Genomic DNA, 110,958 nt, shown 5'->3' with positions numbered 1-110,958 from the left:
AGGTTTTTATAGGCAGAAGGACTGTGGGACGGGAACTTACAAAATAGATTATTTCAGGCAAAGTTACCTTCCCTTACCAGGGTCAGATTGTATCACTAGTGTTCACCAGGAAATTGCAGACTGATTGGTTTAAAATTCCACTCCTGGGGAAGGCTGAAACTGCAATTAGGGTAGGTATTAACTCTTGGTTTGCTAGCTTGCTCCTTAGCACAAGTGACTACATTTTGGGCCTGTTGTGTCTTTTTTACCAGCACCTCTATCACATTACATAATTATCCTTTCTTTTTAGTGGTTGGGATAATAATTTTTTTCTGATTTTAGAATTAACATTTTCTTTAAGGAAATGAGCATTTGGGAAATACAGAAAGGTTTAAAGAAGAAATTAAATTACACACAATTCCATGAAACACAGATACATAAAAATATTAACTGTGGTTTTCTTCCTGTTTTTTAAATATATTTTTGTGTTTACAAAATTTATTCATACATGACTTTGTATCTTTTTTATTTAACATTGTGAGGATTTTTTTTTAATTTTTTTTTTAACGTTTATTTATTTTTGAGACAGAGAGGCAGAGCATGAACAGGGGAGGGTCAGAGAGAGAGGGAGACACAGAATCTGGAACAGGCTCCAGGCTCCGAGCTGTCAGCACAGAGCCCGATGCGGGGCTCGAACTCATGGACCGCGAGATCATGACCTGAGCTGAAGTCAGCCGCTTAACCGACTGAGCCACCCAGGCGCCCCAGGATTTTTTTAATCATATTTCCAAATTACCCTTGCTTAAAAAAAAAAAAAAAAAGGGGGGGGGGGGCAATAAGCCCAAAATGGAGTTGCTTATGCTAAACCTCATGTCACCAAGCAGGGACTTAATTATAGTTCTGGCTCTCCCAGAAATGAAATCTTAAACCAGTCAATCAGGAATTGCCTGATCAGCATTAGTTAGGTAATATGTCTGATAGATCACCTAAAGGAAAGGTAACCTTCCAATAACCAACCCACTTTTGTATAACTTCCTTGCTCCTTCTCCTTTATAGCCATCAAAATCTTTCATTTTGTACAGTTCCTCAGAGTTCCTTTCTATCTGCCAGGTAGAATGCTGCCCAATTCAAATCAAATTTTGCTCAAGTCAACAAAAAATTTTTTTAATGTTTATTTACTGGGGCATCTGGGTGGCTCAGTCGGTTAAACATCGGGACTCTTGATTTCAGCTCAGGTCATGATCTCATGTTTCGGGAGTTCGAGCTGAAGCCCCCAACAGGCTCCACACAGTCAGCTTGGGATTCACTCTCTCTGCCCTCCCCCTGCCCCCCCCCCCCCCACTATCTCTCAAAATAAATAAACTTTAGGGCGGGGGGCGGGGGAGGGCCTGGGTGGCTCAGTCAGTTAAGCATTTGACTTCGGCTCAGGTCACAATCTCAAGGTCTGTGGATTCCAGCCCTGTGTTGGGCTCTGTGCTGACAGCTCAGAGCCTGGAGCCTGCGTGGGATTCTATGTCTCCCTCTCTCTCCGTGCCCTCACCTCCCTCCACTAGTGCTTTTGTCTTTCTCTCTCTCTCTCAAAATTGAATAAACATTAAAAAAATAATAAAATTTAAGAAAAAAGAAAAAAATGATTATTTATTTATTTTGAGAGAGTTTGAGAGAGAGACGGAGACAGAGAGACGGTGTCCCAAGCAGGCTCCAGGCTCAGCGCAGACTTGCCTACGGGGCTGTATCCCACCACCAGATCATGACCTAAGCCAGGAGTCGTAGCCTTAACCAAGTGAGCCAAGTGGGTGCCCCAACAAAATTTTTAATACACCTCAGTTTATTTTGTTAACACCCTCTAGAAAAGCTTTGCTTTACAATCCATAACTATAGTAACGGGAGTGCTTGTTTTCCTATTCCTTGACAATAGAGAGTTACACTTTTTCTTTTTCCGGATTAATAGGTGAAAATGATCTAAACACCGCTTTGCGTTTCTTTGATTAAATTTTTTTTTTTCAACATTTATTTATTTTTGGGACAGAGAGAGACAGAGCATGAACGGGGGAGGGGCAGAGAGAGAGGGAGACACAGAATCAGAAACAGGCTCCAGGCTCTGAGCCATCAGCCCAGAGCCTGACGCGGGGCTCGAACTCACGGAGTGCGAGATCGTGACCTGGCTGAAGTCGGACGCCCAACCGACTGCGCCACCCAGGCGCCCCTCTTTGATTAAATTTTAATACGTTTATTGATCATACTGTTCATCTTCTTTGTGAGTGCCTGTTCACATTCTTGACCTGTATTTGCTGTTTAAAGGACACTTGCTTTCTTGTTAATGTGTAAGAGCTCCTTACATACAGGGGCATCTATTTTTTAACCTGTAAGTAAGCCTTGGCTGGGAATTCAAACCCCAGGCCAAAAGGTGGCCCGTAGGTTTCTTAAGCCGGATAGCGGTTCCGCGCGCGTCTGTGAAAACACGACCCGGCTGGAGCATCACTGCAGGTGCGAGAGGGAGAGAGAGAGAGACCTGGCGCAAAGCAGAGCCTTGACCTAAGCGGTGCGCTCCACAGGTCCCGGGCGTCGCCCGCTCGGCGCCAAATGACGGCCGCACTGCGCATGAACGGAAGCTGGGTCGCCCTTCCCCCACCTGCTTCCGGCCGCGGCTCATTTCTCGCGCCTCCGCCTCCGCCGCGGCTCGTGGTCGTCCCGCCATGGCACTGTCGCGGGGACTGCCCCGGGAGCTGGCCGAGGCCGTGGCCGGGGGCCGGGTGCTGGTGGTGGGAGCGGGCGGCATCGGCTGCGAGCTTCTCAAGAACCTCGTGCTCACTGGCTTCTCCCACATCGACCTGGTGAGGGCCAGGAGTGCGCGCGGGCTGAATGGCGGGCCGTGTTGCCGGGGCCGGGGGGCTCGGGCTCCGGAGGTCGGGACCAGAGTTGGAGGGGGCGGGGCGGCAGCAGGCCTGGAAACCCCGGGGTCGTGGCTGCCTGCAGAGAGGGCGCTGCTCGGCGGGGCCAGAGCGGGCCTCGCTGCACGCCTGGCCGGCTCGGGACGCCACAGAGGCCGCGGGCCGGGGTCTTCCTGGCGTCTCGCGGTGCGGCCGCCCCTGCCTCCTTGGCAGCGCGAATTTGTGGCGGCTCTAGGCTGTGGAGGAGGTCTCGTGTCTTTTCGCTTCAGGGCAGTTCCTCAGCTTTAAGGGGAGGCAGGAGGTGATTGTTTCAGTGTCTCGTGGAGGTTGTGACTGTTCAGTTGGGAGGTCTCCCTTAACTCAAATACTGGTCCAGAGCAGAGGGTGGCAGTAATAGGAGCCAATACATACTGAGCGCTTGTCCCGAGACCGGCGATGTTCTGAGCGGGTAATTTGCATTAACGCATCTAATCTGCGCTACCGCCGTAAGGTTGCAGACGCAGTTTTCATCCCCGCCCCCCACTTTTTTATTTTAAACAGATGAGACGAAAAGTGAGATCTAGAAGGGTTTTAGTAAATTACCTTGAATCAGGAAGCAAGTGGCAGGACTCCTTTGGGGCTCTCACCCCTCTGTTCTGGGTGCAGTCTGTGTGACTGTCATTGTTATCTTCATAGATACGTTAGCTTGTATCACTGAAGATACTAGGATTTTAACTTTTGCATTGATGTACAGTGGCTGTAATTTTATTTTTATTTTTGGCTGTAATTTTAAATTATTTTTATTAATGTAAACTTTTTAGAGATTGGCGATGTTACGTGGAGCTTGGATGTCAGCTTAAAGTGTCTTAAAGTGTAGTGGAAACACGGAATGGAAAAAAAGTAAATATGGCAGACTGAACTATGAAATGAGGGGCGGGGGAAGAATTTACACATCTTTCCTTTGGCTGTTACAAAGTTATTCTTCCCATCCAGTTCTGTACCACAAATCCAAATATGATTGTGCTTCAGCTGCTACCTATTGCTGCATGTTTAAAAGAACCGTTTTGTGGGGCGCCTGGGTGGCTCACTCTGTTGGGCATGTGACTTGGGCTCAGGTCATGATTTCCCAACTCCGTGGGTTTGAGCCCCGGGTGGGTCTCTCTGTGCTGAGCCCTGGGAGCCTGGAGCCTGCTTCCTATTCTCTCTCCTTCTCTGTCTGCCCCTCCCCCCCCCCCCCACGCGCGCTCTCTTTATCCCAAAAATAAATAAACATTAAAAAAATTAAAGGAACTGTCTTGCAACAGACAAGACAGTGAATTGGGCACCTGAACAATAAATGCTGATCCTTTTCTATTTAATTTAATCACAAAATTTAATGTTTATTATTTTTGAGAGGGAGAGAGGGAGTGTGAGCGGGAGAGGAGCAGAGAGAGAGGGAGAGACAGAATTCCAAAGCGGGCTCCAGGCTCTTGAGTGGTCAGCGCAGAGCTGGACTTGGGGCTTGAACTTACAAACCATGAGATCATGACCTGAGTGAGGCCAAGTGGGCAGTGGCGCTTAACTCAGCCACCCAGGTGCCCCTATTTGATTTAATTTTTATAATAAATTTAGAAAGTACAAATAGAAAATGTTTAGATGGTTATATATGATGATTTTCAGAAATTATAACCAAAGCTGTTAAGATGTTTCACAATTAGAATGTTTGATGACTCTTAATATAAATTTATAGAAAGTCTTTAGTCATTCTTATTTTCTTCCCTTATTTATTTATTTATTTATTTATTTATTTATTTATTGCTTTTGAGAGACAACAAGAGCGGGAGGGACCAAGGGAGAAGGGGTCAGAGGATCCAGAGCCTGCACCCTGCTGACAACAGCCAGCTTGATGTGGGGTTTGATGTGGGGCTCAGTGTGGGGCTGGATGTGGGACTGAACTCAGGAACTGTGAGATCATGACCTGAACCAAAGTCAGACACCCAACCCACTGAGCCACCCAGGCACCCCTCTTGTGTTTATTTTTAAGCAGCAATTAGATAAAAGTTAAAATGTGACACTTTTTTCAACCTTGTGTGGATGTTTCCTTTCAGAGCCCTTAGGTGAGAATTGTAAATGGAGTTGTGTGTGGGGGAAGACTTTTGAACTAAAGCAACAAAAACTCAGTAAATCTGCTAAGTGTCATTTAAGAAAAACGGGTCACAGTTAAATCTGATTTATTTGATTTGAAAGAGTAATTAAAGAAATGAATTATATTTATTTTAATAAACCCATTATGATTTTATGCCATCTAAGGAATTTCCAAACATTTGCCAAGATGGTTAAAAAAATGCATCCTTTCTAAAATATTTTTGAGAAAGTTATCTCTGAAATTAAATCTTGATTTTTTTTTTTTCATATGTGTTAAAGTATTTTTATCAGTTTAACAATTTTGGTATTACTGGGGAAAGCATTTCCTCTGCTAATGTAGCAAATAGCAAAAGTTTTGGGTTATGGGTGCTGAGGATAGTGATATTGCTCACACATACCAGAAAATTTGTGATTTATCTGGAGTTTATGCACTTGTAGATTGATCTGGATACTATCGACGTCAGCAACCTCAACAGGCAGTTTTTGTTTCAAAAGAAACATGTTGGAAGATCAAAGGCCCAGGTAACTTTACTTTTCTTATACCATTTCTGTTCATTTATATTTGTGCACTTTGATGGATCTTCTCTTTATGGTATCAGATTAACTGGGACTCTTCAGTGGGAGGGAGAATATAGGGGACGGCACTTAAGAGTACGTCCTCCCGTTTTGATCCTCTAAGGCTATGCTGTCCTCAGTCGTGTTAACGGTGTCCCCTTCATATTTAAATTTCTGATTGTTTGCTTAGGATGAGCTTTGTTCTGTGTTCCTGCAGATTGGCTGCTCCTGTATTTGAGGGCTAGAGAACCTACAGCCCATGCTCTTGTCCCTTTTAGAAAAAGACAACCTCCCTGAGGTTCTAGCCACCTTGATCTTTCTTTAGTTCCTTGAATGTTCCATCTTGACTCAAGGTCTTAAAACATCTTTTTGCTTTGATTTTTCTCCCAACGCTTTTGGCAAACTCCCACTCTTATCTCCTTTTCAGTTTTCAAATTTTGGCTTCCTTCTCTCGTGATATGCTCTGAATAAACCTCTTAGACTAAGACCTTCCTCTTACAACTTCTACTCTTTTTTTTTTTTTTTTTTAAGATTCTTTGAATATATTTAAGTAATTGCTACATCTAACGTGGGGCTTGCACTCACAACCCGAGATCAAGAGTTGCATGTTATTCCTTGCAACAGAGCCAGCCAGGCACCCCACAACTTCTACTTTTTCTGTGTATCATTTGTCATTGTTTGTAATTTTGTTTATCTACATTGATTAGTGTCCCTTTGGCTTACCAAATGCTTCATACAGATCCTGGTAAATAGAAGATACTAAATACTTGTTGAATGAATGAATGGGTTAACACCTAGTTACTGCATTTTATATTTTTGCTGAAGTTTACCATTCATGTAGATGTATATATGGGAAAGGGCCGGCTCTCCTGTTATTTTTATTAAAATGTGTATAGCTTAATGTTAATGAAATTTTGTCACATTTTTATATTCCTTTAGTTTATAATATAAGATTAAATTTATATGTTTATATTTAATATAAGATATTATGTAAGTAGGTGAAATAACAGTATTGTTTGCCATAAATAAATTTGAAATGCAGAGAGAAATGTTGTAGCAATCAAGTTAGTAATTGAGTGTTGTTTGTTTTTCCAGGTTGCTAAAGAAAGTGTACTGCAGTTTTACCCGAAAGCTAATATCATAGCCTACCATGACAGCATCATGAAGTATGTTCTAATTATTATGTTGCAGAATTGAGTTTGTTGTGAGTTAAACTTTCAAAGTATATGGTATTTTTATTAGCTACATGAGCTTGAGGTCATTCTGCTCTTTAAGAATTTTTTTTTTTTTTTTTTAATCTTAACTATAAAGAACAAACTGATGGTTATCAGAGGGAAGGTGCAGGGGGTGGAGTGGGGGTGGGTTAAATAGATGAAGGGTATTATTAAGGAGGGCACTTATGATGAGCGCCTGGTATTGTATGTAAGTGTTGAGTCACTAAATAGCTAGTATAACACTGAATGTTAACTAACTGAAATTTAAATAATAATTTTGTAAAAAAATTTTTCTAGGAAAAATGTGGTAGCTTGTACTCACATAAGTTGTGTTTTTTAAGTTTATATCATTTCAGGGAGTTAGATAAGAGGTAAGATATTTTAGTACTTTAAACGAGTTACTTTTTAAAGAGAGTTTTTTAAATGAGTTACTTTTTAAAGAGAGTTTTTTAAATGAGTTACTTTTTAATGAGAGTTTTTTAAATGAGTTACTTTTTAATGAGAAACTTATAAAGGGCCTTTATTTTTGTTTTAAATAAAGATATAGTAAACTATGAAAAATCCTTATATAATGGTCCAGACTTTTCTAAGTATATTGCTCTCATTCTGATTGATTTCATCTGTGGTCTTCTTCAATTTCAAAGGTTGCTTCCCAAAATATTTATTTTGGCTGTGACTTCTATAATATAACACTAGGAATTGTGAAGGGGTCCTAGTTTTCACAGTACATAAATATTCTCTGCTCTCCGTGAATATATAACTATGGAAGTGTTGGGGCATAGGAATCCTGGATCTAAATTATCCTTTATGTATAGCTGTTGTCTAGCTTACAAGTAAATGGTATTAAAAATAATAACTTCTGGGGCGCCTGGGTGGCTCAGTCGGTTGAGCGTCCGACTTCGGCTCAGGTCACGATCTCGCGGTTCATGAGTTCGAGCCCCGCGTCGGGCTCTGGGCTGATGGCTCAGAGCCTGGAGCCTGCTTCCGATTCTGTGTCTCCCTCTCTCTCTGCCCCTCCCCCGTTCATGCTCTGTCTCTCTCTGTCCCAAAAATAAATAAACGTTAAAAAAAAAAATTAAAAAAAAAATAATAATAACTTCTCATTTGAGGTCTGGAATTAGAGAAAGTCTTACACTTTCTCCGGAAATGTGTATCTCCACCTTTTTAATTCTCTGGTTGTTTGCTCTGCAAGCCTTTGCATAGCCCTATAACTCTCTTACCCGTATTGCTTTCCCAGTGCTGCTAAAAGTGGGAACCCTAGAGGCCTGAACCCTGCCTGATCCTGACCATGTGAGGTGAAGCCAGAGGCCAGGCATATCCTGGGAATGTGTTCTTTGTATGTTCCCAGGCTGCCCAGAGAGGGCCTATGGGACCTGTGAAGCCATGCCATCTTTCTGCCAGTTTGAGATCCTGCTCTTGAGCCCTGGGTAGCTGGCCAGAAAGGGTGTCTAGTCACTCACAGGGATTGGTGGGAAGTAATTTCGTTAAAATCTGCTTATGGTATTTGGAAAAAATCAAATGTATAATAGAGACCCCTCCCTAATATCAGTTATTTTTGCACCATTACTTTAATACGCTTTTTAGGACCCTGTATTATACGTGAAGATCATGTGTAAGGCCAGTTGTTTTGGTGACATTTGTTTTATTTTGTTTTGTAGCCCTGACTATAATGTGGAATTTTTTCGACAGTTTATATTGGTTATGAATGCTTTGGATAACAGAGGTGAGATTATTTTTAATACATTTAATTTCTAAGTATTTTCCTTCCCCTATAACAAGGCTGTTTATACTTTTTAGTATTTTAAATATTTCCTCAGTAGTTCGAATCCAGAGAGAAGTAAGGTTAGGTTTAAAGTTTACCAGTTGGTTGTAATTTTAACTAGAACAGGCAGGAATTTAGCTATCATATACTCTGCTATTCTACCAAAAGGTGTGAAGATAGAAGTTGTTAAAACGCTAAAGAGGGTGAGTACATTTGGTATGTGGGTGTGTGCTTGTTTCAGAGTATTCCATCACTGAAGCACAGTGTGACTTCCTTCATATATATGGAGACGAAATATCAATGCCTACATCCCACCAAGACCAATTAAATCAGACTCTGAATATCATAATTTTTCAATTTCCTACGTGATTCTAAAGTGCAATCAGGGCCCTAAAACCATGGTTTTGAGAATGTGGCAACAGGTTGTCAAAGTTAGCATAGATGCCATGGATCTTGAATTATTTTCGATATGGCTGGTGCCATAAAATATCAGCCTGGATTCTATTTAGATGTACACATTTTGAACCATTTAAGCTTTTCACAGTAGGGGGTGATGTTTCTTATAATCAAGTATTGTATAGCCAGTCATTGTTCCACATGTAAAACAACACCCGTGGAGTGGTTTGTAACAATTTTGAGCCAGAAATACCAAAGAAAAAACACAAAGCAGAGAAAGGGTCAGGATGACTTACTAGACTCCTCTTTACTCCCCTTGCCTTAAACTGCCTTTATAGTTCCAAGTTGATATTCCACATTCTTCATTCATTGCCATGTGTTACCTGATAATTTTATTAGAATAATAGTAAGTTAAGGACTCAGAACTCATTGAGACAATATTTTAGCCAAGATTAATAGAGGAGGCACAGCTATAGAACAGAAAGGTGACACTTTGGAATTTAAAAAGTATAGTAAGGGTGCTTTTTCTTGGAGTAAATTTGTCATATAAATTCCTTGTATTTGGAATTTTGCTAGCGAATGTCTCTTATGTAACAGTTGTATTACCCTGGTCATAGCTATAAGAAAATTGCATATAAAAATAAAAAAAATTAGTTTGGGTAAATGTCATCCTAATTAAAGGTAACTGATTTTTCCCCCCATCACCTCCTGCTAACTAGTGTTTTTCTTCCAGCTGCTCGCAACCATGTTAATAGGATGTGCCTGGCAGCTGATGTTCCTCTTATTGAGAGTGGAACTGCTGGTTATCTTGGGCAAGTAACTACCATCAAAAAGGTAAAATAAATTTTTTTTACTTCCCAAATATTTGTGATCTTATGGAGGGAAGAAGTAAACTTTGGGTTTAGATGATATGGGCTGGTTAGTACCCAAGATGTAGGGATTTTTGTACTCTGATAAAACTAGATACTGTGTCAAGTAATAAAGAGTATTATAAGCAGAGATTTTTTTTTTTTTAAGCTCTGTGCTACTTTGTTTCTGTAGCTTGTATATTAAAATTATTAGACTGGTAAACATAATAAAATTGCCTTTTAAAATTCTTTGTAGCTGAGGCTACATGTCATGCTGTAGTTGATATATGATGAAACTGCCTTCTGCAAAGTTATTTTTTATCTAAAGTCTAGGTTCATAGATCTGAAGAGTACTTTGAAAAATTTTGGTGTCTTTGTGAAATATTTCAAATGTTTAGATAAAACTAGAGAATAATAGAGTAAATAAATACCTGTGCACTCAAACCCAGTTTATAAAATGCAGCATTGTGGTTTGTTGTTGTTTTTTGTTTGTTTTTGTTTTCTAGTTCTTTCAAGGAAATTAAACATAGATACATTTGAAGAATCATTTTGCAGGTTTTGAAACCAAAAGGAATTATACTTGACTTAAAATTTGCTATTTTTGTCCATTATTTGGCAGTTTACCCATGTTGAAAATTGTGGCTCTGCTTCATTTGTTTCAGCTGATAAATACTATTCTTGGAAGCTTATTTAGTATCATTCTACAAAGACTCTTGTAAATGTTAGTGTGTGTTAAATTTTAGTTAAGTCAGTGGATTCCTTCAGGATCTATTCATAGGTCAAAGCAGTAGTTCTCTTGTTTTCTACTGTGATTTAAGGAATGGCTGCCCCCAAGAAAGCTTATTCAAAGGACACCAGAAATGGTATCTGCTGCCATTTATGTTAAAACACTATTTGCCAGTTGGGGTTCTTTTTTAGGTTTCTTGTTGAGAGAGAGAAAGTGCATGCATGAGCCAGTGGGGAAGGGACAGAGAGAGGATCTGAGTGGGCTCTGTGTTGACAGCAGAAAGCCTGATGTGGGGCTCCAAGTCAGGAACTGTGAGGTCATGACCTGAGCTGAAGTTAGATTGATCCACCCAGGCTCCCCTCAAGTTTTGGTTCTTTAACCATTATTGTAAAGACATTGCTTATTAACATGATCTTAAGATATTAGTATGTATTAAGACTGAGGTTGAGGATTGCTCAATTGAGGAATATTCATCTGATGGTTTTGAAAAATTGTCTTATGTACCATAGACTTCTTCCAAGGATTCCTTATGGTGCAAGTTAAAATGTAAGCTTAACTGAATTCTTCCTGAAACCAGTATTGCACTGTATGTTAACTAACTAAAATTTAAAAAATAAAATGGAAAAAAAAAAAAAAAGATGTAAGCCTAAATCAACAAAATGAAGAGTATTGGTTTGGTAATAGCCACGAATTTTCTGTGTATCTAGGTAGTTCTTGAAATTAATACTTTTAATTTGCTTAGTTTTTAGGAAATTACAAGTAACACGAATATAATGGGTAATACTTAAATAATGGAGGTCCACACCTTTGGCAGATAATTGGTTAGAAAGCTGTTGTTTGTCTATCTAGTAATTTTTCTTTTGTTTAATGTGATTAAGGTAAACTTCTTGTGTTTGCTATTCAGGTACAGTAATTTCCTTTGGCTTGTTGTAAGTGGTGTTCACTGGTCCAGGAGTCAGAGAAATCCTGGCTTAGACTTAGCTGTGACTGTGATTGATTCAGTTCATATTTGTTATAGTTCCTCATCTGTAAAGTAAGAATTTTGGAGTCACTAATATTTTAAAATTTCCTTGACAGTACAAAATACAGTTGGAATGTAGATGAATGAATGTTTATGATGATATTACTCGATAGTGTTGGAAAACCACCATCATGGGATAAATGTTCTTCTCATATCCTGATTTTGCAGGGTGTAACTGAGTGTTATGAGTGTCATCCCAAACCTACCCAGAGAACTTTTCCTGGCTGTACAATTCGTAACACACCTTCAGAACCTATTCATTGCATCGTTTGGGCAAAGTATTTGTTCAAGTAAGAGTATATATATTTCTGGGTATATTTTCAGTACTGATGATAGGAAATGGGGCTGTTTTTATTTAAATCTCTTGGAGAGATTATGATGAATATTCTTTTATTTACTTATTTATTTTAAAGAGTTTATTTATTTATTTTGAGAGAGAGAGAGAGAGAGAGCACAAGCTGGAGAGAAGCAGAGAGAGAGGGAAGGAGAGAATCCTAAGCAGGCTCTGTGCTGTAGCATAGAGTCCAATATGGGGGCTCAAACTCATGAACTGTGAGGTCGTGACCTGAGCCGAAGGTCAGACGCACAAGAGTCAGACGCCTAACTGACTGTTCTACCCAGGCACCCCTAGATGAATATTCTTTTAAATATGGTGGAGATATTCGGTAGATTAAATTCAGTCAACATTGCATGCCTGTTTTTAATTCATTGGTTAAAAACTAATGGAAATTAAAAATACTTTTTATTGGTAACGAAAGTAATATATGTGAAAGTTGGATGCATCAAATATGGCAGCTGGAAGAAAAGTTCTAGGCTTACACACTTGAAGAAAGATGAACGTTAACGTGCTAAGGATCCAACTTAGAAAGACAGGATAAACTCCAAAGAAATTAGCAGGAAGGATATAATTGAGATAAGAGGGAAAAAATACTTTATCGAGTTCATCATGAAAAGGAGAGGAAAGATGAATAACTAAATGGAGAATGTAATCTCAGCATAGATTTAAATGATAGTAAAGAACAAAAGGATGATAATAAAAATACCATGCCAGTATACTGAAAATTTTAATGATCTGGATAAATTCATTTTAAAAAACTTTAAAAAACCCCAAAAAATTAATTAAAAAAGAAATAGAAAGCCTGAACTGTACTATGTCTTAGGGGAGTTTAATCAGTCGTTTTAATTCTTAGTAATGCAACAAACCTTTATGAATTTACAGGTGATTTCCACTGAATTTACAAGTAATATATCATTCTAATAAGGTAAACTGTCCCAGAGACATTTTTTAAAAGTGCAGTACTTCTTAGTTTTTATTATGGGACTCTGATGTCTTTGATAACAAAACCAGTTAAGGCCATAATGGAATAAAAGGAAAATTTCAGGACATTCTCATTCATAAACATAGATGCAAAAATCCTATACAAAATACTTGCATACAAATCTAGAATTGTGTAAAACAAAAAGTATACCATGACAAGGTTGTATTTATTCTAAGAATACAAGCCACAATTTAATACACATCATTCACTTCATTAAGAAAATAAAGAGAAACTGGGTAGCCTTCATAGATGCAGAAAAAACATTTGACAAAATTCAGGAAATACCCTTTCATGACAAAAATTGTGGGTTTTGTTTTGTTTTTTTAAGATTTTATTTTTAATCCTTTATTTTAAGTATTCTCTATACCCAATGTGGGAATTTTACAACCCCAAGATCAAGAGTCGCACACTCCACCAACTGAGCCAGCCAGGTGCCCCTCATGACAAAAATTCTTAATAAAATATGAAGAAAACTTTATCAACCTGGTAAAAGATGCCTTTTACAAACCTACAGCAAACACTGGTTTTCTGGGAGCCTTGCTGGCTCAGTTGGTGGAGCATGCAATGTGACTTTTAATCTCAAGGTTGTGAGTTCAAGCCCCACATGGGGCATGGAGCCTAGTTAAAATTAAAACAGTTTGTTTGATTTTCTTTATTTTTTGATTACGGTATAATGTATATGCATTCAGAAGAGTATGCATATAATGGTATAATGATGAAATTTCACAAAAAATGTAAGCTTCATTCAGCAAACTTTTTTTATTTTTAACAGACTTTTTAGAACAGTTTCAGATTTACAGGAAAATTGAGAAGATAGAACAGAGTTCTCACACCCAGTTTCCTCTGTTAGCATCTTATGATACATATGTAACAATTATGGAACCACTACTGGTATCTTTATTAACTGAAGTCCATAGTTTATTTAGAGAGCCCTTCGTTTTTACCCAGTGTCCCTTTTCTGTTCCAGGATACCACATTACCATTAGATGTCTGTCATGTCTCTTTAGGCCTCCTTTGACTGTGACAGTTTCTCAGGCTTTCCTTGTTGTCTGTGACCTCCAAAGAAATTAGGAAGAGTCTGGAGGACTGGTCTGGAGGAGTACTGGTCAGGTATTTTGTAGGATACCCCACTATTGAAATTTTTTTTTTTCATGACGATACTATTATTTTGAGCTGTTGAGAGGGAAATCACAGAGGTAGTTAAATTGCCATTTTCATCACATCATGTGAAGAATGTGTTATTGACAAGATTTATGACTGTTAATGTTGGGCTTGATCACTTAGCTAAGGTAGTGTTTGTCTAGTTTCTCCACTGTAAAGTTTCTCACTTTTTTAATGTTTATTTTTGAAGGAGAGCGAGGGTGCGAGCAGGGGAGGGGCAGAGAGAGAGGGAGACACAGAATCCAAAGCAGGATCCAGGCTCTGAGCTGTCAACACAGAGCCCGACGCAGGGCTAGAACTCACGGGCCATGAGACCATGACCTGAGCCTAAGTCGGACACTTAAACGACTGAACCACCCAGGCGCCCCTTTCACCCCCACTTTCTATATTGTGCCATGCACTTTGGAAGGAAGTCACTCTATGCAGCCCACACCTAAAGAATGGGAGCTGTTTTCTGCTTCCTTGAGGGCAGAGTATCTATGTAAGTTATTTAGAGTTCTTCTGCCTGGAAGGTTTGTCTCTTCTCACCCGTTTATTGATTTATTCAATCATTTACATCGATGTGGACTCTTTGAATATATTTTATACTTTAGGTTATAATCCAGTAGGGTATTTTGTTGCTCAGATTGTTCTGTCTTTGGCCATTGGGAGCTCTTTCTGTTGACTGTGCTCTTAGACATATGCCATCAATGTGTGGTGGGGTTTGGGGAGCAATTCCTTGCTTTCTGGTACTAGAAGATGCCCCAGGCTCATCATGTCTATTTCCTGCCATAGTATCAGGCCTTTCTCCAAGGAGCCCTGGTTTCCTTTTATTGAAGAATGGCATTAGAAAGTCAGATCTGAATGCTCGCCATGCTATTACGTGTCGTTTCTTTCAAGCCCTTTTAGCCAACAGAGCAAAAAAATCTTTTTATACTAATCTGTATGTATACACACAAATTTACAAACATTTCTGTTTCTAACCATCTATCTATATTAAGGTAAACATGAATTCATACTGGTGTCTCCCTAAACTCTAGTCCATTACTATATGGATCATTCTAGCTTCCTCCCCTTGCTTATCTGCACACTCCCACCCCCACCAGTCAGAAACCTCCATTATTTACCATTCATATGCTTAATACAAGCATTTTTTTTTTTTTAACTTTTTAAATGTTTATTTAGTTTTGAGAGAGAGAGAGAGAGAGAGAGAGAGAGAGAGGGAGGGAGAGGGAGAAACAATCCAAAGCAGGCTTCAGGCTCTGAGCTGTCAGCACAGAGCCCAGTACAGGGCTCAATCCCATGAACCATGACCTGAGCTGAAGTTGGATGCTTACCTGACTGAGCCACCCAGGCGCCCCATACAAGCATTATTTTTAATGATGAAAGTTATAAAGCATCTCCTTTGTAATCTGAGATGGCATGAGGATGCCATTACTGCTGCTTTTATTTGGTGTTGTAATGAAGTTCCTAGCCAGCATAATAAAACAAAAAGAAAATAGAGGATTAAGAATTGGGAAAAGAAGAAACAAAACTGTTGTTTACATACTGTATAGTTTACATACTGTATAGTGAAAAGCTCCAGAGAATCTATAGACAAATTATTAGAAATAATGACAGTTTAGCAACATGGCCAACTAAAAGATGGCATGTCTGTATGCAGTATCGTGCCATTGGAAAATATAAAAGTAGATAACTCACTATAAAAGCATATAATTAAATATTAAAGATAATTAAATGTGAAGCATCAGAAAACGTGAAATACCTGAGAATAAATCTTAAGATTTGTAAGACCCAGTGTGGAAGATTAGTACTGGCACATAAAAGGAAGTATAAAATAAAAGGAGAGAATGTGTCCTTGATCTCCAAGTTGATCTATAGATTCAAATGCAATTCCAGTTAAAATCTCATCAGAGTTTTTATTAGAATTCATTCAGCTGATTGTAAAATTTATGTCAAGAGTAAGGCCTAAACAAACATTCCTGAAGTAAGTTGAGGTGACTTGTTCTAATAGATGTCAAGGTTTAATAAAAGCTAAAAGGAAGTTACAGTGTGTTGCTGGTGCAGAGATAGAAAAATAGACCATTGGGACAATGCAGAATTCATGACCAAGGTTGCATAGGAGATCCCAGATGAAAGAAGGGATTAAGTGAAAGGACAATTCATTATCAATGTGGAAAATACATTCTCTACTTCAAATAATATATGAAAATCAAGTCCAGATGGATAAGGTATTTAGATGTGAAAGGAAAAACTAAATCTTTCTAATATAGGGGGAAATCTTTATCCTTAGAGTTCATGAACGATTTCTTAAGACACATAAAGTGCCAACCACAAAAGAAAATATTGATTCATTCAAATTCATCAAATGTCTTATGAAAAGACATTACATATGAGAAAATATTTGCAACATAAAATCAACTAAAAATTATGATGCATAATATATTCCTGTAATGAGCAAGAAAAAGACAACCTGACAAGATAATATGAACGGGAACTTTTCGAGGGAAACCCAAATAGGAAATAAGCAAATGAAGATATGTTCACCTTTATGACTAACTTGGAAAGTTAAGAATAAAATCACAATAAGATACCATTTTACACTAAGTAGTTTGGCAAAACATTAAATTTAGAGAAGCAAATTGATAGGAACTCTTACATGCCATTGTGGGGGTGGAAATTGGTACAGTGACTTTGAGAACAAGTGGACATTTTCTTGTAAAGTGTATCAGGAACTTTGAGACGACTGCTTTTTTTTTTTTTTTTAATTATTTAAAGGATTCCTTTAAAAAGATACCTTTCTTATAAGCCAAGAACTTGAGGAAAGGTTGGAACATTATATTCCTGTAAATGTTATTAAATAGTTTATAGGGTAACTGAATTAACAAAAAAGAATTTCTGCTAATGTATTATTGTTTCTTAAGGCCTGTTAGTAGTAAAGATATATACTACCACGAAAAAAATGTCTCCTTGCTTATTCCTGCTGATTCCTAGATCACCCAGCATGTGGCAGGTGTGTAACAGTGTTTTTTGTATAGCTAACTGCACGTGTACTTCACAAATATTATTCTGGCCTTAGAATGTTATCCAAATTGGAATGTAAAAGCTGCTCACCTGTATCTCTCTGTTTATTTATTTAATTTTGAGAGGGAGAGAGAGAGAGCACGAGTGGGGGAGGGGCAGAGAAAGAGAGAGGGAGACAGAATCCCAAGCAGGCTCCACACTGTCAGCGCAGAGCCTGATGCAGGGCTTGAACACATGAACTGTGAGATCATGACCTGAGCCAAAATCAGGGGTTGGACAGTTAGCCACCCAGCCACATAGGTGCCCCTGCTCATCTGTCTCTTGCTCAATGATTTTAACTAGGAATTTGCAGTGCCAAGATGATAGGAATGCATCTAGGTCTACTAAAATTTAGCCTTCCTTGTGTTACGGTTGAAATGCAAGCTATCTTGCAAGATAGATGCAAGCTATCTAAACAGGTTGCTTTAATGCTTTTAAGTTTATGGAGTATAAAGATTTGGAATATTCTAAATTAGTTGTTTTGGGGGAAGTAAGAAAAGTAAAGATTTGTTCATAATATTTTATTGTACATAAATATTTCCTGCTCTTTTTGTAGCCAGTTGTTTGGGGAAGAAGATGCTGATCAAGAAGTATCCCCTGACAGAGCTGACCCTGAAGCTTCCTGTAAGTAGATTAGGATATGTTCTCTTATTTAGTGAGCACTACCTTTCTTTTACTAGCTTAATGTTGATAGCATAAGAGGAGAAAAAAAATAATTGCTGTTATGTGTTAGATAGTATATTATGTGTTTAAGAGACAAAGGAAGAGAGAATCCCACACAGGCACCCCTCCTGTCAACGCAGAGCCCGACACAGGGATGGAACCCACCAACTGAGAGATCATGACCTGAACTGAAATCAAGAGCCAGATGCTTAACTGAGTCACTTAGGCACCCCATATTATTTCATCTTTGAAAGACTGTTTTAAAGAGTGAGTAGTCCTGTTTTACTAGTGAAGACAAGGTGCAGAGAGATTTCATGAAGGTAGTAAATAGAGCTGAGAGTTGTTTTCAATCTGATTACAAGTCCATACTTTGAACTCTTCTATATGTGGCCTTCAAAAACTGAGGTAGGAAAAGATGCTGATGAGCATATTGTTGTCCTTTCTCTTTGAACTTAGATTGCGTCATGTGCAGGTGACTTCCGTGAATGGCTTTTTTCCCCAAAGGTAGATGAGAGCTTAGTTTTACATTTACAGCTGAAAATGAAATAGTGTTTGTTTTGTAGGGGAACCAATGGAAGCTGAAGCCAGAGCCAGAGCATCTAATGAAGATGGTGACATTAAACGTATTTCCACTAAGGAATGGGCTAAATCAACAGGATATGATCCAGTTAAACTTTTTACCAAGGTTCGATTTGCTTTCTTTATAATTATGGATAGACTTATTCTGTTTTAAAATAGTACATGAAATTGAAATATGCTTTTTATGCCTAATGACGTCTTAATAAGTTGACTGGTGTCATCAGGATAATCAGGCTTTACATTTTTAGCTCTCATGTTAAATCGGTATCTCCATAGGAATTAAAATTGGTGGCTCACTTACACACTCTTGGTCGTCTTTCCTTCCCTCACTTTCACTGAACTTTCTAGTTTTCCTTATAACTGACCTTTGATTCCTGCTGTTTCTTGTCTTATATCCTTTTCCTGCTCAAATCCCTTGGGAATTTGATTGACATGTACTGAATTGCTCTTGAATTCCTAATCCTCTCGTTCTTGGCTGAATCCCTCTTCATTAGTATATATTATTTGCCTGCTGAATATTTCTGGAGAAATCTAGAAGACTTTTAATTGGCTCTATCTAATTGTAGCCCAGGTAGGTCTTCATGTCTGTGTTTTTAAAAGTCTTTTCACTTCTTTTGTCTTCACTCCCCGGCAAGTTTATCATAATAGATACTTGAAGATTTCTCAGCTTTTCTTAAAAGTGCCTGATATATGCTTAACATCCACACTGAGCAGATGACCTTAAGGATATATTAACAGGTTTAAACCATTGGACAAAATGTACCTGTTAAGAGAATGTCCCACTTCATGCAAATTCTTTTCCCCTCTGCTGTTTGAGAGGTATCTCTTGGAGTAAAGGTTAATTCTTCTACTTTTCCTTCTCCTTGTGCCTTAGTCTTACAATTTTTCTTTATCACTGTATTTTGCTGATTTAATTACAGTATGTTTTGGTGTGGATCTGCTTTTGTTGATTTTGGTGGGAGTTCTGTGTCCTCCCTGGATCTGAATATGTTTCCTTCCCTAGATTAGGGAACTATTGTTTCTTCAGATACATTTTTTGCTCCCTTTTTCTCTCCTCTTCTTCTGGGACTCGTAGGATAAAATGTTAATTATGTTTCATGGAGTCACCCAGTACCCTAAGTCTATTTTCATTTTGTATAATTCTTTTTTCTAAAAGACAGTAACCTGTCTTTTAGGTCACTGATTTGTTCCTCTGCTTCTTCCATCCTGCTGTTCATTCCACCAAATGTGTTTCTCATTTTCTGTGAGATGATCTGAGCTGAAACCAAGAGTCGGATACTTAACTGACTGAGCCACCTAGGTGCTCCTGGTTGACTCTTAAACCTATTTCATTTATTTCTTCATTACAGCCTTATCTTTGGAAAATGGATTTTGATTTTGATTGTGCTTAAAATGTACTTTATTATAGATGGTGACAATATTTTCCAAACTGGTGTCTGTATACCTATTTCCCTTCCAGTTTGAGCAACAGTTGAATGCCAACATAATCTGAAGTATATCTCCAGTCTGTTTAGTAGGTAACTAAGCATCTGCTGTGTGCAAGTCACCACTCTGACAGAAGATATAGTGGTGAACAAGAGAGAAAATAGGGCGCCAACTCTTTCTAGGTAATTCATAGTTCAAAGGGAAAGTTAAACATATACCAAGTAATATATTCAGAATGCTGTGATAGTAAGTTCAGATGGATTGGAACCCTTTGATACTAAGTAGACTTAATGTACATATTATTTAATGTTGTTAGACCTAGTATGCAGGTTCAAAAGAGGCTTTCCAGAGGAAGTGATATTTCAACCCAAGACTTTAAAGAATGGGGGGGGGGGGGGGATAAGAATGCTACGTATACAAAGAAAGCCTCAGGTTGAAAAACTGAAACAGTGCCCATTAAAGGGGAAAGTGGGAAGAGGGCTGGAAACATAAGCTGAGGCTAGATCAGGCAGGACTTCCTAGGTCATGACAAGGATGTTATACCAAGACAATGGGAATCCATTAAAAGGTAGTCTATAGGATTACTATGAGAATACAGTGGGTATGCTGTGCCCTCTAGGTCCTGATAATTCCTATTGTAGTCTTATATGGGAAGGTGCCTTCTGGGATTGTGCAATGCTAGATCTGAAGTACAGCCCATCTGTATTCCCAGTGTAGCGTGGAGGAAAAGTAGGTTGAATAGGACTTAGGATGTTTAAGGTGAGGAACAGTGAAGAATCAGGAATGATAACTGGGTTCCTACTGAACAGGGTGCCATTCTCTGAGATAGGTAAGGTGGGAAGCAGGTGTGTTGTGTAGAGGTTAGAGGAAAGGAGAAGGTGATAGAATCAATTTTGAGATTCCTGTGGAATATTAGAGAAAGGACAGGTGATTCTAAAGGCAAGCAGAGAGGTTTAGACTGGGATTCATAGGCCTATAGAAAGAGAAAAGAGCATGAAGATGGTTTAGTACAGAACTCTGAGGGCTTCCCAGTCTTTAATAATTGGATAAAGGGCATGGATAGAGCTTGTTCCTGGAAAACCACACTAATTCACCATTGCCTGGGAGGCTTTCCAGCCAAGTGCTTAAGGTCCTCTACAAAATGTCTCTAACCACATTTGTTACCCAAATAATAATGTGCTTCTCATTTCCTTATGTGTGCACCCATTTCAGATGTTACCATCTCCTTGAACTCTTTATTGATTCTTCTAGAACAAAGTTCCTGCTAGTACTCAAAGCTATGTGATTTTTGCTCTAAACTGTATTCTATTTGTATATTTGGCTGCTTTTCTAAAGGTTTAAGGATGTTTAATAAATATTGATAGAATTGAACATATTTTGATAGAACTAGTTCTGAATATTTTTATTAAGCCAATTTTAAATTAATAGCTGACACAATAAGTGTATTGACTAAATCAACTGACAATAGGAAATGCAACTGAGGAAAAAGTAAAAATACTAAAATCATCTGAAATTCTACAGGATAGTGCCAAACAGGCACTATCCCAAAACAGGATTGTTTTGTTTTTGAGCTTCTGGGGCGGGTTGAAATAGTAATTGTTTTATTTTTTAACTTTGAGGGTGGGAGCAGACCACGTTTCCAAGATGTTACATATAGGTGGTTAAGAGCTGGTTTTGAGTACTTTTAAAATGTTTATGCTTTATTGCTGTATACCCATGAACTTGGAGGTATTACTAACTGGTATCTCTAGGCTCATTGATTTTATTCAATTCTCGTGGAGCTGGTGCATGTTTATTTAGCTCCTTGATTGGTGTGATTTTGCTTCTGATTGATCTTTGGGGCTTTAGGTGTGCCTAGGGGAGGTGACAGGTGCAGTGAGCAGTGTTCAGAGTTCCCTTTCTCTGTTTTCCTCAGAATTTCTGCTTTCACTATTTCAAAAGGGAGGTTCTGTGTAAAAATTTCTTTCTATACAAGGTTTAAGTTTTGTGGGTTTTTTTATCTTTTGGAAATTGTTGATCTGTTAGTATAGAGCATGACCTTAAATCAGAATATTCTATGGTGTAATATTTGTAATCAACAATGATACTGCTGTATTTTATCAGCATAGGGGCTGTAGGATTTATGAGATTTTATTTTATTTTGTTTTATTTTTAAGCTTTTTAAAGATGATATCCGGTATCTGTTGACAATGGACAAACTGTGGCGGAAAAGGAAACCTCCAGTTCCGTTGGACTGGGCTGAAGTACAAAGTCAAGGTAAAGACTTTTATGAGGCACCTATCTGGCTCAGTCAGAGGAGCATGTGGCTCTTGACCTCTCAGGACTGTGAGTGTAAGCCCCATGTTAGGTGTAGAGATTACTTAAATAAATAAACTTAAAAAAGAAATTCATTTTAGTCTCTGGGATGCCGAAATTGGTAATTCTCTTACCTGAAATCTTTAAATACCTTGAATTTCATTGTAAGAAATTCTAACAGTTTAGAAACATATGATGAAGGGAGATGACTGGAAATCTTATCACCTAGGGAAATAGCCATTATTAACACTTAGGGAATGTCTTTGTAGTTCAGCCCTGTGCACAGAAACAAAGAGGACTTTTGTACATACTTTACTCAAGTTGAATCATACTATTCATATATCCGTACTTGCTCTTTCCAGTATTATTTAACTAGTGCCCCTTGGTTAACCTTTGTTTTGTATTTTCCCCGAAATAAGGTGTTGTGCTAAGTATACATGCACATACATCTTTGTACCTTTGTGTGTCTCTTAAAGATTTAGTGTATTTGTAATTTAAAAAAATTTTTTTAATGTTTATTTATTTTTGAGACAGAGAAACAGAGCATGAACAGGGGAGGGGTAGAGAGAGAGGGAGACACAGAATCTGAAGCAGGCTCCGGGCTCTGAGCTGTCAGCACAGAGCCCGATGCAGGGCTCGAACTCACAGACTGTGAGATCATGACCTGAGCTGAAGTCAAAAGCTTAACCGATTGAGCCACCCAGGCGCCACTAATGCATTTGTAATTTTAAATGTGAAAAAAAACCATTGTAGTAGTGGCTACTTCCTTATTCTACCGCCTCTTCCACACATTGTGTCTTGTCTTACCTGAATTATATTATACAGCAGTGGTCAGCACACAAACTTAGAGAGTCCCGGGAGATTTGGGGTGTCAGTTTTGAGCACTTCTCCACAGTAACAAATATTTGACTTCACAGACTAAATTCAAATACGGTTCTGATAGCTTCCACTTACTGAGTGCTGTGTGCTGGACATCTCTTTGAATTCCCCAATAACCCAGTGAGGTTCTGGGACCATCTTGCAGCTTTCCCATTTCGGTATTAGCACTTTTTTTTTTTGTACAAATCTTTGTAGCATCCTGATAATTATTTTGATGGAATTTGTTTCACATTGATTTTCTCATTGGTCAGGCATTAATTAAATTGTTAAATAAAACAAACACATGATGTTTAATAGTGAAATTTCTAATATTTTTTTCCCTTAGGAGAAGAAACCAATGCATCAGATCAACAAAATGAACCCCAGTTAGGTCTGAAAGACCAGCAGGTTCTAGATGTAAAGAGCTATGCACGTCTGTTTTCAAAGAGCATTGAGACTTTGAGAGTTAATTTAGCAGAAAAGGGGGATGGAGCTGAGCTCATATGGGACAAGGTTAGTTTTGAAAATACGTGGCAGTTCTGTATCACATGCTTATTTTAGTTCTTGAACTGTAACCAGAAACTAGTAAGTTTTTGGATATCATTTATCCCACCAGAATTTGAGAACATAATACTGATATTGATTGGATGTTTTCATCTCTAATTACTATACTGAACTATGAATTTTCTGTACGTGAATTCAAGTAATCTCATAAAACTTGATTCTGATAATGGGTTTGTGGTTTATAATTATGTTGACTGGAGAAATTATGTGAATTGACTGGAGTCAAATGTTTCACTGGCTTAAAAAATTTCTTTTGTAAGTGCAGATATGTTAATAGAAGTCATAAAATTCTTTTGGAGACAATAGCTCATGGGCCTGATTTAACTTTGAAAGTAATAAAATAGCCTTTCTGTTGAAATAGTTAAAGGTCTGAGACCTCTAAATACAGATTCTTACAAGTTAAAATAATATTTAATAGCAGTTTGTGGTTAGATGTCCTATTTTGAAATTTGATGAATTTATTTTAATTGTTAATCAGTGTTTTCTATGTCTACCAGTGATTTATCTGTGATACTGGTAATACGTTTCTATGATGGTAGAGATTTGCCCTGAGTTGTAAAGTAAGGGGAAAAGTTTGGTCAGTTTTACTAAGCTGATAATTCTGTGCAAAGTTTGAAACTTTGGTTGAATTAGACATGTAAACTGAAGCTAGTAAGTTTATGTTTTTGGGATTCTTGAAAACATTCTTTTGGGTTTATGTCATATAAAGATTAACTATTAAATATATATTTGCATTATTACTGTTAGAGTGATTTGGGTAGTTTTCATCTGTACACAGGGCTAGATAATGAAACCATGAAACTGGTAGTTGTTACCCTCTGATTAAAATCTACATCTAATGGGTATGATGAACCAATTGCCTAGGGAAGTAGCTCTACACTGTTGGGTACTGTTAAATAGTCACACTTAATCCTCATGACAACCTTCTGAAATATTTCTATAATATTCCCTAATAGTTAAGGAATTTCATTTGCCTGAGGTTAGCCAGCCAGCCAGTGAGTATGTAGAGAACTCACATCCTCTCAGTGCTTTGTCTCAGTGCTTTCTCTTCTCCACTTTAGTGCTTTTGAATTATAGGCTAGGATAGTATGTTCTCAGTGAAGCAGAAAACTTTGCTGAAATCTTAAGAGACCAAGATACAATCTCAGAAAGAAGATAAACTGTCAAAGGGAAACTTTTGTTGTATTGCCATATGTGAAAAGAAACAGCAAATACAGGAGACTGGTATTTTATGAAGGGAATTTGGAGAGGGAAAACCAAAAGGTGTAGTCCAGATGTTTGAGTTTTTAGTGAAATTGTTTTCTGTAAAAAACCTTGATCTCTTTGCCTGGAGTCTGTATTGTCAGACAACTTCCATTACTGACTGACGCACCTGGGAAAGTGTTGCCATCGTCAGTGAGTGGAATTGGTGTTCTGCTCTATACACTTAGTGTCCACTTCACTCGTTTAAGTGGGACTGAGTTCCTAGAGGCCTGGTGGGTCTTGGCATTCTTTTCTTTCTTTCTTTCTTTCTTTTTTTTTTTTTTTTTACATTTATTTATTTTTGAGAGAGAGCGAGCATGGGTGGAGGAGGGGCAGAGAGACAGGGAGACTCAGAATCCAAAGCAGGCTCCAGGCTCTGAGCTGTCAGCACAGAGCCCCATGCAGGGCTCGAACTCACGAACTGTGAGGTAATGACCTGAGCTGAAGTTGGACGCTTAACCGACTGAGCCACCCAGGCGCCCTTTGGCATTCTTTTCTTTTTAAATGTTTATTTTATTGAGAGAGAAAGAGAGCCAGGGAGCAGTCGTAGGGACAGAGAATCCCAAGCAGGCTCTGCACTAATTGTGAGCCTATTATTGATCCCGTGAACTGGGAGATCATGACCTGAGCCAAAATCAAGACTTGGACTCTTAGCCCACTGAGCTACCCAGGCTTCCCTTGGCAGTCTTGTCAGGCTACACCCCTGGATCCAAGGAGTTGATAATGAGACCCTGCCCCCAATTCATCCATTCTCCATGCTACTATAAGGCTTTATGGGACTGGCCTCTCCTGCAAGGCCATCTCTTGTTCTAGTTGACTATGGTTGTTACACACATGGGAGAGTACTATTTTGAAGGTGATACTAAATTAGTAAATCTGTGGGAAGGCTTGTTAAATTGTTTAAATTATTGGCAGGATGATCCATCTGCAATGGATTTTGTCACCTCTGCTGCAAACCTCAGGATGCATATTTTCAGTATGAATATGAAGAGCAGATTTGATATAAAATGTAAGTTGTTTTGTAGTTCAATTGTATCACTTAAAATTCTAAGTTATTCTTTTCTAACAGTTAAACATACTCATCTTTGTTTTTCAGCAATGGCAGGGAACATTATTCCTGCTATCGCTACTACTAATGCAGTGATTGCTGGGTTAATAGTGTTGGAAGGATTGAAGATTTTATCAGGAAAAATAGACCAGTGTAGAACAGTGAGTATTTCTTTCTTTCTTTCCCTTCCTTCCTTCCTTCCTTCCTTCCTTCCTTCTTTCCTTTCCTTTCCTTCCTTCCTTTCTTTCTCTCTTTCTTTCTCTCTTTCTCTCTTTCTTTCTCTCTTTCTTTCTCTCTTTCTTTCTCTCTTTCTTTGTTTCTTTCACAAGTAATCTCTGCATCCAATGTGGGGCTTGACCTCCCAACTCCGAGATCCAAAGTCTCATGCTCTACCAACTTAGCCAGCCAGGCACCCCTGTCCACCCTCTTTTTTTTTTTTTTTTTTAATATTTATTTATTTTTGAGACAGAGCATGAACAGGGGAGGAGCAGAGAGAGAGAGGGACACACAGAATCTGAAGCAGGCTCCAGGCTCTGAGCTGTCAGCACAGAGCCCGACGCGGGGCTCAAACTCACGGACCATGAGATCGTGACCTGAGCCGAAGTCGGACGCTTAACCGACTGAGCCACCCAGGCGCCCCAAGTCCACCCTCTTTTTAATAGTAGTCTATATTTTAGGGGAAAAAAAGTAACTCTAAAAAGCACATTAAACAGAGCACCTAAAAAATTAAAACAATAAAATTGATTAAAGCAGTGGAAAAAACATTGTTCCAGTAGTAACTTATGAGCTCGTTTTTAAGCTTCCTGGAAGTTACAGTAAAAAGGAAAATATAGTTGCTTCTCTTATTTTATAAGCTAGTTTGCTTCTAACAGTTTCCAGAGTTTTACTGAATTCTTAGACTCATTGTATGGTTCCTTATAAAGTTTTTTCGATTTTAAGAGTTCTGTATGGTTTTTCAATTTTGTTTTGTCATTTTCTAGTTCTCTCCTTCATTCATGTTTTTGTTTTCTTCATGTTTTTCAATCTCCTTTTCTGTTTTAAACCTATTTTATGTTCTTTGATAATGTCTAAAGTTTTTATGGATGTATGTACTGTCCTTTCTGCTAGATATCATAGTATTTTTTTTGGCCTGTGTGGTATATGATTTGTGGGGTTTTTTGGATTTTTTTTTAATCAACTTAGTGTTAGTTAAAACTGTCTGACAATTCTTAAGGACTTATTGAAGGTGTACTTCAAAGAGGATTTGTGTTTGTTTATATCTGGGTGCCTGGCATCCTACCAATCCAGTACTACTTTAAAAATTTCAGCTTTAGTTTTTCAGCTCCTCTAATCCAAGTTGCAAGTCTGCATGAGCCCTGTCCTACTGTAATGAAACATGAAGGAAGATATTTCCCTGCTCCCCTAAGCACCAAGGTCACAATCTGTCTTGCTGTTTTTGTGGGAAAGATCTTTTCCTCCTCTTCCAGGTCCTTGCTTTATGGGAGTTTCTGTTAGAGAGTTCTACATGCATGAGGGATGGACTAGATTTATCTTTTAATTTTTTCTTTTTTTTAAAGTTTATTTATTTTTGCAGATAGAGACACAAAGCATGAGTGGGGGAGGGGCAGAGTGAGAGGGAGACACAGAATCTGAAACAGGCTCTAGGCTCTGAGCTGTCAGCACAGAACCCGACGCAGGGCTCAAACTCAAGGACAGCAAGATCATGACCTGAGCCGAAGTCGGACACTCAACCGACTGAGCTACCCAGGCGCTCCTAGATTTATCTTTTAAAACCAAAGCCACTTGGACATTCTCTTTGGATTCCTGCTTTCACTTTGAGTTTGCCTGAAGATGATTTGCATTCTTAACAACTTAGCAATTTAAAAAATTTCCTGAAAATACTTCTAGCCAATATTTTTGCTCATTTATGTTCTTTTTACTATAATGTTGACATGAAAAGATCAATTTATTTTTAGGAATTTTGAAATACATAAATGCATATATATTTTTTAATGTTTATTTTGGGAGAGAGAGAGTGTAAGCAGGGGACGGGCAGAGAGAGAGGGAAAGAGAGAATCTCAAGCAGACTCCGTGCTGTTCGTGCAGAGCCAGATGTGGGGCTCGAACTCACAGACTGAGAGATCATGAACTTAGCCGAAATCAAGTTGGATGTCCCAGTTTTTAGGAATTTCTGAAAAACTACCTACTCTGCAGTGGTACTCATACTTTTCAGTGCTATTATTGATTTACTCTTAAAATATTTTTTATTGTTTCCATGTAGTTTCGGGGTGAATGGGTGTAGAATCATTGCCAGTCTGCTACCTTGATTTGGTTTAATTCTTTTTCTTAACTGTCAAAATTTTAATTTCTAAGAACTAGATTTTTTTTTTTTTTTTACATTTTATTTATTTTTGAGAGACCGAACACAAGTGGGGGAGGGGCAGAGAGAGAGAGAGGGAGACACAGAGTCTGAAGCAGGCTCCAGGCTTCCAGCTGTCAGCACAGAGTCCGACACAGGGCTCAAACCCACAAACTGTGAGATCATGACCTGAGCCAGAGTCAGATGCATAACCGACTGAGCCACCCAGGCGCCCCTAAGAACTTCATTTTTGATTTCCACCTTCTAGCAGCTTGAGTTTGTCCTGTGGCTACAGTATGCATCCCTTTGAGCTCACAAACAATACTAATTGTTGAATTTATTTAAAATATGTACTCTTTCCTATAACATCCTTCTCATTTCTTTTTACTCAGCTTTTTCCCTCTTGGGTTAATGATGTTTATGTCTGGATTTTTTGGTTCACATTTATAAGTGAATTTTAAGATGAATTAATATTGTTAGCCTGGGCATCAACAGGGTTAGCAGTTGCTTCCGTTACTGTCGATTTCCCTTCATACAGTTATCTTCCTAGTGAAGCTTAGATCAAACAAATCTGTTTTCCCCATTGAACCCTGCCTCTGACCTTGCCAATACAATGACTAACTTCTAGCAATACTGTTGCTACAGGAGCCCTCCTCCCAGCACTTGATTGCCTCTCCCAGGATTTGGTTTTTCTTCTTTTTTTTAAAAAGTAATCTCTACACCCATCATGGGGCTTGAACTCACAACCCCAAGATCAAGAGTCACATGCTTTTTTTTTTTTTTTTTTTTAATTTTTTTTTTAACATTTATTATTGAGAGATAAGAGAGCATGAGCATGGGAGGGGCAGAGAGAGGGGGAGACACAGAATCCGAAGCAGGCTCCAGGCTCTGAGCTGTCAGCACAGCCCAACTGGGGCTCGAACTCAAACCATGAGATCATGACCTGAGCCAAAGTCGGACACTTAACTGACTGAGCCACCCAGGCACCCCATGAGTCGCATATTCTTCCAACTGAGCCAGCTGGGCACCCCAGGATTTACTTTAAGCTTGGGGAATCTGAGGTTCCACTTTGGTGGCCACACTTAACATGGTCATCACAAAGTGAGAAATTTGTGTATTTACTTCTAGTGTTCTTTTGACCTTTGTTTGTATTGATCTTGCTAGTGTTTGCTGAACTTTGTAGTAAAGTAATAATGACGTTAAGTTTGGGATCTTTTTTTGTTTTTTTAAGATAGAGAAAGAGAGCGTGCTTGTGTGCATGAGCAGGGGAAGGGGAGAGAGCATCTCAAGTAGGCTCCACACTGTCAGCACAGAGCCCAAGCAGAACTGGATTCCAGGAACCAGGAGATCATGAGCTGAGGTCAAGAGTCAGATGTTTAACCAACTGAGACACCTAGGCGTCCCTTAGTTGGGACCTTTTTAAATTTCAGTGCAAGTTTTTTATCCATTGCAATTTTTAAATTTTTCATTGGCTTTTATTTTTTGTTTGTATGCTTGGGAAATCGTAAATAGGTGCTAATATTGCCTGAAGTACATCACTTTTTCTCTTCTTTATATAAATGTTAATGTTGTAGTCATCAAAGACAACTTGAAAAGAAAAACGGCACATTGGTTCCATGCATCTGTGAAAGTGTTACCATTATTCGGAGAAATTAGCATATTGGTATTTACTATTGGGAGGTTGGCTTAAAATTGATAAGAATAACCACTAGGAAGATACCCCAAAATTGATTTAATGATATCAGAGATGAATACAGCTAGGCCCTTAATTCGCTAAATTAGTTTGCAGAATAGTTTATAGAGTCTTCAAGATTTCTTTTCAGTAAACACAGCCTTTCACATGGTCACTAACTGTTAAAGAAAGTTGAAAGAAAATGAGGCTCTTAAAAAGGCCATGATTTTCCTTATGTTTTCTGCCATCTAGAAGGGAAGATTTAAGTCATTTTTAAAGTTTATTTGAGAGAGAGCATGCGGAGCGGGTGGGGGGGAGGGAGGGAGGGAGAGAGAGAGAAAGAGGGAGAATGAGAATGAATGAATCAGTCCCAAGCAGACTCTCCTGTCAGTGCAGAGCCCAATGCGGAGCTCGAACTCAGAAACCATGAGATCGTGACCTGAGCCGAGATTAAGAGTCAGATGCTTAAGGGAGCCACCCAAGCGCCCCTATTTAAGTCATTTTTTATTGACCGTGCAGTAAAGAAGACCGTAGGCTTCAAATTATATGGTATATAAAAGCATAAGATTTCTGGTTTCTGCCTGTATTTTCTCTCCAAAGATTTTTTTGAACAAACAACCAAACCCAAGAAAGAAGCTTCTTGTGCCTTGTGCACTGGATCCTCCTAACCCTAACTGTTACGTATGTGCCAGCAAGCCAGAGGTGACTGTTCGGCTGAATGTACACAAAGTGACTGTTCTCACATTACAGGATAAGGTAAGTGTACAGGCTGGTAATCTTCCACAAGGTTCGTTTTCCTTTCCTAAAAAAAAAGAAAACGTAGGCTCCCTTTTGCGGTATAGTTTAACATGATAACAAACTAAACCACATAATTACTTTGAAAGGCTCTGACTGCTAAAGTGCATTGCTCTGATATTCTAGGTTGCTTTACTGTCTGGGTTCCTACTACGTTTTTGGTCTGTGGTTCCAGAATATGTGCCTCACATCCCAGAAAGGAATAGATGAATTTGGATGGAATATGCACCACAGGTTGTACAGAGGTGACACAGTTCCTTGGCAAGCAAGAGACAGTTACCAGATAGTGTGTAAATTGTGTTTTCTGACAGACGGTATCCTTAAATGGTCTAGTGAGGGTCCTGATTTTGGTGTGTTAAGTTGGCGTCTTAGGAAATGCAGCATTTGTGCATCTGGATATACCAGTGGCGCTGTGGAGTGAGGGAAATGGAAGTTTAGTGTGTGGTCTGGTCCTTAGGTTCTTCCTAAATTGGTTAGGTTAGTTTCTCTGTGTTTGGGAAGATTTCCAAAATGGCCTGAATGGATGCTACTTCCTACTTTGGGGATCACTTCAGATTGCTTTCTGATAACGTTCATCATCATGTTTCATATTTACCCAACATAGGGGGCATAGACCCTTGCGGCCCAGGCTGCTTGAGAGGGAATAGCCTTTCTCCCAGAATTGATTACATAGGGCAGATTGATTTGAGCTTACGTTTTGATGGAGAAGCAGCAGGATTTGGTATACTGGCCAGCAGAGGCTGATTGCCCCACCTGGTTCCTTAGGAAGTAATTGTAGTTGGTATGTACTCATTCTTGAGCTTAAAGGCAAGTCCACTATTTTTAGGGTAATACGACCTTTAGAGAATTCCCCTGTTATTTTTTTAAAATGTTTATTTATTTCTTTTGAGAGAGCATGAGCGAGTTGGGGAGGGAGAGAGAGAATTCCAAGCAGACTCCACACTGTCAGTGAACAGTGAGATCATGACCTGAGCTGAAATCAGGAGTCGGACATTAACTGAGCCACCCAGGCGCCCTTCCCCTGTCATTTCTAAAAGCAGCTAGTATTTCACAGATTGTTATCACTCTTTATCCATCTTGAAATTTATTATTTTTTTAAAAAATTTTTTTTAGTGTTTATTTTTGAGAGAGAGAGAGAGAGACAGAGCATGACTGGCGGAGGGGGCAGAGAGAGAGGGAGACACAGAATCCAAAGCAGGCTCCAGACTCTGAGCTGTCAGCACAGAGCCCCACGCAGGGCTCGAACCCACAAACTGCGAGGTCATGACCTGAGCTGAAGTTGGACGCTTAACCGACTGAGCCACCCAGGCGCCCCTATCCATCTTGAAATTTAAAGAGAGATGGCACTTGGGAAGAGGAAGACTAATCCAAGAATCCGTCTTATAAATTTTCCGTCTATAGAACATCTTCCACTACAGGATTGGCTTAGAGACTAAGATGAAATGTGTTAAATGTCTAGCTCAGTATCTAATCTGTAGGGAATACCAAGAGCCAATCAGGAGTTTGCAATCTCCCATTTGGAGGAAGTTTTATCTGAATGTTCTCAGTGGTCAAACATGAGAGTACAAGGTGGACAGCATGGGCATGGAGTAATTGGGTGAATTTCCAGTGCTTTCTGCATGTCCTGGGTGTCTTAAAGAACAACTTGCCCCCTTTCCATTTCCAATGGAACGGGAAAGTATGGGGGGGAAATGTCTGTTTTTTCTTTTTCTTTTTTTATGGTCTTTAACTACATATATTATTAGTATGTTAAATTTTTTTGTCTTCTAGATCGTGAAAGAAAAATTTGCTATGGTAGCACCAGATGTCCAAATTGAAGATGGGAAAGGAACAATCCTAATATCTTCAGAAGAGGGAGAGACAGAAGGTATTATACGTTGCATTTATTCACTCTCCTCATTTGGGTAGAAACTGTATACATGAAGAAGTAACATGAGTCTGTCCATTGTGCATATTGCTCAGTATCACAGCTGAAAGGGGCAATGTTTGGTCACGAAAGTGCACTCCCTAGGTGGCACTGTCGTGCTGGGATCACCACAGTTCCAGGTGTGGGGACTTCCATATTGTCAGGGTGTCTCAGGGACTGTTTCTCAAGAACCCAGTGCACAGTTATGTTTACAGTGACCATAATGCTCTAGTCCACTAACAAGGACTATCCTTGCCTGGATCCTTGAAGCTAAATTAGTAATGGGAACGTTGCTCTGGCCGTTAGGGTAATTTAAGGCTATTAAGGGGTTTTGTTTTGAGAGAGAGTGCACATGGGGATGGGATGGGAGGTACACAGGGAGAGGGCAAGAGAGAATCTTGAGCAGGCTCCACACCCAGCTCAGAGCCCACACAGGGCTCGATCACAACCGTGAGATCGTGACCTGAGTGGAAATCAGGAGTCAGACACTTAACTGACAGAGCCACCTAGGCACCCCAAGGCTATTAGGTGTTTTGTCAAAGAGCAGAGAAGCCTTGATAGCCTGCCATAGAGCAGAAAGTAGTACTGAAAATCATTGCCCACCTTTGGCTTTCCAGGCTTTCTAGGCTTTCCTTTTCAAAAGTTCAGGCAGGTTGTCATCCCTTTTGTTAATACATTTGTTGTATAAAGTACAATGCATTTGGTTCTGTTTAAGCTTTCTTAGAATTGGTTATGGTTGTGCTCCCTTCAGACTGTGCTAGAATCTTCGTGTACTTAGATGTTCCCACACCTCTTCAGTCACTTTGGCAGCTCATCTCTTTGGGCTGCCATTTTAGTTGATTTCTCCACATCCCCAATTTTGTCATGGTACCATTACTTTGGGCACTGTTTTCCCAAAATAAGATGTATTTATTCACACATTTGCTCATTGGTCATTTATTCAGGACACTTTGTCAGATCCTGATAGGGTTATTCAAATGTCAAGCCTTTAAATTAAAACTTAGTGTCAGGATTCCTCTTGGCTGTAGTTTCTAGTCAAGAAATTGCTTGAGATATTAGGTCATGAGTAATTCAAGACCCTGTTTTGGCTAGGTAGTAGTCTATTTTAAGAATCCAGTTGAATGTTTAAGCCCCATTTTAGCTAGCTGTCTTCATATGCACATAGAAAGTTTGTCCATGACGATACACTCTCCCTTGGTTCTGGCCAGCTCTTTCAAATGCTTGGGTTTTAAAAATGGAAACTGGTCAAGAATCTCAGTGGCTTAAAACCGGTCCTTCTCAGTAGCACATGTAGCAGCATACATGTGCTACTGAGTACTAAGGGTGGGATTTATTCAAATACATTTAGGGCCCTGTGTTATAGGTACAGTCCGGTGTTTATAATTCGAGAATGAATAAGGCAGTGGTCCCTGTCTTGAAGTACTTGAGAGCCTGGAAGGAGAGGAAAGATGGTCAACAAGTGGATTTACTACAATCTAAGAAATAACTGTAGGAAGAGAGCATACAAGGTCGGAAGCCTTGTGAAGGGGAAGGGTCACAGGAGAAAGGACTCCTGGGCCAGTTCTTAAAGAAGTAAAGGCCCGCTGGCAGAGAAGGGAATGTCTACATTTGGGCAGAATCAGCAGCCGCTGTAAAACACATGAGCTTGTGAAACAACGTAAAAGGCTTTCAGAACGTCCAGTTATTTGTTTCACTGGAAAGTAGGGTGCTGTGGGCTTGGGGGTGGTGGCACAGCTGGAGGGCTTCGTGTGGCATACATGTGACATGTATTTGTAGTCCTCCCCCAGTGACCTCCTCCCACCAGGATTTATAAGCAGGGAATGTATTAATGTATTTACCTTCTAGCATAGTCTGCAGAGTAGGAGTTAAGCATGTGAAAGAAGAAGCAGGGGGCCAGTTAGGGAGAAAAAACTGAAGGTAGTGAGGGTTGTTTACTGAGGCATAAGCAGATGACAGAGTTGAGATTTGCAGTCAGAGTTTATGGGTCGACCAGGTGAAGAAAAGTGTCATTGTTGGGCTTGTACAGGACTGTCGCCAGGACTCTGGCTTTGGAGATGATGTTAATTGACCAGGATAGATGCATAGTAGACTATTTTTCTTTCTAACATGTTGGATCTGAGGAGTTTGTAGTTAAGTAGGGAATATGTAAAAGGGCTTGAGGATGGAAGTCTGGGTAGGAGCTACCATTCTCTAAAGGCATTCCAGATAGATTAAAAAGTTAAAATAAGAAATCTGTAGGGGCACCCTTCTGGCTCAGTCAGTGTTGCATATCTCGATCTTGGGGTCATGAGTTGGAGCCCCACGTTGGATATAGAATTTACTTTAAAAAAAAAAAAACCTAAAAGAATTAGAAACTGTCAGTAGTGGAGCGCCTGGGTGGCTCAATCGGTTGGGCACATGACTCTTGATTTCAGCTCAGGTCATGATCCCAGGGTTGTGGGATCAAGCTTCGCCTTGGGCTCTACACTGTGCATGAAGCCTGCTTAAGATTCTCTCCCTCTCCGTCTCTCTGTCTCTCAGGTGTCCAACTTTGGCTCAGGTCATGATCCTGTTTACGAGTTGGAGCCCCACATTGGGTTCACTGCTGTCAGCACACAGCCTACTTGGGATCCTCTATCCCCCTTCCTCTGTGCCCCTCCCCTGCTTGAGCTCTCTCTCTCTTTCTCTCAAAAATAAAAACATTAAAAAAAAAAAAAAAAAAAAGATTCTCTCTCTCCCCCTCTCCCTCTCCCCCCCCCCTTCTCTCCTTCTCTCCCCCACTTACTCTCCAAAAAAAGAAACCATCATTAGTTTCTGGGTTTCAAGGAGGGGATCCTTTCTAAGCATTTTCCTTACAAGCAACTAAATAATAACCAACAAAGAAAAAGATTATTAGATTATATAGAAAATTACATATATTTAATGATAACTAGAATTTAAAATACAGTTTACTTAGCATGTGCCAGGCACTGTATAGGTCAACAGGTTCTATATAGCGTGTCCCTCATGGAGCAAATATTCAATAAAGTGCACTCTGTTGTGAGGAGAGGGTATAAATTGGGAGCAAAGTGAGGAAGCAGTTTTGTAAGTGATACTTGAGTGCTTGTATAGGTTAAGAGAGAGGAGCATCTGAACATTCAGGGGAGAAAGGATAATTAAGGCAGAAAGACCCAACAGTAGGTAGAAGGAGGTGGTGACCTACAAAGTTGGGTTGGAGGAATTGTTCTTCATGGGAGTATTTTAATCCATGTATCAGGTTTATTGAGTGTTAGGGGGTGCTGTGCTAGGTACTTTGCTGCATGAAGCAGAAATGACATGTGGAAACTAAAACTATAGAGTGATTATTTTTGGGAGTCCCCACTGACTTGTCATTGAGAAATGTTGAAAATTTGTGTTGAAAAACGGAAAAATCCATTCAAATCAACAGTTTTCTCATGTTTCTGTAAAATTTGCTGAAAAGTGAAGTTGTTGTAGATAATCTCTTTGTAAGTAGAATATATGTTGAACAACTCTAAAAGTTGTCTTCAACTCCTTCAGGATTCCAGATTAATTTGGTTTGAATGGGAGAGTGTCAGAATTTCTCACAGTTTGGGTTTTTTTGCAACAGTTTTAATAGTTGAGTTGAATTTCTAAGTGTCTAATATTGTAGTGGACTAGTTTGCTAGGGCCACCATTCCAAAATATGCAGACAGAGTGACTTAAGTGACAGAAATTTATTTTCTCATAATTCTGGAGGCTCCAGGTCAAAAGATCAAATTATCCACAGGTTTGCTTTCTCTTGAGGTCTCTCTCCTTGATTTCTTAGAAAAATGTTGGATTATGCCCAGCCTGACAGCCTCATTATATCTTAATCACCTTTTTAAAAAAAACCACTCTCTCACATTCTGAGGTGCCTAGGGTTAGGGCTTCAACATACAAATTTGGGGGGATGACAATTGAGCTTATAGAGTGGGGATTAACCTTTTTAAAGCTAATGTGACTGCTCTGTGGAAATATAACTTTAGTATCTAAATTTCTTTCCAATTTCTTAGCTAACAATCATAAAAAGCTGTCAGAATTTGGAATTAGAAATGGGAGCCGGCTTCAAGCAGACGATTTCCTTCAGGACTATACTTTATTGATCAACATCCTTCATAGGTGGGAACTATTAATATTTTAAGTGTAAGAAATTATTTGAATATTTAAAGAGTGAAGAAAAAGATGTTTTCTTACTCTTAAGCCCTGCTGTTCACTTGAAACCACATGGTATATTTGCTTGAGTTGGCTACTCAGTTCCTTTGAGGCTTGACCTACAGAGGAATTTGGGGAATTCTGAAATAAAAGGAATAGGCAAAAAATGTTTAAGGGTAACTATCATCAGTGGTGTCTGATCAGAAAGACCTAGAAAAGGTCCAAGCATTTGAATAGTTATAATCAGAGATGAATTCATTTTGATAGTTGAACTAAAATAAAAATTTCAACCATTTTAAAGATTCATTAGAAGAAAGGAAGAAATATTTCCCTCATAAAACACAAATTTAACTTGTGATCTTAATAATGAGATAATGAAAAGAATTACAGATGTTTGAATCACTTTTTTTTTTAATGTTCTGCCCATTTTATCAAAAAAAACTTCAAAGTGCTTGCATTACAGAGTATTTGCATGTATATAACACAGTTAAAATACAGATAGTCTTCCATTTTGGTATGTTTACCTGTCAAATGCACTTTTGTGCATGCCCATTGACACACCTAAATTGCACACCAACTTAGGACTTTGGGCATTATCTTACAAACATGGAGGGTTGCTACCTGCATCTGATTGTTTTGCCAGTATTGCCATCTCTTTACAAACATACAGTTTGTGTAGTTGTTTGGAAAATATCACATTTTATATACTTGGTTTATAAAAAACATAAAATGACAGGGAAGACTGAATGTGAGTTGTTAGTAAGGAGTATAAGTTTCACAAAGTTAGACAATTGAGTCAAAGAGAATTTTTGCTAGGGTGTGATCCCTAGTCTCAATTAGACACCGTTGGATGTCCGTGGTGTGCTCGTGTTCAAGTTCACAAGAAAAAAACAATGAAAGTAGATCTACAGTAAAATGGAAATATCAGATGGTGTCTAAAGAGGAGGCATAATTAGGGTTTTTTTTTTTTTTTTTTATCATATTTTTTAGCTCCTTGGGAACAGAACCCTCCCCCCTTATAACATAACATGTAAGTCTTTTGTTTGACTTTCATGCATTAAACTTTCATACATGTTTTTGCAAATGTGTTACAAAATCAGGGTACTGCCAGTAAAGATGGTGGGGAGACCCAGAGTCCATGTAACCCTGTTCCTTAAACGCCAAGTTACTTTGGTCAAGATCAGGGTTGAGTGTATAGACTCTTCACCTGGTAGCTAAAGAAATAATGCCTTAAGAGCAACATTGGGCCACAAAGTTTTAGACTCCGTTTTCTGCTCTAGAAGTGGAAGTTATGTAACATTTTTAAAAAACCTTTTCCCTGATTTGAAGGGGCAATGGTATTGAACACTTGAAGTAGAGTTTTGAATTAACAACAGAAATTTGTTGTGTGCAGTGTTATTTTTAATTTTAGCTCTTTGAAAATCAGCATCTGTATATTTGGTGTGTACATAGTAAATGCACTTAGAGCTTTGAGGAACAGTGTCTCTCTGGTGTGCCTTTGTCATGGGGTCCAGTTTTATAGTGTCTGATTATTTTACAGTGAGGACCTAGGGAAGGATGTTGAATTTGAAGTTGTTGGTGATGCCCCAGAAAAAGTGGGGCCCAAACAGGCTGAAGATGCTGCCAAAAGCATAACCAATGGCAGTGACGATGGAGCTCAGCCGTCCACGTCCACTGGTGAGTCATGGCCTAGCCAGCCAGCATTTTGTTGATTAACCCACCAAGCAAGACATTATATAGAAACAAACTATGAGTATTTTACGAATTTTACCGTAAAATAGAAATCTGTAGGATTGTTAAAGGTGTAGATTGGTTTGGCATTGGTTGTTTTAATTCTTATGGAAAATAGGAACTATTATTTTTTGTTAGTGGGCTTTTAAAACTAGAAGTGTCGATGAGTTTACTAGTGTGTGAAGACAGTTCATTCTTAGTAGTAGTTTTGGATTTTGTATGCTTGTTTCCCCTTAAATATGGGAAGCAAATCAGTGCATCTCTGTTGAGTGAACAGATGCTTGGTAAGTATAGAATTTTAGAATTTCACAGTTTCCTGAGAACCGGTATGACTTTGGTAAAGTGCATCAGGGACTCTTACCCTGAGTTTTTAGTGCTAGTGCTTGGTGATTTACTGTGCTCGGATTTGGATGTTTACTACCTGCTCACATCCCGCAACCCTCCTCTCTTCATTTTTCAGTCAGGAAACTAAAGTTAACTTTTTTTTAACCCCAAGTTTTTGGTGTTCTTTGGAATATGGTTGTTCTTGGTTCTCCTGTCCTCTGAGAATTTTAAAGATGAACTTTGAGACTGACTAGAGCATGGCCCACCTGTGAGCCATGGGTTCATGACCTATTTTCCCCTCCAGAAATGGAAAAGTCTATCATTCTCCTATGAGGAAGGGACTATGGTCATTGTTAAAAAATCATAATTTGAAATATGCATTGATTGATCCATTACCATGGGGTTTGGGAGGCTTTAGCCATGAGTAAGATAGGCAGGTACTCTGCCTTTGGTTTGGCAGGGGTGGGATGGGGGGTGGTACACAAAACCAACTGTAGTGTAAGGTTAAGAGCATGCACTATAGAGCCCACTGTGTGGGTTTGAATCCTGGCCTCGACTTCTGCTGTTGTGTGGCCTTGGGCAAGTCAGTCTCTGTACCTCAGTTTCCTTTTCTAGAAAACGGATAATATTATTGTCTTCTTTATAGGGTTGTTGTGATGATTAAATGAGTTGTTATATGCAAAGTGCTCAGAACAGTTCCTGGCACCTTGTAAGTGCTATGTATATGTTGTTGTTGTTGTTTTATTATTATTATTACCACCGCTACCAGTATTAGGATATGCACCCTCCCCTTTTTTGTTGGAGAGATAGAAATGAGGAGCTATAATAATTTGAGTTACATAATGCTTGTTACAGTTTTTTTGTTTATATTAGAAAACAAAAATAGGTGCTCGTTACAGAAAACATTAAAACAGTACAGAAATGTATAATGTATAAAGTGAAGGTTCCCTAAGGGTAGCTATTCTTAAGTTTGATGTATATTGGAAATGCTAACTTTTCACTTTCATAAAATATTAGTGAATCACTAGTAACGCCCACACTTTTAACCACTTTTTCCTTTTTTTTTGAAATAAGCACAAGAGCAAGATGATGTGCTCATAGTTGATTCAGATGAAGAAGGTCCTTCAAATAATGCTGACATCAGTGAAGAAGAGAGAAGTCGCAAGAGGAAATTAGATGAGAAAGAGAATATCAGTGCAAAGAGGTCACGCACAGAACAGACAGAAGAGCTTGACGATGTCATAGCATTAGATTGAACACAAATGCCTCTAAACAGAACCCTCCTAACTGCAGTAGGTCATCTGGGCAGAACCAGGTTATTTGTTATGTCCTTTGTTCCAAAGGGAAAAAATTGACACCGTTGACCTGAAGATGATTCTGCTCCCTTTGAAAGCATTCATTTTGCTAGAACAATTAGAAACATTGCAGTATGCTGTATTGAAAGTAGGATTATAGTTTTAAAGCCCTTTGAACAAAGTGTGTGCATAACCAGTCATGAGATAAAACACCACAATGCATGTTGCCTTTTTAATGTAAATACCCTTAGGTATCATTTAACAGTTTTAAAATATTGTGGTTTAGTAAAGTTGATACCTGGTTATAAATATTATGCCTTTATTTTTGGTTAGAAGAAGAATTATTTTTAGCCTAGATCTAACCATTTTCATACTCTTAACTGACTGAAACAGATTCAAAGAAGTATCACGTGCTATGCATTGAAACTTGTTTTTAAATGTTAACTGGCACTATGTATATTAATGTAAAACAATGTTAATTTACTCAAGTTTTCAGCTTGTACTGCCTGGTATGTCTGTGTAAGAAGCCAATTTTTGTGTATTGTTACAGTTTCAGGTTATTTATATTTGGTGTTTTGTAGAACTCAAATACGACTACACTGTACTTATGGACCAAATAAATGGCATCTGCATACTTGTTATACGAGCCTGCAGAGTTCACGTTTCTGCTGCCTTATTGGGTTTATATACTACTGCAGGCATGCAAAATTCTTCCCTTCTAAAAAACTAACTCATAATGGATGTGAAGGTTAAAAAAGACCTCCACGGTTTGCCATAGATGAGTACTTTCTAAAATAAAATTTTTAATGGCAATGTTGCTTTTTAAGTTTGGATTGTAAACAACTGGCCTTTTGTTGAGAATTCATTTAAGTGGTCTTTGCCTAGCCCCAGTAACATAGAACCTTGGCTTTGAGATTCCAGAGCAGGGGAGAGTCTTCTCCATTCTGCAGTCTTCCCTGGACTGCCCCTCCAACCCCCAATTCATCAAAGTCCCTTCCTGAGTGTACCATTTAGAGCCCAACTCCAGCATACAGATGTGGCCAGACCAGCACTAGATGGATCAGCACCTATGTCTCTGCCCAGGACCTTAGAGTACCCTGGCCCTTAGGGTTCTTCTCTCTTCACACAGATGTGCCTTGAATTTTCAGATAATAGAAACCCCCTGAAGCTGTTTTCCCCTATTCTGTACCTTGGCCATTGGTGGTTTTGACCGCAGTCAATTCAAATTTCAAGTTGATAGCTCATTGTTTTGTTCCCCTTTGTGTAATTCTTACTCTGCCATCTGGTTTATTAATTCTTACTCCTTGTTTTATATCATTTGTAAATTCAGAATGTAATCAAAGCCTTCAGAAAATCATGTTGAACAAGACTCAGCCCTCAGGAGCATGCTGCTTGATGCCCACAAGATGGACTGACTTCCAGCCTTCAGTACAGCAGTGAGCAAGCTGAATCCCCACCTACAACTAGAGGAGTCTGTGAGGTTCACTTTACCTTTAGATTTTTAGAAGATGTTCCATTTTCCTCCAGGAAAAAGAAAATCTCAAAATGACAAAACTATGTAACAGACGATAATGAAATATTCTGGAATACCACCTCTCAGAAATGTTTCAGTTAACTGGTTGGTCACTGGTGATCATGGTCAGTTTGGAAATTCCATTCCTAAAACCTCACAGTGCCCCTTTAGACTCAACTGTCCATGTGTTTTCAGCATTTTGTATATGTATGTTCTTTTCCATTTTAATGTACATGGCAATGAGTACCAGTTTGATCTGTAGAGATACACTTGTGTTTTGGGAGACCAGTGCATTTTGTCTCTACAACTCTGTTACTACCTTTTCCAGCAGGGTCTGTCCCTTTTCTACCTGTTTCAATAAAATCAGGGTCAGCAAGGCAGGTCCAACACAGAGGTATTGCCCAAGTAGACTAAGCAGATCCAAGCTGCCTCCACATACCTGGAGCATGGAGACACTTTAGATTTGGCCTTGTGTTCATGGTTTTCCCATGTGAGTTTGTCTTCTCAGTTGGGGAGCCGGACGCAGAGCTCGTCAAGGGTCTTTCCCCAGCAGCTCTATCCTGAAACAGTCTGACAAACCATCTTCCAGCCTTAATGGGAACGGTCTGGTGACTCAAGTTTACCTATGTAGCCTGTTGTCTCAAAGATCAATCTGCATACTTGGCATGTATGAGAGGATTCAGTGTTTTAATATAGAATAGCCTGACCCCTTCATGAAATAACCAATCAGGCGGACATCAATGGATGCCAAAACCTTTTGCAAAAGGCTGTTGAACAGAATCTTTACACAGTGCTCAAATGTTGCTATAAAGATAACTTGCAAAATGAAAAAAATCAACCTTTGATAACGGACTGATCTGTCACCGCTATGAACCTGTCTTCAAACCTAGCATCAATAATGGGACAACTTGATGTGTGCTTCGTAATGAGATGATATGAAGAATACAACAGAACGTAGGCAAAAAAACCCATGTTAACCTGAACTTAATCCACCATCTAGACCTGACTTCCAGCTGACAGGAAATAGAGGGGGTAGAGGAACAAACCAAACAACATTAGGAGACAACTACAGAATGTGGGACATTCTGGAACTCAAGTGCAAAATAAATGACTTTAACAATTCTTGTGACAATTGGAAATTTGGAAATGGAATAGTGATAATGGAATTATTTTCTTAGGTATAATAATGTACTTATGGAGGCTACTGTCCTTATTCTTGGAATATTAGGAATGAAATGAAGCTTCATAACAACTTTTAAATGGCTCAGCAAAATGTATAATAAAGATAAAATTAACATTTATTGAATCTAGGTGGAGCCTGTATACATTGTTCATTGTACTATCCAACTTTTCTCTGAAAACTTTCATAATAAAGGTGGATAGATATATATATATATATATATAGTCTGTATTTTCCTTTTGAGCCTATGTGACTTTCAAGTTTTGTAATGAATATATTCTATGATTTAAATCAAAAAGGCAATAAAGTTATTAAAAATCTAAGTTGGCATGAGAAAGTGTTGCAGTGATTCCGGGGTCCAACATTTATCAAGTCCTCTGTGTCCTTGTTGCTAGGCTGTGACTTAGGAAGAATTCTTTTTCATTTGAGTCTCCATAGAATCAAGATAGCCAAGTTGCTCCCAGTAGATTAGTGGTTCGCTTAGAAGTTGTAGAAAACATTTGGTTCATAATAGGTGTTCCTGTTCCTGAAAATTGCCCATCGGTAGCAGGCGTCTGAAGGCATCTGGAGAGGACTTGCTCTGTGGCCAAGGAACATGGGCAAACTTAAGCTTCCTACTAGCCTTTTGTAATCTATAGAAAATCAAAACTTAAAAAGTCAAAGCAGGGAAGAAAGGATGATGGCAGATATTTCTAGTCATTGTGTCTTGGGGAGGTGGTAAAGGCGTCCCAGCATCTCCATTTTGACCATTTCCAGGAGGATATATTTAGAGAAGTATTTTTATAGACGCTTTCATACTGGGAATACATTATTTGCATTCTGCACACAGAGGGAAGTTTTTTTTTTGTCCCCTGCAACTAATTTAAAATAAATTCCAGCCAAGAGTTTTGAGAAATTTTTGAACTGCTCTCACTAAAAAAAATCAAGTTGAACTACAGGATTATGATGATGCTGTGCAGTTTGATTATATTCTGAAGATACTATGTTATTCTGATAAAATAACATTTTGGGGAGTTTTGCTAATTGTCTCTGACTCAGATTTAAACATTTTTAATCTTGCAACAAGTGATGACTTACATAGGCAAAGGCTCAGAAAAATTTTACTAGAATGTACAAATGCTCCAGGGTCCTCAGGCTTTTACTTTAGAAATCCACCAACGGGATTGCCTGGCTGGCTCAGTCAGAGTTTGCTACTCAATCTCAGGGTGGTGAGTTCAAGCCCAATATTGGGTGTAGAGCTTATTTTAAAAAATAGGGGTGCCTGGGTGGCTCAGTCAGTTGAGCATCTGACTGTTGATGTTGGCTCAGATCATGATCTCGTGGTTTGTGGGTTCAAGGCCAAAGTGGGGCTCCTCACGAGCCTGCTTGGGATGCTCACTTTCTTCCTTTCTGCCCCTGCTTGCCTGCGCACGCTGTCAGAAAAAAAAAAAAAAAAAAAAGATCCACCAACAATTCACTTTCTCAGGTCAATCTCAGAAAAATGTAGGCATTGTGTACAGTGTCATTCACTCATTCTATAAACATGTATTGCATCCCTACTCTGTGACGTGCCACACTGAGAAAACCTTGACAGCCTGTGTAGAAACCTTTGAAAGCAGTAAGACACTAAGGACTATTCACAGAAACTCAACTTCTTAGAGAAACTCAACTTAAGGTAGCAATAGGCGGTAGGATGGGGATCTGAGGACCCACATCTTCTGTGTTGTCCAGGTTCCCAATTGGTCCCAGCATCTGCTTCCAGCAGCACTGAGTCATGAACACCAACCTCAAGCTCAAAAATGTGATACCAAAAGCTGTTGGAATCAACATTCCCAAATGCTCCCCACGCCCTGCCCCATGGAACTGCAGACCTGCTGGGGTGTTTGTTTGCCACACACAAAGTTTGTGTATAAATGTCCTTTCCTGGGTGCAGGATAAGGTTTCAGGACAAGAAACGGAAGGTCCTTCCAAGGAAGGACCAACTGCTCCCTGATGAAGGAAGGAAGGAAGGAAGGGGAAATTATCACATCCTAACCCTAATTCTTAGATTGGGGAACCAAGCCTGTCCATGGCTTTGACTCTTCTGTGCCTCTGAAGAGGCCAAAGGGGGGATACCAGGACCAGGGGAAATTGGTGGACTCAATCTGATAGAAAAAGCTGGGCTTCAAAGGAGAGGATGGAAAAATCCCTTTGGGGACAGCTCCCAGTACATGTCCTCCCAGTAGAGAACACACACCTTGGGTCTGGTGCTGTGCATGGGAAGACTGGCCCCTAGGAGCTGAGCTGGGAGAGGTACAATTGGGCTTCAAGTGAAAGATTTCCTGCTGCTCTCCCTAGGAAGCACTATTTCATAAGTACTGCTGCAACCTGGAGGAGGGGAAAAAAGTGAATCCCAGCAACTCCTCCATGTGGAGTTTGGCTGTGTGCCGTCCCGCTTTCCTCAGAACCCAAGTCAGACAGCCACACTTGATTGGCATCTGAATGTGTCCCAAGACCGTGGGGAAAAAAAAAAAAAAAAAAAAAAACCTGACTTGTGTCTATAATTGGGGTCCACACACTACAGACAGATAAGGGGATCTGATGGAAGCCAGATTACAAGGAGAGACAGGAGGAGGATCTTTTTGTTGTTTTTGTTTAAGGTTTATTTATTTTTGAAAGAGAGCACAAGCAAGGGTAGGGGCAAAGAGAGAGAGAGACAGAGACAGAATCTGAATCAGGCTCCAGGGCTTGAACCCACAAACTGGGAGATCATGACCTGAGCCAAAGTCGGATGCCTAACCGACTGAGTCACCCAGGTGCCCCAAGTTGAGTGACTCCGGCTCAGTTCATGATCTCATGATCTTGTGGTTTGTGAGTTCGAGCCCACATCAGGCTTGTGGCTGTCAGTGCAAAGCAGGCTCTGGATCCTGTCTGCCTCTCTCTGCCCCTCCCCTACTTGTGCTTTCTGAAAAATAAATAAACATTAAAAAATTAAAAAAAAAACATTTCTTGGAACATTACTGCATAGAGTATTTTTGTTTGTGTATGACACCATTAATACCACCAAATTGCTCTTCCTGACAGGATGTGCCAACTGACACTCATACCAGTAAAATATATGCAAGTTTCACCACGTCCATTTTTAAATAGTAACGTGGTCAGTGAAATGTGATACTTCATTGCTGATTTAATTTGCTTTTCTCAGAGTGGAGATCATTTTTCATGCAATGATACCCTCCAGATATTTGCTCCCCCAAACACGTGCATCCACGTGTACCTGCCCTCAACACCGTGAGCTTGGCTGGCGGTGGGTGACCGGGTGGGTTGGATTTTTGCAAGATCTGAGAGGTGCTGGGGAAGAACTGCTGGGTAAGACACTGCTCAAACGCCAACTGAGGAGAATGGCGCTCCTCAGCAATGTTGAGGCCGGACACCCTGGTCAGTCTGCACCGACACAATTCCCCATTCAGGCTCCCTGCGCCCAGCGACACTGTGGGCACCTTCCTGAAATGCTCTGAGCAGGGAGTGCCTGCAAAAGTGAAAAGTCTTCCACTCGAGGTCGTTTTCCGTATTCCTGAATCCACCAGGTCTTGACAGATGATGGTTTGCTTTTCTTCTCTACCAGCTGTTTGAAATATACAAGGACAAGAACTCGGTAGCTTGTGCTTTGGGGAGACAAAGCACTAGTTAGCTCTCGTTCACTGCTCCTCCCTCCCAATGTGGTCCCTGAGGCCCCACTCCTCCGTCCCAGTACCTGTGGCAGCGCAGGTGATTCCAGGAGCCTCCTTGGTGCCTCACCCGGGGCCCCTGAACGCAGGTGCTGGAAAAAGGGAGTGTCCTCACAGCTCTTCGTGACTGCCTGCGGTGGCCACATCTGGGGCTCACTAGCCCACTGGCTTAGCCTGAGGCCTGCTTCCGGCCTGGCCTGGCCTTGGGGGCCTGCGACCTGTCCCCAGCCAACCCTGGCTCCCAGCACTCGGCCCCTTCCCCACTAAGTAGTCGGCGGCTCCTGAAACCGATGCGCAGCCGGTTGGCTGGCTCCGGGACCGGCTGGGTGGGGGTCGAGGGGTCACTCGAGGTCCTGGGGGCGCATCTGCACGCGACGCAGTGTTCTCCTGGGTCCTGGGGCAGGCGCAGCGCTTGGGCCCTGGGCTGAACTAGTCCGGCCCAGCGCCTGAAAGTGTGGCGGCGCTGGTTAGTGAGATGGGAGGATGTGGGAACCGTTTGTCAACTGCTCGTATTTCTTATTCCGGCCGGGACTGGGGGAGCCGCCTCCAGCTCAGCCCGCGGGAATGTGGGACCTTTCCAGAGGCCCTACGGCCCCGGGCGCACCGCGGCGCCACAGCCGAGGCCAGCTCCCAGCTGCACGCCTCGGCGTCCAGGCCCAGCCTCCGCGCCCCTCCGAGCTCTCGGCGAAGCGCGGCCACCGCCGCGCCGCCGCCGCCGCCGCCGCCACTCCCCCCGCATTCCAGAGGCCGCAGCGCCGTCTCCTTCCTCGCATTCCTGCCCCCACAAAGGAGTCCCTCCGCCCCCCGCGCGGCGGCCGGGAGGAGGGGGCGCGGCCCGGCGCCTCCGAGCGCGCATTCCTCCGCCGCGCGCGCCACTCAGCGGAGCGCCGCGGCCCCCGGACCGCGCGTGGCCGGCGGAACGACCCCGGCCCGGCGCCGGCCCCGCCCCGCCTCGCGCCCAGGGGTCCCGGGGCGGGCTCCGGGCTTGGGGCGGACGATGCGGCGGCGCGGCCGGAGCCGCGGCGGGAAGCGGAGGCGGAGGTGACGCGCCAGGGCCGGCGGGCCGGGCCATGCAGCGCTCCCGGGCGGCCGCGGACGAGGCGGCCCTGCTCCTGGCCGGGCTGGCCCTGCGGGAGCTGGAGCCGGGCGGCGACTCTCCAGGCCGGGGTCGGCGGGGCGCGCGGCCCGCGCCGGGAGACGAGACGGCGCAGGCGCTGGGCCGCAGAGGGAAGGGCGGCGGCGGCGGCCCCGAGGCCGGGGCGGACGGACTGAGCCGTGGGGAGCGAGGCCCGCGGCGCGCGGCGGCCCCCGAGCTCAGCGCGCAGCCTGCGGGCAGCCCGCGGGCCAGCCTGGCGGGCTCCGACGGCGGCGGCGGCGGCGGCGGCGGCGGCGGCAGTGGCAGCGCCCGCTCCAGCGGCATCAGCCTGGGCTACGACCAGCGCCACGGCAGCCCGCGCTCCGGCCGCTCGGACCCGCGCCCCTGCCCCGGGCCGCCGTCGGTGGGCAGCGCCCGCTCCAGCGTGTCCAGTCTCGGCTCCCGCGGCTCGGCCGGCGCCTACGCCGACCTGCTCCTGCCCGGCGCCGGCCCGGCGCCGGCTCGCTCCCCGGAGCCTGCGGGGCCGGCCCCCTTCCCCCTGCCTTCGCTGCAGCTGCCCGCGGGCCGGGAGGGCGGCCCGAGCGCGGCGGAGCGACGGCTGGAGGCGCTAACCCGCGAGCTGGAGCGGGCGCTGGAGGCGCGCACGGCGCGGGACTACTTCGGTGAGCGAGCTTGGCCGTGGCTCGGCCGGGGGAGAGCGCGGGGTGGGCCGGGGTGAGAAAAGCGAGTCTCCGTGGGGCTGGGCAGAGGGTGTGTGAGTGTGAACCGCAGGGTCCGAGGTTTATTTACAGCCGCGACTTCGACTGTAGGTCTCTGGCCTAAGAAGGGGTTCCGGCAAAGTGAGTTGATGCACTCACTGCCTTACCTTTAAGAAAAAGTCATGCCAATAGGCACAATAAGCCATTTTCGGGTCATTTCTTCTTAACCCTTGGCACGTGCCTCTGCTCCTCCTGCACTGTGCTTCGTGATCAGCCGGGCAACCCCAGCACTGTAGGGACTGGTGCCCCCGTTCCCCCCAGGAGTGTGGGGAGTGGACAGGAGCAGAGAGGTGCGGTGGGCCGGGTACCACCGGACCCGCCTGACCTGCAGCTTTGGTAATGGCAGTGGCAAGGGGGCAGAGTGTGTGAGGGAGGGGACGCCCACCCTGAGGCCCACCACACCACACCCTGGGCTGTGTGGTGTATGCGGGCTGTTTCCAAAGGGAATCCTGCTTCACAGCATTTCAAAGCCCACCAGTCTCTTACGGCCTCCATTTCCCAGTCTGCCCCCGGCCTCCTGATCCCTAGTCCTTTGGATAATTCGGAGGCCTCTTACTGAGGCTGGAGGTTCTGAGAGGCGGCCTGGGGAGGGGGCTTCCCTCCCTCCATTACTGATAAGCAGGAAGGCAGAGGCACCTGGCTCTGAGGGGGTGAGGGTGGGGGTGGTTATCTTGCTGGGCAGGACTGGGCTGTCCTGGGGTTTGTATCTTTTCATGCATTCATTCCAGCTAGCAGCTCAGGACCGCCCTGAACTGGATCTTGAGAGAGGAGGAGGCTGTATGTGACAGGCTAGATGGGGGCATTCCAGGCAGAAGGAAGAATGTGGGCCAAAGGAGGCACGTGAGGATGTGGACTGTTCTACTCTGCGCCCAGGGGTTACGTGGGCCACAGGGTGGGTCTGCCTTTAGGAGGGACACGCAGGAGAGTTTTGAGCTCATCTGGGAGCATGGGGGTGAGCATTTGTGGTTTGGTAGGTGTTGTGGCTGCTGTCAGATGGCCTGGAAGCATAGAGGTGAGTTAGGAAGCTGTTGGCCTCTCGAGCCCGGCAGGTGCCGGGAGCCGAAGCTGGGGTGGGCTTCTGAAGAGAACGCCTCCAGTGCTCTCTCTGGGGGAGACTGCCTGTCTCCTGTCCCCGGGCACCACAGGGCCCACGTCGGGGTGGTTTCTGTGAGCCTCTGAGGTTACTCACGTATCTGTGTGCGAAGCTGAGGTGGCCAGACCCAAGCAGGCAGGGAGAGAGTGAAGGGCTGACCGCACAAGACCGCATAAGCTGGTGGCTCATCCTTTCGAAAGGGCCCATTGAATCCACCCAGGAGTGGTGAGCAATGGTACACCTTTTTTCCCAAGAGAAGCCAGATCTGGGTAACCTTTTCCTAATTTTTAAAAACATGGGCAACTATTTGCTTGAACTGCTGATAACTTAGTGCTGATATTTGACCTTTCGGAGCCATAGAAGTGGCAATTTCATACAATTCAACTTGAATCATACACAGTTTTGCAAAAGGAAGTCTACAGGTAGCATGAGCTCAAGTGATGTCTGCTATACCACATCCTCAGAGTGGGTCTTCCTCTCTGGGCCACCCCTTCTCCTTGGCCCTGGCACTTGCTGACCTCCGGGTCCCTCTCTCCGTTCATTGATGGCTTTAGAACTTTCCCATCTCTCCTCACCAAGTTCCGCTGCTGGGAGCCAGCCAATAGCCTCAGACTTCCAGAACCTCTTGAACTTTGGTGGCCTCCCTGCCTTCTCTTGAGCCACCTCCTCCCAAGGCCACACCCTGGTTTTGTTTCGCTTCGGTTCTGCCTCTTGGTCTCAGGACCTCTGATTCCTTGAATCACCTCTGCCCTGCAGAACTCTGACTCTGAGCCAGGACTGCTGCCCTCCTTTTTTGCTGCTGTACCAATAGGCGTTGATGGTCTTGAACCTCTGTGATCTTCTGGGTGCCACCCGTCGCCCTAAGCCTTGGTCAGTTCCCTCTTTTATTCCCTCAACAATCTTTCTGTTCCCTCTGGTCCCTGAGCTTGCTTTCTATTTTGCTGAGAAAACTGAGGTCAGCCATTGCAGGCTGCCTGTTATTATCAGATCCCCGTCTAGATCTGAGGATCAGGGTCATCCCACCTCCAACCCCCACCTCCTCCAATCTTCAGCTTTCCTCTTTCCACTGGACCTTTTTCTTTGGTTATAAATATGTCTTTAATGAAAGGGTCTTTCTTAAAAAAAAAAATGGCAAGGAAAAAGCAAAGCCACACCTGCTTGGTCATAAAGTCTCAGTGGCATGCCCACCTCTTCCCATCCCAGTGTCTGGTTGGCATCGCCTTTGCTTGCCCGCCTCCCATCTCCCCTCAGCCATCTGTCTCCCCTCAGGGGACTGAGCCAGCTCTTGCTGGATCCTAGTGGCGGCCCGGCGCAGGTGCTTGCCAGGCCTCGGTGGCCTGGTCTCACTGTTCCATCCCACAGGTGGAGTCCCCTCTCTTCGAAACGCTGTGCTCCCTGAATTTCGTGCGTACTCCATCTCCTTCGTCAGTGTCTTTTTATTAAAGAGACGAAAGCACGTATTTAGAAAAAAAAGCAAACGGAACCAAAAGCTAGTCATCATACAAGGTCATAGCCTCTCCTCTTGCCCCACCTCCTGTCCTGCTTCCCGTGGAAAACTGACTTTTACTCTTCACTGTGGATTGTGGTAACTTAAGAAGGTGAGGTCAGGTTTTCAGACTTGATGGACAAGAGTAAGGGTGAGGGGGTAGGTCATTTTTACTTGCCAAAGGGAAGTCTAGCTGCAGATTGTGGGATGGATTATTGGGGGCCAGGCGGGGATGCCTTGAGGACACTCTTGAAACGGACTTTAGGATGAGACTTGATGACTTTGAATCAGGCCAGTGGGAGTGAGGGGAGGGAATGAAGTCAAAATTAGGGAACAGAGTTGCTGAGATTCACAGTTGGAGGAGACAAGGAGGGTGGACCTGGATGCTCCCTGAAACCGAGCTACGCACAGGTGCTGTTTCCTGAGCAGGGACGCTGAGGCAAGAGCAGTTTTGCAGGAAATCCAGAGCTCTGTTCTAGACCTGCGGTGGTCTGAGGCCATCTGGGAGCTGGCTCAGTGACTCAGGAGAGAGGTGTGGACTGGGGCAGATCACCAGGAGCCCTCCGCAGGCTGAGCCATTGCAGCAGGCCGGACTGCCCAGGGAGCCATGGGACAGCCACGTGTGGAGACTTGCAGGCATGTTGGCCTTCTGCATACTCAAAACATTTGAGTTAGTAATTAATTTCAGTATGGAATAATTGCTGTTCTCCATTCTCCATTCTGGGTCCCCACCAGCCACCTTTACTTTCCTACCTGGTTTTGAGGGCATCTGAGCTGGCCCTCCCTCCCCTGGGGAAAAAAACCCAGGCATGGGAGGCCCAGGACTGAGCAGGGAGTACCCAACAGAGCTGGGAAGGGAGAAGAGCCCGAAATCTAGGTGTGGGTCATAGCCTGGACATGAAAGAGGAGGAGCTGGTCCCACGGCTAACAGGTTCGGGATGGGAGGTCTGGAGGTGTGCACAGTTAGGAGATGGCTGAATGTGGACTGAGCTTTCTTTCTTGACTTGACTTTCTTGACGTGGTGCTGATGGGGAAGAGGCTCAACCATAGTTAAATGTTAAGGGGAGAGAGAGAGAGAGAGAGAGAGAGAGAGAGAGATGGTAGAAAGGGAGAGGGAGAGGGTGAGGGAGCATGTCCCGGAGCATCCAGAAGATTTAGGGTCTCAAGGGCCAGTGGAGCCTGTCTTCATGCCCTGTGGAGTACAGGAGATCCCGGGTAACTGTGAGGGGGGCTTCTGATGTCTGGGCTGGCCGCCCATGTTCTGGGTCTTCAGGAGGGCTGGCCAGGGAATCCCCGGGACTAGTGCCGGGCTTCCCCCTGGCGTTGCTGGTCACCCTTTTCCTTACTACCCCTCCCCTGCCTGCCGGGCACCCCACCCTGTGCTGCTGGGGGTGATCCCCAATTCTACCAGTAATCCCAGATGCCTGCATGGCAACTTCCTCCCTTCTTTCCTCTAGACCTTTGCTCAGATATCACCTGGTCACCGGGGCCTTCTTCACCACCCTAATTTAAAACTCACACACTTGTTTCCACCAGAGATATTATTCATTTACCTGTTGTCGTCTGTCTCCCTCCGCTGGAACAGAGGCTCCTTGAGCGTGCCTTCCTCGGCGTGTTGCCGAGTCTCCAGCAGCTACACTGTGGGGCAGGCCAGCAAGGCCGCTGTGCCGATCAAATGAGAATCAATTCACCTTAGGACACAGATGAGGAAAGCATGGCTGGGGTGGGTGTGCCTGTGTGGTCTTTATTCTTTCTGGTTCACAGACCGCAGAAAGGATTTTCCCTCAGTCCAAGAGCAGGTCACCGGTGAAGGGACCCAGAATGACTTTCTTTTTTTTTTTTTTCAACGTTTTTGGTTTTTTTTTTTTGTTTTTTTTTTTTTGGGACAGAGAGAGGCAGAGCATGAACGGGGGAGGGGCAGAGAGAGAGGGAGACACAGAATCGGAAATAGGCTCCAGGCTCCGAGCCATCAGCCCAGAGCCTGACGCGGGGCTCGAACTCACAGACCGCGAGATCGTGACCTGGCTGAAGTCGGACGCTTAACCGACTGCGCCACCCAGGCGCCCCCCAGAATGACTTTCTAATATAAACATGTCATTAATATTTTTTTAAGTTTATTTTTATTTATTTTCAGAGAGATAGAGAGCAAGCGGGGGGAGGGGCAGAGAGAGAGGGAGACAGAATCTCAAGCAGGCTCTGCACTGTGAGCGTAGAGACCGATGCGGGGCTTGAACCCGTGAACTGTGAGATCATGGCCTGAGCCAGAATCAAGAGTTGGACCCTCAACTGACTGAGCCACCCAGGTGCCCCCACGTGTCATTAATATTTTGATGGCAAGGACGGCATCAGTTAGCCCTGACTCTGTGCCCGGTGCTCTGCTTACCTCTGAATCCTGAAACAACATCAACAAACCCCCAGATACCATTATTGTCGCCAGGTCAGCCATTGGTAACTGAAGGCTCAGGAAGTTTATTCGCTGAGGGTTAGGCAGCATTAGGACAGTCATGGTGCTAACCTGGGCTCTCTCCTGCGTCTCTCCCATAGGTATCTGCATCAAGTGTGGGCTTGGCATCTACGGGGCAAGGCAGGCATGCCAGGCAATGGGGAGCCTGTATCACACAGATTGCTTCACCTGCGACTCCTGTGGTAGGTATCCTTTTCCCCGGCCCTCTTGCACCCAAGTCCCAAGCTGATGGACCACCCTGCTCTGGCCCAGGCTGGAGTGTGGAGGAGGCTGAATTGTAGTGCCTTTCCTCCTAGGCCTGGCCTGTTTGGGAGGTCCACGCGCCTGGGAAGATGTCCTGGGCCCTGGGGAGGGAGGTGTGGAACCGGCGCCTTTGGTGGCCACCGGGAAAGGAGGCCCCTCACCCAGCTTTGGGGCCTCCGTCCTGTGCAGGGCACTGATGTCTCCTGGCTGCCTGCGTGGGGCGCATGGAGCTAGTGCTGTGCTTTCTGCCTGCCTGGGTGTGGGGCTGGTCTTTTCCCTGCAATTTAGTTTTTCTCCCAAGTTTACATACAGCTATAATACATACATAAGCTATACTTACATACATAAGCTATAAATGTTGTAATTTAACCTAGACAAAGTTACGAAAAGAAAAAAGTAACCATTATCTAACCAACCTAATACATCTGCTCTCTTGATTCTACTACTATCCCTTGAGGCTTTGCCCCTAAGCAAATATCTTTCATTAATTTATACTAAACACGTCAATGTTTTATCCTGTGGAAGTGTAATACATGCACTGTGTTAAGTCAGATAGTGCTGACAAGCTCTTTTTGCAAGAGTAAAAAACCACTCACCTTTCTACTCCTGGTCCCATTCCCCAGAGGCAGCCACTTGGTATTTTTTGGCAATTTCTTCTAGAAGACACCTCCGTATCTGTAACAAGCATACCGTGCTGTTTCTTGATGTAGCACTTTTAGACTGACTGACACTTTTGCTGTGACAGCTGAGGAACAGGTTCTGCCACCGCCTTTTTCTCTTCTCTCCTGTTTTCTCAGTGTACTTTAATCGTAAACTGTGGTTAAGTCAGTAAACCGGGTTTATGTTTCCTTGACTATTTAAAAATCCACTGCAGAGCGAGGAATTATACTGTGATTACACCCCCTTTTTGTCCTATAGTCTTTTACTTTTCCTGCATTTTTTCTTTTTTTTTTTTTTAGCCTCCCCCCCCCCCCCCCCCACACACACACACCTTGTATTGGCTTACTTTATATAGCTTCACTTCCCGCCTCCCCAGAGGCTCCATTATATGAGGCATCCTGCAGAGTTTCTATTGGGAGGTTCTCACCTCTCTTTACTCTGAGTTCATTGCCCTCTGGGACCCTTGTGGAGTGCTCATTCTGTGCCTTCCCATGTGTACTCCCTGCATTGAATCCACTATTTCCTGGCAGCTTTTAGCTGCACATAACGGAGAAACTGCTGAGGAGGCTTAACCTCTAAGAATATTTTTTGGCTCAGTGAACTGGGAGCCCAGAGATTGGGCTGGCTTCAGGCTGAGATTGATCTAGTGTCTCAGGCCCTATGAATAGCTTGGCTGGGTTTCCCTTGGGTTTGGTGTCTTCCTTAGGGCACCTTCTCTTATGGTGGTGAAATGTCTGAGGCCGCTTGAGACTTTCATTGGCACACCACTAGTCTGGAGGAAGAGAGGGCATCTCTTCTGGTTATGTTTTTGGAAACTTGTTTTCCAGAAAGCACCTGGCGTATATCTCCTTGTATGTCATTGGCCAGAGTATCTCACACATCCATTCCCGAACCAGTTTATTTGGTTCTTTGGAATGCTATGGTTGATTGACTGACTTGCCTGAGTCTCTGAACCAATGCCATAATAAGGGAAGAGGAGTTATGTTTATACTAATCAAGTGGATAATGGGAATGGATTCAGGTTTCCCTTGAATGCAGCAGGCTGTCTGAGGTAAGGCTGAATACTGAACGCATCTTGGAGGAGAAGAGAAGAATCAAAGCTGTGAAACAATGTCCACAAGATTTTGCTGTCGTTGTCTAAGAAAGGGCATTTGGGAGGTCAGTGTTCTGAATTCTGCTGTGTCCAAAATGTCTTGATTCTACCCTCACACTTACTTCAGAGTTTGTGAATAGATTTCCAAATTTGAAGCAATTTTCACTCAGCATTTTTTTTTTTTTAAAGATTTTATTTTTACAGGGCGCCTGGGTGCTCAGTCGATTAAGTGTTCGACTGGGGCTCAGGTCACGACCTCGTAGTTTATGAGTTTGAGCCCCGCGTCAGGCTCTGTGCTGACAGCTCAGAGCCTGGAGCCTGCTTCGTATTCTGTGTCTCCCTCTCTCTCTGCCCCTCCGCCACTCATGCTCTGTCCTTCTCTGTCTCTTTCAAAAATAAATAAACATTAAAAAAAAGATTTTATTTTTAGGGTGCCTGGGTGGCTCAGTCGGTTAAGCGTCTGACTCTTGATTTCAGCTCAGGTCATGATCTCACGGTTTGTGAGTTCAAGCCCCACATTAAGCTCCATGCTGACAGTGGGGAGCCTGCTTGGGATTCTCTCTGCCCCTCCCCTGCTCGTGCACTCTCTCTCTAAAAAATAAATAAACATTAAAAAAAAAAACAACCCACCCCTGGTTCATTAAAAGACCCCATGAAGCATTTGATAAAACAAACCACATACTGGGGCACCTGGGTGGCTCAGTCAGTTAAGTATCCAACTTCAGCCAGGGTCATGATCTCATGGTGTGTGAGTTCAAGCCCCCGTTGGGTTCTGTGCTGACAGCTCAGAGCCTGGAGCCTGCTTCAGATTCTGTGTCTCCCTCCCTCTCTCTCTGACCCTTCCCTGTTCATGCTCTGTCTCTCTCTGTCTCAAAAATAAATAAACATAAAAAAAAAAAACCCATATACTGCCACATGCAGAAGTTCTAAGGATTATTTTCCAGCAAATATTTAATAGTTAAAAATTTTTAAATATTTAAAATACTTTCACATATCAATTAGAAAAAAGGACAAATAATTTAAAGTATTCTTCTGTAGTTTGACTCTGATGTGTGTGGCTCTCGGTTTTCTTTTATTTGTCCTGCTTGGGATTCATTTTGACTTCCAACTTGGGGAAAATCTCAGCTATTTTATTTTCAAAAATTGCTTCTCTCCCATTCTCTCTATTATTTACTTCTAGAATTCAAATTAGAAATATTAGGTTTTCTCATTCTGTTGTGTCTCTTAACCTCTCCCTCATATTATGCACTTCTCTGCCTCTCATTCTGTTTAATTTCCTCAGATCTGTCTCCTGAAAGCTAAAATCCAGACCATTCATTTTTCTCTTCAACTGTGTTTAATCTCCTATTGAACTCTTTCATTGAGTTTTTTATTTCAGTGATTGAATTTTTTTTTTTATTTCTAGAAGTTCTTTTTGTTTCTTTTCTCAAATCTGCCTCAACATTTTTGATCATTTTTATCAAGATTGAAAATACACGAAGAGTGTAAAACACACTCATCTTGAGTATATTCCAGCTTGATACATTTGTACATGTCTACGTGCCCATGTAATCACCCTCCAGATCAAAGGGTAGAATATTTCCATCACCCCGTAAGAGTCCCTGATGCCCCTTCCCAGTCATCAGCACATGACTTTTGAGCTGTTTCCATAATTTGGGGATTATAAATAAACCTTTTATGAGTATTGCGTCTGTGTCCATTGATGGACATTTGTATTTATTTTTCTAACAGTGGAATTTCTGGGTCCTAGAGTAGCATCTGTGTGGCTTCAATATATGCTGCTAAGTAGTTTCCCATAGTAGAAGCAATTTATTATCCTGTTGGCAATGTATTAGAATTCCAGTTTTTCCTCCTTCCTACCAGCATTGTCTGTCTTCATTCTAGTGGGGGTGGCATGGTATATTAATGAGATTTTATTTATTTTTTATTTTATTTTTTTAAGTTTATTTCTTTTGAGAGAAAGAGAAAACACTCGTGCCGCAGCAGGGGAGGGGCAGAGAGAGAATCCCAAGCAGGTTCGTGCTGCCAGCACAGAGCCCGAGCCAGGGTTCAGTCCCACGATGGGTGAGATTGTGACCTGAGCTGAAATCAAGAGTGGGAAGGCTTAACCGACTTCCCACTGAAAGAGTGGGAAGGTTTAATCAAGGCTTAACCGACTGAGCCACCCTATTAATGAGATTTTAATTTGAATTTCGCCTTTTTTTTTTTTTTTTTAAAGTTTATTTATTTTTGAGACAGAGAAAGAGCATGAACGGGGGAGGGGCAGAGAGAGAGGGAGACACAGAATCTGAAGCAGGCTCCAGGCTCTGAGCCATCAGCCCAGAGCCCGACGCGGGTCTCGAACTCACAGACCGCGAGATCGTGACCTGAGCTGAAGTCGGACGCTTAACCGACTGAGCCACCCAGGCGCCCCTCTGTTGGCCATTTGAATGCCTTTGTTTGTAAAAATGCCTGTTGAAGTCTTTTGCCCATTTGTAGGTTGGGTGGTTTGACTTTTTTTAAATTGCTTTGTGCGAGTTCTCTGTGCACCTTGGATACATGTTGTGTGTTGGATATATGTGTTATAAATTCTTTTCCTAACCTATTCTTGCTTCATTACTTTGTTATTGATGTCTTCTGATGAAAAGAAAGTCACAGTAAAGTCCAGTTTACCTTTTTAAATTTGTTTTCAGTTATTGCTTTTAATGTCCAAGAAGTCTTTGTAATCTCATGTTTTGGACATCTGTTTCTATTTTGTAAGTGTATTACATGTTTGTATTCTGTATTGTGTCTAATTGTCCCCATATCTGATGTCTTTGAAGTCCCACTTCAATTGTTTATTGTTTCTCCTCACTCTTGGTCATGATACCTTGTTTCTTCACATGGTTTTATAATTTTTGATATAAAAACTGTATAATTTTTAAAGTCAGTCTGTGGGAATTTGTTGATGTCTGTGTTGAAGGTGCATTTCCCCAGGGAATATTCTATTTATTTATTTAAAAAAAATTTTTTTAATGTTTATTTTTGAGAGAGTAGAGTGCAAGCGGGGGAGGGGCAGAGAGAGAGGGAGACACAGAATCCAAAGCAGGATCCAGGCTCTGAGCTGTCAACACAGAGCCTGATGCAGGGCTTGAACTCATGGGCCACAAGACTATGACCTGAGATGAAGTTGGACGCTTAACCCACTGAGCCACCCAGGCACCCCCCAGTGTTCTGATTTCTACCACCATAGATTAGTTTTGTCTGTTCTAGAACTTCATATACATGAAGTCAAATGTATACTATTTTGTGACTGATTTGTTGTTGTTGTCGTTAAGCATGTCTCTTTTTTTTAAGCTGTATATTAGTAGCACACTCCTTTTTATCGCTGAGTAAGATTTTATTGTATGAATATGCCACAGTTTGTTGATCTGTGCAACTATTGACAGATAATAGATTGTGCTGTGAACGTTCTCGTACGGGTCATTTGTGGACAAATGTTTTCATTTCTCTCTCTCTCTCTCTCTCTCGGGTAAATTCCAAGGAGTGGAATTTCTGGGTCATAGGCTAAGTGTATGTTTAACTTCATAAGAGACTGCCAAACTGTTTTCCAAAGGGGTTGTGCTATTTTCTCCTCCCACTAGAAATGTTAGAGAGTTGGGTTCTGCTACGTGTTTGCCAACAATTGATATTTTAGTCTTTTTAATTTTAACCATTCTAATGGGTGTGAAGTGGTATCTCGTGATTTTAATTTGCATTTCCCTGATGACTAATAAGGTTAAGCATCTTTTTGTCTGCTTCTTGACCATTTATATCTTCTTTTATGAAGTCTGTTCAGGTCTTTTGTTCAGCTTTTGAATTGAGAGTTACTTGTCTTAAATTATTTAGTTGTGAGGATATGTATATTCTGAGTATATACATATACTCATATATAACTCATATACTCATATATAATGTATGAATAATATTAAAAAAAATTTTTTTTTACATACATTTATTTTTGACAGACAGAGAGACAGAGTGTGAGCAGGGGAGGGGCAGAGAGAGAGGGAGACACAGAATCAGAAGCAGGCTCTAGGCTCTGAGGTGTCACCACAGAGCCTGTCGTGGAGCTCGAACCCATGAACCCATGACCTGAGCCCAAGTCGGACGCCTAACCGACTGAGCCACCCATGCGCCCCGGTATGAATAATATTTTTAATTAAGTTTATTATTTATTTCTTTTAGTAATCTCTACATCTAATGTGGGGCTTGAACTCATGACTCTGAGATTAAGAGTTGCATGCTCTTCTGGGTGAGCCAGCCAGGCGCCCTAGTGATACACTTTTTTGATAAATTTTAAATTTTGATGAAATTTAATATGTAATTTTTTTTTGTTTTATGGTTCTTGTTTTTGTAACCTAAAAATTTTTGGTCCTCCTTTAAGTCATGAAGATAGTCTCCTATGTTTTCTTCTAGAAGCTTTAAGTCTCGCTCTCTCTCTCTCTCTCTCTCTTTTTTTTTTAATCTTTTAGATATTTTACTTTTAAGTAATCTCTACATCCAGTGTGGAGCTCAAAATCACAACCTGAGGTCAAGAGTTACATGCTCTTCTGACTGAGCCAGCCAGGTGCCCCTTAAGTTTCTCATTTCTATGTTGAGGTAGATAACCCACTTTGTATTATATTTTTGTGTATGGTATGAGGCAAGGAATAGAGTTTCATTTTTTTTCCATATTTGATTTTTTTCCTCCGGTTGTTCCAGCACCTTGTGCTGAAAAGACTTTGCTTTCCCACTTGTTTGTTTATTGAAATATCTATGGGTCTATTTTTGCAGTCTCTTCTGTTTTACTGATCTTTTTGTCTTTCCTTATTCCCATATTACACAATAGTATTGATTACTTTAAGTTTTAAGATAGGTAGGGTAAGTCTTCCAGCATTGTTGATCTTTTGCAAGATTATTTGGCTATTCTAGGTTCTTTGTATTTTTATATGAATTTTAGAACTGGAAGTCAGCCCTCAGCACAAGGGTTTGAAAGAAGAAAACCAAAATAGAATTGGAATGTCATTTTCCACAAAAGAAATAAGAATGCTGGGATTTTAATTGTGTGGCATTGAATATATAGATCAATTTGAGGAGAACTGATATCAGAATATTTGAAGTTTGAAGTTGATTGTCAAGGACTGAGGTTTTTTTTCCCTACTTGCAAGCTGGTAAGTTTATCTGCCACTGTGTCACCAATGCTGACTGAAGACATGAGCCTCCTGGGGGCAGGGGCTCAGAGCACGGCAGGCAGGATGAGCTTCACATTTGAATCATTCTGCACCAGTCCCACGGGGGTGACGCAGAGTGACCCAGGTGAATGCCGCACATGCAGTGGGTCTGGGTCTGTGTCTGTGTCATGGCTAGAGAACCCTGAGTTTAGGGAACCCTGATGTTTTATAATGGGCTGCCAGCAAAGCTCTCTGACCCTTGTTTCTGAGGAACACAGCATCTGTATTATATTGGACACCAAACAAGCCTGCTTTCTACTTCAGAGGGAGATAGCTATCTGTGTTTTTTTTTTTTTTTTTTTTTTAATGTTTATTTTTGAGAGAGGGAGAGAGAGAGAGAGGGAGGGTCAGAGAGAGAGGGAGACAGAGGATCTGAAGTGGGCTCTGCATTGACAGCAGAGAGCCCAATATGGGGCTTGAACCCACAAACCATGAGATAATGACCTGAACCGAAGTTGGATGCTTACCCAACTGAGCCACCCAGATGCCCCACAATGTCTGGTTTGTAAGTGGTTTGGTCCACAAATGTCCTTGGGATGGTAATTCACAATGAAAGCTGCCATTCCTCTGTAAGATGTGCAGAAATGTGAGAGACCCAATGGAGAGCTATCTTCCAGCAATGGTTTATCACTCTATTCATGTAGGTCTTCTGAAATTTCTCTCAGCAAAGTTTGGTTTGGCAGAGTGAGGGGCAGGCTCATCTCTTGTTACATTTACCTCTTAGTATTTTACAGGTTTTTGTTTTTCTTTGGATGCTATTATAAATGCTGTTTTAAAAACTGTACGTTCATTTTCCAATCATTTGTTACCAGAATATAAAAATATATTTGATTTTCATATTCTGACCACCTGTCCTACAACCTTGCTAAACTCATTTATTACTTCTAGTAGGGTTTGCTTGTTTGTTTGTTTGTTTTGGTAGATTCCTTATGATCTTCTACACATCCTGATTAAAGATAGTTCTTTTTCCTTTCCAAGCTTTTATTTTTTTTCACCCATCTCATTGCACGACCTAGGGCTTCTAGTCCAATGCCGAACCCTAAGGGGAAAAGCAGCCACTATTTCACCATTATGTCTGATGTCAGCTGAGGGTTTCTCACTGGGGCCCTTTATCACGGGGAGGATGCTCCCTCCCGTTCCTGGTTAGGCACTGTGGGCTTTCTCCTGACGGGATGCCTCTAATAGCTGTGCCGGGTCTGCTGAGGCTCTTGTTTTGACAAGGACACCTCTTTCACCGGGGCTTTGTTACCTGGTGAGAGTTGTACTTATGTTCATGGATGATGACAGTTCATTCTGGAATGTCTGCTCTGAGTCAAACGTATTTTATTTTATTTTATTTTATTTTATTTTATTTTATTTTATTTTACTTTCATTTCATCTCATTTCATTTCATTTCATATCATTTTATTTTATTTTTGTAATGTTTATTTACTTTTGAGAGAGAGACAGAGCGTGAATAGGGGAGGGGCAGAGAGAGTGAGACACAGAACCCGAAGCAGGCTCCAGGCTCTGAGCTGTCAGCACAGAGCCCGACGCAGAGCTCAAGCTCACAAACTGTGAGGTCGTGACCTGAGCTGAAGTCGGATACTTAACCGAATAAGCCACCCAGGCACCCCTGATGTGAATATATTTTAAAATGACAACCTCTTTTTCTTTTTTTAATTTTTTTTGTTTAATGTTTATTTATTTTTGAGACACAGAGAGACAGAGCGTGAACAGTGGAGGGGCAGAGAGAGAGGGAGACACAGAATCTGAAACAGGCTGCAGGCTCTGAGCGGTCAGCACAGAGCCCGACGCGGGGCTCGAACTCACAGACTGTGAGATCATGACCTGAGCCGAAGTCGGACGCTTAACCGACCAAGCCACCCAGGAGCCCCTAAAATGACAACCTCTTAACACAACCTGTCAGTGTGTTTAATCTTTTAAAAAAGAAATTTTTTTTAATGTTTATTCTTGAGAGAGAGAGACAGAGCGTGAGCAGGGGAGGGGCAGAGAGAGGGAGCCACAGAATCTGAAGCCGGCTCCACGGTCTGAGCTATTAGTACAGAACCTGATGTGGGGCTTGAACTCACAAACCGTGAGATCATGACCTGAGTCGAAGTCAGACACTTAACTGACTGAGTGACCCAGGCACCGCTGTTTAATCTTTTAAAAAGATTTATCATGACAACAGTAGTAGCCTAATATGAAAGGGAAATGTTAAAATTTGCCCATAATCTGCTTCTCGTCTGTTGGAGGAGAGTCCTGAGACATGGAAGCAGGGGCCCCATCCCCGGGTTCCAGCGGCCCAAGGACCCCCTTCTCGATACTCACCCTTGCAGGGAGACGACTTCGAGGGAAGGCGTTCTACAACGTGGGTGAGAAAGTGTACTGCCAGGAGGACTTCCTGGTGAGTCAGAGCTGGGCCCTGGCGGGTGCCAGGGGAGGGGAGGGGACCCTCCTGCTGCCCATGGAGACCTGGGCCCAGGAGGCAGGTGCTGGCTGGGCAGGGAGTGCCCGCCCCTCTGTCACACAACATCCCGGATCCTTGGTCTCCTCTCAGTACTCTGGGTTCCAGCAAACAGCCGACAAGTGTAGTGTGTGTGGACACCTCATCATGGAGATGGTGAGAACCTCCCCCAGCCTCCTGGAACCCCTCTGACACGGGTGGTCTTAGGACCCACCCTTTCACCTGTTGCAGACCTGCCGAGGGCTCAGAGCCAGAGCCTCTTCTGGGGGCTGTGCTGAGCCTTCCGTCTGCACTGACCCTTCAGTGCCTCCCACCCCCAGATCCTGCAGGCCCTCGGGAAGTCCTACCACCCAGGCTGCTTCCGGTGCTCAGTGTGTAACGAGTGCCTGGACGGGGTGCCCTTCACTGTGGACGTGGAGAACAACATCTACTGCGTCAGAGACTATCACACGTGAGTGGCCAGCACTGTGGGGGCGGGTGTGACTCCCGCTGTTTCTCCTGCCTCCCCAGGAAGCATTTTTCCAGCCTGCCTGTCTGTGTTCTCCATTCTCGGCCTTTTTATTTCCAGCCTCCCCTTGTGTGCTCATCGGCTGGGGCAAAGCATGGCTCTCTGCCTTGAACCCTCTCTTGGGTGATTCAGCTACCAGCCATCTCTCTCCTCTCCCCGCCTTTACCTGCATGCGCCCCTCCTCCTAGTGGTGGGGGCTCTCCTCGCTGCCCCACCCAGCATCTATCCCTTTGCTCCCAGGGCCAGGTTTGGCCTCTTCTGCCTGGGGTGGTGGCTTGGGAGTCTCTGCAGAGTCCCTTTCCTGCCTGTCTGGTATCCATGTGAGAGGCCAGTCCATTCTCCCCGGCTGTGGCTCTAGGCCCAGCCCTCAGAGTTCTGGTCTTGTGCTACAGCCTTGCATGGGGTTGGTGCCCCGCATGGATCTCTGGTACTCAGTGTGGAGCCAGGCTTTGCAGGGGTCTCAGCTAGGGGTGGCCCAAACCTGGATGTTAGGGGGCAGGGAAGGAGAGGGTAGGGAGAAACGGAAGCCGTCCTGGAGGAGGTGATGGGGTGGAAGTGAATTGGTAACCAGTTAAAAGGCCAAGAAGGCACCGCAGAGGCTTCTCCCACACCAGTGTGTCCACACAAGGAAAGGGGTTCTGACGCTTGGGCCAGGTCATGGGGCTACCGTGGGTGGGTCTGCCTTTGGGCCCTTGGCCTCTGGCAGCTGGTCACTTCTGGTTTTCTTTATTCCTCCAGGGTTTTTGCACCGAAATGTGCCTCCTGTGCCCGTCCTATCCTCCCTGCACAGGTAGGAACCACTCACCTGGAGATGATCAGGTGTCTGGCCCAGCCTGGCCTCTGCCCCAGGTTGGCCCCAGGTCTTGGGCCCCTGTGGGAGGGATGCGGATGCTCCCGCCCCATATCCCTCAGGGCCGAGGGTTGCGTTGTGGCCATGCACGCAGGGTGCACGTGTCCCTGCATGAGTTAGAGAGAAACGGTGGCCCTCAGCTCCTTTGCCCACGGATGTAAGGATCGCCCCCTGGGTCTGTTAGCTCTGCAGGCTGAGGTGGTGGGAGGAGCACACAAGAGGAGGATGCAGTCTATGCAGGAGACCCCATCGGGTGGTGCACCTCTCTTGGCATGGGGTCTCCCACACATGTTGGTTCTGCCCCAAGCTGCCGTGCCTGGGGAGGCCGGACTGGCTCTGGTCTTTCCTGACTGCAAAGAACTGAAGAGAACACGTATACACACATTTGACACCTGTGTGACGGCCCTCATGGACGTGTGTGTGCGTGCGGTTGGGTGTAGCTGCAGGAGGACGTCCATTCCTGTGCACCTGCTGATGCCATTCTGCCCGCGGAAGCACTGAAGCCAGTGCTCACGTGGGCGTGAATGCACACCTGCCATGGCAAGACCGTGTTGTGTAGGTGTGTGCACTACACACAATTGTGTGCAAAACCCCATCTCTTCCTCCAGGGCTGTGAGACAACCATCCGTGTGGTGTCCATGGACAGAGACTACCATGTGGAGTGTTACCACTGTGAGGTGAGCCTGGGCCCTCCTGGAGGGCTGGTGGGTACTGTGGTCCCCCTCCACATGGACCTCCTTTTCCTCTAGGTGTTCTGTGGACCCACCTCCTTGTTTATGTCCCCATTCTCCCTGTCCTCCCTAGAGAGCCCTCCCCAAGATATGTTCTCAGCCCGTTTCTCATTCAGTCAAATATTTACTGAGGATTTACAGCATGTGGGGCTGCTGGGGATGTACAGAGAACAAAATAAAGAGTCCCTACTCTTATGGCAGCGATGAGCACTCAGGCAGGGCTGGAGCCTATAGGGCTTGTCAGAGCACATAGGAGGCCTTGGAGAATCAGGGGAGGCTTTCTGGAGGAGCTGACACACAAGCTAAGATTTGAAAAATGACTTGAGTTAGCCAAGGACACAGGAAGAAAGGCACTTCCAGGCAGTGGAAGCAGAATGTGCTTAGGTGTGAGGGTGAACGTGTTGTTTTGTGTCACTGGAGAAGTTGGCAGGAGCTGGGGACATAAGGCTATATATGAGCTGAAGAGTATGGGCTTTTTCTGAGGGCAGTGGAGAATGATGCAAAAGGATGACATGAGGCATGAGGATTTTAGAAAGGGTGCTCTTTGCCATCAGAGAATGCATGGAGGAAGAGGGAGGGTGGCTGGGGTTCCCTGAGGAGGTTGTTGGAGGCGAGGTTGTGGTCCTGGGTTCGGGGTGGTAAACTGAGTTGCGTGAAGGTCAGGCAGTAAAAGGGACTGGACTCGGCCAGTGACTAAATGTGGCAGTTTGGGGGTTGGAAGGTGTCTATTAGGATCCCCCGAGAGCTAGACATGCTGGAGTTCAAAGACTCTGGCTGCAGGTGTAGGAATTTGGGAGTCATTGGCACATGTAGCTCTCTCCTTCCTGATACTCCACTCTGAGCTTTCTAATTGCCTTGGCCTCCCCAAATTCGCAATTCAAGAAGACCCCTGGGCCCTCTTTGGGCAGCCTGGACAATCCCTTCAGGTAGTAACTTGGGCAGTTGTACGGCTTACCTCTAGTTTCCCTTCTCTCAGAGATCCCTGGCCTGCCTTGTCTGTTGTCTGCCCCCCCGCCCCCAATCAAAGTCAAAGCCCTTTGCAAGTTGCACAGGGCCCCACAGATCCGCCCCGCCCCATTACTCTCAGGCGCCCCCGCCCTCGCTCACTCTGGGGTTGGGGCTGTGTTCTTCTCTAGGACTGCGGGCTGCAGCTGAGTGGGGAGGATGGACGCCGCTGCTACCCCCTGGACGGCCACCTGCTGTGCCGCCGCTGCCACCTGCGGCGCCTCAGGCCCGGGCCCCTCCCCTCACCTGCGGTGCACGTCACGGAGCTCTGAGCCGGGAAAGGAGCCCGCGCTGCGGCCCCGCGTGCGTGCGTGTGTGCGACAGAGAGCGCCCCCGGGCGGGACGGGTGACCCGGTCAGAGTCGGAGCTCTGTGTCCCACGGGGGGCGCCGCTGCCGCGCTTCCGCCCCACCCCCACCCACGTGTCACCAAGCTGCTGTCCGAGGGGCCGGCCCCGCGGCGTAGCTTCTTCTATTTATTCACCGTCTGTGCCTCCTCCGGCCGCTCCCTTCCTTCCAGCCCCTACCCCCTCGCCCCCCGACGCCGGCCTTGCGTTCCCGGGGCTGCTGCGCCCCGCGGCCCCGGGCGGGCTCCCAGACTGCCGTGGGGCACCAGCTGAGGACGCCGCCGTTGCGAGCAGGGGCGCGGGCCGCCTTCCTCCTCCTCCTCGCACTGGCCTGGGGGCGGGAGTGTTTCCTTGTTCAAAAGGGGCTCCGCCTGAAGGATCGCTCCTCGGGGCAGGGGTGGTCTGGCAGGTGGCGGTTGGCGGAGGGCACGCGTGTTTGTGTGTCTCATAAGCGCCTTTGGTGGGCGGGAATGGTGTCCTTTTTTGGGCGGGGTCACAGGAGGGGGGAGACGAATGACACCTTTGTGGAGTGGGGCCCTCAAAGGAGCCCTGCCTTTGGCCACCGGAATTCTGAAGGGTGTTTTCAGCCACAATCCCGCCTGGGTCTCCCCATCCCTGCCTCCTGGCTTGGGGTCCGCTTCCCCCTCGGCCCCCCTCCCCTCGCCATCCTTCAGCCTTGGGAAAAGAACCTTCTCACGCAAAATTTCCAGCCACAGGGCTCGGTCGAGAGAGACCACGAGAGGGCGCCCTGTCCCCGTGGCAGGGAGAACACCTGTTGCAGGAAAGCACTCTGTATCGGGCTCCACGACAAAAGCGTATGATTTGACTTAAATTAAGTTTTTCCTTTGAGAATATTTTCATTTTCTTTGAAAGAATATAGTTTTCTTCTAAAAACTTGGCCCACGGTTGTTATTTCTTAGAAAAACTACAAAAAACAGATGTCCAATTTGGAGATCTTATAGCTAGTTTCCAGGTGGGAAAAACGTCGTAGTTTTTACTATTTTCGTATAAATCCCTCTAAAATTTCAAAATATGTGTTTGCTTTTCAGACTTTGGAATAATGTGGGGTTTTGTTGTGTCAGCGTTTGAAGAGCAGTGACCTAATGTGGTTTGGGGGAATGTAGATTAATTTTCTTTCTGACACGCTAGCATTGGGAAGCTAGGACTTCTCAGTGATGGCTTATGTTGGATTTGCAACTGTGGGTGGTTTTTGCGGCAAGAGACCCCTAATCATGATAAGCCATCAATGGAATATTTTTTAATGTTTATTTATTTTGAGAGAGAGAGTGTGAGCGGGGGAGAGGAAGAGAGGGAGAGTGAGAATCCCAAGCAGGCTCTGGCCTGTTCCCACACAGCCTGATGCGGGGCTTTGATCCCACGAACGGTGAGATCATGACATGAGCTGAAATCAAGAGTCTGAATCTTATCCAGCCGAGCCACCCAGGCGCCCTAACAATGGAATATTCCGATTTAAGTCCATTTGTGCCTGAACCACTTCCTCTTGGCAACTGTTCTTGCCCTGCCTTCCCTCCTCTTAGATGTGGGTCTTTTTGCTTGTAGGATCATCAGCAGGGGAAACTGTGTAGGAACCAGAAGGTTGCCCGGATTGCCTCTTGGGATTCATAGGAGAGGGAGTGGCTGCCATTAGGGACCAGCTGGGCTGAGGCCTGGAGCTGGGAGGCCCCCTGGTGGGCTGAGGAAGCAAGTACATGGGAAGTTTAGTGTTTGTTAACTAAGTGTTTATTTAAACGCAGAGGTTGTCTGAGATGGGGGAAGTGTGTGTTTTCTGAGAAGGGGACTTCAACAGGATAAGGGTGGCTTCTTGGAGGAGGTGATCCCAACGGGACAAGAGAGATGGCATTTCAGGAATGAGAGGCTGTTTCTGGCTTTCTCTTCCTCTTGAGCTGGGCTGCTTTGCTTTCTAGCCAGTTTTACAAAGCTTTCTTCTCATTGCCTTCTTTATTGCTTCTGATGTCAAAGCTGCTTTGCCCTTGGTTTCTCCTTTTTGTAAACTCAGCTCTTATCTTTTCTCTTCCTTTGTGCTGTGGAGGTGGCTCCTGAGCTTCCAGCCAGGGAGGTCACCATTGCCTTCCACACCTGCTCCAGCCTGGTTACCATACTTCCCTTATCCAGCTGGATTGAGTCATCACAGTGTGGAGCCTCACTTCGAGTTCATGTGTTGTACTTTGTCGCATGACCCTGGGGGGCAGTGGCCTCATCTCTGGCCACACTTTGCCCTTTTTCTTTGGGCTTCAGGGCTCTGTATTGCCTCTGTCAGGACTGGTGACCGCCACTATCCCTCTTACCACAGGGCCTTTGCACATGCACTTCCTTTGCCTGGATCCACTCCCTGCTCAGTGCTTTACTTCCTTGTTAAATCCTTCAGCTCTCAGCCACAGGAATACATCAGGCTTCCAGTTATTACACTTCACTGAACACATAGAATTTGGGGGCCCTGCTCTGCCAGCTCATTTTCCAAAAGCAGCATCTTCCAGTCCATTTTCAGGAGTTACACTGATCTGATGGTTGTTGAGACTGAAGAAGCAGTGTGAGAGCCAGACTTTGAGCCCGGTAGATTGCCCATGACCCTCCAACCCTGGGGGCCAAACCCACCTGCCGCTAGGATATCTCCCCTGATATTGGCACCTAATGACACTAACTATGCCTTTGATCACAGCTGTACTTTTATGTATCGTATTCAGGTTTGTCTCCTCCCTAGATTGGTGAGCTCTCTAGGCTAGGATCGGTCTGCATCGTTCACTTTTGTCTCACAGTGCCCAAGCCAGACTCTGCCCTGGCCTTTAGGGTCTCAAGTCAGGACCCCACAACCCCATTGGTTTGCAAGTCCCAAGTTCCGCCTTAGTTGCCCAGTGAAGGAGCCATAAGTGGGAGATAAATGTCCAAGAATAGGGTTTACACAAATACTATATACAGTGCACATAACATGTGTGCAGGTGTGTCCCAGGTAGCTCATTCCCATCTGTGCCTTTGTGCTAGGGCCTCGGTTCAGTACCCATGCCTTTGAGTACCAGGTCCACTGCTGTGTGTATGTGTGTGTGTGAGAGAGAGAGAGAGGGAGAGGGAGAGGGAGAGAGAGAGAGTGAGTCTGGGAAAGTGGGCCCTTGTAGGGTTCTGGGAGTGGGTCGCGGGCATGGGGTGCTTTCATGGTCCTAGGAGGAAGGGGATGGTGCTGACTCCTCCCAGTCAGTACTTCTAACCCCTGGTCAGGAAACAAAGATGAGAGCATGCTGAGCTGCAGGTGAACTTGAGTGACTTCTGTGGGCTTGCTCTGGAGGGTCTGGAAGGGGTGGGCAGTTGGGGCAGTGCTTATGGGACCTGGGAGGGGTTGGGCATGGAAACTCACAAAAGCAGAACTCCGGAGAGCAACATGGCCCAAGGAATGACTTGGGGACAGTGGGCCAGCCTGTGGCGGTAACGGGGTGATGCAGGGATGGGTGGGGCTATGCTCACCACTGGCTTCTCCCACCTTAATCGCCATCTTGCTTCCAGGTAGCAGATGCTCCCTGGGAGGGGCGAGGGCTGCAGCAGTTGTGGGGGATGGGAGTAGTCTCAGTCTGCGGGGGCTCCAGGAGGGCTGTGGGTTGGGATCTGAGGACTTGTCTGGGATTGGGGGAGGCACACAGGTTTGCTGGTGACCTTCCACCCAGTGCCGCTCTGGAGGAGCTGGCCCTGTGTGTTGTGTGTGGGCATCGGGTCTCTGTGCCCTCCTGAGTGGGTGTGGTAGGCCCCTGGCTGGGAGAGGGGTGGGTGCTCTGGGGACTGGGTGACTGCTTGGAGCGGGCCTGGGTGAGGGGCTCAGAAGGGAGGGGACGTAATGCCTGGTAGAGGTGGGGAGGCCCCTGCAGAGCCATCCTGGGAGGAGTTCTGCGTGGCCGCGTCTCCTGGGCTGGCAGGACCATTCTGAGGCAGTAGACATCAGGTGCCTGGATCCTGGAGAGCCCAGGGTGTGTCTGGGTCCTGGGGAACCTGGAGAACCCAAGAAGGACACAACTGGAGTGGCAGAGTGCCTTCTCCCTTTCTTTTTTCTCTGGCCCGGAGAACACTGCCGGGGTCCCCTCCCTGAGCCTGGCTGTGTGTGTCACAGGTTGACCATTTCCTGTCCTACAAAGGAGAGCCTTGGAGGCTCTCCTTCTCCAGGGACATCAGGCCCCTCCACCCCCCCGCCCTGGGCCAGAGGGACGGTGGCCCTGAAACATCTGGTACTTGGCAGGGAAGTGCCCAGTAGTGGTGTCAGCGTGCCTGTCACATACTGACCTGTCTGTGCCCAACCACTCACCTGTCATTCCCGTTGTCCCACACCAGTGCACACCCTCTCCACGTCTGCTGTGCAGGTGGACCTGCATGTCACACACACCTGCCCTGCCCACTGGTTACCCCACCTTACTTGCCTGCGTTTACCAGCCTGTCCCAGGCACCTGTGTGACGCAGCTGGCTCACTTCTCTGTGACGGTGCCTGAGCCATCGGTGTCCTTGGCCACAGTCAGCCTTGTGGACCTTGTGAGTGGGGCTCGAGCCCAGGAGAGGCATTTCACCAGGCCCAGTGTGTATCATCCTCCTTGCATCCCAAATTGTTTTGGAAACACCGTCTTCCACCTGAGCCAGCAATGCCTCCTCACCTTGGCCCTCTGCCTGGTGTAGATTTCAGCCCGGATCTGTCATTGCAGCCAGATGGGGGCTTTGAGTCTCAGCCTGCCCAGCTCGGCTCAGCTATCTCCCGCCATCCCCGCAATGTGGTCTACCATGACCGTGGGGAGAGGGCCTTCCTCTGATGGGGGACAGGTCTTTTGGGGAGTGGAGAGGAGTGCCTATGGGGATCAAAGAAGGCTGTGTCTGCCAGGGGACAAATTGACGAGGCTGGTGCCACGTAGACTGGGAGGCAGAAGTGGTTGTGTGTGGGGGTCAGGAGCCATTCATGTGAGCGAGGCACCACAGGGTCCTAGGGGAAGACCACAGCAGCCCTGGGTGGGGATGGGGGGCGGGTATCTCACTGCTAGGGGTCAGGGGAGAAAGATTGCATTTAGCTGTGAGGCAGGCCCTCCTTTCCTCCCTTCCTCCCTGTCCCCTTCTTCCTTCTCCCTCTTCCTTCTCTTTCTTTCTCTTTCTCTTTCTTTCTTTCTTTCTTTCTTTCTTTCTTTCTTTCTTTCTTTCTTTTTCTTTCTTTCTCTCTCTCTTTTTCTTTCTTTCTTTCTTTCTTTCTCTCTTTCTTTTCTTTCTTTCTTTCTCTCTTTCTTTCTTTCTTTCTTTCTTTCTTTCTTTCTTTCTTTCTTTCTTTCCTTCTTTCTTTCTGTTATTTTTTAAAGGTTTTGTTTTTGAGTAATCTCTACACCCAACATGGGGCTTGACTCCAAGATCAAGAGTTGCATGCTCTCCCGATTAAGCTAGTCGCGTTCTCTCTTTAAAAAAAAGGAAAAAAAAAAAAGACTGTTATATTTGGTCTCACTGGAAAAAAAAAGAACAATTCACTGGCTTTTGGATGGAGCAAATTTATTATCCCTTCTGTGGAGTGTAAAGATGTGGTAGAACACGTTCTTTGTGGGAGTGTAAAATGAAAATTCTGCTTTGCCATATGGAGACGCCCATTATGTGGAGGAGACAGTTGGATAGTTAAGTTCGGAGCTCAGAGAGGAAGTCAGGGCTGGAGACAGAGGTGTTCAAAATCATGGGTGAGGTCACATGGAAATAGGGTGAGACAGAAAAGGGAAGGGGCCCAAGCCAGAGCCGTGAGGTGCTCCCACATCTAACTCTTGGCAAGGGGGATGGAGGGGGACTGCCTGGGATGACGGTGGATTAAGGTGGCATCAGAGAAGCTTGTATAAAAAGGATTGAGACAGGAAGGCAGGGTCTGCAGCAGGGGCTTTGGAAAGATGGAGATCACTGTGACCTTGAATCAAGTTGTTGCAGTGCAGCAATGGGGTAAAAGTAGATCCGAGTCCATTGAGATGAGAGGAGGGAAGGAAGAGGAGGCAGGCAGCTCTTTCAAGTATATTGGGAGGAGGTGCACAGGTGAAGGGAGCTTAGGGCAGGGAGAGTTCTTTTAGTATGCAGAATCCTGTCTGAAGCTCCTTGTCCATGTCTGTAAGAGCATGTATACCCCACATGGGCATTCTCAGGGTTGTCTTACCCACCAGATCCCAGTCTCCATGGGGACAAGGTCTGTGACTGCGGTAGTCACAGCTGTGTCCAGTCCCTTGCCCAGCATCTGGCTCCTAAGGTACTGAGGTACTGGTGAATGTTGGTTAAGTGAATCGGTCAATACATGTAAAGCACTGAGAACACTAACAGGTGCATAGTAAATGCTCAGTAAAAGTGAGTTACTGTCGTCCGGTGGATGGGGAAGTCACTGAAGACTGGATGGCAGCAGTTCTGGAGACCATGATGCTCCTGTGGTAGACTGACCAGGGTGGTGGCTCCAAGTCCTGAAGGATGGAGAGGTTAAAGACGCCCAGCAGCACCATGCAGGCCAGCTTTGGGAGTCCGCACTGCAGCCCTGAAACTGGATCGCGTCACCATCCAGGAGCTCACAGCTCCATTATTTGCCCCAGCCCAGGTGAAACCAGGAGAGACCCTGGAGGAAGGGGCTAACTCGGGAAAGGAGTCATTTATTGGACATCACCAGGATGGTGTCTCTCAGATTCATCCTTCCAGCCACAATGATGTCTACAGTAGGTGCCAACAGCTTCGCTTTGACTGGGGATGCATCCGGTGGTGGTACCGTGGAGAACATTAGACAGAGACTGGGCACTGGGGGCCTTTTTGACCTCCGGTCGGGCCAGAGAGATGTAGATCACCACTCTGTGAGGGTTGCACAGATCCTCTTTTAGACCAGCTCGACACTCAGCTCAATGTCACTGAAAATGAGTGTCACAGCTGCAAATGCTGTTGAAGATCTCTGAGCAAATGAATGAGGATGACTGAACAGCTACAGACAGAGCTAAATGAGATAGACTGGTAGGAAAGCTTGAGAATGCCCAAGCTGAGGCTAAGACTGGATCCAGAGGAAGCTCAGTACCATAGGGGATACAGAGAACATAAACAACAACAGCCAGAACTGGATGATGAGCTGAAGAATGTAGAAAACCAAATGCCCTATGCCCAGATGCAGCTGGGCCAGCTGAAGAAAACCAGTTTCTTCAGTGCAACCTTTCATGTCTGGCACAGAGGACAATATGGTACAATCAGAACCTTCAACCTGGGTCGCCTGCCCAGTGTCCCTGTGCCATGGAATGAAGTTAATGCACTTGGGGCTGGAAAGCATGGCTGCTGTGCACCCTGGCCAGTAAGATATGTCTGAAATTTCAGAGGAATCAACTTGTTCCCTGTGGAAACCATTCCCACCTGGAGTCTCTGACAGATGGGTCTAAGCAGTTGCCATTGTACTATCCTGGGACAAGTTATACCACGTGATGATGGAGATGTTGAGAAAGATGAAAGGAGAGGTTGAGAAAGGGTGAGACACATTTTTGTCTTCCTCACAGGAAGGCGAGATTGAAGACCCAGGAAGCAGTGTGGCTCCCATTCCGTTGAAACCCAGTTTAGCCCTGACAGACAGTGGACCAAAGTTCTTAACTTCATGCTGGCAGATTTTAAGTGGGGTCTTGCTTGAGAATAGTTTCATAACAAGACTTCTTTTTTCCCTTACAGAGATGCTCGCCTCAGAAGCTTTACATTTTGTTTGGTTTGCAACAAGAAATGTTTTAAATTAAACTCAGATAACATCAAACAGCATATTAAAAAAATTTTTTTTAACGTTTATTTATTTTTGAGAGAGAGAGACAGAGCACGAGGAGGAAAGGGAGACACAGAATCCAAAGCAGGCTCCATGCTCTGAGCTGTCAGCACAGAGCCTGACGCGGGGCTCAAACTCACAAATTGTGAGATCATGACCTGAACTGAAGTCAGTCGCTCAACCAACTGAGCCTTCCCGGGCGCCCCTCAAACAGCATGTGTTTACAATACTAGAAAAGAATAAATCCACAAGTCCACTTTATTTTAAAATATTGAACAACAGGGGCGCCTGGGTGGCTCAGTCGGTTGAGTGTCCGACTTCAGCTCAGGTCATGATCACTCGGTCCATGAGTTCGAGCCCCGCGTCGGGCTCTGTGCTGACAGCTCGGAGCCTGGAGTCTGCTTCAGATTCTGTGTCTCCCTCTCTCTCTGCCCCTCCCCCACTCATGCTCTGTCTCTCTCTCTGTCAAAAATAGACATTAAAAAAAATTTTTTTTAAAATATTCAACAACAGTTTCCAGAGGAAAAGCCTGCCACGTATGGCCATGTATGAATGTTCACTCTGCTCTGTTAAAGACATGAAATTGCATTTGTTACTGTTTGAGACACAGTGTGGAGAGGTTTGATTATCTGTAATAAAAGATTTGTTGCAGTCTGAAAAGAGTGAGTTACTGTTACAACTTAGGTAAGCAAAAGTAAGATAAGGGATTTCTGCAGTTTGACTCTTCGTGGGTCCCTATGTGGGACAGTGTCTGTGTCACTTCAGCAATGGTGTGAGACTTTGCATGTGTGGGCATACCCTGTGTCCATGAGACCTGGGACCACTTGCTGGGGAAGGGCACATGACCCAGAGACGAGGTACAATGTGTGAAGACCTCTAGGCTCCTACTTTTATGGTTCCGGCAGACATTAGTCTGTTTGTTAAGGTCACAGCAGCGTTCCTGACTTAGGTCAGGTCCCTCCTGAGAAGAGACCACTGACCCAGCTGCACATCACTCCCAAGGCCATGTCCATGTGGGAGTTGGGTCTTCAGGGCCAAGCTTCTCTGACCAGCCCTCTGTGCAAGTCCTTCCCTGGGTCTCATGGCTATTCTGTATCTCTTCCCTTCCTCTTGTGCTGCAGGGGTTCATCTCACCCCTTGGTGCTGCTTTGAGCCTCCCTTGTGTGGTCTTGGTTGTCTCCCTTCCCCATCCTGCTCAGGCTAGGGCAAGACCCTTCCCTATGTCTTCATCAGGAGGAAATGTCTTATATCTGGTAAGAAGTTGCTATGGCCAATGTCAAAGAGGTTGCTGCCTGTGTTCTCCTCTAGGATTTGGATGGTTTCCTATCTCACATTTAGGTCTTTAGTCCATTTTTTTTTAAAGTAGGCCCCATGCCCAGTGTGGAGCCCAACATGAGGCCTGAACTCATGACCCTGAGATCCAGACTTGAGCTGAGATCAAGACCCAAGTGCTTAACCAACTAAGCCACCCAGGCACCCCAGGTCTTTAATCCATTTTGAATTTATTTTTGTGTGTGATGTAAGAAAGTGATCCAGTTTTCATTCTTCTGCATGTTGCTGTCCAATTTTCCCAACACCATTTGGTGAAGAGACTTTTTTCCATTAGATATTCTTCCCTGCTTTGTCAAAGATTATTTGGCCATATAGTTGTGGGTCCATTTCTGGGTTTTCTATTCTGTCCCATTGATCTATGTGTCTGTTTTTGTGCCAGTACCATACTGTCTTGATGACTACAGCTTTGTAATCTAGCTTCAAGTCCGGGATCACGATGCCTCCAGTTTTGCTTTTCTTTTTCAAGATAGCTTTCAGTATTTGAGGTGTGTGTGGTTCCATACAGATTTTAGGATTGTTTGTTCTAACTGTGAAAAATACTGTTGATATATTTTTTTTTTAATATATGAAATTTACTGTCAAATTGGTTTCCATACAACACCCAGTGCTCATCCCAAAAGGTGCCCTCCTCAATACCCATACTGTTGATATTTTGATAAGATTGCATTTAATCAGTAGATTGCTTTGGATAGTATAGACATTTTAACAATATTTGTTTATTCAATCCATGAACACGGAATGTTTTTTTCATTTCTTTTTTTTATTTTTTTTTTTAATTTTTTTTTCAACGTTTTTTATTTATTTTTGGGACAGAGAGAGACAGAGCATGAACGGGGGAGGGGCAGAGAGAGAGGGAGACACAGAATCGGAAACAGGCTCCAGGCTCCGAGCCATCAGCCCAGAGCCTGACGCGGGGCTCGAACTCACGGACCGCGAGATCGTGACCTGGCTGAAGTCGGACGCTTAACCGACTGCGCCACCCAGGCGCCCCTGTTTTTTTCATTTCTTTGTGTCCTCTTCAATTTCTTTTGTAAGTGTTTTCTAGTTCTCAGTGCAGATCTTTTTCCCCTTTGGTTAGGTTTATTCCTAGGTATCATATGGTGCCAGTGCAGTTGTAAATGGGATCAGTTCCTTGATTTCTCCTTCTGCTGGCTTCATTTTGATGTATAGAAATACAACAGATTTCTGTACATAGATTTTGTATCCTGTGATTTTACTGAATTCATGTATTACATGAATTAGTTTTAACAATTTTTTGGTAATCTTTTGGCTTCTCTGTTTACAGTATCATGCTGTCTGCAAATAGTCAAAGTTTGACTTCTTCCTTGCCCATTTGGATGTATTTTATTTCTTTTGTTTGATTGCTGAGCCTACGACTTCCAGTACTATGTTAAATAACAGTGGTGAGAGGACATCTCTGTTTTATCCCTGACCTTAGAGGAGAAACTTTCAGTTTTTCCCCATTGAGGATGATATTAGCTGTGGGTTTTTTGTATGTGGTCTTTATGATGTTGAGGTTTGTTCCCTCTATCCCTACTTTGTTGAGGATTTTTATCATGAATGGATGTTGTACTTTGTCAAATTTTTTTTTTCTTTCTGCATCTATTGAGAGGATCATATGGTTCTTATCCTTTCCTTTGTTAATATGGAACAAAGCGTATCACATGAACAACATGTATCACGTTGACTGTTTTGTGAATATTGAAACACCCTTGCAACCCAGGAATAAATCCCACTTGATCATGGTGAATAATTCTTTTAATGTGCTGTTGGATTTGATTTGCTAATATTTAGTTAAGAATTTTTGCATCTGTGTTCATCAGGGATATTGGCCTGTAGTTCTTTTTTAGTGGAGTCTCTGTCTGGTTTTGGAATCAGGATAATGTGGCTTCATAAAATGAATTTGGACATTTTCCTTCCATTTTTATTTTTTGGAATAGTTTGAGAATAGGTATTAACTCTCCTTTAAATGTTTGGTAGAATTCCCCTGTGAAATCATCTGGCCCTGGACTTTGGTTTCTTGGGAGAATTTTGATTACTGAATCAAATTCTTTGCTGGTTACCGGTCTGTTTAAGATTTCTATTTCTCCCTGTTTTAGTTTTGACTGTTTATGTATTTCTAGGAATTTATCCATTTCTTCCAGATTGTCCAATTTTTTGGCATATAGTTTTTCATAATATTTTCTTATAATTGTATTTCTGTGATATTGGTTATTATTTCTCCTCTCTCATTTGTGGTTTTATTTATTTGGGTTCTTTCTCTTTTCTTTTTGATAAATTGAGCTAAGGGTTTATCAATTTCATTTTTTTTTTTTTTCCAAAAAACCAGCTCCTGGTTTCATTGATCTGTTCTACTTCTTTTGTTTGTTTCTATATCATTTCTATCTGCTCTAATCTTTACTATTTCCCTACTTCTGCTGGCTTTAGGCTTCACTTATTTTTCTTTTTCTAGATCCTTTAGGTGTAAGGTTAGGTTGTTAGAGATTTTTTTCTTGCTTCTTGAGGTAAGCCTGTATTGCCATATAATTCCCTCTTAGGACCACTTTTGCTGCATCCCAAAGGTTTTGGACCATTGTGTTTTCATTTTCATTTGTTTCCATATATATAGTTTTTAAAAATTTTAATGTTTTTATTTATTTTTGAGACAGAGAGACACAGAGCATAAGCAGGGGAGGGGCAGAGAGGGAGGGAGACACAGAATCTGAAGCAGGCTCCAGGCTCTGAGCTGTCAGCACAGAGCCTGATGCAGGGCTCGAACTCATGGACTGTGAGATCATGACCTGAGTTGAAGTCGGACGCTTAACCAACTGAGCCACCCAGGTGCCCCATTTCTATATATTTTTAAAATTTCTTCTTTAATTTCCTGGTTGACTCATTCATTCTTTGGTAGGGTGTTCTTTAACTTCCACGTATTTGTGGTCTTTCCAAATTTTTTTCTTGTGGTTGACTTCAAGTTTCAAAGTGTTGTGGTCAGAAAATATGCATTGTGTGATGTCAATCTTTTTGTACTTGTTGAGGCCTGATTTTTGTGACTTAGTATGTGATCTCTTCTAGAGAATATCCCATGTGTACTTGAAAAGAATGTGTATTCTGCTTCTTTAGGAAGAAATGATCTGAATATATCTGTTAAGTCCATCTGTTCCAGTGTATCATTCAAAAGCATTGTTTCCTTGTTGATTTTTTGCTTAGATGATCTATTGTTGTAAGCGGAGTGTTAAAGTGCCCTACTATTATTGCGTTATTACCAATGAGTTCCCTTATGTTTGTTATCAACTGTTTTATATATTTGGGTTCTCTCAATTTGGGGACACAAATATTTACAATTGTTAGATCTTCTTGTTGGATAGTCCCCTTTATTATGATATGATGCCCTTCTTCATCTCTTGTCACAGTCTTTGGTTTAAAATCTAGTTTGTCTTGGGGTGCCTGGGTGGCTCAGTCGGTTAGGCGACCGACTTCGGCTCAGGTCATGATCTCACGGTTTGTGAGTTTGAGCTCCGCATCAGACTCTGTGCTGACAGCTTAGAGCCTGGAGCCTGCTTCGGATTCTATGTCTCCCTCTCTCTCTGCCCCTCCCCTGCTTGTGTTCTGTTTCTGTCTCTGTCTCTCTCAAAAATAAATAAACATTAAAAAAAATTTAAAATCTAGTTTGTCTTGGTGCCTGGGTAGTTCAATCAGTTAAGCATCTGACTTCAGCTCAGGTCATGATCTCACAGTTCATGGGTTCAAGCTCCACATCGGGCTCTGCACTGGTAGTGTGGAGCCTGCTTTTGATTCTCTCTCTCTGCCCCTCCCTGACTTGTGCTTTTTCTCAAAATAAATAAATAAATTAAAAAAAAATAAAATCTAGTTTGTCTGATATAAGTATTGCTACTCTGGCTTTCTTTTGACATCCTTTTGAATGATAAATTTTTCTCCATCCCCTTACTTTCAATCTGCAGGTGGTTTTAGGTCTATAATGAGTCTGGTAGGCAGCATGTAGATGGGTCTTGTTTTTTAATCCATTCTGACACCCTGTGCCTTCTGATTAGAGCATTTCATCCATTTACATTCAGAGTGATTATTGACAAATATATTTAGTACCGTTTTGTTACTTGTTTTGTTGTTCCTAGAGGTTTTCACTGTCCCTTTGTAGTCTTTGTCATTTCTGGTCTTCCTTTCACACTCAAAGAGTCTCATTTCATATTTCTTGCAGGGCTGGTTCAGTGGTCACAAATTCCTTTAGTGTTTGTTTGTCTGGGAAGCTCTTTATCTCTCCTCCTATTCTGAATGACAGCCTTGCTGGATAGAGTATTCTTGACCACAGATTCTTCCCATTCAACACATTGAATATATATGTATATATATATCATGCCTCTCGTTTCTGGTTTGGCAGGTTTCTGTGGAAAGATTTGCTGCTAACCTTATTGGTCTTCCCTTGTAAGTTAGGGACTTCTTTTGTCTTGCTGCTTTTAGGATTTTTTTTAAATCTCTATATTTTGCAAATTTAACTATGCCTTAATGTTGGCCTGCTTTTGTTGATTTTGATGGGGGTTCTCTGCACCTCCTGGATTTAGATGTCTGTTTTCTTCCCAAGATTAGGGAAGTTTTCAGCTATAATTTCCTCAAATAAACCTTCTGCCCCCTTATCTCTCTCTTCTTCCTCTTGGACTCCTACATTAAAATATTATTGTATTTGATGGAGTCACTGAGTCCCCCAAGTCTACTTTCTTGATCTAACATTTTTTTCTCTCTATTTCACTTTTTTAATGTTTATTTATTTTTGAGAGAGAGACAGCAAGCAGGGGAAGGGCAAAGAGAAAGGGAGACACAGAATCCGAGGTAGGCTCCAGACCCTGAGCTGTCAGCACAGAGCCCAACACAGGGCTTGAACTCACAAACCACAAGATCATGACCTGAGCTAAAGTTGGACACTTAACCAACTGAGCCACCCAGGCACCCCTTCTCTCTCTCTTTTAAAAGTTTATTGGAGCACCTGGGTGGCTCAGTCAGTTCAGCCTCCAACTTTGGCTCAGGTCATGATCTCACAGTTTGTGAATTTGAGCCCTGCATCGGGCTCTGTGCTGACAGCTCAGAGCCTGGAGCTTGCTTCAGATTCTGTCTCCCTCGCTCTCTGCCCCTCCCCCACTCACACTGTTTCTTTCTCCCTCAAGAATAAATAAACATTAAAAAAAATTTTTTTAAGTTTATTTATTTTGAGAGAGGGAGAGAAAGAGAGAGAAAGAGAGAGAGAGAGAGAGAGAGAGAGAGAGAGAGAGAGAGAGAGAGAAAACATGAGCAGGAGAGGGGCAGAGAGAGAGAGGGATAGAGAGAATCCCAAGCAGGCTCTGTGCTATTGGCAGGGAGCCTGATGTAGGGCCCGATCCCATGAATTATGAGAGATCAAGCTGAACTGAACTGAGTTGAAATCAAGAGTCAGACACTTAACTAACTGAGCCACCTGGGTGCCCCTTTTTCTCTCTACTTAGTGCATCTCATTATTTTCCATAATTCTATGTTCTATATCACTTATTTGTTCCTTTGCTTCTTCCATCCTTGTGGTCATTACATTTAGTCAGTCTTGAATCTTAGTTATTGCATTTTTCGTTTCTGGCTGATTAGTTTTCAGCTCTTTTATCTCTGTGGTAAGGGATTCCCTGATATCATCTCTGCTTTTCTCAAGCCCAGCTAGTATCCTTGTGATTACTCCTTTAAATTCTGAACCAGGCATATTATTTATATCTGTTTCAATTAGATCCCTGGCCATGACCTTTTCTTGTTCTTTCTTTTGGGATGAATTCTTCCATCTTGGCATTTTGTGTAGGTTTCTGTCTTCTTCTCTGTGTAAGGAAAGCCAGTTATGTTTCTTGCTTCTAAGAGTAATGGCTTTATGAAGAAGAGATCATATAATGTTCAGAGCCTGGTGCTCCAGGAAGTGTCTCTGGTGCATTCTGCTGCTGTGTTATGGCTGCTGTATCCCTCAGCTCAGTCTTCTGCAGAGTTTCTTCTTGCCTGCTGTGGGGAGTGTTTTGGACCTTGGCCAGAGTGTGGTGAATGTGCTCTGGTCTGTTTGCGAAAAGAGACCTGATACTATTTCCACTGGAATTGAAGCTATGCAGAACTCTGTGGTCAGTAGATGTGGTGCGTGCAGGGTTTTATGCTGGTCTTCTGGAGGAGGAGCCTCTGTACTGGTCCTATGGCACATTTGCTTGAGTAAAGCAGTATCAGCAGAGTGCACGGGGTTGGACTTGGTGTAAGTGGGTTAGGCAGCTAGTGTGGGCTCTGTGTTGTTTACTGAGGTTGGTTTATGCTGAAGGGCAGAGGAGGGGAATGGTACAACCCCCTCCTTTGTCTCTGGAGAGGAAAGTCTGTGCTTGCTGCTCTCAGGGAAGCAGTTTCTCTGAGAGCAAACAATTTCCCCTGGTGCATCACAGGCGTTTTTCACATTGCTGATTTCACACTGTCTCTGGGTTGTTTGTCTGCTTGGAGCAGCACAGCACACCTTGGGCTCTACCCTAGCCGGGCCTGCTGCTTTTTAAAATTCCAAACTTCTGGGTCCTGCTGTGGCACGGACCTGCACCGGTCCTCTGGGAAAGGGACTCTCTAGGCTGGAACTGATGCAGGTTTGACTCAGAAGGCCAGTCGTGCCAGAGCTCAGAGCCATGGGATTTGGAGCAAACAGGCTAAACAGCCAGTGTTCCGGTTAGCTGCCCTCAGCAGGTATCTGTAGGCCAATGCTGAGGGGTAGAGGGAAATGGCGCCTGCTGGTTCTCCTCCCTCCACCCCTGCCCCACCAGAGGCAATGCCACCTCTCATAGATGCGCTCCAAAAAGTATGAGCAGTCTCTCCCCATGTCCCTTAGGCGATCCAGAGATCTCACAGTCTGCCCCAGGGTTTTTTGTCTGCCTCTGCTTCAGGAGTAGGACAGCATCCTCAGGTCTCTATCCCAGCCAAACCTGGGGACCTTGGAAACTCTAGTCTTTGAACCCCACTGATTGCAAAACTGGCAAAATTCAGCCCTTCTCGTTTTCAGGGCCAAATGCTTTGGGAAGTGTGCTCGTACGTATCCTTGTGTGCTCCTCTGTCTCTCCCTTTTCTCCATGACCAGGGCTCCCTTCCCTTCATAGCACCCGCAATCCGTTTCTCCCCCAAACCATATCTCTGCATTTCCTACCTTCCTCAAAGTGGGCTCTCCTTCCAGCTGTGCACTTTGTTCTGTCAGTCCTCAGGTCAATTTCTTGAGTATTCTGAATGATTTGATAGTTATTTAGCTGTGTTCCAGGGATGAAGGAAGCCTAGACTCCTCCTACTATGCAGCCATCTTAGCTCCCCTTTGAGTTGTATGAGTTCTTTACATATTTTGGATGTTAACCCCTTATTGGATATATTGTTTGCAAATACCTTTTCCCATTCAGTAGGCTGCCTTTTTAAAAAAATTGTTGGTTTCCTTCACTCTGCAAAAAGCTTTTTAGTTTCATGCAGTCCTGTTTGTTTATTTTTGCTTTTGTTGTCCTACTTAAAGAGATAGATCCCAAAAAATATTGCTAAGACTGATGTCAAAAAGCTTACTGCGTATTATTTCTTCTGGGAGTTTTATGGTTTCTGGTCTTACATATAAGTCTTTAATCCATTTTTAGTTTATTTTTGTATATGGTGTAAGAAAGTGGCCATCTTTCATTCTGTTGCATACAGCTGTCCTGTTTTCCCAGTACCACTTGTTGAAGAAACTGTCTTTTCCCCATTGTATGTCCTTTCCTCCTTTCCCTAGGTTAATTGAACATATAAACATGGGCTCTGAGCTCTCTATTCTGCTTTTGTGCCAATACTGTGTATGTTTTGATTACTGTAATTTTGTAGTATAGTTTGAAATCTGGGAGCATACGACTTTTAGTTTAGTTTTGTTTTGTTTTTCCTCAAGATTGCTTTGGCTATTAGAGGTCTTCTATGGTTCCATATACATTTTTTAAGTTTATTTATGTATTTTGAGAGAGAGTTTTGCACCCCCAATTCCATATACATTTAACTTTTTTTTTTTTAAAGTTTATTTTTGAGAGAGAGAGAGCACACAGGGGAGGGGCAGAGAGAGGGGGAAACACAGAATCTGAAGCAGGCCCCAGGCTCTGAGCTGTCAGCACAGAGCCGATGCAGGGCTTGAACCCACAAATCATGTGATCATGACCTGAGCCAAATTTGGATGCTTAGTCAACTAAGCCACCCAGGCACCCCTTATTTTAAGTAATATTTATACCCAACATGGGGCTTGAACGCACAACCTTGAGATTAAGAGTCGCATGCTTTACCTACTAAGCCAGCCAGGCACCCCAATTCCATATACATTTTAAGATTATTTGTTCTAGTTCTGTGAAAAATGCCATTGGAATTTTGGTAGCAATTGCTTTGAGCCTATAGATTGCTTTGGGTGGTGTGGACATTTTAACAATGTTAATTCTTCCAATCTATGACCATGGCATGTCTTTCCATTTTTTGTGTGTCATCTTCAATTTCTTTCATCAGTATCTTTTAGTTTTCAGAGTACAGGTCTTTCACCTCCATGGTTAAATTTATTACTAGATATTTTATTCTTTTTGATGCAATTGTGAATGGGATTATTTTATTTCTTTTTCTGATAGTCTGTTATTAGTGTATAGAAATGCAATATATTTCTGTATATTGATTTTGTATCCTGTGGCTTTACTCAATTTATTTATTAGGTCTAATAGTTGTTGTTGTTGTTGTTGTTGTTGTTGTTGTTTTGGTGAAGCTTTAGGGTTTTCTACATATAGTATTACATTACCTGTAAATAGATGCAGTTTTACTTCTTCCTTTCCAATTTGGATGCCTTTTAATCTATTTTCCATTTTATGTTTCGATGTCACAACTTACATATTTTTATATTGTGTATACATTGATGATACATTGTAGCTACAGTGTTTTTTATACTGTTGTTCCTTAACCTTTATATTAAAGTTAGGTTATTAACATACCACCATATTATAGTATTAGAGTAGTCTGACTATGACTATATACTTACCTTACCAGTGTGTTTTACATTGTCATGTGTTTTCATTTTACTAAGTTGTGCCTGCTATTTTATCATAAAGAACTCCTTTCAGCATTTCTTATAAGGCAGGTGTAGTGCTGATGAATTCCTGCAGCTTCTGTTTGTCCAGGAAGGTCTTTGTGTCTCCTTCATCTCTGCAGAACAGCTTTGGTGGGTGAAACATTCTTGGTTGGCAGTAACCTCCCCGCCCCCCCCCCCCCCCCCCCCCCCGCCTTCAGCATCTGAATATATTATTCCTGGCCTGGAGGGGTCTGCTGATTAATCTGCTGATGGTCTTATGGAGATTCCCTTGTATTTGAGGATTCCAGAGCCTCACCATTTGCCTAACAGGACTCTTCCTGGTCATCGCATTTGTCAGACTTTGCTCTTGGTGGTTGAGTCAAGCTGTCCAATCATCTTTAATATCTCCACAACCCAGACAAGTGTTATCTATCCAACTGGTATTATTCATGCCGAGGCATAACAGGGTTTATTGTGTTGTAAATTTTCAAAATTTCATATTTTCCTGCTGCCTCTGCATCCTCACAAACAGGTTGCAGTGTCCATCCCTGGTCCCTGGGCTGGGGAAAATGCTGGTCCCTACCACAAGTTCCCCTTCTTGCCTTCCTGTGACTAACTTAGTGACATGAAAGTGTGCCAGTGAAATGCCCTCAGGCCTTTTGCTTCCAGACCCCGTCCTTATCCCTGACAAAGGCTCTTGCCTGTGAGTCCTCTGTATCTCTTGACTCTTCACTTCCTTGGTGGAGCCCATTCCCTTTGTGCTTCTCCCATCTGGTCCCCTGTGAGAATAATAATGCTTTAATTCCGTATGCCTCTTTGAATATAAGTTCCACAGCCATGTTGAAGTGATCCTTAACGACCCTATGGGGGGACCTGCTCCCCCATTTACAACAGACTGTGTGCAGACTGCCTGTGTGGCAGTCTATGGGAGCAAATCAGCTGTGACCCTGTGTTACCCCTTTTTGGAACACTAGATCTTTGAGTCCTACTAAACAACCCTCGGTCTCCTACTATTCTCCTTTTCCACCATTTTGTTGAAATCTCAAATCCTCTAACAAGCCCCTTCTAATTGACTTTGGTAGGTAAGGTGATCAATTTCGAAATTTCTTTATCCTCCATCTGGTTGGTCACTGGTGAGAGAGGGCATGAATGAAGATGCCCAGTCCACCGTCTGTAACTGGAAGCCCCTATGGTTTTATCCCAGTGGTGCCATGTGTTCTTTTGTGTGGACACGTTTCCACCTTGGGCCGTCTTCCCGTTAGCTTTGGGGTGGCCAGGACCCTAGAGACGAGGCTGGGTCGGCCAATTCTGAGGAGGTATGGACTGGCATTGTGGAAAGACAAGGGGCTTGGCCTGAGAGGCTGTGAGAAGATATCTGCCTTCTCCTGGCAATTGTCCCCTTCGACGTGTGTTCCAGGACCTGCAGTTCCCACGGGTCTTGAAGGTCTGAACTGGATAGGGGGTATTTACTGCCCCAAGACACGCCCCAGCACTCCCAGTCTGTATTGGGGTTTTATGCAGAGAGATGCTTCTAGCAAAACCAACACTCTGGTAGTGGTTTCCAACCACTTTCTGTGGAAGAACCTCACCATCCACTTGAAAAAAAGTCAATATAGCTTCGCTTTAAAAGTGCCTTTCTACAAACACCGTGTGTTCATCGTAGCCCATTAGCGAAATTTAAATAATCTATTTCTTATAAGACATCATCTGTTTTCCTAGCGGACATTTAAGACATTGCTCTTGTAAACGATGTAGGGATAAGAAATATTCTTGTGTCTGTCCTTAACTATTTACCTAGGGTCAAGACATAAAAGTGGAAATGACAGTTTGAGGGATTTTCAGATTTATAATGATGTTGATTCACATTGCCACTTACCCACTGCATCATTCGTGCCCACGGACATTTCTGTCAACCATATGAAAACACTTGCTTTCTGACACCCTCGTTATCCCTGGATTTTGCCAATTAAAAAAAAAAAAAGTCTGTTCTGTTTTGGCGAGAATGTCTTATTTTGCATTTTTTGACTATTTATGAGGATGCACATCTTTGCTATGTGATGGCCATGTGCCTCGGTCTCCTGTGACTTTCCTATTTATGACCCTTTCTTCAGTTTGAATGTTCTGAAATGTTTATTCTCGAAGAACTTTAAGAATCAATTCATCACATAAGAGAATAAATATGTGGTAGAGGTTTGACTTGAAATGGTTTCAAATTCTAGATTACTTTGGGCATAATGACATTTTTATTTTCATTTATAAAACGTATTGTATATCAATAATACTTTATGGATTAGGATCTTACTATGCCTCGCGTCTTTTTCTGGCTCTGTTTCATCGGTCCAAATTCCAGAATGATGATAAACAACAGTGGAGACGGAGGCCTGTTTGCTTTTCTTCTGGCTGTAACAGAAGGGTCACAGAGGCAGGTGACATTCAGGCTGCACTGTCAGTCTGCTTTTGGCGGTTGATTTTGTGAATGTGATCGTGGGGTTGTGATGGGTTGTCTGGGTGACTCTGCTCTGTGTGTGTCTGAAGGAGAGATCTGGGGTGGGGGCCGCAGGATAGGGGTAGGGGACACTTCCTGATATGGCATGGTCTGCGTGACTCAAAGAGAGGGAAGAAATGCACTGCAAACAGACTACAGAGAGAAGGCACCAAGGTCTGAGGGCAGATCTGAGGGCAGAGCACTTGCTTAGCAGATTTCATTCTGCAACAGAGACTCGAGAAAGACTGTAGCAGATAAATGTGGGATCAGGGAGGAGTGCAGGGTGGTCCAGGCCGGTGAGCACAGCCCCAGGGGGCTGGATCTTTGCTTTCCCCTTTCTGTCCTCCCTCCTCCTCTGCCCCCGAGAGCACTGCGGGGCTGTCCTCCCGAAGCTGATGGGGCAGTGACAGCTGGAGGTCCTCAGCAGCAGGAGGGTCGCTCTGCAGGACTGAGAGAGCTGGGAGGCTGCCTAGGACATGAGGCCCCTCTGGGCCTCCCAGGGCTGGAGGACTGTGGCTCTGACATACTTCACCACCTTGGAGGGTGGTGTTTGTGTACCTGGCACACACTCACCTGTTTGTGCCCAACCTCATGTGTCTCCCATCAGCCCACACCACATGCACACATTGTCCACAACTGCCCATGTCATACACGTCGATCACACACCTGGCACATGACTGGGCACATGACTGCCTCACGAACCCCATTATACTTGCCTGAAGTTAAGTGCCAGCACGAGTAACTTCACTTGCATGACAGAGCCCGGTGACACACTTTTCTATGACAGTGCCTGGAGCAAAGAAGGGTTTGTACCTTCAGCTCTGAGGTCCTGGGGGGTGGCGGTGGCTGGAGGCAAGGGAGATCCCTGTGCTTGAGATTATCTGCCTTTTATTCCACTTTATGAAAGGTGGTGAACTTGAGTAGAGCTGAGAGTGGATGAAGATTTACAGCACCCTCAGCCAGGCTCCCTCTGGTTCTCAGTGCAAGTTCTGGACATGGGGCTTGGGTGCTGGCTAGATTCCTCAGTTGTGTGGGTCTCAGGCAGGGACTGTTTTCCCTGAAGCCAGACAGAGGCATTCCCGCCCTGCTCTGGTCAGTTTCTCTGTGCCGCTGCTTTGCGCAGCTCTACCTCTCGCGTATCCACTTCTTTGCCTGTTCTCTGGGATGGAGGGGTCGCACCGACCCTGCCAGTAAGACGGCAGATTGAAGTCATCTTACGTGAAGGATGATGAGGCAGAGGACTAATTCTGACTGAGGATAGTCTTTTTTTTTTTTTAATGTTTATTTGTTTTTGAAGGAGAGAGAGAGACAGAGCGGGAGCAGGGGAGGGTCAAAGAGAGAGGGAGACAGAATCCAAAGCAGGCTCCAGGCTCAGAGCTGTCAGCAAAGCTGTCGATGTGGGGCTCGAACCCATGGACCATGAGATCATGACCTGAGCTGAAGTCGGAGGCTTAACCGACTAAGCCACCCAGGCGCCCCTAAGTGAGGATAGTCTTAACAAATGTGGGAGCATAGGTTGACCCTGACTCCGGCACTCCCTCCCTGGGAGTGTGGGGCACTTACAGTGACGCTGTTTCCCTTCCCAGCAAAACTTCCTATATGACTATTCTTCCGCCTCTCATGTTTTACCATTTGGCTTTCATTCCACATCCCTGCTGCAGTGGCTCCTGAGGAGGTCACTGCTGGCCTCCATTTATCAGATGGGCACTGCCTTGACCTCGTCTGGGGAGATAGTTCTCCACCAAGGTCATGGTGAAGTATACTGAGAGAAGACAATACAGACATGATATGTTTTAGAGATAGATTTATTAGGAAATCTGGTGGATTGGTTGTGAATGGTGAAGGAAAGGGGGAAACCTAGGTTCCAGAGGTACCATTTATTGCAATGGGGGAAGACTTCCCATGGTTAGGAGGATACATGGTATTTTGGTGGCAATTAGGAATTACATTTTGGACTTTCTTATTTTTTTTTAATTTTTTAATGTTTATTCATTTTTGAGAAACAGAGAGGGACAGCATGAGCAGGGGAGGGAGAGGGAGGGAGACACAGAATCTGAAGGAGGCTCTAGGCACAGAGCCATCAGCACATAGACTGGTGTGGGGCTCGAACTCATGGACCATGAGATTGTGACCTGAGCCAAAGTCGGACGCTTAACCGACTGAGCCACCCAGGTGCCCCAAAAGTTTAATTCTTTAAAGCCATCCCCTTTTCAATTTCTGATTGGTAATTTGTGTCTTCTTTTCTTCTTGATCAGTGGTACAGGTTTATCAACTTTAATTGATTTTTCAAAAAAACAGTTTTTGGTGTCATTGATATTCTTAATTTTTTAAAAATTTTATTTTTAATGTTCTTTTACTTTTGAGAGAGAGAGAGAGAGAGAGAGACAGCGTGTGAGTGGGCAAGGGGCAGAGAGAGAGGGAGACACAGAATCTGAAGCAGGCTCCAGGCTCTGAGCTGCCAGCACAGAGCCGATGCAGGGCTTGAACCCACGAACTGTTAAGATCATGACCTGAGCTGAAGTTGGACACTTAACTGACTGAGCCTCCCAGGCACCCCGATATTCTTAATTTCTTATCTGTTTTCTACTTCATTAATATCATACTTTCTTTTCTTCCTGAATTGGTTAGTAAGTATACTATAACGTTTATAGTAGAAGTGATACATTGATAAGCATCTTACCTTATTTCTTATTTTAAGTGGACCTCTTGTAATATCTTACCATCAAGTGTGAAGTTTGTCATAGTTTAAAATTTTTTTTTCTTTAAAAACATTTAAATTTATTTATTAATTTTTCTTTCAAATTTTAATTTAAATCCTAGTTAGTTAACATATAGCGTAGTATTGGTGTCAGGAGTAGAACTTAGTGATTCATCACTTACATAGAACACCCAGTGCTCATCATAACAAGTGCCCTCCTTAATGCCCATCACCCATTTAGTTTTGTTTTTTTTTTTAATTTACATCCAAATTAGCATAGAGTGCAACAATGATTTCAGGAGTAGATTCCTTAGTGCCCCTTTAGTTTTTTTTTTATAAATGCACTTTATCATTCTCATGAAAACCTCTTTTATTCCCATTTTGTTAATTTTTGAAAATCGTAAGTGTCCAGTATTATGAAACTTTTTCTGCACCAGTTTAGATGACCATTTGTTTTTCTTCTCTTTTAGTCTTTTAAGGCAGGGAATTCTGTATTTTGTAATGCTAAGTTATGTTTACATTCTTGGAACAAAATAAACTTTCTTTTTTTTACAAAGTATATATTTTTATACATTTTTTAGGTTAGGCTTGCTCATACTTTGTTATTATCTGCATAGTACTGAATTATCCCCAAACTGTTCAAGAGGAAATGAAAACTCTTGTTCCTGTGGTTAAATACATAGAGCAATGTATTCCACGTGGGCTTGTGCTTTTAAATTGTTTTACTGTCTTTTTCGTGGGCCTTTGAGGAGGAAAAGAGAATGAGAGATTTATTTTTCACTATGTTTTTCCCACTTCAAGGCATTTGCTGAGCGGTGGAGTGTTTCGTAAGCCTGTGCTTATGCAGGGAGCACATTGTGTACCACTGCATGTGGGCACAGTTTCCCTGGACCTTGGTGATCAGCCTGCAGCCTGTCTTGCCTTGTTCCTCCTGGACTCCTTTCAGGGTCTCTCTTAGTCTGGGGCTTCCCAGTAATCTTAGGCCTTACTTTATTTTTTCCCCCCAGGCAACTAGACCAAAATGGGTTAGATAGCTTGCTGATTTATTCTGATTCCTTCTGTGTCTCTCTTGAAAGAATGTAGTATGGGCTCACCCCTCATGGCTTCAGTCTGGAAGATGTGCCTCGGGCTCTAACAGTCCTGTCTTCTTGCCTTCGGCAAATGTCTTTCACTGTACTTCGTCGCCTTTCCTTCTTGATCAGGCAGATGGATGTCGGTCATCATGTCAGTTTGAGTTCCCAGCAAAGAAGACCCAGACACAGGGACATGAGGGCAGGCACTTTATTTGGGAAGCGACCTCAGGGTGCTCCAGTGAAACAGGAAAACGAGAAAAGCCGCAAGATTGGCCAACTGGGACTCAAGACCACTGGGCACCTATCAGAGACCGTATGGAATTCACTTCAGAACTGACCCGCCAGAAGGTGAGGAGGCTGGGGTCCGAATTGTTTCAGGGTTGCCCTGTAGGCATGATCTGCTTCGCACATGTAGAGGGAGCCGAACAGTGTTCAGCAAGCTCCCAGGTGGTGGAGAAAACCAGCGAACAGTGAAGAAAGATGCAAGTGTTTGAAGAGGGAAGATGTCTCCAAGAGGGGATTATCCACCACTGTTTTGGGCGAATTTAGGTCAGACCACGGGGAAGTGGGGCGGCGCTTTTATGATCTCGGAGGCAAGGTCATGTGTGAATCAGAGATCAAAAGCCTCACCCTTACGTTCCTGACATTTACCTTTCAAGCCATCTGAGGTTTGGATGTCAGACAGAAAGGAATTTAGAAGGGCATCTGACCCTGATTTTTCCTTGGCCACAGATTAGGTAAAGAGTCCATAGGTTGCAGGAAGGCAGCCAGAGGGGAGGGATTACACAGAAAGCGTCCAGATGTCGTAGGTGCCAGCAGTCCCCAGGGAGTTCTGTGCGAGTCTAGAAGCAGTTGGGGGACTGGTTGTGTCTTGGTGAGGACAAACTGCCCGTTGCTCATCGCCTTCTCACCTTTGGGTGGGGTGCCCCTCACTCCCTACACTTGCTGTGGACCAGGGTGAGTCTTCATCTATGACATTGGAAGACCCGGCCCACTCATCTGGGTGACAGCTCTCCTTCTGTAAGCCCAAGAACTTTTAAGTATGTATGGTGGGGGAGTGGTGGAATACACACCCTGGGTCACATATGGGAGGGTGATGAGAAGGGTCTCTGCCCCACAACCTGCTTATGACCTCTGGACTCCCCTTGCTACCATGGGGGCAGTGCTCCATTTCAGAAGTAGCCCCCAGCCAGACCCTGGGGGTCAGAGTGGTGGGCCATAGGCCAAGAGCCAGGTCTCACTCTGGGCAAGGTGGCCTTCCTCTCCTGTCCCCATGACGTGCTCCACAGAGAGAGAGAGAGAGATCCCCTCTGGGAACCTCTCCTCAGCCTCTTCACCAAAATGATCACAGAGATACCCCTCCTGGGGGAAGCCCTGTGGTGTAAGTTCAGCAGACTCTTTTCTGGGGGAGTGCTCAGGTGGTGGGGATGGAAGTGTAAGAGAGGAGGCAAGGATCCTGGCCAAGAGGAGACAGATGAGGGCAGCAGGGCCTGAGAAGCCTCCGGAATCATGGCCATAGAGCAGAGCCACAAGAGGAGTTCTGAAGCTCCAGGACCCTGGACATCCACTCTGAGCATTAGACCCAACTTGTAGTGTGTTAAGTACAAGGGGGCAGCTGAATCCACAGTTGGGTGGTCGGCACTAGGGTAAACTGAGGTGCAGGAGGTGACGGGGTTCACCACTCGCACCTTGACCCTTGTTCTTTCTCTCCATCCAGGTGCTTGGGACAGGGGCTGTTTCTCACCCATGATTTTCTGTGGCCCCACCAAAGAGGCCCTGGAGAGGGGAGGTATTTCCATTTTATAGGTGGGAATCAGAGGCCCAGAGAAGGACTAACACGTGCACAGCCACACGGTGAGCTGAGCCGTCTCTCGCAGTGGGTGCACAGATGCCGCAGGTCCTGACGCCCGGGAGCCTGTAATCTTTGGCAGACACTTTACCTCTCTGAGCCCCAGTCTCCTCGCTTGTAAGACTGGGATGATTACTCCCGTCTCTTGAGGTCACTGGGAGGCTGAAATTTGGTAAATAATGCATGTGAGGTGTGGACCCTGGTCCACGGAAGTGCTCAGACATGCCGGCTGTGCTAATGGTCATCACCCCTCCCCCCACCTCTGGGATTCAGGGGAGGAAGGACATCTGACTGCATTCAAATCTAGCCACGGTTGGAAGGCACACTGGTGGTGCCCCTGCTGCAACACCCCTCCACCCCCCAAGCCCAGCCCAAGGAGCAAGCACTCTCCATGAATTGCAAGGCTTTTATTGCTGGAATCTTCTAGTCAGACACCTGGACATGGCAGGCTGCTGAGACTACTTAGTGATCAGTTCAGTGGCTTCTTTAGGGCTCCTGGCAGTGATGGCTCCATTAACACAGAGGACTTGTGTATATTTTGTCCTGCAAAGAGAAAGTCAGGAGACCTGGTGAGACCTCGAGGGGTATGAGAGACATCAAGCTCTACTGAGCACACACTGGACACTTTGTGGGGAGGAGCCTGCAGGCTTGTTTGGAGGGTGGCTTCTGGATCTGAGCAGGCCAAGGTGGTTCTTCCCAATCTACTGCACAACAAGAGAATCCCAGGGTGTGCCTAGAAGCTTCCTCCAATGAAACAGAGTAAAGGAGAGGGGGGACTATGATGGGATGGAGGGCAGTCTTGGATAGAAGTGGTAGACTTGGATAGAAAGAGGCTGGCAAGAAGGTCCTGGCAGGGCTCCAGATGCACCTGTGGGCATCTGGGAGACTCCAGGAATGAGCTGGTCCAGCCTGCTTCCTCCTTCTGTCCTTTGGACACTTGTTGCTGAAGCAGTAGCTTGTTCCTACTTTTGGGACAGCAGAGAGAGGATTCACTGGAATTCTCCACTCAGGGCATCCCAGGCCTGGGCAGGGCAGGAGGAGGACTTTTTGGAAGCTGCCTCTCCTCTCCTCCCCTCTCCTCCCCTCTCCCCTCCCCTCCCCTCCCCTCTCCCTTCCCCTCCCCTCCCCTCTCCCCTCCCCTCCCCTCCCCTCTCCCCTCCCCTCCCCTCCCATCATCCTCTCTCTTGGTATGTGAGGCACAGAATGGCAGGGCAGGAGGAGGGCTTTTGGAAGCTGCCTCGTCTCACCTCCCCTCGCCCCTCCCTGTCCCACCCCTCCTCTCCCCTCCCCTCCTCCTCTCCCTCAGTATGTGAGGCACAGAATGGCCCTCTGGGACCCAGGGAATGAAGACAAATGAGGGTTTTTTTTTGGGGGGGGGGTGGAATATGGAACTTGAGGAGTTAAGAGAAAAGGAACTGATGTTTGGAGATAGGAAGCACCTAGTGCAAACAGTTTGAAGATCCAGTCTCACGTGCTGGAGAGGCTGGAGTCAGGAAGGCCAGAGCTGAGGGCCTGACACTGAGGCCAAGTGATGCCAGGGACACAGGAGGGCCTGCAGACTCCCAAGCTGGTGGCCAAGCAGCGTTGAGCAGCCTGGGCCAGCCCCAAAGCTTGAGGGGTAGGCTGAGTCTTCCCCACATGATCCCCTCTACTTCCCCAGCCATGGCGTCTTTCTCCTCCCAGATTCCCAGGGAAGGGCCATGGTGGAGAAGAAACAGGAGCACCCCCCGCCCCTGCACTGCCCTGAGCAGACCCCCCAGACAGGCATCAGAGGCACAGACACACAGAGCTAGACCCACCAGCACGCTGAGAGCATTCTCCTTATCCTCTTCTGTCATTTTTGCATCAACGCAGTTCTTCAGTGTTCTGGCATTGTCCAACACCACAGATTGTGCATTGTATTGTGCCACTTGCTCAACATATTCGTCAGGGGTTCCCGTCAGGAATAGGTCAACATTCCTCTTCACAGCTGAGCAAATTTCACAATCTGGAACACAAAGACAAGCTGACCCTCCCTTTTGAAAGACCTTCATCAGGACACATTCTTCCCTTCCCTTTCCCGCCATGCTCAGAAGTGCCCTGGGAAGGTGTTAGAACCCCTGGAGAATCTGTGTCCCCAGACACTCATGTCCCAGACACCTACTTCCACCCGAGATCAAGAGCAAGGCAGCCCAGAGAAGCACGAGAACACGAGCCCCCTTCATGATGCAGTGGCAGGTGCTCCCTCCCCAGCCTGGAACCCTTTTATACCTGCTGTGGCCCCAACAGTAGGGCAGGGTGGGAGGGCTGCGTCTAACATCCTTTTCCAGGAGGCACCGCCAGGCCTCTCTGGGCTGCAACTAAGAATTGCCTGGGTGCTGTGGAGGGAGGAGATGTATGTGTGGGCAGGATCCTAAGTCCCCTAGTCAACAGATGACACTACCTTGGCTGCCCTTCCCCGTCTTGAGGGCTCTGTCCAAGTGTCAGCTGACACCAGTAATTTCACAACTGAAATTTTCTAGGTTGATTGGGGAAAGGGGCAAGAGAATCTCCCAAGTCAGGCCTCCCGAATGATGGCCAATGTCAGCCTGTCATTACATGTGACCTTGAAGATGGTCTGGTCTCAACTTACGGATTTTTCAGGAAACCCAGTGCTTAGCTAGTGGGCTCACAGCTAGCAAGTACCAAAAGAAGGCCGGTCTCTGGTGGCTCCTGCCCTGCCTTCATCATAATCTGTGTCCTTGACCTGCTGCTCAGTGGCCTCCCTTGAGCCAGTCTCCTGAATCTGATTCTGGAGCCCTGAACCCTCCCCTACATGCTGGCGCCCAGGTTCTAGTTGTCTCTTGACCGAGTCCTGTCACCTGGTCACTTTAATAGCCCCTCAGACAGACACAGAAATATCATTTCCCCCCAATTGGCTTCTTCCTTTGAGTTTCTCTATACTGTCCATAGTATTCACACCATTATCTCTCTGGAGATACAATCCGAGGAAAAGCCAGACTGCTTCTGTGGCCTGGGACCGTCGTGTGCTCTGCGTATCCAGCGCCCCACCAAAGACCTGCTGCTTTTCTGAATCTACTCCTGCCATTCTCTCCTCCCTCACGGGTCTCCTTTCTGCTTCTTGACCATGCCAGGGCCTTTGCACGAGCTGCTGCCACTGCCCAGGATGCTCTTCCTAACAAGTATATGATTCATGGCATAATTGCTCAGGGCTCCTCAAACGCCGCCTTATCAGAGAGACTTTCCCACATGCTTGATCCCTTATGTCAGGGCCCCCCACCTCCCCCAGCAGCACATGCTGTTCTCTCCCACTTCGTCTCCCTCCATAGCACTCCTTGTCATTTGGTGATCGTCTTCCCCTCCCCCTTAGACGTATAACGAGCTCCAGGAGAGTGAGGGCTCTGCCGTGTGTGCTGCTGCATCCCCAGGATGGGGAGAGGGGCCACAATGTAGCAGGGACTTCACGAATGTTTGTTAGATGGAAGAAAGGAATATCTCATTTCTGTGGAGTTGATAACCGAGAACATTTGTACTTAATGCTTGCTTGCTGGAGGTACCTTGCTGGGCCTTTTCTCTGAGTCTCTGTGACAGAAGGAGGTTTGCTGGAGCCCAGAGCTGAAGGTAAGACAAAAGTTTTCTGGTTCCAGTCAGAACTCTATGCCAAACAGGATTCACATCCGGTAACTGCTCTTGGCTAAGAGGAACCGAGTCCTGAACTCCAGCTGTCAGTTAGCCACCATGGAGCCACTCCAGTCATGAGGCCCCAAGGTCATACCTATGATGGTCACCTCATGACGAGCTCAGGTCACTGCAGATGTCTCTCAGAGGTTCCTGGGCACCTATCCACCTGGGAACACAAGCTTCATGTGCCCCAGACTGGCCATGCTTGCTCTTTCTTCACTGGGACAGAATTTCAGGGTGGTCAGGGCGCTTGGGCAAGGATCACATGTCTGCTGTCCTTCACTAGGCCCTTCCTTCCAGTTCTCCCCAGCTCTGTGAGATGGTGAAGCCAGATTTTGGAGTGCTGGAGCAACACAGTCAGGATGCTGATGTCCGTGCAGACCCACTGGGTGCCACAAGTCCGTCTGAGATATCTCTTCATGTGGGGACATTCGCCGAGGTCAAGGGCACTTGCTGGCTGAAGTCTTGCCAGTATATGCAATCCTTTCCTCATGCAAGTGTTTGGGTTTTTTTTTTTTTTTTTAATGCATTTTTATTTGGGGATAGTTCTAGACTTACAGAAAAGTTGCAAAGATTTGTCAAAACTGACATTGGCATATTACTACTAACTAAATTCCAGACTTTATTCGGATTTTACCAGTTTGTTCATTAATATCCTCTTTGTGTTCTAGAATCCAGTCCACATCCTACACACACTGCCTTAATTGTCATGTTTTCCCAGTCTCTTGTGGTCCGTGATAGTTTCTTAGTCTTTCCTTGTTTGTCATGGCCTTGATAGTCTTGAGGACCAGGTATTACAGAATGTCCACTAAGCTGACTTTGTCTGCTGTTTTTCTCATAGTTTAAGAGTCTGAACTTTAGGTATGGGGTTCAGGGAGACACCAAAGAGGTGAAGTGTCGTATCGTCACGTGGTAATGTGTATCATCCCTGGTTACGTTAGCCTTGATCATTTGATTAATGTTGGCTTTGCCAGGTTTCTGCATGGTTTTCCCCTTCTCCTACCTACTCTTTGGAAATGAATTATTAAGTCTAACCCACTCACAAGGAGGGCAGGCAATAAGCTCCACCTCCTTAAGGGAGAGTACGTATGTGTATTATCTGGAATGCTTTTGTAAAGAATATCTGTCTCTTATCTCCTTATTTATTTATTTAAACATTTATATCAGTATGGACTCACACATTTAATTGTATACTTTGGGTTATCAACCAATACAATGTTATTTCTTTTGTTTGCTCAAATTGTTTCAGATTTGGCCACTGGGAGTTTCCTTCTATAATTTTCATGGACTATCTCATCATGTTTGTGCCAATAAACTACTTGCCTAGATTAGAAGGTTGAGTTTAGCTCTTGAGAGCGTTTAAGCACCTTTGGTTGACCTGGCACCTTGGTATGTGGAGCTCCAACCCACAGTGGACATAAGAGGCAAACTGTACAACCCCACAACTATTCACTAATGTTTCTGGATGGGCTAGTAAGTCCAACCTCCTCTTGGGATTAAGTTTACTGATGGAGGAGGGTGAGACAGGGCCAAAGCTGGAGCTACTGGGAGTCAAGAAGGTGCCCAGGCATTTGCTTCCTTAAGGGTGAGAGGGAAGCAGGTGACATGATCCTAATTTGGAGCGTTACCAGCCCTTGAGGAGGCCTACATGCCCAAGCATCCTGAGACTCCCCTAGTAGGGAGTGATTTGTAGCCCAAGGATGGGGTCCACCCATTCTCAGGGCTTGATCCACAGACTGCAGCAGTTAAGGTGTTCAAGAGGCTTGAGTTGGGACTAGCACCCCATACTTATCTCCAGGACTTAAACTTGGGCACAAGTAAGGTTTTTGGATGCTCTTTTGTCTACCCGTAGTGGTGTAGACCTGTCCTTGACCCCTCCTGTGATTTTCATCTCTTTGTCTTGGGAGAGTATCGCATTTGGGAGCCAGGATAGTTTGAGGGAAGGAGTAGCAGGAAACAGGGGTGACAGTTGGAGCCGGGACAACAGAGCAGTTGGCTCAGCATGGAATCACTTAGACACGTCACCTCCCGTTGGTCTTTGGCAAAGAAAAAAACCACATCCTCTCCAAGAGCTTTGGCCTCAAGAGTAGGAAGGGCTTCCCACTCTTAACAGCCCAAGGGCTGAGGGAGCCACATGTGCCAGGTCCCTGCCCACAGGCCTTTGGAGCTTCTAGGGGGGGTGTGGACTGGGCTTAGGGTGCTAGTAGTTTATAAAGCAGCAGAAATCCTGTCCTGAGCAGAGCATTCTAGCAGCTGACACGATGAGGGGGGCACTGCTTGTGCTGGCATTGCTGGTGACCCAAGAGCTGGGCGTCAAGATGGGTGAGAGCAGATGGAGGGACAGATGACCTTCCTGATCCTTGCCCTGCTCTATCTCACTCCTTCACCTCCCATGGTGATCTCCAAACAGGTTCTAGCCACAAAGTTAGGCAGCAGCTGGGAGATCATTGTCCAGGAGTCCTCCAGAACCCCCCTGATGTTTTTAGTCGTTGAATGGAAGGAGAGGTTTGGAGATGGAGGGGTCATTAGTTGTGCACACAATAGGGGATAGTTAGTTGGGGGTAGTGGTGCTTATTTGAAAGGCAGAAACAGGCAGGCTGGGATGCCCGGAGGCACCGGTCAGGGGTCTCTCCAGCTGCTCTCTTCTGCTGAGAGTGCCACATAGAAAATGTTCTGTCTGTCTGGGATGTAAGCAGTCCTGGGAGTGGGCAGATCTCTGCGGAAGGTGAGTCAGAAGACCCTGGATATACGTGAGTTGCTTTCAAGTGGTGGGCAAACAGGAACCTCCTACTCTGCTGATTCTTTTGTTAAGGTGTTTTCTGTTTGTGTCTTCAGCGGAAACTTGCCCCATTTTTTATCAAGTCTTTACTGCGGTGACCACTGGAAATGAATTACTGTTGGACTTCTTACTCACGGTAGTCAATGCTACTGAACCAGAGAGAACAGCCATGAAAAAAATCCAGGATTGCTACATGGAGAACGGATTGATGGCCACGGCCTTGGATGCAATAGTCATGGTAATTTCCTATCCTTCCCCGCCTCCCCAACCTTCACGTTGCGCGTGCAGCAGATTGTAATATTCCACATACAGACCATGCAGTCGGGGGCTACATGGCAGGTAAGAGCTATAAACAATCAAGCACATAAACCTTTGCTCCACTCTACAGCACATAGAATATGCAACCTCATGCCATGAGCACATCCAGCCTGTTCTTCTACCACACGTGTCCCTTGTGTGCGAATTACCTTACGCACAGTTGGAAAATAGCGGCCTAATATCGGTGTGGCATAGAAAGCGTGTTGACTCATAGGATTTTTTCTTTCTAGGTTAGGGGTGCCAGAATTGCAGGAGTAGGATTTTCACCTTCCACGGGGAAGAGAAAGTTCTTCATTCAGCTCCTGCACATGTAGGAGCCTTGTCAGTTCTAGTTGAGGAATTTTGAAACTAAGGCACCTGCCCTCAGACTCTCTTCCCAGGAAGGGACTCCCTGGCTTTGGGAAGCTTCTGGTTTTTGGCTTCTGTTTTACTTCCCCTTGTGCCCACCTTGATGGCTGCTATTCCTTTGGTTCAGAGTCTCACTTCCATCTGTATCATTTCAGGGTCTAAAGTCAGATTTTCCACTCTGTTGTTCTGGTGCCTGAGGCCCTCGAGGCAGCTCCTAGATACGTGCAGCTGCACCCCAGCGCTAGTCAGCGTACTTCTGGTGAACTATCTTTTTCCGTTATTTTTCTTGTTGCACAGTTAGGTAGATTTTGGTTAGTCTGCCTCTTACCTCTACTTGCCCTTAAGTGCTGCGTCTGTAAAATGAGAGCTTTGTGAAGAAGTGGAATTTCTTGCATGATTACGGGCACCCAGGGCACATGGGATTGTTCACAACACACACATACACATTCCATACGTCCAGTACACCTGACAGATGAGTCTCAGGTGAGGGAGACATCGCATGGACCCAGACTCAGCTACCTTGCCCCTCACCCATGCCCAGCCCCCATCACACCCTCCAGAATCTTCTCCTCTTCTTGCCTCCCTCACTGGTTGTTCAGACTCCCTCCCGGCACAGGTGCGTGGGTGACGGGGGGAGCCGTCTCCATCCTGGTCTGACTGATCGCGGCCCTCTCTCCAGAAATCGGTCCGTGGGCTAGAGGTTCTTGCTAGGGATGAGTGGAATCACTGTGGATGAGGCATGAGGTGATCCTGGGGGAATGGATAGCGCTGCCATGCGCTCAGGTCTTCTGTCCCTCCTCGTCTTACTCTCTCCCAGGCAACCATCAGCTTCAGCAAAGATTGCATGGGTGAAGCAGCTCAGAACACCGTAGAAGATCTCAAGCTGAACACTTTGGGGAGATGAATCTTTGCCGCTGATGCCCCTTCTGAGCCCCATCCTCCTGCCCTGTTCTCCTTTACACCTAAAGCTGGAATCCAGATACCTGTCCTCACCTAATTCACTCATAATCAGGCAGACTAGAATAAAAAAACTGCATCTTAGCACCCCCGGGTGCCCCGTGTCTGTGTTCTGTGCGGGAAGCGTGGGAGGCCTGGCAGGAGATCCTGGGACATGGCAAAGGGAGGTGACATGTTCTCATTGAGAGCATGGGGACTGGAGGCAGGCTGAATCAGGAGCACATGTGAGCGGTTTCCTCTTCCTCGGGCCATTCTCTCATCTGCAAAATGGGGATTATGTGTGAGGATTAAATTAAATCACATACATGTAACCCCAGGATTCATCACCATGGAAGGATAAAAATGTTGTCCACGTAGCATATTTCCAACTGTGGCATTTGTCACAGCAGCAGAGCCTCTAGTCCCTTAAATGTCATCCTGGCAAGGGCACCTGGGTGGCTCAGTCGGTTAGGCGACTGACTTCAGCTCAGGTCATGATCTCAAGGTTTGTGAGTTCGAGCTGGGCATCAGGCCCTGTGCTGACAGCTCAGGGCCTGAATCCTGCTTTGGAGTCTGAGTCTCCCTCTCTCTGCCCCTCCCCCACTTGCACGTGTGCAAGCGCTCACCCTCTCTCTTAAAAATAAACGTTAAAAAAAAATGTCACCCTGGCAATTTAAGGGTGGCTCAGGTGATGACCTGAGTGGGTTTATCACAAATCCTCTCTGTGTCTCAGTGGTATTTGCCATTTTCTGCTTCGTTTTTAAAAAATTTCTTAATGTTTATTTTTGAGAGAAGGAGAGAGAGAGTGCACACAAGTGGGAAGGGGCAGAGAGAGAGAGAGAGAGAGAGAGAGAATCCAAAGCAGGCTCCAGGTTCTGAGCTGTCAGTGCAGAGCCTGACACGGGGCTCAGACCCACGAACTGTGAGATCATGACCTGAGCCGAAATTGGACACTTTAACCGACTGAGCCACTCAGGCACCCCACCATTTTCTGCTTCTTTGGTAGATGTCTTCTGAGGAGGCCAACCTTTCTGCAGGAACTCTCAGTTCCACTGCTGTTCTTGGGTTCTGCCAGCGGAACCATGACCCCTTTGCAGTCTTGGCTCAGGAGGAAGGGAGAAAAGAAGTGGATGGAAGAAACTAACCCAGAGGGAATGGCTGTCATGGGGGAGATCTGGCTCTTCTCTGGCCTAGTGGTTGAATTGAAGCATTTTAATTCACCTGTTTACTCATTTTACATCTGGGTTTCACACCTACCAAGTCTGCTAGACCTAACATTAACTGTTCAGGTCAGACTAAAGGTCTACAATTTTAGTGAGAAGTACAAAATAGAATTTGAATTGATAAGGGGCTAAATCATATCCCGTATATGTAGGGGATAAATTGACACTATAGAAATGTCAACTATTCCCAAAGCCATCTAAATTAATCTTTGTTCTAATGAAGATTGATTTAAAGTTCCTCCAAAAGAATAAATTCTTGAATTGATATCAAGCAAGACAATTTAGAAAAATAAGAACCATGAGCAAGATCTTTCTCACTAGGTATCACAACATAGGTATAAGACTAACAATTAATCTAGTTTCAGTAGAGAAATGGATGGTCATTGTGATAGAAGAGAAAACACATAAATAGACTCAAAGAAAGTTTAAGATATAATAGTGACAGCTTATTGAGTCATGGAGAAAGAATGGATTTTTTTTAAGTGGCATTGAACAAAATGACCAAAATATTTAAGAAATTAAGATGGATCTGCCAAGCCTTTCCCTGTGGATTAATGACTTGATTGCCAAAGTTCCAATAGTTAATTAGCCATTTGTCATGAGTGATCTCTCTCTCTCTCTCTTTTGACTTCCGTGATATCATAGTCTGTTGGTTTTTCTCTCTCTTATTGGGGCATCTTTCTCAGCTTTTTTTCTGGTTGCTTGTGTCTTATACAAGCGATCATTGCCTTTGCATCCCTTTTCTGTACAGACTTACTTTCTTCCAAATTTAAATCTCCAAACGCAGTACTAAAACACTTAAAGGCACAAAACTGGCTCTCACTAAATATTTGTTGAATTAATTAATATTGAAAAACCCTAAATTCCTCCTCAGGCCCAAATATACAGAGGACTTAAATAAACAAAAGATTTGAATGGGAATTTTGAACAGCATAAATATGTCATTTCCCTCCAAAAATAACAGTTTATTTATGTTTTATAAACTGGATTTTTGAACAGGATTTTTTTGAAGAAAAAAGTACTTTATTTAAAAAATTTTTTTTTGAAAGAGAGAGAGTGAGCAGGGGAGAGGCAGAGGGAGAGGGAGAGAGAATCTTAAGCAGGTTTCATGTCCAGCGCAGAGCCTGACATGGGACTCAGTCCCACGAATCTTGAGATCATGACCTGACCTGCAATCAAGAGTTGGCCACTTAACCAACCGAGCCACCAGGCGCCCCTGAACAAAAATTTTAAAACAAAATCAGGGGCAGCAAGGCCTATGAAATACTAAAATTTATTTATTTATTTATATTTGACAGAGAGAGCACACATGAGCAAGGGAGAGGGGCAGAGGGAGAGGGAGAAACCCAAGCAGCCTCCATGCCCAGCATGGATCCCGACTCGGGGCTCGACCCTGGGATCATGACCCGAACTGAAACCAAGAGTTGGATGCTCAACTGACTGAGCCACCTAGGTGCCCCTATGAAATATTAAAACATAAACATCACAAGCAGATAAATGGACTGTGAAAAGAAGGCCAGACATAGATGTAAATAATCATGGATTTTATGATAAAGGTAACTTGCAAGTAAGTGAAGAAGTTAGGATTATTTCATAAATGGAATGGTGCTGGATCAATTGATTGAACATTTGGGGAAATCAAACTATTGGATACCTCACTGACAGTTTTCTTCAAAATAAACTCCAGATAAGTTAAAGTCTTACATATTAAAAGATGTTTTAAGGTTATTTATTTTGACAGAGACAGAGACAGTGCAAGTGGAGGAGGGGCAAAGAGAGAGGAAGACACAGAATCCCAAGCAGGCTCCGCACTGTCAGCATGGAGCCCAACATGGGGCTTGAACTCATGAAACCATGAGACCATGACCTAAGCCAAAACCAAGAGTCAGACACTCAACTGACTGAGCCATCCAGGTGCTCCAAGGCTTATATATTTAAAGAGTGAGACAGAAAAATCCCATAAAAGTCTTGGAAAAAATTGTAGAATATTTTTATAACCTTAAAGAAGACCTTCTCAAAGATATGTGTGTGTGTGTGTGTGTGTGTGTGTGTGTGTGTATAATATAATCATAACATATATTATTATATATACATACAGAGAGTATAATACTTTTAAAAAATTGTTTTAGAAAGACAAAGTGTGAGTAGGGGAGGGGGACAGAGGGAGAGAGAGAGAATCTTAAGCAGGATCCACACTCAGTGGGGAGCCCAATGCAGGGCTTGATCCCATGACCCTGGGATCATGACCTGAGCCAAAATCAAGAGTCAGATGCTCAACCGACTGAGTCACCCAGGCACCCCTGAGAGTATAATACTTTTATGATACTTTTTTTTCACATTGCAATTCTATTTGGAATAAAATTCACTCTCTAAAACAAAAGAATAGAATAACAATCTAGATTGGGATTGATAACACTTGTAGAAATAAAATGTATGACACATCGCACAACTGCCAGGGGAGAAGAATGGATGCTTACTGTTCTTATGGTATTTTTTATACCATATGTGAAGAGATACAATATTACTTGAATGTTGATTGTGATAAGTTAAAGATGCATACTATAAAATAAAACCACTTTAAAATCACTAAAAAATAAGTGAATATATAACAAAATATTGAATTGTAAAAATAGTTCAAGGGATGCTTGGGTGGCTCAGTCAGTTAAGCATCTGACTCTTGATCTCAGCTCAGGTCATGATCTCACCATTCATGAGCTTGAACCCTGCATCAGGCTCTGCGCTGATGATGTGGAGCCTGCTTGGGATTCTTTCTCTCCCTCTCTCTCTCTCTCTCTCTCTCTGCCCCTCCCCCACTTGAGATGTCTCTGTCTCTCTCAAAATAACTAACTAAATAAAATAATTCAAAATTAGGCAGAAAAAGGACAGATGGGACAAATGGGAAATAAATAGCAATGCTGTAGATATAAATCCAATATATGAGTAATCACTTTAAATATAAATGGTTTAAAAATTCTTTTTAAGAGATGGAAATTGTTAGAGTGAATACAAAAGACTCCAATATATGCTGCCTATAGGAAACCCACTTTAAATGTAAAGACAAAATATATACGCTAAAAACATAAAACAAATGTCATTTGCATCTTCTCTCTTTTTATTCTGATCAATGTGGCTAGATGTTTAGGAGTTTTTTGAAAAGCCACATATAGGGTCTCATAAATTTGTCTATTATTTTACAGTTATATATTTGAGTGGCTTTTACTCTGGTCTGTTATTTTTCTTCTTCTGCTTACTTTGGATTTTGTCTGCTCTTTCTTTTCTAGTTTCTTAAGAGAGAGTCACTGATTTGAGATCTTTATTTTCTAATATTGGCATTTAGTGCTATAAATTTGCTAGCAGTATCCTACAATTCTTAATGAGTGTTGTTTGATTTTCATTCAGAACAAGGTACGTTCTAATTTCTCATTTCCTTTTTGACTTGTGGATCGTTTAGGAGTATATGATTTAATTTCCCAATATTTGAACACTTGCCAAATATCTTTTGATTACTGATTTCTAATTTAAATTGATCGAGAGAAGATACAAATGACCAAATTAGACTGCTTTATAGATTTTTGTCTCATAGTGCTTTAGAGATGTCTTCCATAGACCATAATTTCTCATGAGAATTCAGCTGTCATTCTTACGACAGTACTCCTGTATATGTAATGTGTCATTTTCCTCTGGAAGCTTTTATGATTTCCTTCTCTCCACTCCCCAATTTATTGAGATATAATCGACACATAACATTGTGTAAGTTTAAGATGTATACTGTGTTGTTTTGATACATTTATATATTACAAAATGATCACCACCATAGCATTACCTGGCACCTACATCCCATTACATAATTACCATTGCTTTTGTGTGATGAGGATATTTAAGACAGACTCTCATAGCATTTTCTTTTTTTTTTTTTTAATGTTTATTTATTTTTGAGACAGAGAGAGACAGAGCATGAGCGGGGGGGGGGGGGGGGGGGGGGCCAGAGAGAGAGGGAGACACAGATCTGAAACAGGCTCCAGGCTCCGAGCTGTCAGCGCAGAGCCCGACGTGGGGCTCGAACTCACAAGACCGTGAGATCATGACCTGAGCTGAAGTCAGACGCTCAACCGACTGAGCCACCCAGGCGCCCCTCATAGCATTTTCAAGTATGTAATATAGCATTTTTAGCTATAATCACCATACTGTACATTAAATCCCTAGAACTTGTTAATTTTATAATTGCAGTTTGTACCCTTTGACCAACGTCTCTGATTTTTTCCACCTCCAGGACCTGGTTAGCTCTGCTGTACTTACTGTTTCTCTGAGTTCGGCTTTTTAAAAATTCCACATATAAATGAATGTATATAGTATTTGTCTCAGCCTAAGATTTTACTCAGTGTAATGCCCTCAAGTTTCATCCAAGTTGTCACAAATGACAGGTTTCCCTTCTTTCTCTGCCTGAAAAGTATTCAATTTCTGTGTGTGTGTGTGTGTGTGTGTGTGTGTGTGTGTGTATGATTAGCAATGTCAAGCACATTTTTGTGTGCCTATTGGCCATCTGTATGTTTTCTTTGGAAGAGTGCCTATTCATTTTCTCTGCTTTTTTTTTTTAAAAAAAGGGTTTTTAAAATATTGAGTTGTAGGAGTTATTTATATATTTTAGATACTAACCCCTTACCAGATAGATGGTTGACAAATATTTTCTTCAATTCCATAAGTTGCCTTTTCATTTTGTTAATTTTTTTTGCTATGCAGAAGATTTTTATTTTAACTACCACATTAACCAGTTAATTAATTAAACTTCCATCCTTGTCTTTATTCATACATATTTCATGTAGTCACAATCTGGGCAGAAACTATTTTCATCCTGCCTTTTTTTTTCATCTGTTACATAAACCTGTTTCATGTTTCTCTATGCCTTTGTTTTCCTTTGAAATGTCTGTGTACTTTTTTTTTCTTTTCAAATTTTTATTTAAATTCTAGTTAGTTAACACACAATGCAATATTGGTTTCAGGAGTAGAATCACTTACATACAACACTCACTGCTCATCATAACAGGTGCCCTCCTTAATACCCATCATCTATCAAGCCCACCCCCACCCACCTCCCTCCATCAACCCTGTTTGTTCTCTACTGTTAAGAGTCTCTTGGGGTTTCTCTCCCTCTTTTCTCTTCCTCCCCTCCCATATGTTCATCTGTTTTGTTTCTTAAATTCCACATATGAGTGGAATCATATGGTATTTGTCTTTCTCTGACTAATTTCCCTTAGCTTAATATACTCTAGCTCCATCCATGTTGTTGCAAATGGCAAAATTTCATTCTTTTTGGTTGCTGGGTAATGTTCCACTGTATATATATACTATATCTTTTTGATCCATTCATCAGTCAATGGACATTTGGGCATTCTCCATAGTCTGACTATTGTTGATAATGCTGCTATAAACATCAGGATGCATGTATTTTGGTATTCTTTGAGTAAATACTTGTTATGTCAATTGCTGGGTCATGGGGTAGTTCTATTTTTAACTTTTTGAGGAACCTCCGTACTGTTCTCCAGAGTGGCTGTACCAGTTTGCATTCCCACCAGCAGTGCAAGTGGGTCCCCCTTTCTCCACATCCTTGCCAACACCTTCTGTTTCTTCTGTTGTTAATTTTAGCCATTCTGACAGGTGTGATGTGGTATCTCTTCATGGTTTTGATTTGTACTTCCTCGATGATGAGGGATGTTGAACATCTTTTCATGTGTCTGTCAGTGATCTGGAAGTCTTGTTTGGAAAGTAGTGACTTCATAAAGAGGTCCTGGAGTGCCCTACAGTGCAGTGTCCCCTGTTTTAGAACCTGGCACTTCAGGAGAAGTGTTGCTTCCACCCTGCTGTTGTTTGGAGTCACTTTTCCTTGCAGGACAGTCATCTGCGTGACTCCCTGCCTGTTGTGGGCTCTGCTTGTTCATCCTCCCTGTTTGTGGGCTCCCTGGCATGAATGTTTTTCACCTTTCTCAGTGCTACTGGTTCCCTCTCCACGACAGACAGCTTTGCTCCCAACCACGTCTTCACCCTTCCTACCTTCTCTGATGTGGCCTCTTTGCTATCTTTAGTTGTGGAGTTTGTTCAGCGAGTCTTCAGATTGTCCTCTGGGTTATTGACACTACTGTGTCATCTAGTTGTGTCTATGGGATGAGGTGCACGTAGGTTCCTCCTGCTCCATCATCTTCCCAGCCCCATATGTTCTTACTTCTTGTGGAATAGCCATTAGTTCCTTTTATAGATAAGATTCCTGGTAGTGTGTTCCTATGTCAAAGGATACATGTACTGTAAATTTTAAAATACTTTAAATAGATTACTCTTCAAGATATCTACAAAAGATTGACAGCTCCACCAGCAATTTAAGTTCCTGTAATAGTTGATCTTGAGTTATTTTACTTCATGACACATTTTGACTTTTGTTCTAAGGGGTTATGTTACATTTCTTGCTAGGGGACAAGAAGTTTTTCCCATGCTGGAGAAATTGAAGACGGTATTGTGTGGTTGTAATAAGTAGTATTCTGTCCAACTTTCCTGCAATGTGAAATTTTAAGTTCCCCAATTTGTGTAGAGTTCAGAAAGTTTTTTTTTAAACAGAAGCCAATTTTAGGATGAGACCTAGTTGTGCTAAATATATTGCTTCATCACCTGCTTATGATAGGCATGGTCAGGTTTCTCTTAACTGTGTGTATGCAGTTTTAATAATAGGTGTTCATTTAGAATGGCATCTCTAACGTATGAGTGGCATTCGTAAATATGAAGAGTTACGTGGCTTTGGGCAATAGAAGGCTACCTCCCGCCCCAATATTTAAGGAAGTACGGTTAAATAGAGAGATTTAGCAGGGCTTATAACAATGAGTGGATACATGAAGAAAAAGATAGGAAAGCATGGCATTATACTTGGCCCCTTGTTACATGTGAGTACTAGGATTTCTTTTTTATTTTTAATGTTTATTCATTTATCCTGAGAGAGAGAGAGAGAGAGAGAGAGAGAAAGAGAGAGAGAGAACATGAGTCAGCAGGGGGAGGGGCAGAGAGAATCCCAAGCAGGCTCCATGTTGTCAGTGCAGAGCCCAATGCAGGGCTCAATGTCATGAACCGTGAGATCACTACCTGAGCCAAAGTCAGACACTTAACTGAGCCACCCAGGTGTGCCCACAAACGGGGCTCTTGACACCGGCCCTTAGTTTTCCTCAGGGAACCTGGCCAACCTACCAAAGCAATGGCTATACACTGTTGGTCGACGTATGCACACTTGACACTTCCCACTGAGTTCACCCTTTAGTGTGAACCTAATGCTGGTCATCTAAATAATCGGAGATGTAGGATGTCAGAGTTCCTCAAGGATGGAAGGAGAGAACATGAAGGTTTTCTTTGGAGGCTCTGCACAGGTTCTACACTGGGCATTCTGGGGTCAGGCCTGGGCCAGACTGGGAATGGAGAGGTCTTCCAATCAGTGACAGAACTGGGACTAGACGCTTGGATTCAAAACTTTGGCCTATAGTGCATGTGTATAGGCTTATTACAAAGTGACAGATGCAGGATGGGACAATAACAAGGATAAGGATCTCTACCAGAGGCTTCAGCAGGAATCTCTCTCCCCATGGCAAAATTATGTCATTTTTTTGATGTCTCTGGAAGCTAGAGTTCCAAACTTACTTATTGCCATGAGTCTTGGAACAGTTCAGAATCAGTATGAACCAGCTTTTCTTCTCCCAAATTCATATTCTCAAATTTGCCCTGGATTAATTTCCAGCAGCAAAACCATTTACTGTAAATAGTGAGTAACAGAAAACGAAGGCAGGGCTAGTGGAGGAGTGGGTTCAGTATGGCATGTATTTTCCTATCTCCTTACTGATTTCTTTTGGCCCTATTTCCTTTCTCAAGTGACTGGCATATTTAAAACCAGCTTGCTTATTACGCCTGTGACTTCCCACTGCACCTGCCCCTGGATTTCTCTTTATTCTCTACTCATTAGAGTGCCTCTATCCTTTTTGGAGTGCTCACATGTTAGGGTTTCAGCTTTGAAGCAAGTTCTTTAAGAGCTGGACATAAAGAGCTACCGAAACAAAAGGACTAGCCCTCTATTTAAACTTCTCACAACGGGGCACCTGGGTGGCTCAGTCGGTTAAGCGGCCGACTTCGGCTCAGGTCATGATCTCGAGGTCCGTGAGTTCGAGCCCCGCGTCGGGCTCTGTGCTGACAGCTCGAAGCCTGGAACCTGTTTCAGATTCTGTGTGTCCCTCTCTCTGACCCTCCCCCGTTCATGCTCTGTCTCTCTCTGTCTCAAAAATAAATAAATGTTAAAAAAAAAGTTAAAAAAAAAATAAACTTCTCACCTCTGCCCCAGCCCCATCTAGTCTTTTATGGTTAGCCACTCCCCTCACCCCACCGTGAACTTCATTTATGTGCCAAATATCTGAAGGCTTATAATGGGAAGACTTCATAATTCTCTCAGGAAGGTTATGAGAAAAAGCAGCAACAATGCAGAATCCGTATGTAAAATTTACTGGATGGACCAAGCAGGAACTGTTATATCTAAATGTAGTTTAAAGTGTTTGCAGACTGGTAGTAATCCCAGAACTTGTCTGCACTTGTCCAGAACTTGTCTGGGGCACCTGGATGGCTCAGCTGGGTGTGAGCACACACACACACACACACACACACACACACACACCATCTTCTTTATCCATTTATCTGTCAATGGTCATTTAGGCTCTTTCCACACTCTGGCTATTGTCGATAGGACTGCTATAAACATTGGAGTGCATGTGCCCCTTCGAAATAGCACACCTGTATCCCTTGGATAGATACCTAGTAGTGCAATTGCTGGGTCGTAGGGTATGTATTTTAATATCGAAAAGGCTTTTGCTCTAAAAGAACAATGACCCAGAGATGTGCAATTCTCAGAGAAGGAAATATTAAAGCCAACAGACACATGAAAAGATTCTCAACCTTATTAACGATAAAAGATACGCAAATTTAGACCACATTGAGCCACAATTTCACACTTATCAGACTGGCAAAATTTGAAAATTTCACAAAATCAAGTGCTGGCAGTAATAGCTGGCAACCAAAAGAACTATCAACCATGCTGGGAGTGCAAATTGGTACAATTTTGGAATACAATTTGTCATTGTATAATAAAGACGTGGATGGGAATATATTTTGCATTGGCAAATCTTTTCCTCTTAC

At 44.0% G+C, this 110,958-nt stretch overlaps 4 protein-coding genes, 1 long non-coding RNA gene and 1 pseudogene across 6 annotated transcripts; 4 read left to right on the top strand and 2 right to left on the bottom strand.

The window, feature by feature from the left end:
* Nucleotides 1–2,608: 2,608 nt before the first annotated feature.
* UBA2 (ubiquitin like modifier activating enzyme 2) lies at nt 2,609–42,809 on the top strand. 2 transcript variants are annotated; one of them, XM_060650950.2, is made up of 18 exons: nt 2,609–2,813; nt 5,412–5,495; nt 6,624–6,694; nt 8,401–8,465; nt 9,634–9,734; nt 11,665–11,786; nt 17,575–17,642; nt 18,245–18,366; nt 21,842–21,941; nt 23,185–23,351; nt 25,560–25,653; nt 25,741–25,853; nt 30,303–30,458; nt 32,268–32,364; nt 36,414–36,519; nt 38,093–38,229; nt 39,682–39,899; nt 41,233–42,809. In XM_060650950.2, exons 1-17 carry the CDS (start codon nt 2,676–2,678, stop codon nt 39,861–39,863), a joined length of 1,923 nt encoding a protein of 640 aa, XP_060506933.1. In that variant the 5' UTR covers nt 2,609–2,675; the 3' UTR covers nt 39,864–39,899; nt 41,233–42,809. The 2 variants fall into 2 exon arrangements, with proteins under 2 accessions (XP_060506933.1, XP_078294649.1); XM_078438523.1 differs by lacking the exon at nt 41,233–42,809 and having other exon boundaries at nt 39,682–40,548.
* Nucleotides 42,810–43,843: 1,034 nt separating this feature from the next.
* On the bottom strand, nt 43,844–46,766 carry LOC144614563 (uncharacterized). The gene is made up of 2 exons (XR_013552389.1): nt 45,831–46,766; nt 43,844–44,007 (listed from the first exon to the last, which is right to left on the bottom strand). It is a non-coding gene; the product is annotated as an uncharacterized LOC144614563 (long non-coding RNA).
* Nucleotides 46,767–47,165: 399 nt separating this feature from the next.
* Nucleotides 47,166–67,170, top strand: WTIP (WT1 interacting protein). Its single transcript, XM_060650951.2, has 8 exons — nt 47,166–48,039; nt 53,259–53,360; nt 62,706–62,773; nt 62,927–62,989; nt 63,154–63,284; nt 64,080–64,131; nt 64,800–64,868; nt 66,059–67,170. The coding sequence occupies exons 1-8, from the start codon at nt 47,352–47,354 to the stop codon at nt 66,197–66,199; spliced, it is 1,314 nt and encodes a 437-aa protein (XP_060506934.2). The 5' UTR covers nt 47,166–47,351; the 3' UTR covers nt 66,200–67,170.
* A 123-nt stretch (nt 67,171–67,293) lies between these two features.
* Nucleotides 67,294–74,721, top strand: LOC144614562 (beclin-1 pseudogene; annotated as a pseudogene).
* Nucleotides 74,722–92,850: 18,129 nt separating this feature from the next.
* On the bottom strand, nt 92,851–94,700 carry LOC132691367 (major allergen I polypeptide chain 1). Its single transcript, XM_060652772.2, has 3 exons — nt 94,640–94,700; nt 94,296–94,483; nt 92,851–93,039 (listed from the first exon to the last, which is right to left on the bottom strand). Exons 1-3 carry the CDS (start codon nt 94,698–94,700, stop codon nt 93,010–93,012), a joined length of 279 nt encoding a protein of 92 aa, XP_060508755.2. The 3' UTR covers nt 92,851–93,009.
* Nucleotides 94,701–97,045: 2,345 nt separating this feature from the next.
* On the top strand, nt 97,046–100,639 carry LOC132691368 (major allergen I polypeptide chain 2-like). The gene is made up of 3 exons (XM_060652773.2): nt 97,046–98,478; nt 98,992–99,173; nt 100,419–100,639. Exons 1-3 carry the CDS (start codon nt 98,418–98,420, stop codon nt 100,503–100,505), a joined length of 330 nt encoding a protein of 109 aa, XP_060508756.1. The 5' UTR covers nt 97,046–98,417; the 3' UTR covers nt 100,506–100,639.
* Nucleotides 100,640–110,958: the final 10,319 nt, after the last annotated feature.

This window comes from Panthera onca, chromosome E2 (genome assembly GCF_046562875.1).
Source record: "Panthera onca isolate mPanOnc1 chromosome E2, mPanOnc1 haplotype 2, whole genome shotgun sequence".
Taxonomy (NCBI): Eukaryota; Metazoa; Chordata; class Mammalia; order Carnivora; family Felidae; genus Panthera; species Panthera onca.
This window is presented reverse-complemented; position numbering and strand designations above follow the sequence as displayed.

Excerpts from the sequence above, each read along its gene's own strand:
- LOC132691367 (XM_060652772.2), bottom strand. The coding sequence starts at position 94,700 with ATGAAGGGGGCTCGTGTTCTCGTGCTTCTCTGGGCTGCCTTGCTCTTG. Across the intron at positions 94,484-94,639 it reads GCTCTTGATCTCGGGTGGAA|ATTGTGAAATTTGCTCAGCT; the intron begins GTAGGTGTCTGG and ends TTTGTGTTCCAG. Across the intron at positions 93,040-94,295 it reads AGAATGCTCTCAGCGTGCTG|GACAAAATATACACAAGTCC; the intron begins GTGGGTCTAGCT and ends TTCTCTTTGCAG.
- LOC132691368 (XM_060652773.2), top strand. The coding sequence starts at position 98,418 with ATGAGGGGGGCACTGCTTGTGCTGGCATTGCTGGTGACCCAAGAGCTG. Across the intron at positions 98,479-98,991 it reads AGAGCTGGGCGTCAAGATGG|CGGAAACTTGCCCCATTTTT; the intron begins GTGAGAGCAGAT and ends TTGTGTCTTCAG. Across the intron at positions 99,174-100,418 it reads CCTTGGATGCAATAGTCATG|GCAACCATCAGCTTCAGCAA; the intron begins GTAATTTCCTAT and ends ACTCTCTCCCAG.
- WTIP (XM_060650951.2), top strand. The coding sequence starts at position 47,352 with ATGCAGCGCTCCCGGGCGGCCGCGGACGAGGCGGCCCTGCTCCTGGCC. Across the intron at positions 64,132-64,799 it reads GTCCTATCCTCCCTGCACAG|GGCTGTGAGACAACCATCCG; the intron begins GTAGGAACCACT and ends CTCTTCCTCCAG. Across the intron at positions 64,869-66,058 it reads TGGAGTGTTACCACTGTGAG|GACTGCGGGCTGCAGCTGAG; the intron begins GTGAGCCTGGGC and ends GTTCTTCTCTAG.
- UBA2 (XM_060650950.2), top strand. The coding sequence starts at position 2,676 with ATGGCACTGTCGCGGGGACTGCCCCGGGAGCTGGCCGAGGCCGTGGCC. Across the intron at positions 5,496-6,623 it reads TTGGAAGATCAAAGGCCCAG|GTTGCTAAAGAAAGTGTACT; the intron begins GTAACTTTACTT and ends TTGTTTTTCCAG. Across the intron at positions 32,365-36,413 it reads AGAAGAGGGAGAGACAGAAG|CTAACAATCATAAAAAGCTG; the intron begins GTATTATACGTT and ends CCAATTTCTTAG.